Source organism: Manis javanica, chromosome 2, assembly GCF_040802235.1.
Source record: "Manis javanica isolate MJ-LG chromosome 2, MJ_LKY, whole genome shotgun sequence".
Lineage (NCBI taxonomy): Eukaryota > Metazoa > Chordata > Mammalia > Pholidota > Manidae > Manis > Manis javanica.
This window is the reverse complement of record NC_133157.1, coordinates 165,587,874-165,732,052: the sequence shown is the minus strand read 5'-3', so window position 1 is coordinate 165,732,052 and position 144,179 is coordinate 165,587,874. Positions and strand designations below refer to the sequence as shown.

Genomic DNA, 144,179 nt, shown 5'->3' with positions numbered 1-144,179 from the left:
GAATTTTTTAACCTCTAAAAAATGGAAGGGAAAAACAAAGTAGAAAGGAACTAATCAAAATAAATACAATAAGTAGTCAAAAATCAAATAGAAAACAAGTGAAATATTGAAAGAAAAATAAAAGTAAAATCCAGTTCTTTGGACACTAAATAAATAACCTGCAAAAAAGTAGTAAGTTTCAAGAAAGCAATATTAAGAAATATAACTGTAGACAACAATTAAAAGAATTACATAATAATACAACAGAACTTCACAGCAATATATTTAAATAACTAGAACAGAGCAGCCTAACACAACTTCTGAGATGATGGAAACATCTCTTTGCTCTGTCCCAGTTGGCAGCCACTAGCTACCTGCGGCTGTGGAATCCTTGTAATGGCTAGGAAAACTGGGAACTAACTTTTTTAATGCAGGTTTAATTAGTTTACATTTGAATACTCACACATGCTTAGTGATTACCATAAAGAAATATAGGGAAGCACAGAGGAAATTTTTATTATCCCTCTCAATGTCCCATATTTGACACCAGAAGGAGAAAATCTGAGTAGACCAATAATCATACTTTAAGCATAGGCAAAGAGCCAGACATGAGCAGAGAGAGGGAGGGGTACTTTGGCAGGTGTTTACATTCAGCTAGAGGCTCACTTACATTCTACACAATCCATGTGAACTGTTCTCATGAGATGAGGGGTGTGAGAATATAGACAACAAACTGGCCCAAACCAGCTTGTTTTCATCATGGAGGAGAAATTGGCCCAAACTTCACCCCAAATACATTATATACTCATTAACATAGTAAAAATCATGCCTTCACATGCCATAACATGAGGATTTCTGAGGAGAAACAAATACAGTCAAAAATTCCTGCCTATTGTAAAGGTGGGGCAAGCCCAAACTCCTGAATATTCCACCTGTTCCCTAACCTCACTTAGTGAATACTAATCTCCCTCATATAAAAAAGGCTCCCTACGTTGTCTGCATGACCCCCTCTGGATCTGCTAGTGCCCCAACTCTCTTAGCATATACTCTCTCCTTTCTTTTCAGCTCTAATTCTCCACATAAACTCTTGATGCTCAATGGCTTTTCTGTGTCTGTTCTTGAATTCTTTCTCACAATGAGACCAAGGACCCATCTCCTGCAATAGAGAGACAGAGAGAGAGAATATTATTTTTTAAATAAATGTAGTTATTTTTTCCTCTTTAAAATGAGCAATTCTCATTTTATAATTTGGATAATCTAGAAGGAAAAAAACTAAAGGGAAAATGAAGTTATTTATGTTGTATATATTATGTTCTGATTTTAATTCCTTTTATTTCTTTTATATTTTTTCTATGGTACTCTATATATATGAAAAGTAATTTAACATTTAGAATATGTGTAAGAAACCCATCTCTAGTAATATAACAGGTTAATCAGAAGTTGGGGAACAGAGGGTGCTCAATTAAACATCTTAATAACCCTGAAAATGTAAGTCATTTGCCAAGAATAATACATAGTTCCAGTTTATAGAGGTGTAGTCCATTCATTAAGAGACGGACTAAGTCACTGAACTAACATATATACCTGTAAAGTCAACTGTGAAAAAACTACCCACGGTGTAGCCCACTTCTGCCATAAATGAAAAGATGGTTAGAAACACAAAATACCAACCTTGAAGTATTACCTTTAGCTTTATACGTCTACAGCTTGAAAGCTTTGAACACCTAGAAACTAATAAAGTCTGTGAAAATTAATAAAGGAAGTCTCACTTACACAGTGTCGGAGGGTCTGCATGGGAGCTCTCACGCCCATCACTCATATATCTCAGAATTCACCAGAAGGGACCAGTGCCGTACTGTTTTAGCTATTTACTCCCCAGAAGAAAGAAGGTTTCCATCTTCCACCTCCCTGCAAGAGCCCAACCAATAAGGCCCCTTCCTCTATACGAGTGTTCCTCTTCTTGTTCTCTGGACATACGTGTAGTTTTGCTGTAGCTTGCATGTCTCTGATGGCAAAATTCACTACTATTCCAAAATAAACCTGTTTCTGCTAGTAAATTGAATTACTATTTTATTTTAAGGTTAACAAGTCCTCCTCCCTTTGGAAAGGCTCTTTACTGGCTGTCATCACTAAGAAGCTGTAGTGTGTAGTAGTGTAGTGGTTGAGAGCACTAGCTCTTCCCCAGACTTTTGTGGATTTACATTCCAGATCCACCACTCATATCTGTGTGATCTCTACCTGCCATTCCTTGTCTGTACAGCAGGTGAGGGTACAGCGTGTATGTAAGGCGCTTAAGAGTGTTTGGCACATACTTAGGGCTGTATAAATGCTTGTGTTATTTTTGTCATTGTTGCTGCTATGTAGCTGGCTCGCATGCAGTGGGCTGTTATAACTCCATGGGGGATATATTTTCCTAACCTGGGGCATATTACCTTTGAAGCCAAAATCAGTCAAAGGGAAAAATAAAGAGGGAAGAAACTGTTTGTTGCTTACAAGCAGTCATCCATTTCTTCTTGCCTGTGTCTCTCATGACCTGGCTGCAAAAAGAGACCCCACCCAACCTGTCCAGTCCAGATATGCCCTCACTCCCTCATGTACTCACCTATTGATATGGAGATAGACTATTTCTCTTCATTTCTTGGAAACACCTATTGATTTGGTGATGCACCAATGGCAGGTGAGAGACTCTGGAAATATTGCAATTTTACCCACAGTCCTCCCCTCCAGAAATCTCGCCTCACAATCTACTTGCTCCCCATCTTCCACCATTGCCCCAGTGCAAGAAAACTGTGGCACTGTAATGAGACTGATAATATACAATGAGAACAGCAATAAAATCATGATAATCCTCAAGCAGGAGGATTCAGCTAGGTTCAAAGTCCTTTGCAAATGAAGCCCATAGCTTGCCCATTCCACAGGCAGTCAGTAGCTGACCAGGTAGGGAATTCAGAGCAATAATCACATGGCAGCTGCAGCCAGGGAGTGCATCAAGGCCAATGTAGAAGAAGATAACCTTGAGGGTTATAAGATACATATCTTAATGACATGAGCATACGCAAATCTTGTCCATCAGGTAGGATGATTGTAAGAGAGTGGTCCTGTGATAGGAGAGTGGCAGCAATGCGATCTCATCCTGGACTAGTATACCATATTTTCACCCCTCTCTCTGTGGGAATTACATATGGGTCAATATATAGGGCTATAGGAGGTACCACTGGCCATAAATACAGACCAAAACATCTCTATAAGATGATCTTACCTACCAAACATTTTGGGTACACTACCGTGATCTCTGGGAGTCACTCTGCTGTTACTCCAGGAACACACAGGAGGCCAGCTTCCAGGCCTTTTTACCAAGGAACCAAAATGGCCAGCCATAGCTGGTCCATGTGTCGAAATGTCCAGGGTCACTTCCACTCAACAGTGTCTCCAGGGTTTAATGCATTAGGGGCTGGATGGATGTTGCTCTGCTGGTCATATCCTGGCTGCAGTAACTCCTCTTTGGTTTGCACATACACTTGTATAGGAGAGGCAGCAAGGTGTGTTAGCATGTCCACATGGCTCAAGGCTCCTTTATGGGGCTTCTCATTCAAACGTTGTAACACTGTCCATAAGCAAACTGACCAGCCCTGTAGACTGTCAGTGTCTGACTTTAGGTCAGATTTCAACAAACCATTGTACCTCTCTATCATGCCTGCCCCAGTAAGATTATATGTACATGAAACTTCCACTTTATTCCTAATTTCTGCACCCATTCTTGTAATGCATGTCCAGTAAAGTGGGTGCCTTGATCTCTCTCGATCACCTGCGGCCAGCCATAGGCTGCAAAGAGACTCTCTAGGCCCATTTTAGTAGTTTGCTGATCTGCATAATGTGCAAGAAAAGCAACCAACAGTGCATTAACTGTGTCCACACAAGTCATGGCATAGCGATACTCTTCTGATATAGGCAGAAGCCCAATATAGTCTATCTGCCACCTGACAATGGGTATCGGCCCCTTTACTATTGTCCCATGTTGCTGCAGGATTCAGTGTAAGTCCCTCTTAGAGCACACAAGGCAGTCCTTCCGGGCTCAGCTAACTTCTTCAAAGGTCAACGGCAAGCCCCACCAATGGGCTACAGACCATATTGTCTTTTCCCCTGTGTGCAACAAATGCTGATGTAACCACTGGGCTATATCAGAGTAAGGCTTTCCTTCACACAGTGCACCTGGGCGAGTGTGTCGGCTTCATCATTCCCTGGGGATGTCAAAGGCAAGCGGCGAGTCACATGATATTCAGTAACAGTCTTAGTCCGACTAGAGGCCCATAGGTCTTGCCACAACTCTTGTCCGTAAAGGGGTCAGGACCAACCATCCTTTGGTCATGTTAGCATGTCAGTAGCCACAGGGTGAAGCCCCGATAGATTGCCCAGCTGTCAGTACAGACAGCTATAGTGGAGGGCTCTGAGGTGATCACAAGCCATACTGCCAGCAACTCAGCCCACTGGCTGCTCTTCTCCTCTCCCTTCCTCCATCTATATTTTCACAGTCTTAGGATGGAAAGCTACAGCCCTTCACTTTGGGGACTGCCCATGACTAGAGCCATCTGTGTACCAAGCATCTTCAGGTGTAGGGGTTTTTACCTCTGATAAGCAGTCTTGACTACCAGTGGCTCAAAAGCAAGTTCTTCCTGCTCTTCACTGGTATATGCCACTGGTCCCAGTAGGCAGGTGTAGGAGTTCTTCACTTAAGGGGCTAGTAGGGCACTACACTGCTGTAAATATACATCCCATTTGGCCAGTGTAGGCATTTGTGCCACACAACTCCATGGCCTTTGGGTTCAGTCTCGCACCCATCCTGCAATGGGATAGGTGGTTATTACCATGACCGGAGCTGTTCGGGTGATGGGCTCCGCAGCCAGCAAGGTGTGATATACAGTAGCCAGTTGCTTCTCTATCAAGGTGTACCAAACCTCTGCTCATTTCCATAGTTGTGACCAGAATCCAATGGGTTGATGTGTCCGTACAAGCAGCTGCCAAAGACCCCATCCATAACCATCTTCAGTTATATGAACATCTAGCTCAAAGGGCCTTGATGAGCCCATTACAGTCAAAGCTTGTATGGCCTTGACTGCTCACTTAGCAGCAGTAGAACAGATGCACATGTCTCATCCCAGTCCCACCTAATGCCTTTCATGCTAACCGGTATAAAGGCGTCAGAATTTGTGCCAAGTGTAGGATAAACACTCTCCAGTAGCCCAAAAGACCCAAGACCTCTTGTAATATTGCCACAGTGGTAAGGGTAGAGAAAGCCTGGACCTTGTCTATCACTGTTTTTGGGTTAACTTTAGTTTTACACGATCAGACAACCCCCAAGAACTTTACTGACAAACTAGTCTCTGCACCTTGGTGCTGTTCACAGCTCATTTTTTCTCCTGTTGATGTTGCAGCAGTCTAGGAACTGCCCCTTCTACTTCTGCAAGAGAATCAGAGATATGAACCTAATATCATCAGTATAATGACACAGCCTCACCGTTTGCAGTTTCTTCCATGTGGCCAAGTCCTGGGCTACAAATGGTGGGACTGTGAAGGTATCACTGTGGAAAGACAGTGACTGTCCAGTGTCAGCCTTCCCATGTGAAAGCAAACTATTCCTGAACTTTCCTGTATTATTTCAATAAGGAAGATAGCATTAGCAAGGTCCACAGCACAATGATACCTCCTTAGCTCATGACTGAGGGTGTCCATAAGAGTTACTATGAGGAGACAGAAACCTGTAAAGGAGGTGTTACTTTATTCAATTCCCTGTAATCCACAGTCATACACCAGGAGCCGTCATCCTCCTGGGCCCAGTCATCCTCTTGTTGGGATGAGGGCCCAGACAGAGCCTGAATACTATTCCCCAAGAAGTCTTGCAGGCACACAGGCCAGACATGGGGCTTGGCCTCCAGCCTCTGTGTCTTGGACCTCAGCAGCTAAAATGTCGCTCTGGCTTTAACTGTTGCTACAGTTCTAACATGATCCTATTGGGCTGCCCATCAAGTTTTTCTTTCACTGTCCCGGCTTTTATCAAATCAACCCACATCTGGGTCCTTGTGACTTTCATGGAGCCCTTTGCACCTCTCCTTTCAGTTGTAGCCTATAGTTCCTTCCGTGCCGTCATTGTTTCAACCTCCCCCAGATGTGCTAAAGTATGAGTAGCCTCACTTATGGGTTGTTCTAGAGTAGCCTGACTTATGGGTTGTTCTATGTGGGGAGAAAGAATAGTCACTAGGGACCAAAAGAGAGATCAGGGAGCTGTACGGGGAACCAGATTTCTTACTCCTGTGGTGAACAACTCATCAGTGCCCTGGGGTCCATATTATAGATGATATTTTTCATGGCCAGCTCCCATAACACCTGCTGGAGCTCTGCATATGTTTTCCAGCTAGTGGGAAAATATGGTAAATCACCCTGATAGGCCAAACTGCCCTGATGGCAGCTGTCAACCAACCTAAAAGTGCCTGATTCCCTGAGGTGTGACGGGCACTTTCAACCACTGCTGGAGGGAAGGGTGAGTCGCCAGGGAAGCCAGTCTACTCATCTCAGAAGGCATAACAGCGTTTTCCACCCCCACATCCCAGAGACGTAAAAGCCATGTAGGCAAAGGTTCCAGTGGCTTCTGCTGATACTGGATGCTCATGTCCACCAGCTCATTCTGGGTATAGGGGCAGAGCATGGAGTGCTCCACAACCTGGGGAAGGGTGGCTCCTCCCCCTGAGGAGCCCATTGTTGTTACATTTTTACTTTCTTTATTACAAACAGGTGTACCTTCAATTTGGGAGGGGCTGGTGCCTTGGGCTGTGGCTTTGGCTCCACCCCATCATCCTCCCCCAACATCTCCTCTACCATCTCTGGGGCTGAAGACACTGCTCTTTCTTCCCCCTCCCCCACATCCTCCTGCAACACAGATTCTCCTGCTGTCTCCTACCTCGCTGTTAACATATCTTCCAGGAGCATGAACTATCTTCTCAATAACTGTCTCTCCTTCTTAAAGGCATCCCACAAGTCATTGCCCAGCTCTTCCAAACAATCCAATGTGTGTCACTCTCCTGCTCAAGTGTGTCTCTCTCCTCAATAACCCTTTCTACTGTCTTGAGAAACAAACATCCCACAATCCCAGCTGCTACAGAGCCTCTAAGCAGTCTTCTCTCTCATGGAGGACTAATTCCACAGCTTCCGGTGTCTCCACACTTTCTCAATTCTTGGGAAGGGCCCACCCCTCTAAGACATGCTTTAGCCTAGACCAAGTTCCCCCTAGGGTTTCGCCAAGAGGAAGTCCCATGGATAGGGGGCCCCTCCTTGAAGTCGTACCCTCCACTGCTGCAGCCACTGGGGCCTCCCCACCATACACAGGGGGGTTTCCTGGCCCCTCCCTATCATTCCTAGGGGCAGGCCACCCAACCATTGCACCCTTGAAGACAGATTTCAGGGTCAGAGGTCTTCCAGACTACCAGCAGGTGTAACTCTGGAGCGGGGAAGGGGATTAAGTTCCCAGCCCAGGGCAAATTACCTTTGAACCTGACATCACTCAAATGGAGAAATAAAATGAGAGAAAACTGTTTATTGCCCACAAGCAGTCATCCACTTCTGCTTGCCCATGTCTATCATGACCTGGCTTCAAAAACAGACCCTACCCAACCTCTTTGGTCCAGATATACCCTCACTCCCCCTAGTAATCACCTACTGATATGGAGATGGACTACCCTTGGAAACTCCTATTGTCATGGAGATGTACTAGGCCTGGTGAAATAATCTGGAAATATTGCAATTATACCCACGATTGGTATCCTGACTCAGAAGCAGAGTCAACCCAGCACTCCCAGAAACCATTGCAAACTCACATCAAGGCATTTCACAAACAACTCTCCTGGTTGAAGCATCAGTCTAAGGCAAAGGTGAATGGCAAAAGATTCTGAGAAAGTCTTGGGGATAATATTAAAAATGGAGTCTGGTGAAATTTCAAAAATTTGAAGTGTAAAATATTTAGAAAGTTTGACCGTCAGCCATGACTTTTACAGCTGCCTGTATGTCTGCCTCCAGATATTATTTCACTGACCTTGTTTCTTATTCTGATTTCTTGTTTCTCATCTACCATGCATTAAATTTTTAACTAAGTTAAAATTGTTCCTAACATAAAAAGTTAATACCATACTTAGCCTGAGACGAAAATGTTATATGGATAGAATATAAGAGCTTAATTCAAGATATCTTTGTCACATCTATTTTGGAGTTACTCAACTGCTTGTTATATGATTTCTATTTGTTTATTAATGTGGTTTATTTTGGGGATTACATGACAGATTGCAGTAGCTACCTGGTAAGTGAAATACAGCTAAATAACCATTTTTCCTGCCAATCAGCACCCCCTTCCAACCTCTCTCACATTGAACTTGAAATGATCTCTACTCTCTAACTCCAAGGGGAGGGGTGAGGGGAACCCAGAGCAAAAAACCTTTGAAACTGAAATCAGTCAAAGGGAGAGATAAAGTGGGAGAAACCCTTTTATTTCTTACAAGCAGTCATTCTGTGTCTTTCTCAACCCGGCTGCAGAAGAGAGAGTTCGCCAAACTCTCCAATCCAGATAAGCCCTCTCTTGCCCATGTAATTACCTATTGATATGGAGATGGACTATTTCTCTCCACTTCCTGGAAACACCTACTGATATGGAGATTCACTAAGGCTATGCCAGAGATTCTGGAAATATTGCCATTTTACCCACAATGGTCCGTTCCTCCCTTGGAGTGTATTAAAAAAAAAAAAAAACTCTTGTTCTGTTTTGCTATTGTGTCTCTGCCTTTAAATTCTTTGTTTCATCAGGGATAAGAACTGAAGAGAACAAATTCAACTTGTGACATCTCAATCTTTAAACTATTTCTTTCATTGTGTTTTCTCCATTCCTATCACTATTTTTCCTTTAACTAATGTTACCTCATGACAGGATGACTATTGTAGCCTCTTAATTTGATTTCTTGATTCTTCACCAATATACCCTGTATCAACAAGGGACTGCCTTCTCTTAAAGTATTTCATCTTCTCTTAAATTCTGAAATGCTCAAAGGCTGAGACCAGGTTGCCTTTGTAGGGGAGCAAATTTTGCTACCCCAAGATATGCTTCTTACGCGTATCAAGTATTTTAAGCTGATTGTTTTTAAGAAACTGCAGACACAAGAGAAGCTCAAAAAACCTAGTTGAAGTTCCATTTGTAAGAGACATTTACATGTATAAGGGAAATCTCCATTTGTAAGGGTATCTATCTTTCTTCATCTCAAAAAAAAGGATGACTAAATCTAGAAACTTATCATTAGAGAAGGCAAAGACTTAAGTCTGCATAAGAATCCTACCCTGTTTACTGGGTTATTCCTGGTAGCCTCCCATAACTGGATCCTCCACCCCCAACATCTTTTGTCTTTAGCTGAAGATGTTATTTAAGGTAATGGCTTCTGCTGTTTTGGGGAGTTACTGAGTTTTCCTGGGTCTCTTCCGGGTACTTAGGAAGTACATAGTTATTAAACATTTGTTTGATTTTCTCCTATTAATCTGCCTCCTGTCAATTTGATTCTTTGTCCTGCTAGAAAAACCTTAAAGGATAGAGAAACATTTTCCTTCCCAGTACATTCATGTCTATATTTCTAGTTTTTAACAGGGGCTTAACATTCATCATTTGTAGGTAGGGGCGAGGTATCTCATATTTAAATCCAGTGTAAGACTGCTGTCATTAAGTTCAGTGCTTTTACCTTACAAAGGTTAGCTTAAAAGCTCTTTTGGGCATTATGAGCTTGTTTAGGAATTAGAGGCTTTCTTTGTTTTTGTCTATTCAACCTTCTCAAATGTCTACTATATGTGCCAGGAGGAAAATTTAAATCTCTGTATGCTCATGTGTGAGTATTGTTTCCCCAACTGTTAGAGACAAAAACTCACCTGTAGAAAAGAGTATCAAGGAGATAAATTGGTCTTAATTTTGGGAATAATAATTTTAAAGACTAATTTATGTTAAAAAGGAAAAATATTATAAGTTGAATCATTGCTTTGGTGGAACAACAGGTGGCAGCAAAGGGGGCTAATCTTGGCGTTTCTGTTTCTCACAATAATTAAAACTGAAAATTGCCTTTTATAGAACATTTTGAGTCCTGTCTAAAAATTAACAGAATTTCTGAAAATCAGTATGCAATTTTTTTAGTAATTACATCATAAGACATTTGACTTTCGACTAGTATTGCTGGGATAAATAGAGCTGGGGAACTGTAAGAGCTGTCTTAGAACACTCATTTAAAAAGAAAAGTTCATTTTTGGTAGATATAAAAAAAAAGAAAAATAAACTAACTGAACAGATGCTTGGCTTTCAAAAGGATGCTCACGAGATTGCTCTCTTACATTAGCCAAACTTTCTTTTCTTATTAAGCAATCAATTGCAGCCACATTTTAAAGTTTTAGAAACACCAAATTTAATTTGTCATATTCTTTAGTGTATTTTTTTAATATAGAACTAAAATCTCTTGATCATAAACATTAAATTTGAATAGAGAGCATTAAGTTTTATAATAGGTACCAGAGTTTGTCTATTCTTAGAAAGTGGAAAGAACTATGGCCATTATTTTTATGATGTCAAATGTTAAGGTACACCTTGATGTGAGTTTTCAGGATAACTGACTAAATTTTTCATTTTACTCTTTGTGTGATTGTAGCAATGATGACAACTCTTTTAGAGAAATCCTCTTTTCACATGTAGTCTTATTTGCAGAAGGGACTAAGGTCAGATGTAGGGAAAGGGCCAGCATCATCTTTGCACTCATGACAAACAGAAGATAATGAATAATATCAAATCACTGAAGCTGCTCTAGATGTGCCAGTACTGATGACAAACAACAAAGCGCACATTTGAAGGTTAGACTCAAGTTCAGTTATGGGTACAGTTTTGGATACATTTAAGACGTTCAGTCTACTTACGAGTATAGCAGTCCTTTTCTTTCTTTTTCTTCTTCTTTTCTTCCTTTAAAGAAATAATCTGTGCTTTTAGAAACAGATCTTGCTGGGATGGCTAACACTTAAAAACTAGAAGTGTGAAGAGATAAAGTTTGTCAGATAATAAAGGCAATTTCAGAAGAATGTAGACTCACACAACATTTTAAAATAAGGAGTAAGGTATTTATGCTCCCAGCATTCCTTTTACCACCTCGCCCCTCATCCTAGTAATGCCACCTCTACCTACCTCTGTCCCTGTGCCATCCTGCCCCTTTCCTCTGTCCTTTAAAGCTTACTTTCAGATCACAATAAATACAAATCTTATAACGGGGCAAAGCCTTAGGTTAAAGTTCTACTGAGTAAAGTTTCAGGCTCCCAGCTATCAAGCGGAGGGAGGCTTAAAAAGCACGGAGGGGGAGGAGAGAGAATAGGGCATTGGCCTGAAATCAATCCATGCAGTTGTTTCTTCCTCTTCTTCCTTATACAAATGACGCAAACCATTGTAGCTACACACAGCTAAAACCATCGTGGACATGACCAAGGTATTGCTCTTCAAGGCAAATAACTTCCATATCACTGTGATACACACCTATGGCCAGCACAATCAGAAATCAAAGTGCTGTCAGGAAATCCAGTCTGGGGAGGTCTTCTTGCGCTCTGGGTGTGACCTCAAGCCAGGAGAGGGCTCTTGACTCCAGCCGAGAAAGAATTCATAAGCAGGTCAAGCAAGTGCAAGCAAAGAGTATTTTAATAAAGCAATAGTACACACTCAAGGAGGGAGTGCAGGAATGCTCAAAAGGTAAGCAGCTTGGTGAGGTTTGCGTTAGGTGTCTATAGCTAAAGTTTAAGCCAAAGGTGGAATATCATCTGGATAGGTGGGATTTTTTTAGAATGGGGGGGGGATTTGGAGGAAATAGTCTGACACCCTCTTTTGTCCTTACATGGTCTGCCTCAGAGCAATCATGGTGCTGAGGGCAGTGATTTTCAGTAGGCTAATGAGTCTATAATGAGCTTTGGGTGAGGGTGACTTGAGAGTTGAACTGTCCTCCATATTGGAACCAACTGGTTTACACCAGTGGGTGACCACATCCTGTTGATGCTCTCCCGGGTTAGCCATCCGTTCAGCCAGTACTAGTACTTTTCCTACCTCAAAAACAAAACAAAAAAACTAAGCTCAGAGATACAGAGAAGAAATTGGTGGTTGCTAGAGGACAGTGCAGGGGGGTGAAGTGGATCAAGGCAGTCAAAAGGTGCAAACTTCTAGTTAGACAATAAACAAGCCTTGTGGATGTACTGTGCAGTATGACTATGGTTAGTAATAATGTACTGCTTATTTGAAAGATGCTAAGACAGTAAATCTTAAAAGTTCTCATCACATAAAAAAATCTTTTTGTAACTATATTTTTATGGGTGGTAACTAGACTTATTGTAGTGATTATTTTGCAATACTGTATATATAAATATGGAGTCATTATATTGTAACTTGAAGCTAATATAATGTTATATGTCAACTATACCTCAACAAAAATATATATATATATAATTCACTTGAAATGGTCTGAAATTCACAGGTTCTCAAATGGAGAATTAGAGTTCTCTAATTAAGTGTTCTGAAGGAACAATGTCAGCACCAATACAAATGCATTTGTGGACTTTCTCTCTCTCCAAACAAAGTATCTGGGCTGGTTTCAGAGTTTTTGTGTCTATCACATGGGAATGGTTCATTCTCAAATAGAGGAAACCCTAAAGTCAAAAGGTGACTTAACAACAAGGTCAAGACAGCAAGATCATTCAAAATAGTAAAATAGGAATTGACACAAAGGAAAAAAGAAGAGAGTCATAGTAAAGGAATTTTGTTTTTAGAGCAGGAAAAATCTCACACATCATGACTGCCACATTCAGTCCAAAACATGTGGAAAATATGTCCCCTAGTCAGGCCACTCTTGGCAACTGAATGATAACTCTGGGTGTTGGGTTAATATCAGATCCTCCTGACCACTGAGGCTTACAAACAGGAAGAAAAGGAAGCATCTGAGTCAGGTTCAAAAGAAGGGCAACAATGTGCATGTCCTCACTGTGTTTGGTTATTTCTAAATGAAAATAAATCTGGTGCCACCTGGGTCACCACAAGAGCAAGGCAATGATCTAGAGATGGAGTTGTGCTTTCTATTCTCTTGGAACTCTTGTGGGAAAGAAAAGCTGTTAAGAGCACAATTCTATCACCAAAAACAAGAGCAGAGGGGCCATGATGACATGCATTTTACCTCACAGGTTTAGGAAAAGGATGTGTCAAAACATTAAAATCTCTGGACAAAAACACAATTTGTGAGACGGAAATTAAGCCACAGTGTTGGGACATCTTTCTTCTCAGCTCAGTGCAACCACTCAATCACATTCTTGCACAGATCCAATCAATAGTATGAAAGCTTAAGGCATGGATATGAGCCAATGAATATCTCTAATGGTCACATGTATGATGGTTGGCATAGGTCTTCATTGGAAAAGTATGTTTCTTGGTTTGGGGTGCCAGATATCCTCAACCTTTCCAAATAGCTGATACTTCCTAGGATTTGGGGATAAAGAGTGGAAAATTTGTTTGATTCATGGAATATCAGGAAATGTAACATGATAACAATTATAAATTATCATTGGATATATATTATGTGAGAGGTAATGGGTTAAGTCTGTCATGTGAATTATCTTTTATAATTTATAAAACCCAGTGGGATAGATCTTAAAGATGCCCAATTACTGGCCAAAACCCCTGGGGAAAAAGAAATTCTGGAAATCTAAATATTTCCAAGAAGGCAGTATGATACATATACCATGTATTTTGCAGCCCCACTAGAAAGGGTTTAGAAGAGGACACTACAATCAGAAGAAAATATTTCCAAATTAAAATATAAAAATATTTATATTAAGGTGGCATAAACAAAGATGGTCAACAGGTAATGTTTTGCCACCAAATGAAATTATCTAAATCTTAACTTTTTTTAGAAATTCTTAATTTTAGAATTGTGTATGAAGATTTTTGACCCAGTTTCCCCTACATTTATATCTAACATTAGTATGGTACATTTGTCACAATTAATGAGCTAACATTGGTATGTTATTATGACTAAGTTCACACCTTATTCAGATTTTCTTAGTTTTTATCTAGTATCCTTTTTTTTTCCAGGATTTCATATTCCATGTAGTCATCATGTCATGTTAGGTTTTTCTTGGATGTAAGAGATTCTCATACTTTCCTTGTCTTTGATGACCTTGAGTTTTGAGGGCTGCTGGTCAGGTCACTTGTAGAACGTCCCCCAGTTGGTATTCATCTGATTCATCTCAGGACTAGACTGGAGTAATGGGCTTAGGGGAAGAACACAGATGTAGAAGGTTATTGTCCTCACATTATATATGAGGTGCATACTTTCAACTTGATCCACCATACTGAAAGTCTGTGTTTTGGTGGAGGCATGCATATAGTCAAACAACATTTGAAGGTAATGCTTTGCTGCCTTTCCTTTTCCAGCATTTATCTTCCGGACTAGTCCTAAATGAGGTACACTGTCCTTCAGTGATTGCTTTACAGGTTATATACACTGACATCCTGTATTATATGTAAACACTAAAAACTTGCAGTGTGGATTTAAGCAAATTGCCTAATATCTGTAACCTTGGTTTACTCAACGATAAGATGAAGAAAATAATAGCATGTAATTTATAGTTTTCTAAAGAAAATAAAGAAATGATATAGGAGTAGGGTTTAGCACTGTGGTGGCATAGAATAAGTGCTCAGTAAATATTAACTACCATAATTTAGAGCAATATTCAAACACCATAAACTTACAAACTCTCCTGTTCAGAGTCCCCATGGCAGCATTTTAGAATTGTGCTAGGTCTTCACCTTCTTTAACTCTTAGGGTTTTTCGACTTCCTATCTTCCTCTCTTCCTTTTATCTCCCTTCTCATCCTTTTTCCCTCTTTCTTTCATATTTGTTAACTATTTAGAAATGTTTCAGGCACAGAGTTCAATGCTGTCCTCTTACCACAGTACTAATTAAATGGTGGGCAGTCAGTCCCTGAACTGCTTTTTCTGGTGGACAATGAGAAAAGCACAGAAACTGAGAGTAACCAGATAGAAAGTTTTACAGCCTTTATACATTACTGCAACATCTAATTTGAAGTGAATCTAGTAATAAAAAACAGGGTTTATATTTTCTATGCATTTTTTCTTAATTCCATATTCCTAGTAGTAGGTGTTTTTCTGCTTAATTTCACAGAAGAATCAGTCTGCGACAGATCTGGAATTTGAAAAAATCAAACTGGTCCTTTACCACAGATCAAGTAGCTCTCTCCTCCAACCTGTTGTAATATTCCTTTAGCAGAAAACAATGTATTATAAGCATACTGGCTGATAGCCAGAATCCATGAGAGGGGTGAAGTTTCAGGCTTGGGTAAGTCTTAAGAACCAAAGGAAATTTAATGGCCAAAAGCACCGCCAAAATCAGGCCTTAGACCATCGTCACTGCCACCTTTGCATGATGGAACCAGACACTGGTCCGGTGCCACTGAACAAAGATGCTACAGCCGCCTCTACTGACCCTGCCTCTTTGCCACACTCACTGTATATTCAGACTACTCAGTTAGCATACCCATTTGTCAAGCCAAAATCCATCTTCAGTGTGGCTTCTTCAAATGCTTATAAGGTCTATGAATACTCTAGGCTACCAATATTTGTCCCATTTTTGGCAGTCTGCCTTTTCTGAAGAGCCAGGCTTTGGTTATAGGCAATGGACTATAAGACAGTCCCTGGGTAGTCATCATACATATTGAAAGATTCAAACCAGGAATTGAGATACCACATCAAGGAAACATTCCTAAAACTCATTGCTCTGTGGTAAGTAAGATCACTCTTGCATAATTGCTAATAAGTCAGCAGCATCCGTTCCTTCCGGTGCCCATGTTTAATTAAGAGCATAAAGCCATAAATTTCTCAGAAATACAAACTCATAATCATCATTGTCCTTTATTTAATCTCCAGAAAAAAAAGGGGGATGTATTTAATCTTTAAGCCAGTGCTCTCCAGAATTCATAAGACTAGAAATGCAAAACCTACATAGAAGCTGATAACACATATGTAAAATTCTGTATATTAACTACATGTATGCTGGCATAGTCTCTGCTTGATATCTTGTTTTCTTTTGCAAAATAAATATTAATACAGTAAGTTCATGGTTTCTCAGGAGAGAGACAGAATTATGTGTCTAATAAGCCTCAATTAAGGAACAAAAAAGAAGAGGTCTCTAACAACAGGAATAAAATGACACAAAATAGTGTATTATAGAACACCTAAAATACTCCAAACTTTTTTGTGTGCTGTAAAATAGTGTGTTTTGTTGATGGCACATGGAAAGGAAAATGGAACAGGTTTGGGAACAATGTGCTGTTTTAACTGCAGAATCAAGTATAAAATGGTTCCAATGACTTAGCATGTGACAAGTTCTTAGTTATTATCCAAGTTAAAATGAGTTTCTGGAGCATGGCATGTCTGTTAGCCTGACATTTGTAGAAATGACAGTCTGTCTCAAAAAAAGTTTTTAGCATTTTCTCAGCAGTAGCTAAATGTGAAATGTGAGACCTCCTCCCTGTTCTGCTGAATGAATTTTTATGGAGATCTGATGTGTGATTATCTTATTTTTGAGGGTGAAGGAAAATATAGCATGTCCCTAGTGTATTTTGCTTCAATGTGCCCAAGCCCTTATTTTACAATAGAACGAAGTTTAAAATTCTCAGAAATGCACAACCAATTATAGCTCATAAAATCAGAATGTCATGGAGTACCCAAACAATGCAATTCTGGTGTGGCATAGAGTAGAAAATAACATTTAGGTAAAAGCAGATCTAACATAGAATATCTTAAGTATGGTGTGGGCAAGGTAGCTGATTTGATCTGTGAAAAATATGTCTCTGGCCAGCATTACAGTTCCAAGATCCTTGTTCATGCTCAAATAGAACATCTCAATATCTGATCTGTCCCAGAAAAACACACCACACCACCAAAACCCTGTAACTTGGACTTAAGGCAGCAAACTCCACATCTGCACTCAAGCAAGAGAAAGCTGCTCTTCACAGATTCCAAGAGCCACCACTACCGAAGAGCCCAATCGACTCAACACTATTGCGATATGCACAGAAATATTTTTACCAGCTTGGCCTCTTCTCACAAGTGTAAAACAGGAAATTACAGAATACTCAAATGGGAACGCATAATACACATCAATCTTTCCAGGTTTAAGCAGCAAGATTGGTGTCATTGTATAGGACATATGATATGCTTACCAACCTGCTTTGCTGGAGGTTTGTAGAAACAACTCCCTTTTGTTCTGAAATTATAGAGCTTTGGATTTTTGTGAGGACCACTTTAATGGTACTTGTAGAGTCATTCTGCAGATACTGGGCTAAGTGCCCCCTCATTCTGGAGATGGGAATGAAATCAGGAACAGTGCTGATGGCAGGGAGTGGGTGCATGTTTTTCCCACTGCACTGACTGCTGTGAATAGGACAGGAAAGAGATTAGAATTCTATCAAAATTAATGGGATGTTATTTTCGTGTCAGCAGACAGAATTTCATGGCGATTTTATAAACAGTTTCAAACCCATCCACTTTGAGGGCTGATGTTATTATAGGTTGTTGAGTCTGTAAGGCTTGTCATTTGAAGACGAGGACCATTTGTATTCATTGCTGCATGCAGTGCCTTTTATGATGCCTTGCATGTAGAATTATCTCATTTATTAACACTTAAGCAAATCTGAGAAGGTAAACAAAGACAGAGAATTGGATTGTCATGAGAACTACATTGTTTTTTCTCCATCTTAATTCCCCCGACAAGCAACAATAACTAAATTTATTAACAAGTTTCATACAACAGGCACTATTTTAAGTTATTTTTCATTCTAATATATTGAATCTTCACAACAACAACGCTAGAAGGTTCTACTATTTCCTTTACACAAATGAGTAAACTGAGGCAAGGGAAGGTTAAGCAAGTTGCCTAAGATCCCGCAGCTGTTGAGTGGCTGAGTGTGATTTGAACTAATGCAGCTCTGGGTCTAGAGCTGTGTTCTTAACCATTCCACTATGTTGTTGAAGGAGCAGGTGAGCTTAAAGAAGAGTCACAAAACTAGCCCCTCCCAAAAATTTTTGGCAGTTTCACTATTAAGCTGTTTACTTCTCTTCATTGCTATCAGTTTTCACTGAGATCCACATTATAGATATCAACTAGGATTTCCGTATGTTTTCATAAATTTAAAATAAATCTCTTTTAGCACTCAAGTCTGAAAACTATAAATGCCTCTAATGTATGATAGGCCCTACCTTTTAATATTTTAAGGCAATATTTCTACTAGTCTCAGTCCACTTGGAAATCCTAGGACTGGAGGGATATGAAGGAGTAAAATGTTTGAAAACATCATTAAGTATGTCTTTTTATGTACTTATTGTACATATGTCAAAATACAATTAAATATCTTTTAATGACAGTGCCTGTTTGCATCACCCAGCCCAGGCCCTGTCTTGACACCCAGGGGCTGATCAGCATGCTCTGGCTCATAACGCACATTCCCCTGGAGATGGGAAGTATCTGAAATCCCACTCACTCTTCTAATGTAGAATTTCTATAGGCACTAATTAAGTTCACTTGGAAATCCTTGCAGCACTTAAATCTCATTTCTAATTAAAGTGTTCTCAGGGTGGTGTGGTGGTGTCTTTTGTTGCTATTGTTTGTTTTGCCTTGAGTCGGGACTGGTTTTTGTACTGTCTCCTTTACAAAGACTGCTTCTGAAATGAGTGCCACTGCCCAGCCCCTGGCACTTATTTCAGAAGCAGCCTTTGGAATACCTTTGCACTAATGTTCTACAAGCACTGACCAGAGTGTCAGTAGGCAGGCTTTCCACTGCTGCACAGTGCATGTGGGACACGTTTGGCCCTCTACTTCCCTTGCTCAGGTCCCTCAGATAGTCTGTGGGAATTGTGACAGTCCATTCTTCACGCTGTTCATTCCCTGATTCACTCCCTCAGTCAGCAAAGAGTTCTTGAGCATCTGGAGGTGCCAGGAACTGAGGAACCTTTGCTGAATAAACCAAGTGTCTTCCTTTGGGAAATTACAGTGGAGCATTGTTGAGTTTAAATTGGTGCTTGGTGCACAGTAAATCCTAAAATACATTAGCTGTTTTAATTAATCCAGAACCTTTCCTTTACCTAAAAGGATTTAAAAGATTGAGTGAACTTATTTGCAGTCCTCAAGCCCTGATACTCTCTGGGAACCCACATAGACTACCAGTAAGAGAAGTGGGGAGTTGGAGGGGATATTGAAGCACAGATGTGGGTGACTAATTTTGCTTGAAGTTGTATGAAAAGCTTCATACAGGATGGTATTTGCTAATTTATAGTTGAACAGAAATGAGGAAGAGGAATATGTCAACTGGATAAGAAAATAAAGGATAATCTGGATCATGTGGAGGGACTCACATGAATAAAAGCTGAGAGATGTGAAGGTGCGTGACATGTCATGGGAAGAAGGAAGAGAACAGTCCGACCACAGCAGAGAGAAGGATAAGAGGTGACATTGGTGAGGCAAATTGTAGTCACATTATAAAATAGCCTCAAATATCATGCTAAGTAGGAAGCTGCAAATTATCCTAAATATCAATTAGAAAAATATGACAGTTTTACAGCAGGTAATGACAGGACTAGAAGTGCATTAGAGAAATCTCACAGCAGTACAGACTGGAGTGCAAAAGCCTGGGGATGACAATGTCCGTTATAGTATGTGGTAACAATTTAGGTAAGATATAGAGACCTAGCATAATGAAGTGACAAAGTAGATTAAATACACATTGGTTAAAAAATCACTATGGACAAAAGAAGTAGGTAAGAAAGAGATCGAGGGAAGTGAATCTTCCCAAATGACACTGTCATTATCCTTTTGGAGACAATGTTGAATACTGGAGGGGTCCAGAGTTAGGAGGGACAGAGAAAGAGACGGCGATAGAGAAGGAAGGAAAGGGCATAAGGGGAAGGAAGAGATGGATGACAGGAGTTTACTTATAATATATACATATGTTATATATAGTATAATATATACATATATTATCTGATATATATATATATTGTCCTTGCTAAATGGCTAAATTGCTATAGTTTTAAAAAATTAGGAACAGACTCAAAGAAATCAAAGATGACACATGCAGAATGCAGAAACAATGAAGAAATCTGATCTAATTTCACACAAAAAACAAATAAGAGTAGATTCATGGATGAAGTGTACATATTCAGGAACCAGAGGGAAAAAATAATGGATGAGACTTAATAACTACACTGAAGACTTCTACAATCTCATACGGCATCACAGAGAGGGATAATATGTTCTAACAGGTTTTAGTACATTAAAAATAAAGCATAGTCTAAGACCTAGGAATTAGAGAAGCTCATTGAAATAGGGAAGTTGATTTTGTTTTACACATGAGGAAAATAAGGCTTCATAGCTAATAGAGACATCATAGCTAATAGAGAGGTCTGACATGAAAATTCCAATCTCTTTTTTTATAATTTGAGGGAACACTTAAACTTGGTAATAAAATTATTTTTGTATGAAATATGCATGCCACATTTATAAATATTATGATTATGCATATTTTCAGAGAGATAAATATAAGATAGGATGTTAGTATTGCTAGTACTAGTCTTAACAGGTAGTAACGTAGATATACAGCTTTTAGTTTTTTAAAAATAAAATCTGATCCAAACAAGCCCCCTATCATCAAGTGTTGACTTTGCCATTCCTATTTTCTGCCAATAACTGTTCTACCAACCCCCATACATTCTAGCCCCACTGCTCTTGACATAGTAGAGTGAACAGCAATGTCCTTTTGCGCTGTTTGACTTTATAATGTTGATCACTATGCCTGGCAGGCTTCCCATGTCAGCCTTCCCTCCTAACATCCATTTCCTCCTCTATTCGCCTGAACACATACCAACAATTGCACATATATATAGTTTGCATGCATTGCACTTAGCAAGTGCTTAATAAATTTTGCTGCCTAAGTGAATGAATGAGTTAAAGAATAAAAGTGTATTATGGATGCATTGCTAAGTTGCTATCTGATGGAGCCTGTACCTTGATCTTGTACTTCTCAGCTTCCAGAACTCTGTGAAATGAGCTAACCAGTCTATGTTATTGTTATAGCAGCCCTAAGGGACTAGGACAAGTGTCTATCACATAGTAATAACTCTTAAGTATGGCCATTATTAGTCATTATTGTTTTTACCATAACATAATTAACTTTTTAGTTCTATATCCCCCCTACTAAACACTGAGATTCTTGATGATAGGAACTATTTCTCAGCAATCTTATGCAGGTTCCTAAGCAGCTCATGGTACATAGAAGACAGTCAGTGAAAGGTATGTTGAATGAATTAAAACCTTACCTGCATCCTGTGTTCTCAGATTACCACCATAGGAACCTCAATCTGCTGTCAACGTCCCACCCAGCCATGCAAACCTGTGTGATGCTTGCAGGACCTCTGAACCCTATATCTATTCCAGTGAGGATCCGCATCATATCTCACTCTGGCTATTGAAATAGCTGCTCAACTGTTTTCTTGATATATCATACCTGGGTTTCCTAGAGATCATATTACTTCTCAGATTGAAAGTCTCTGTTACTGCTGCCCACAGAGCAAAATCCAAACTCCCCAGAATGACTTAAAGATTTCTCAAACTCTGGTCCCACCTGTGGGTAAAACTGCACTATTTCCAGAATCTCTTGCCTAGGTTTAGTGCATCTCCATATCAATAGGTGATTACAAGGGTGGGTGGGAAGCAAGGACACACCTGGACTAGAGAGGTTTGGTGGGGTCCTTGGCAGCCTCGTCATGAGAGACACAGGTGAGCAGAAGTAGATGACTGCTTATAAGCAATAAATGGGTTTCTCCCACTGTATTTCTTCCTTTGAGTGATTTCGGCTTCAAAGGTTATTTTCCCCAGGGTGGGAACATATTCTCCTCCCTCGGAGTTACACCACCCTGCTCTGTCTCCTGCTACTTCCCTCAACACTCCTGCCATGTTGAACTTCTAAATGTCCAACAAGTATGCTAAGTTCCTATAACATCCAAGTCCTTACAGAAGCCTGAAAGCTATTTCCCACCTATTATCCTGAGAGTCTTTGTTATTCTATAAAATTCAGCTGAAGTGTGAATACCTCTGCAATCCTTTCTGACTCCCCTAGAAAATGTGTCATTCTCCCTTCAGTGATCCTACCATTATTTTTTCCTGTCTCTTAATGACATTTATCAGGTGGCACTATCTTTACTATTTACCTGTGTCTCTCACCCATTAGACTACAGTAAGTTCTTTAATCACAGAACTATCTCCTCCTTCCACAAAGCCTGACCAGTTGCAGATACTCAAAAAATGACTATTAAGCTTATCACCAAATCCAATCAATCCACTCAACAGATACTTTTGACATCCATTCTTTATTAGATGCTGTATTAAAAGTTTAGCTAGAAAAATTAAAATGTCCCCCTATGTAAAGTAAATATAAGCTGCTCAACTATTAACAAAAAGATTCCTTTTCTTTTTATTATATCGAAAGTAGGTTGGTTAAAGAAAAAATTCCTGGGATGGTGGATAGGAGTGTAGAGATGGGGAGAATTTTTTTTTCCAGTGAGAAAGTGAGATTACCAAAAAATAACAGACAGGTGCTTTGAGTCCAAGATAATGAATTTACTTCTAGCCCAAGATTCCAACAGGATTTCCATACACGTGTAGAGTCATTTTCTGGGGTCTCTTTTCTCTTCCTCCTGTCCACTTCCTGCATTTTCCCTCCTCCCTTTCCCCAGTTCTCAATGCTGGGCACATTCTGTAGCAAGACAGAAAAGAAAAGAGGAACATTAGAGGGTGGTGGTAGGGAAATGACGCAGGGTTATAATGAAGGAAGAATTTGCTTTTGCAGATGTTGCATCAGTCAATATGTGTTTAACCTCAGATGTGCATATGACCATGTAATTATGTCTTGCCTCAATGTAATGTAGAGGCTTCTTTTTGCTATTCCATGGATGTAACACACACAAGGACCCAGACAAGAACAGCAAGGGCTACTGACTGCTTTCTGGCTTCCCTATCCTTAGAGACAAGTCAGCAGAGAATTTCCTCCACCCGTTTTGCATTGTACTTTTAGGAGAAAGATTAGAGAAACTCAAGGTAAAATAAATTAAAAGGGTTGTCTATCCAATTTATAGTCAATGAGATGGGAGACTGTGGCAGTGGGAGGGCACCTAGATTAAATTCCAAGCACTGCTAAGTAATTGGTTAGTTAGGCACCTTGGTTGATGGACTTGTTTTTCCTAGGCCTCACTTTTCTTCTCTAAAAACAAGAGGGTGAGCATATAGACATTCCTTTCTGCTTAAGGTCCAGTCCAGGCCAGGGACAGAACAAAGCACAGAAAATTAATTAATTAAAAAAAGAATAGTGTATGTTGAAAGAATCCGAATACAATAAAGTCCAAGTTTAGGCAAATGATGATTAAGCATATAATAGCCACATTAAAAACTCAGGTTGAATTCTGGTTCTTCCATTAAAAAATTATGATTCCAGCTGGTGATTACTGAGTATATATGCAGTTTTGGGAGGAAAATGAATTATTTTCCCATATAGAGGCTTTTAAAAATGGCAAAACTAAAATAAGTTATGCCAGGATTCTTATTTGGAATTGAATATGTGCATAATTCCATGCTCCTTTACAATGTCTTCCTGTCTTTTACATAATCTTATTTTTCATAATAAGCACAATTAACTCTTTTTCATAAAAAAGGAGAAAAAATATCTACCCTCTTGGAAAAGCAAATTATCTGAATTGAGCCCATTGTTATTTACACAAACAAGAAGAGGAATTATTGCTGCATTCTTTCTTTAACAATTATAGACTGAGAAGACCCGAATGTTTCAGGCCTTTCACCTTAATTCACCCCTTTCTCACTCCTTGGAAGAACAAAGCATCAGGAAAAGCACCTACTGGGTTACAGTTCTCACACTTGCTCCAAGACCATCTATGACCTTGATTAGTGGATTTAGTCCTAGGGATCCTGATATGCAAAAAGTTGCAGTTGAACTAGTTAACTGGCTGAATGTAAAGCCCAATAAATATGCTTGTCCTTATTTTTAGATTTTATTTCTCTAAATGAAATAAATGAGACTAATATTAGTTACATGAACATTACTACCAACGCATGCATTGAGCTTCAATAATAAGTGTAACAATAACAATAAAATTTTATGGCCCTTTTGCTCAAAGGAAATTGGAACACTTCAGCAACATTATTGTCTCATTAATCTCACGTCTTTGAAAAATGGTGCAGCACTGTATGGATGGAAGGGTATGAGTCAGGGAGTCAGACAGACCTATTTTCCATTTACCTACCTGGAAATCATTTCAGTAATGAGTTAATGAAATAATGTACAGATATGTGCCTGCACATCATTTCCTCTCCCCTTCTCTCTCTCTCTCCAGACCCATCAGCATTTCTCCCCTCTTCTTCTTGCCCTCTCCCTGCTCCAGCAACCCTTCCTCCCTCCCTCCCTTCTTTCTTTTTATAGAAGTGCAAGCTGAGACAAGTTTGTTGAGGTTTTTGTTTGGTTTCATTTTATTGGCCCAGAAGTGTGCTGATGCCCTCCAAAAGATGACACCATAAAAGTTTATCATCACTATTTTGCTGTCATGCATGGGCAGAAGTCCACCTCCCATCTTCTGTCAAGTCCTCAGAGGGTAGAATAAGCAACTGTTCTCAAATTAAGATGAGTCTTAAGTTTGACTTATCATGATACCTACACTTCAAGCATCTGGGTTAAATAGAAAACGTACGGAGATAGGCCCAAAACTAACATGGAATGAAATCTACAATTTCAAGAATTCACATTATAATCTGTGGACAGATGCTCTGTATATACATCCCTGTGGTTGCCCCAAGCTCTGTACTACTGTCTAGTTTGAGTGTTTTAGCCTTTCCCTGGAGCATTTTGGGAAAGACTGCATGTCCATGCTTGGGTCAGAATGTCAAACAGTGAGCAGTGTGCCACTTGAGGCCAGCATGGAGGTGTTTGTGGTGCTGGTAGTGGAAGAAGCAGAAATAAATACAAGAGCCTCTCTACTTTCTAATGCGGAGTATCTTGGAATGAAAGTCATATCTTTAAGATCCAACTGATTTACTCCCCGCCACAGACATTTTAAGTGGAGATTATCTCTCCATTTCCAAACTAGGATAAGTAGGGGGTTTATAATTACAAAATGTGGACTTTATCTTATAGAAAGTAGTGTAATGCCTGATATTTTTAACTACACGCAGTGGAATAACTTAGCCAATAAAGAGTCAGTCATGTCAAGACCCTCAGGTTTTGCCCCAAACAAGAGGTATTAAATGGCAATGCTTATTCATATATATACATGGACAGCCTAATACCCCAGGAAGTATTTAGATTTGTGGGATACTAAACTTGATGATGTCTTTGAGAAATATAAATCATGGCTTTAGGTGCTGGCAGAAAATTTCCTTGAAAATTAGTGGAATTGTGAGGTCCAGTTACTGGTTGTCCACCATCTTCATTTTCTCTAAGATCTGAGCAAAACCCCTGGATTCTATAAACACACAGGCACACATACAAACACATATATACACAAACACAATGAAATTATAACATAGTTCCTAAATATTGTGAATGGGAGTGCATTGAATAACATTTTAGAAAAGCAATGGATATAGCAGTGGGGACTGATTTAGAATGTACCATTTTAAGAGGCAAATTTGTATAACTTGGATCAAATAATTACAAAGAAAGACAATAATAATGTAGCATTATAAGGTTGCAGGTTTAAAAAATGGAGGAACAAAATAAAATGTGGTTGTGGTATTAAAGGATATAGTAAAGCAGGACAATGTGAAATTAGGCAAAAGAAAAGCTGAACTGTTCCCAGGATATTTTCTCAACAGGCAGGAAGATGGATTACTGAAGAGTAGAGTTTCCCCAGGGCAGCTAAAAATGCTTCACTGCTCATGTCATTTCACACAAAATACATCAAGGAGGTGTACAAGGTGACCTGATGGGTCTCCTGTCTCTAATTTCCGTGATTTAACAGTTCTATGCTATTACCCAGCAAGAAGCATTGCTTTTTAGAGATTCCATTTGTAAAATGACCCTACAGGTGCTTTCTCTTAGTTTCCGCCTTTGCAGAACTCTAATTTCTTTCCACCTATGCAGTGAGGCTCAAGATTATAGTGTTCAGCATCATCAGTTGGAAGGCTTGGGGGGAGGGTTAAACAGGAATAAATGGTTGCTTACTTGGGAAAAAATATTAAGAGCTGGGAAACTGGAGGAAAGGTGAAAAGATCATCACACTAGAGAGTTTCTCTGCATCTAAATGGAATTTTGATTTAGACATCACATTCCTGTAAGAAAAGCTGTATTGAATGCAGAAAAAACTGCACATTAATTTTCCATTTGACAAACTAAGGAAGAACAAACAAAGGTACTAATTTAATGCTGGCTTGTTGCAGTTCTCAGATTGTGAGAATAAAAGCATTTTAAACTGGGTTTATTACTTTAGGCTAGAGTAGAATAGTGAGGAGACTTCTTCACCAGTTATCTAGCAAGACACACTCTACCACTGAAGTGTTAGGTCTCAGGGTTAATAAGAGCAATTAGTGACAAACTCCCAAGTTCTGGAATCCAACAGGAAGAAAGAGGAGAACAAAAAATGCAGCGTCTCTTCATCTCACCTACCTCCCTGCACCCACCTGTCCTGTTTCCTTTTCTTTCTGCTGCTCTCCCAGACATTGTCTCAGAGGCATCGATTAGCATGGAAACTTGAATGTAGCACAGCCACCACAGTAGCCAAATGATAAAGGTCACGACTGCTGTTGCACTTAAGACAAAACAGAAGCCTTTGTTTTCTCAGAACCTGGATGGCATAAGCAAGCCTGAGCTTTCACTGAAGGATGTGTGTCTTTTCCACATCTGCCCCATTTTGCAACCTTTAACTCTGCTGCTGTTATTCATTGCTCACTGTCAGTCATGGATCTGTCTGCAAATTCCCATCTTCCTTTTCCTTAAATTTCATGTGTAGGTAAATTTTTCAAGATTCTGTTCCTGACACTTTGCATATAGCGTCTTGTAAGCTTTTTCAATGTAAAATTGTGTTGCTAATGAATATAAGTACATGTTTATTTCCAACATAGAATAGAGATACTGCAAGGGCAGGATCAAGTTCTAAATAGCTTTGTATTACTTGTTCCCAAAGTTTAGCCCAGAGTTAGTGACTTAAAAAAAAGTTTGTTTTTGTTGCATGAAGGAAATAAATGAATAAACTTATCAAGAAATATATCCCTGCTTACTCTTACTGGGGGATCAAGAGAATATCTAATGCTTTGAGGACACCAGGGTCCTATTGCTGAGAACATATTGAGTTATTGTTATAGTATACTTACCAAGAAGTAGGTGAGCTATACTCAGATTCTGCCAATGATAATCTCAAGCATTCACAAAATAGCCCATTTCTTCTATGCCCAACTGTTATCAATTTGATATATAAGGGGCTGATACATGTGCCTTAGAAAAGTCCTTGCACATTGAGTTTAATAACAGTACATGGTGTATTTAGAAAAAAATCAATTACTGTTAAAATTAGAAATAAGATAAAGTTGCTACTGCTGTTATCATTCAACATCATATCAGAAGTGTTCACCAATATGATAAAAGGCAGGTAAAGAAATAAGAGGGAGTAAGTAATGAAAAGGAAGATACAAAATTGTCCTTTAAATATAATAGTATTCATAAAAACTCCAAGCAAATCTACTATTAGTCAATTTACTAATTACTAAACTATTTCTACTTAGTTTAATTAGTAAACTAAATCTACTTTTACTAAAATATAAGTCAATTTTAGTAAGGGAATTCAGCCAGGTTGCTTGTAAAATAATACATCAGTTATTACTATCAGTGTAAATCAGTAATAAATGCTTAGAAATGTAGTTGACCAGAGATTCATTTACAACAGCTACAAATTATTAACCTAACTGTAGCATCCAAACTTTGTGGTGCCTACAAAGTAGAAGTCTATTCCCATCTTCCTTGCAAACAGAACTCTGATGGTGTTCAGATTATTATCTGTCAAAGAAGACTTGGACAGTGTCCCTCGCTCAGGAGTAAACTCTAAAAAGGCTGTCAGTTATGGATTTTTACCCTTCTCTTTGCTTATGTTTGGTGTAGGAGTAGCCCCTAAACCAATGGTGTGTGGCAAATACTCCTCAGAAAGATTCGCTCGCTCTTAAAACAGTACACCAGCAATGTTTCTAATAGTTTCTCCATGTCTGCAGTGATGCCTGCATGGCAACCAAAGAGTAGAGCAAACCAAAGGGAAAAAGAGGAACATTAAGCATGACAGAACTGAAAGATGAAAAGGACCTGTGTCTTTGATGATTACTAAAGCCATGAAGTTGATCAATCCTTAACATAACTGCTCTGAAATTTGCATTGCATAAGAAAATTATTTTTCTTTACTGTCAAAGCTATTTAACAAATAAGAGAAACAACAGACTCAGAGATATTATTTGCAATACACCTATCAAGAATTAACATCCAGAAGGAAAAAAGAAGGGTGAGAGAGGGCAGGAGCTCTAATAAATTAATAATAAAATTATAAATAACCAAATAGAAAAATAAGCAAAGCATGTGAACAGGGAATTTACAGAAAAGGACAATAGAATATTCATGAATGTATGAATGAGTGCCCAACTCAATAGAAGTCAGAGAAATACAGAACAAAACACAATGAGTATAATTTCCAACTCATCAGACTGGCAAAAGAAAAAAATGTCTGACAAAATTAAAATCACATTGGTGGTGGTATGGATAATTATGAACTCTCATCAAGGCTAATGGGAGAATAAATTGATATAACACACCCAAGAGTGATTCAACCATGTCTGGCTGAAGATTGCTGTATCCTTCAGTTCAGGAGTTTACTTTCTAGATATAATTCCTAAGGAAACCCTAACATATGTGCACTAGAATGCATGTACAGTAATATCTAAAAGCATTTTTTGTGATAGATAAAGAAAACTGCTTAGACGTTTATCCTAAGGAGAATGTATTAATATTATTCATTCAATGGCATAAAATGCCATAGTTTAAATGAATGAAATAGATACATATATAACCTAGATAAATCTTATGAAATATAATGTTGAGAGAGAAAAATTATAATATTATTTATTTAGTATGATATCCATAATGTAAAGTTTAAAAATATGCAAGATATACATTGTTTTTGGTGCATAGTCACATATTAATAATAAAAGCAGACAGTAGGGGATAATAAACACTAAATAAAGGATCATACAGGGAAGTTTCAACTTTATGAAATCTACTTTCAAATTCTTGAAATTCAAATTTCTGAAAGTTTATATTTTAAAAACTTACTACTTGATTTTAAGAACCCCACGTGAATCAAAAATTTTTAAATGAAAAAATAATCCTCTTTTCCCAGCATTTCCCATAATTCTTCATTGATGATAAATCCATTCATTCAGGTGCTTGGACAAAAAACCCTGGAGACATCTCTGATTCCTCTTTATTTATCCCTGATTCCTCTTTATTTTTCTCTTACACATTATGTTCAACCCATTGGCCCAATTTGATAGGTCTAATATCAAAACACACTACATACAGAATTGAATCAGTACTTACCAATTTCACCATTAATCACTCTGGTTAAGTCTACCACTCTCTCTAGCTGGACCACTGCAATAGTTTTCTTACTTATCTCCCTGCCTCCATCCTTGCTGCTTGGAGTCTGTTCTCTAAACAGCAACCAGAATTGTTTCTTTTAAAAAGGATTAGTTCAGTCATGTCACCACTCTTCTAAAAGGGCTCCATAAACTTCCTATAACATGCAGAATAAAATCCAGTTACTCCGGCTTCGTTATCGCTCCTTTATCTCTGTGAACACATTTTCACTTCTGAAGGCCTGGTGCTTATCCTTCTGTTTTCCAGGGACACCCTTCCCTGTGGGTGATTCTCTCATCTCAGTGAGGACTCTGCTTTAATGCCACCAGGTCAGAGTGGATTTCCCTTGTCACACCCAAAATATCTTCCTCTCTTACTCTCTTCCACTTCCCTGTATAAGTTTCTCCACAGCATTTCACCCTGACAGACTATGAATTTTGCATATAATATGTATATTTTATATTGGCGTTTTGGTTTACTACATGCTATCCTCATCAGAATGTAAATTCCTGAAAGAAAGAATATTTCTTCATTGTTCTGTTGTCCCTCCTACAAATAGAGCAGCTCCTATCACATAGTAGATGCTCAAGAAAATAAACATTCAATGGCTGAATTTCTGAATCTGTATTTTTTAAAATCTACAAAAGAAGACCAAATTTTAATTTATCAATCTGTGTTGTCATAAAATTTTGTTATATAATTTTTTTAAATTTTGGTATCATTAATCTACAATTACATGAAGGACATTATGTTTAGTAGGCTCCCCCCTTCACCAAGTCCCCCCCCACATCCCCATTCACAGTCACTGTCCATCAACATAGTAAGATGCTGTAAAATCACTACTTGTCATCAAGTTCACAGTCACCATCCTTCAACATAGTAAGATGCTGTACAATCACTACTTGTCCTCTCTGTGTTGCACAGCCCTTCCGGTGCCCCCCCAACACTATACATGCTAATCGTAATGCCCCCTTTCTTTTCTTCCCACCCTTATCCCTCCCTTCCCACCCGTCCTCCCCATCTCTTTCCTTTTGGTAACTATTAGTCCATTCTTGGGTTCTGTGCTTCTGCTGCTGTTTTGTTCCTTCAGTTTTTTTTTTTTGTTCTTATACTCCACATATGAGTGAGATCATTTGGTACTTGTCTTTCTCCGCCTGGCTTATTTCACTGAGCATAATACCCTCTAGCTCCATCCATGTTGTTGCAAATGGTAGGATTTGTTTTTTTCTTAGGGCTGTGTAATACTCCATTGTATATATGTACCACATCTTCTTTATCCAATCATCTACTGATGGACATTTAGGTTGCTTCCATACCTTGGCTATTGTAAATAGTGCGGCAATAAACATAGGGGTGCATCTGTCTTTTTCAAACTGGAGTATTGCACTCTGGGGGTAAATTCCTAGAAGTGAAATTCCTGGGTCAAATGGTATTTCTATTTTGAGCATTTTGAGGAACCTCCATACTGCTTTCCATAATGGTTGAACTAATTTACATTCCCACCAGCAGTGTAGGAGGGTTCCCCTTTCTCCACAACCTCGCCAACATTTGTTTTTGTTTGTCTTTTGGATGTTAGCCATCCTTACTGGTGTGAGATGATATCTCATTGTGGTTTTAATTTGCATTTCTCTGATGACAGGCAATGCGGAGTATCTTTTCATGTGTCTGTTGGCCATCTGAATTTCTTCTTTAGAGAACTGTCTATTCAGCTCCTCTGCCCATTTTTTAATTGTATTATTTGCTTTTTGTTTGTTGAGGTGTGTGAGCTCTTTATATATTTTGTATGTCAACCCTTTATTGGATCTGTCATTTTTGAATATATTCTTCGATACTGTAGGATACCTTTTTGTTCTATTGATGGTGTCCTTTGCTGTACAGATGCTTTTCAGGTTGATATAGTCCCATTCGTTCATTTTTGTGTTTGTTTCCCTTGCCCGGGGAGATATGTTCAAGAAGAGGTCACTCATGTTTATGTCTAAGAGATTTTTGCCTATGTTTTTTTCTAAGAGTTTTATGGTTTCATGACTTACATTCAAGTCTTTGATCCATTTCAAATTTACTTTTGTGTACGGGGTTAGACAGTGATCCAGTTTCATTCTTTTACATGTAGCTGTCCAGTTTTGCCAGCACTATCTGTTAAAGAGACTGTCATTTCCCCATTGTATGTCCATGGACCCTTTATCGATTATTAGTTGACCATATATGTTTGGGTTAATGTTTGGAGTCTCTATTCTGTTCCATTGGTCTGTGGCTCTGTTCTTGTGCCAGTACCAAATTGTCTTGATTACTGTGGCTTTGTAGTAGAGCTTGAAGTTGGGGAGTGAGATCCCCCCCACTTCATTCTTTCTTCTTAGGATTGCTTTAGCCATTTGGGGTCTTTGGTGTTTCCATATGAATTTTTGAACTACTTGTTCCAGTTCGTTGAAGAATGTTGTTGGTAATTTGATAGGGATTGCATCAAATCTTTATATTGCTTTGGGCAGGATGGCCATTTTGACGATATTAATTCTTCCTAGCCAAGAGCATGGGATGAGTTTCCATTTGTTAGTGACTTCTTTAATTTCTCTTAAGAGTGTCTTATAGTTTTCAGGGTATAGGTCTTTCACTTCCTTGGTTAGGTTTATTCCTAGGTATTTTATTCTTTTTGATGCTATTGTGGATGGAATTGTCTTCCTGACTTCTCTTTCTATTAGTTCATTGTTGGTGTAAAGGAAAGCCACAGATTTCTGTGTGTGAATTTTGTATCCTGCAACTTTGCTGAATTCCGATATTAGCTCTAGTAGTTTCGGAGTGGAGTCTTAAGGGTTTTTTATGTACAATATCATGTCATCTGCAAATAGTGACAGTTTAACTTCTTCTGTACCAATCTGGATTCCTTGTATTTCTTTGTTTTGTCTGATTGCGGTGGCTAGGACCTCCAGTACTATGTTAAATAACAGTAGGGAGAGTGGGCATCGCTATCTAGTTCCCGATCTCAGAGGAAAAGCTTTCAGCTTCTCGCTGTTCAATATAATGTTGGCTGTGGGTTTATGATATATGGCCTTTATTATGTTGAGGTACTTGCCCTCTATACCCATTTTGCTGAGAGTTTTTATCATGAATGGATGTAGAATTTTGTCAAATGCTTTTTCAGCATCTATGGAGATAGATGATCATGTGGTTTTTGTCTTTCTTTTTGTTGATGTGGTGGATGATGTTGATGGATTTTCGAATGTTGTACCATCCTTGCATCCCTGGGATGAATCCCACTTGGTCATGGTGTACGATCCTTTTGATGTATTTTTGAATTTGGTTTGCTAATATTTTGTTGAGTATTTTTGCATCTACGTTCATCAGGGATATTGGTATGTAGTTTTCTTTTTTGGTGGGGTCTTTGCCTGGTTTTGGTATTAGGGTGATGTTGGCTTCATAGAATGAGTTTGGGAGTGTTCCCTCCTCTTCTAATTTTTGGAAAACTTTAAGGAGAATGAGTATTATGTCTTCCCTGTATGTCTGATAAATTTCCGAGGTAAATCCATCTGGCCCGGGGGTTTTGTTCTTGGGTAGTTTTTTGATTACCGCTTCAATTTCGTTGCTGGTAATTGGTCTGTTTAGATTTTCTGTTTCTTTCTGGGTCAGTCTTGGAAGTTTGTATTTTTCTAGGAAGTTGTCCATTTCTCCTAGGTTTCCAAGCTTGTTAGCATATAGGTTTTCATCGTACTCTCTAATAATTCTTTGTATTTCTGTGGGGTCCGTCATGATTTTTCCTTTCTTGCGTCTAATTCTGTTGATGTGTGTTGATTCTCTTTTTCCCTTAATAAGTCTGGCTAGAGGCTTATCTATTTTGTTTATTTTCTCGAAGAACCAGCTCTTGATTTCATTGATTTTTGCTATTGTTTTATTTTTCTCAATTTTATTTATTTCTTCTCTGATCTTTATTATGTCCCTCCTTCTGCTCACCTTAGGCCTCATTTGTTCTTCTTTTCCAATTTCCATAATTGTGACATTAGACAGTTCATTTGGGATTGTTCTTCCTTCTTTAAATATGCCTGTATTGCTATATACTTTCCTCTTAAGACTGCTTTTGCTGTATGTTGGGGCTTTGCGTTGTTGTTGTCATTTGTTTCCATATATTGCTGGATCTCCATTTTGATTTGGTCATTGAACCATTGATTATTTAGGAGCGTGTTGTTAAGCCTCCATATGTTTGTGAGGCTTTTTGCTTCCTTTGTACAGTTTATTTCTAGTTTTATGCCTCTGTGGTCTGAAAAGTTGGTTGGTAGGATTTCAATCTTTTTGAATTTACTGAGGCTCTTTTTGTGGCCTAGAATGTGGTCTATTCTGGAGAATGTTCCATGTGCACTTGAGAAGAATGTGTATCCTGTTGCTTTTGAATGTAGAGTTCTGTAGATGTCTATTAGGTCCATCTGTTCTAGTGTGTTGTTCAGTGCCTCTGTGTCCTTACTTATTTTCTGTCTGGTGGATGTGTCCTTTGGAGTGAGTGGTGTGTTGAAATCTCCCAGAACGAATGCATTGCATTCTATTTCCTCCTTTAGTTCTGTTAGTATTTGTTTCACATATGTTGGTGCTCCTGTATTGGGTGCATATGTATTTATAATGGTTATATCCTCTTGTTGGACTGAGCCCTTTATCATTACGTAATGTCCTTCTTTATCTTTTGTTACTTTCTTTATTTTGAAGTATGTTTTGTCTGATACTAGTATTGCAACACCTGCTTTTTTCTCTCTGTTGTTTGCATGAAATATCATTTTTCCATCCCTTGACTTTAAGTCTGTGCATGTCTTTGGGTTTGAGGTGAGTCTCTTGTAAGCAGCATATGGATGGATCTTGCTTTTTTATCCATTCTATTACTCTGTGTCTTTTGATTGGTGCATTCAGTCCATTTACATTTAGGGTGATTATTGAAAGGTATGTGCTTATTGCCATTGCAGGCTTTAAGTTTGTGGTTACCAAAGGTTCAGGGTTAGCTTCTTTACTATCTTACTGTCTAACTTAACTCACTTATTGAGGTATTATAAACACGGTCTGATGATTCTTTATTTCTCTCCCTTCTTATTCCTTCTCCTCCCCTCTTCATATGTTGGGTGTTTTGTTCTGTGCTCTGTTTAGGAGTGCTCCCATCTAGAGCAGTCCCTGTAAGATGCCCTGTAGAGGTGGTTTGTGGGAGGCAAATTCCCTCAGCTTTTGCTTGTCTGGGAATTGTTTAATCCCTCCTTCATATTTAAATGATAATCGTGCTGCATACAGTAGTCTTGATTCGAGGCCCTTCTCTTTCATTGCACTAAGTGTATCATGCCTTTCTCTTCTGGCCTGTAGGGTTTCTGTTGAGAAGTCTGATGATAGCCTGATGGGTTTTCCTTTGTAGGTGACAATTTTTTTTTCTCTCTGGCTGCCTTTAATACTTTGCCCTTGTCTTTGATCTTTGCCATTTTAATTATTATGTGTCTTGGTGTTGCCCTCCTTGGATCCCTTGTCATGGGAATTCTGTGTACCTCTGTGGTCTGGGAGGCCATTTCCTCCCCTAGTTTGGGGAAGGTTTCAGCAATTATTTCTTCAAAGACACTTTCTATCCCTTTTTCTCTCTCTTCTTCTTCTGGTACCCCTATAATGCGGATATTGTTCCGTTTCGATTGGTCACTCAGCTCTCTTAGAATTCTTTCATTCCTGGAGATCCTTGTATCTCTCTCTGCATCAGCTTCTCTGCATTCCTGTTCTCTGTTTTCTAGTCCATTAATCGTCTCTTGCATTTTGTCCATTCTGTTTTGAAGTCCTTCCAGAGCTTGTTTTATTTCTGTATTCTCCTTCCTTAGTTCTTGTATGTTTCTCTGCAAGTCGATCAGCATGGTTATGACTTTTGTTTTGAATTCTTTTTCAGGAAGACTGGTTAAATCTATCTCCCCAGGTTCCTTCTCAGGGGAGGATGTAGCAGATGCTGAAGCTGTCTGGGTTAGTCTTGTTTGATCAAATTTTTTTGCCTTTTCATGTTGATATGCGCAGTGGAGTGCTATTGACACATCTGTCAGTTTTCCACTTGGCTCCTGGCCTTTCTTTACTGGGACAACTGCGACCCTCAGTGGCTTGTGTTGGGCAATTGCGTGTAGACTGGGTCTTTGTATTTTGCACGGCTGGTATGAAGTAAGCTCCCTTGCTGTGGGCATGGCCAGCCTCAAGCTGCTGCTCTGCTATGGTGGGGCCCCAGAGGGGTAATGGACGGGGGGGGGGGGCTCTTTGGCTGTTTAGCTCCATGAGGGGTCTCAGAGCTGTTGTCCAGGGGGTTAGTGCGCCCGGAGTGCCCTGGAATTTCCAGCTGTTGGACTGTGACCTGGGATGTTTCCATCCAGCTGAGGCATCCCTGTCCCTTTAAGACTTTCAAAAAGCACTTGCTTTTCTTTGTCACAGGGGCATCGGCTTCGGGACCTGCTCAGAGGTCTTGTTGCCCTGTTTCCCTAGTTTCCAGCACCCCATGCATGCACTGTGTGTCTGCACTCTGGTGCGTCTGGCTAGGGCTGGGTGTTTAGCAGTCCTGAGCTCCCTCTCCCTCCCTTCTCTGACTCCTCTCCTCCCGCTGGGAGCTGGGGTGAGGGGAGTTTGGGTCTCACCGGGCCAGGGCTTGTATCTTAGCCCTTTCACTAGGCGCTGGGCTCTCGCAGGTGTGGATGTAGTCTGGTTGTTGTCCTGTGTCTTCTGGTCTCTCTTTTAGGATTAGTTGTATTTGTTGTATTTTCAAAAATATATATGTTTTTGGGAGGAGATTTCCACTGTCCTACTAATGCCGCCATCTTGGCTCCACCCTCAAATTTTGTTATATAATTAAAAAAAATGAAGCCCTTTATTCAAGAAAACATCTACTACAAAAATATAAGTTTGGGACATGGAAAGGACCAGATAATAAAAGAACTGGTGGTTCTGGAAAGAGACCAGATAAAGACAGATATTTCCCTTAATATCATCAGACAGTAGAGATTATATTTATTTATTGAGAAGTAATTAGAAATTAATACCAGAATCTTATAACATATAATCTGTCATGGTAAACAATGTGCCTATGTATTTGTTTGCATACTAAAATTAAGTGAAAAAAGTAAATAAAGTTTTATTCCAAAATTATATTTAATCATCCTCACTTAATTCCTGCTTTGCTTTTATGATGTCCTGAGGTAAAGAAGTACCTAGATTCTTAGATGCCTGACAATTAAATCAAGATAAATAACTCTTTTTTTAGAAAACATTCTTTGCAAGCTTCATTTGTGCCTCTACATGCCATGTCTTACACCTGTAGATGGCTTTAATTTGACCACATGGATTTTCCTTCTTTCCTTCTTATTCAACACAATTTATTAAGCCTTTGCCAGACAGTAGGTGATCTAAGGATACAACAGAAAAGAGTAATGATAATATTGTTAATATAACGTTGATAATATGTATTAATTATAAAATGAGCTAACACTTATGTAATACTTATTATGTATTACACTATTCTAAGAGTTTGCACACACTGGTTCATTTAATTGTCACAACAACCTTTTGAGGAAACAGAATAGAGAAGAGTAAAAAGGGACAAAATGGTTAAGCATCTTGCCCAAGGTTACTCAGGGTCAGTTTCATGGGCCTGCAAATTGTGTCATTGCTTGGAAGGGGCCCATATTTCGAAGGGTGGACATTTGATTTAAGGCCCTACTGTCATTGTCTCAATATTTTTAATACATTTTTAATAAGGTGCCCTGCACTTTAATTTTGTATTAGGCCCTACAAATTATGTAGCTGATGTTACTTGGATTTGAAACTAGGTTGTTGGTTTCCTGTGCACTTGTCATTAATCACTCTACTATGCTCTACTGTTTCTCTCCTGAGACACCCAGGGGCATCCTCATCCTTGTACTCAACCAATATCAGCTGCATATCTGCTCTGTTCCAGGCACTATTCTAAACATTGAAGATACAATGATAAGCAAGATAAACAATGTCCCTGTAATCATGAAGCTTATTTTAGTAGAGATGCAGATAATAAATAAATGAATGACAACAAAAAAACCAGAATTGTGATAAATTCTCTGAGGAGAATCAAACTACAGCCGTAAGACTAAAAGTAACTGGTAGTTGCTGTAGATCTGTCAAGAAAGGATGCCAATTAAAACAAGATCTAACTAACAAGAAGACCTTACTCATGAGAAGGTCTGAAGGAAGAATGTTTCACTTAGTTCCACATTTGCTGTTTATTGTTCACCTTCAGAAAAGAACTTGGACAAAAATAAGAGTAAATATTTCCTAGTCTAGAAAACAGATTATTGAGATAACATTCTATTCCTCATTTCACATGCTTTTCTTTATTTTAATTTTGACTTGATTCATTAATGAATTTTGATTCATTTAATAATGAATTCATTTTTTCAAAATAGACATGATATCAAGAGATCCATTGAGAAAGTTTAGTATCTTTTGTATTGAAATGCCAGAGGAATTTGTCAGTGATATATGCATCTGTAAATTAAAGTCGGTATGCTTAGTAAAATCTGGCCATGATACTAATTAATTGCAATGAGAACAAGACAGAATTAATTAAAATAGTGACTCATCAAATCAGGGCTGCCATGTACTCTGTGTGGGGAGTGCCACCTGGAGTTGGGCATCATAGCATCACTGAAGAAAAGTTGGCTTACAGCATGTGCTTTCCAAAATCAGTACAAATACAAAATATAATAGTTTAGACCCTTCATTTTACAGACAAGGATTCTAAGGCCTATTAAATTCACTTAGATGGTCAAAGGCAGTTCAGGCCTCCTAATTGCTGCCTGGTGATTTCTTTTAATTTGAAAAAGAATAACCAATTGAAGATGAAATATCATGACACATTCTTACTGAAAATAAGGACCCTGGAGCCAGTCAGGATCATCTGAAGGATGATTAGCTCTTCTGAAATGCTGATTACATCTCACCTAATAAACCCTTCCCTATACCACAGCCAGACCCTAATCCCACCTCCACACACAACCCCACATGTACATTTCCTTCAGGAAGAAGAGGATCCTTACCTAATACAAATATTTGAAATTTTAGAATTAACACCAGATGCTATAAATGAGATCATTCTATTTTCCTTTACATACCCTGCAGGTCTTAAGTATTTCAGTATAGCCTACATTAAATAGCTCTTCACAAAAATAAGATAAAGATATTAAAAATGATTAACATATCTTGCTCAATTAATAACAGATCCTTTCACATATTAAAAAAGACCAACCTATTTCTTTCCCCTCCTATAATAGTGAGCAATTATTTGTAATTAAAATCAAGTTTCCTTCATTTATCAAACTCCACATTACTGAAAATAACAAATAGCCCCTGGAAATTTGATAAAACAAGGAGTGCAGTTAAAAATATGAAAACCCTTGTCTCTTAAGGATATTGAGAGAAATTATGCTCTTGAGTTTCCAGGGACAGCTCATCTTAAGGTATTTTCTCATCTATTTGGGAAGTCACTGGGTCTCCCTGAAATTTTTTCAGAGCCATATGGTTATTCATAGATAGAAAAATCATTTTTTCAAACTCAATTACTTTCTAATGATATCAATAAATGTTTGGCTGCAGAGAGAGAGATTTTAAAAAAAGGGCCTGGGAATGATCTAATGATCTATGGTCACGATTTTAAGCCATGATTTATAGGGACTCAGGGTTCCAGAGAGCTCCTTCCATTGCAGGATGACTGTGGCAGGGGCAGCGGGAAGGAGTAAGGCAGAAATTGGAGGGGCATATCTCTGGGGACTCCCAGCTCCTTCTTCCATCAGAACGGACTCTGTTTATTTGTTCTGTGTAAAAAGATTCAAATAAATGGTTTTATTAAAAAGAATTTCTGATGACCACAAACCGAGTAAGCTGCCCCTTTCTTTATCATTTTATTACTGTTACAAGGGAGAGAAATAAACTTTAAACTTGTTGAACAGACACATATACAAATAAAACAAGAAAGAAGAAAGAAAGAGAGGAAGGAGGGGAGGAAGGAAGGAAGGAAGGAAGGAAGGAAGGAAGGAAGGAAGGTAGGAGGGAGGAAGGAGGGAGGGAGGGAGGGAGGGAGGAAGGAGGGATAAGGGAGGGAGGAAGGAGGGAGGGAGGGAGGAAGAAGGGAGGAGGGAAGGAGGGAAGGAGGGAAGGAGGGAAGGAGGGAGGGAGGGAAGGAAACAAACAAGTGAGCCAGTCTCTGTTGTTTAAACCACCCAGTTTGCAGTACGTTTTTGGCAAACTAACATGGTCATCTTAACAGCAGTCTCTCTTTGTGCAGGGAACATAAATTCATCCAAAAGAAAGAAACCTTTTGAAGAGTCAGGCCACTTAGATTACTGTGTGATTTCAGGAAGGCCACTAATACTTTCTGGGTGCCAATTTCTTCCATTTTCAGAGGAGACACAATGCCTCAACTACCTATAATCTGTTTGTGAGGATGAATTAAGACACTGTATTAGAGAGTTCTCTAAAGAATGTGAAGCAATCTAACTAGAATACCTTTTTCTGCTACGAAAAATAGACAATGTTGTATTTATTTTATTTTTAGCGGTTTAACACAGCTGTATTAATCAGATAATGGGAAAATTTGTAATACAGTCATTTTAAGCATTACTTTCACAAGTATGTATTTAATGGGTGGAAGGAAATAAGATTTCTTCAATTCTTAATGGCAAGATGATCTAAGTTCATAACATCATTTGCTTCAAGGTTTATTTTCTTCAGTTTTGTTTTGACTGCTTTCCCCCTTATTTCTTAAAATCTTTCAATTTTTCTGAGAGTTGAATAATCCAGCAATTAATAAGAATCTTTTTAATATTTAAAGAACTTGGATGTATCCTGTTGTATTACTTTGTACCCAAATATACCAGAACACTTTCAAGAGAGAAATATTACTCCACATTAGCTCTAGCTTGGAGCTACTTATAATAACTGTGATCACTATGAATTGGATATCAGTTTCGTAAAGCTGGTGTGTGTACACCTGCTTGCACTCTTGTGGGTTATGTACTTGATCTAATTTAACTATTCTTCCTAACCGGTGATATACTTTTACTGGTGTAGTACTAGACCAGAAGCCATCTCATCTCCATGCTGGATAAAGATTGAATTATTGAGTCTGTTACACTTGACATTATGGAGTTTGTCTGAAAGATTTTTATGGGAGATTGCTTTGTGGCAACTCCTTTGAAGTCCATAGTGAAACCTAATCTTGAAAAGTGGCTTTCTACTACGTCTTTGTAAAGCTTCAGATAGATAAAATGCAGTTCCACTGGTTGATAAGTTGAACTTAATCAATTCCAAGTAATGTACAAATATGGCCTTTTCTGAGGAAGTTTCATTATATTTATGTTCACTGTTTTTTCAGTTGAAGAGATAAGTTGAATTTCATTTTTTATATTAATTTAAAAACAAACTACACATCTAAAGTACATCCTTAGAGTGATTGAACCATTACCAGTTCTTTGTAAATAAGTCCATTTAGTACTAAGTCAACTAGTGCCATTTAAAAATGGATTTATATCTAGCCTTATTAAAATAGCTCTTCTTATATTTTTTCTTTATTCTTCTTCTCTATTAGATTATTGAACCAAATACCTAACAGAAGTACTGAAGGCTTCACAAAGCAGTTGTCTGTCAGAGCTTTCCTCATACAGGTTCTCTACAGAGTTGCTATGAGACAGTGCGCCTTTCCTGTTTTCTTATATAAACAGGTCATTTGACTTCCCTCATACATATTCCTAAGTTTTCCAATGCAAACTTAGACTAATTAATAGTTCCTACATTACACAGAGTGCAGAGATTAATTTTTTCTTTGTGTATGGTAAGCATTTAAGCAATCTTTGGACATCAGAGTTCCATATTCAATTCCAAACCACTCCCAAAGTTATGACAAATTTTGCCCTTGATATGTCTTATTAGGAAGCTCAGAGACACTTTATTTTCCTCCCCTTCTTCACCTCCTCCCTATTCAAATCAATTCATAATTCCTTTTTACATTACTTTTGAAAATTGTTGGTTCTTTCTGTTCTCAGGGCCTCTCCATAATAAGGTCACTGTCTTTCCTTCTCCCCTGGCTTAATTCAGTACTTCCTACCAGGCATGTGCGCCTCTAGTCCTGTCTTGTCATCCATTTCTCCAGTTTCAGTCTTACCTCTACACATCTACCAGCATTGTTTTCCTGAAAAGAAAATATGATCTCTTATCCCATTTCACTGTGGTAGACATTTAACTGTTCTAATGTTTTAATATTACAAACTATGCTGCAAATAACAGTAGCATATGCACCTATTATGCATGCATAAGTAACCTTGAAGGTTCACAACATAGAAGTGAAATTACTGGATAGGAGGATATGTACACTATTAATTTTGGACCCATATTGCCAAAAAAACACCACTTCCAAGATGATATTCATTTATGTCATAACCAATAGCATCTATTTCTCTTCACATTTATCTTCAGAGGATATTTTCAATCTTTATAGTTTTTTCAGATTATGGGGGGAAATTCCTAATTCCTTGTTTTTTCCTGATTATTGGAGTTTAAGCATCTTTTCATATGTCTTTATTAGTCTATTGTGTTTCTTTTTCTATAATTTGCCTATTTATATATTTGCTGCCTATGTGTAGCTTAAATGTCAAAAACATCTTTCAAGGTCAAAGAAAACATCTAGATGTAATTAATCCTTTTTAACAACTATGTAATATTTCACAAAAGTGTATTTCATAATTTATTCAATGTTTGCCATGTTAATGGATATTCAGAATGGTTCTGGTATTTTGCTATTACTACTAGTGTTACATAAAACATTCTTATAAAGAGATCCTTACTAAGAGATGTGATGATGCTTTACTAAAAATTTCTAAGTGTGAGATTTCTAGGTCAAGACACTATGATGTTTGCATAGTTTTTTTCATTTTAATAAATACTGATCATTAGCTTTTCTTTAAAAAATAGCAGTATATATATCTACCAACAGTATGAGAACACGCCAGACCAATATCTTGCCACGCTTGCTGATATCAGCTTTGGAATAAGAATGCACGTGCTGGAGTCAGAATGTCTTGTCCAAAGCTCATTGCCACCATTGACCAGCTCTGGGGTTCAGTTTTCTGCCATGAAATGCTGACAGTAGTACTAAGGTGTATGTCACAGGATTTTCATGAGCATTATTGAAATATTTGAAAATGCTTAGAACTGTCCCTGATGCATAGAAACCCTTCATAATTATTAGTAATTTTTTTTGCCAATTTAATGCTAAAAAATGTCATAATTTTGTTTCAATATGCATTTACTTCAATCTGGAAGAAACGGAGTTAAAAATCATTCATAGAAACATAATTCCTTCCTTGTAGAATACTCTCTTAATTTGCAATGATTTATTTCTGTAATTTTTAATCAGTGTTAAATTTACAAATGAGACTCATAAGCTCTCTGAGAGGTAGAAACATGTCTATTTTTGTCCATTGTGTTCTTTGTGCCTACCAAATATTGCCTGGAATATAATGGCTTAGTATGACAGTGTTATTATCTTCAGCTTTAGGAACTTTCTGCATATCAAAGAAAATAAACCTTTGGCTTTTTGTTTATGTCATAAATACTATTATTTTTTCTATGATGCCTTTGTCATAAATATACTTTATGCAATCAAACATCAGTCTTTTCATCACTGTTTCTGCATTTCTTGCTCTCCTCTGCCATGAGGTTCTAAAAATTGTCCTAAATAGTCTAACATTTTTAATAAAATCTTAACAGATATGTATGTCAAGAACATTAGTAAGAAAACTAATATTTCCTTACCAAATTATAAGTCTACCCTTTTCATCGATGGAGTTTCCCATATAGATGTGAATTTAGATTTGGAGTATTTAATCTGAACCATTCATCTATTTGCATGTTCTTGTTTCAATAAAAAAACTGCTGACTTAAAATATATTCCTGTTACTAAATTGGCAGTTTCTTTATGCATGTACTTCTGTATTTTTTTATATTTACATTTTATATTAAAATTTATTTACAATCTAATAAATGACATATATCAGTTGGATGTTTGTATGGCTATTTGATTGTCTTCCCCACTAGATTTTTAAGAATATTGAGAACAGGGAATGTTCTTTTTTTGCTTGCTCTGAATTCTCACTGTATAGTGCACTGCCTGTCACATTACAGACACTTAAAAAACATTTATGAGAAACAATAATTGAAGGCACATAGAAATACCTAAATTCTAAATGTGATACCAAACATTAAGATAATCATGCAATTAGCATTTCTTTCCTTTACATGAAAAGATAATTGGCAAAATAATTTTATAGGATCACTTTGTTGTGTCATATATTTTGGTGCTTGTTTGCCGATCTGATATAGTATGACTATGCATCCCCACTGAGCCCTGTCCCAGAAATCTTCCAATTTTTGACACCCAGATCTACAAACACAATTCAATGGTAGTTGTTTTTTAAGAAACCAAAGATATATGATTTTTCATTTTAACTTCAGTACACTATCCTTTTGTGTAAGAATGCCATATTTTATTTGCTCATATACCTGCTTCTCTTGTCTTTTTAAAGTCGCTGCAAAAGTGAATTTTCATCACTCTGCCCACAATGACAGCATGGTCCTCAATGTATTAGTTATAAGTTGGTGTAATATGTTAACAGAAACCAACAAAATAAAAATCGAAACAAAGCCTGTAAAGTCCAGGTGAATGCTTAATTTATGCATTCTATCCAAAAGTGTATTTTTAACCTTAATATTTCATACTTGTTATGTCATTATGAAATAACAGTATATTAAATGAATCAATGAAATAATGAACCAATGAATTTCTTGATGATTAACCAAGGAGTCAGTGAATTCAAGGCCCTTTATTATCTGGAGACAAACTTTCCTACTTGACTTATCACACTTCCTCTACTGACATTAGTGCCTCCCTTCAGATTGCTTTCCATCCCAGTTGCTGTCAGTTAAAAACCTTCCCATCCTTTAAGCTGCATCTGAAAGTCAGTCTCGCAAAGTGAGAAAGTGTCAGGCTCTGGATTCAGACAAATCTAGCTTTAAATACCTGCTCAGCCCCTTTCAAACTCTGTGACCTTGAGCAAGTTTTCTAAACTTCAGCTTCAATCTATAAAATACAATAAATAATCATATTCACTTAATAGGTTTATTCTAAAAATCAAAAGACATATTGATAGAGCATATAATATGATCGGTTTTCAATGGATATTATTTTAAGAAGTTCTTGGATGACCTTTCCTCCCTGGCACCTTCCTTGATCCACATCTCAATAGCAGAATGAAGTAGCTCCCAGAATTGTTTGTTCATTAGCATCATCTGAGGGATCTTTAAAAATCCAAATCCCCGGCTATGCCCCAGAGCAATTAATCAAGTTATAGTTTCTGGAGATGGGAGAGACTATAATTTTTGAAGTTCATGAGGTGATTCCAATGTGCTGACAAACTTGAGAACTATGGAAAAAGTGTTTCTCCAATCTGCCTGATCATCAAAATCATCTGAAATACTTATGAAATTATTTGAAGGGTCTCCACCCTGGACTTAAGAATCTGAATCTCTAAGGCAGGGACACAAGAATCTATATTTTAATGGGAGTCATAGGTAAATCTCACTACCAAGCAGGTATGGAAACAAACTATTGGCATGTTGGAAGTACTTCTGCATTAGATTCTCTCACTAACCTGCAAGTTCTTTTTCAATGCAGGGATGATGTCCTTTAAATTTTGTGTTTCCTAACATACTGCTGACATATATTGGCTATGCAATAAGTATTTTGAGTTGAACTGAATTAGGAAACATAAAATTAGAGCAATTATTATGAATCCACTTCCTGATTGAAACATTTCCAATTTGCATTAAAAAGTGAAGGTGGAACATCAGTAGCCAAAGTACAAACACTTGTATACAGTCTGACATATGAAAAGTGTAGGCATTAGTGTCTGCTTTGCCACCATCAAGCTTCAGGACCTTGAAATGTCATCAAGCTTCTCTGGGCCTCAGTTTCCTTATCTGTGTAATGCTGTGTATACACATATGGATTAGATAAACTGTCTACAGTTTATTCATACTGAATGCCAAAGTCCAAATTTTATTAAGTATGCATGAAGAGAAAATGGAAGCTGTATTTCCCTATTTTAAATTGCATTTCTTAATTATTCTTCGTGGAAACAATTGCATCATTCTTCTGTAACCAAACATTCCTTCATGTTTTATGCTGGTTTTTAGTATCTGCAGATGAAATGTGCTCAGGGCCTCAATGCCACTGCCCTTTCTACAGGCCTGACAGCCTCCATCGCCATACTTGGCCATCAGCACATATGCTTATTTTTATGCTGAGGCTTCTCTCTCACTGTCTGGTTTATGAATTATGTGTCTGCTTTCTGTTTCCTGCCAGAATGTTCACTCCTCACCAGTCGGTCATTTTTCATCAATAGAGATCCGCAATCATCACCCTCATTGGTAATCTTTCCATTGCAGCAAATGAAAAACAGGTTTATTTTTGTTACTGTATTTAACCCCCTCTCTTCTCATCTGTCTGTGCATCTGGCTTGAAGATTAAGAGAACAGACATAGAGGATAGTTATTCTCTGATCTTCCTACTCACAGATTATAACAGAATCACCCTCAGAAAGGATAGAATAATTAGTTATTAACCACCAATTTATTTTTCATGAATCTATGGAAAAAAAACATATTGATATTGAAAAACACTTGATCTCAATAAATTTAAGTGACTGTACTACCACACATACAAGGAACAATGTATGTGCTAGTATATATAATTGTTGTCAATTGATATATAACTAAAATTGTTAGTGTTTCCATTATTTTCAAAGAGAATTCATATACTTAAAGATGATTAAATTTTTAACATTTAGTACAAAATGAATATTAAAAGAAATAATAATGGCCAAAACACAAGTAATATCTGATATCAAAATACTTTTAAAAGAAAAATAAAACTAGAATCATGGTACATGTCTTTTATGTAAGAATATGCTTCTTTCAGTGTACCTTTTGGGAAATGTGATTGTAAAGATTATCAAAAAAGGAGCTAAAATCTTTTAACTTAATCTAACCTAGCCTTGGGATGAACAACTGTTTCATTTTGTCAGTTGATGGTCTAAATGTTAGGTACAGGTCAAGGGTCTATGATCATTTCTGTAGGTCATTCAACTACCCACAGTCACACTGAGTCATACAGCATAACAAGAGATGGAAATACGTTATGGTGATTTTGCTTCTATATCTGGATGAAACTAACAGAGATTTTTCAGCAAGATATCTGTGATAATTGTTTTGATCTGTGATAATTAAGTTTGAATGAATCAATAACTGTGTTCAATGCTAGTAAACTCTGTGGAAGATAAAGCAGAAGATGAAGAAAAACAAAAATAACTGTCATTTCAGTTTTTAAAGCACATAGTGAAGACCAATCACACGGAAATGGTGTTGAAGAGACATAGAGAACTGACACATGAGCCCAAGACAGATGGTTTTAATGAGCCTAAGAACTGTAATCCAGTTGAGTCTTGTTCCTACATCCATTGTGTGTTGTTCCTCAAGATAATCACTTTGAGCAGATACACAATATTCTCCATAATCGCCATTACTCCAAACAATTTTGAAACACCTATTTTGGTAAAGCTATGCATCTTCCACGTGACAAGAAGACTGGTTCATGATGGGTCCTAGTAATTTTTTTAATTGTCTTTGGTAATATATTGTTAGCATGTATTTGTGCTGGCAAAAATGAAATCTGGATAAAAATAGTAGATTCAAAAATGGAATCTGGATTGAAAACATCTGGGTTTAAATGCCAGCTCTACCTTAAACAAGTTACTTAACCCATCTGTGAATAGATTTCCTTCTTTCTAATTCTATGTAATTCACAGGGAGGTTATGTATATATTCAGATATGTGTGTATACTGTAGACATGCATATATGACTAAGTAAGATTTTGCTGTTATTATTCTTATTAAATAACTAGAGACCATCCTTCTCCTAATATTTTTTGATAGTTTTCTCTGAAGTTGTTTTACTTTTCCTTTTGTAATTAATATCTTTAACCATGTTAAGTAGATTTTCAATATATTGCAAAGTTTACTAGAAGTAAATTAATATAATAGTTTCAATAAAAATTTTGACATGATAATCTCAGTATAGTGAGTAGTAATTATTATGTGTTAATTCTTTCATATGATTTTAGAATAACTTTGAAATGGCTATAAATTTTTATGTAAATTTAGGAGGAAATAATATTTCTATGACATTTATTCTTCCTAAGTACATAGCCTGTCTCTCTACTTTCAATCCTTTTCCTAATATTGCCCACTTATATTTTATAGTTTTATTCATATTGTTTTTTATAGGTATTTTATATTTTTCCTGTAATTTGTTATGAATGGAATTCTTTTTTGAGTCATATTTTCCAACAGATCTTTGCTGATGTCTTAGGTTGTTTCCTCCAAAAGCAGATGTTGAGACAAGGATTCATTGGCAAAGAATTTAATAAGCAAGTGTTCCTGGGGAAGACTAGCAAGGGAATGGGGGTAGAGGACAAGGTAGGGGTAAAAGTCCAGCAAGGATACAGTTTCAGACTAAGTCCTTCATAAAGACCTCAAGTTAAGCCCACAGGTAACTGTGATGTATAAGCTGAGACTTGGCAAGGAAACCAGGGCTTTCATATGACCATACAAGGTCAATGGTAAATGGACACACACAGGAAATATAAATACCCAGACACTTCTAGATGTTTATTGAGGCAGTGGAGGAACCAGTAGCCTTAAGGCGGTTCTATAAAAACAAGTGCCACAAATGCTGGCTATTGGAAACAAAAACACCAAAATGCTGGCTATTTACACAAAAAAACATTAAAAAAAGGGGGGTAGATCTGCGAGGATCCTGGGAGACTACCAAAACTCTCCACTTTAGTCCCAGCCTTGCCCTTCTCAGATCCACTCCTATCACACATTATCATGTTGTGAGAGATTCTTCCAAATAATGGCTGGTCAAAATTTCTGAGGAAAAAACCTTGGATAAAAAAAATCTGTATCTAGAACAATATCTGCAATGGGAGTTATCATGGGATGAACTTCAAAATAATGCAGTCATGCTCAAGGACCCATCATACAGGTCAATAGGGAGAGAAAAATGGGCATGTAAACAGCATCACACCTTGCATCTTTCAAGCCTTTCAAGCACTCACTTCCTCAATTCCCCACATGGATTCAGTGTTGCTTTCCATTCAATACCATGGCAGGGATGGGGAATTAGAAGCTCCCAGTTACCCTTCCTACTGAAATAATGCTCACTTCCTGGATTAGAGGGCTACTGCAGGCAGGGATCCTGCCAGATGGCAAGTATGTCCATTCCAATGCACATTCAGGACCTGGGGAAATAAGCACATGATGGTCTGTGGACTTGGGACATCACCCGATTTATTACTCAATTACAATAAACCCTACATGGGTATTTGGAGTCCCTAAGAACTAGCATCCATCAGCAAGAGTAGACATATCATTTTTGCCAGTGCACAGTTACTCTAGTAATTGGCCTCGGGTATCTTTTTAAGGAAGAAAAATGGTAGATGCTTATGACAGCGTTGCAGGGGACACAAACTCCTCCCTCAGTTAGGAGGCTCTTGGTCTGTGAACTGACTTAGGCCTGGAGTTCAGGGAGAGGACATGATTCTCCATTGTGGTGACTCACATCATGAATTTGGCTTACTACCTGCTGTTTTACTTCTTCTAAATCAGGTAATGTTCTGCTAGGCTGCACATTTACTGTATTTTTAGGGACGCGAGAATGATTAGCCCCTGTTAAATATCTCTGTGGATCAAAACTTCAATTCTAACTAACTTACATTACACTAATATGCCCATTTGTTGCATTATTCTCATAAGGAGCCCAACTCAGTGATGGTGATGCCGGGGTTCTTGTTCACGGAGCCGAAGAATGAACTTTGCAATCAGTCAAAGTAGGTGAGCAAGGCAGAGGCTTTTATTTAGAGATCAAGCAAGAGGACCGAGCTCCTGGCTCAGGCCAGGAGGGGACAAGAGAGCCCCTGGGTGGTTCACTGTCTACGGGTTTTATAGGCAGTTGAGAGACAAAGGGATAGGGATGTACACCTGCTAAGTGGTCCCAAATACCTTTGAAGGAACACTAAGTTTCTTATTAGTCTTCCTGGTTATTTATAAGAATTTTACTGCTCTGATTTCCTCCCAGGATAGTAGCTTCCTGGTCTGGGAACATTATCACTCAAGACTGCTTGCTTTGCTCCCAAGGTGGGCTGAGTTATTGTCTGTTTGTTAAGAAACTTACTTTGTAACTAATTGGGTTTTAAGATGCAATCTTATTTTCAAGATGGAATCCTTCCTGTTTTACTATGCTGTTTTGGTCTTGCTTGGTACATTGCCTAAGTTGCAACAAATCATTTGTGTAGGGCTGGAGGAAGAAAAGCAGCACTTGGGTAAAGTTAGAAAAATAAGCTGGGTCCCCCAGCAGGCCAGAGCAAATCTCACAATGGATTATCTTGCTTTTGTTTTTTCCAGAAGCCCTCACCCTACTCTGTCTTAACCCACGGTCCCTGTCTCATTGGCATCTCCCAACATTAATCCTGGCCTATTGAAAACATTCTCATATTTTAAGGATATGGATGTTCCTCTTACCTATGCAATATCTCAATGACTTAGTGAAGAGAATGCCCTTTGGACTCTCAAAAAAGTGATGTGGGCAGGACTGGTTGCACATCATAAATCCATTCCAACTTGCTTATTTCCCTAAACTCTTGGATTCTTTCCTGTAGGTTATATTGTGAAAGGTCTGTTATCTCAGTGATTTGCTACTAAGTCGAATTTTTACTCAAAAAAACAGGTACAAAGTTACAGCCCCTTTTACCTGCCACATCAACATATCACATTCAGACTGATAGATGCATTCATATCAATAGATTTGACCTTCTCTATTCATAAATACTTCACAACTCATTTTGGAGCACAAGCTGTTTCCTTGCAGATTACTTTGAGAATATCATCTCGGAGCATGTTGAAAATTAATACTAGTTATAAAATGATTAGGGTGAATTTTGAGAAGATGTATCTCCTCATAATACAACTGCATCAAGAAAAGTTATACAAAGCCTTTAATAAGAAAAGGCTATCTCTGCAAACCCAGGAGGAAGCTGCTTCTACCAGCAAAGAAAGTCTAGGTGCTCAGATGTTCCACATGCTTGACATCATCCAAGTCTTCCCCAAATATCCTATTCCAAGTCTCAGAGTCCACTGCTTCCCAAGCAATGCCCTGACTTCCATATGAGAGACTGATGAGGCTGTGAATTCACCTTCTGTAACCCATACAATTAAATTTTGTTTCTGATTTTTCAGTTACCACAGAACTTCAGAAAATAACAGATATGTGTAGATTCACCACGGAAGTTCTGTGACTTTCCAAATGCTACTTAACTGAGAGTCACACACTTGAGAGCTGAAGATCTGAGATACCATTTTCTTTCAGAAAGTGCATTGCACTGAGGAGCAGCCTTTACATGCAGCCGTCTTTCTGGTCATCTGAAGCCATAACAGGTACACACAGCAGCCACTTGAGTTCAGCAAACATTTGTTTCACTGGACAATTTATCACAATCAGCTGTAGATAGAGTTTGTTAATCATGATGTTACTGAACACCATGACTTATCTGGATCCCACTTCCTTTTGGCAAAGATCTCTGCACTACATTTAAGAGTACTTCAAAGAGAAAACTGAACGAATCCCTAAAATTAACCCAACTGTTTGAGAAGGCAAACACATATTGGGAGAAAGTATTTGCAATGCATTTAACTACAGATGATTAGTATCTAGAACATAAAAATGAATTTCTACAATTAATAAAAGAAAAACTGATAACACAAGAAGAAAATAGGCAAATGTATGTGAACTGCAGTTGAACACAGGGAAGTGGCCAATAAATGCATGGTGACTTGATTGATTCAACCCTGAACCTTTATGACTGGGTGGTCCTTCTCTCTAAAGTATATATTCCCTCTAACATATATCCTTCCCAGGTTCCTTTAACGAGTATCTACTGGGGATAAAGTCAGTATTTATTTGTCCTAATGTTTTTCAATCTTACTCTTGAAAAAGAGTAAAAGTTCAGATTATTTTCTCCCAGCATTTTGAAAATACCCTTCCACTCTGTCTGTCTTCCATTGTTATGAAATCTGTAGTTGATGTTATTCATTCATTTTTCTATGGCTGTTTAAAGATCTCTTTACCTTTAGCAATTTGTTAGGAAACTATGATGCATTTAGGTATTGATTTCACCTTCCTTTTTTCTGCTTAAGATTCATTTATGCTTCTTGAATACAAGGCTTCATGTCTCTAATCAATTATGAAAATCTCAGGTCTTATCTCTTAAAAAAGATCTTGTCTCAATTTTCTTATAAAAGTCCTATTGGCTTGATGATATTTTTCTTGACAAATATGTGTGATTGTATTTTTTATTACAAGTTATATTTTTTTCTTTGTAGTGTATGTTTGTTCTTTGTATCTTATGTGTTTGTTTCTCATATTTTTTTAGGTTGCAGTTGTTTTCATTTACTGTGGCTAATTCTGTCATGTGTTCTGATTTTAATCCTAAATTTATATTCACTGGACTTTCTCTGTGGAATTTTTAACCTGGCCTGGGATGAGGGTGCATTCCTCTTCAAAAGGATGTATTTTCTCAGTACGTATGTGCAACATTTTATTTCATGTTGTTTACTCTCTCTTCTCTATTTCCTTTAATTTGTCTTCTGCTATGCATGTTGCATTTTGTTTGCTTTTAGATCAACTTAAATTCATTTCTCAGCTTGTGGTTCCCTAAGCCACAGCCTAGTGCAAATTTGAACTCCAAACCACTGTGATTACATAGTCTCCTTGGAAACCATTTTGCTCATTGTTTGCCCACTGAAAGTACACCCAAAACTAGCTTCTTTGTCTCCTACCTTTGTTCACAAGAAACTTTTCCTGGTTGTTTAGTTTGTTTGTTTTGTTTTATTTTTTCCATCTAGTCTTTCACTAAAATTCTTGCCTTTTTCAATTCTCAATTTTGTTGAGAAGCTTCACTGCCCATCTCCTTCCCCTTGCCTACATCCAAGGCCTGTCTGAGAAATCTTCCTGGTTTTGGGAACTCTCCTGCAGGGGAGTTATTGATTTCAGTTCTATTTCCCAACCTGTTTTCTCTTTGTTTTTTTACCTCCTGGATTCCCTTATATTACAGTGAACACATTAAAAGTCAGTTGTTTTATATATATATGTATATATATATATATATATTTTTTTAATTTTATTTTGATATCATTAATGTACAATTACTTGAACAACATTATGGTTACTAGACTCCACCTATTATCAAGCACCCCCCACATACCCCATTACAGTCACTGTCCATCAGCATAGTAAGATGCTATAGAATCTTCTTAGCATCTGTATATAATGCCTTGCCCATGTCCCCAACCCCCTACATTATGTGTGCTAATCATAAAGCCCCATTTTCCCCCTTATCCCTCCCTTCCCACAAATCCTCCCCAGTCCCTTTCCCTTTGGTAACTGTTAGTCCATTCTTGGGTTCTGTTAGTTTGCTGCTGTTTTGTTCCTTCAGTTTTTTCTTTGTTGTTATACTCCATAGATGAGTGAAATCATTTGATACTTGTTTTTCCCTGCCTGTCTTATTTCACTGAGCATAATACCCTCTACCTCCATCCATGTTGTTGCAAATGGCAGGATTTGTTTTCTTCTTATGGATGAATAATATTCTATTGTGTATATGTACCACATCTTCTTTATCCATTCATCTACTGATGGAAACTTAGGCTGCTTCCATTTCTTGGCTATTGTAAATATGCTGAGAAACATAGGGGTGCATATGTCTTTTTCAAACTGGGCTTCTGCATTCTTAGGGCAAAATCCTAAGAGTGGAATTCCTGGGTCAAATGGTATTTCTATTTTGAGTTTTTTGAGAAACCTCCATACTGCTTTCCACAATGGTTGAACTATTTTACATTCCCACCAGCAGTGTAGGAGGGTTCCCCTTTCTCCACATCCTCACCAACATTTGTTGTTGTTTGTCTTTTAGATGCTGGCCATCCTAACTGGTGTGAGGTGATATCTCATTGTGGTTCTAATCTGCATTTCTGTGATGATTAGCAATGTGGAGCATCTTTTCATGTGTCTGTTGGCCATCTGAATTTCTTCTTTGGAAAAGTGTCTGTTCAGATCCTGTGCCCAATTTTTTATTGGATTATTTGATTTTTGTTTGTTGAAGTGTGTGAGTTCTTTATGTATTTTGGATATCAACCCTTTATCAGATCTGTCATTTATGAATATATTCTCCCATACTGTGGGATACCTTTTTGTTCTACTGAAGGTATTCTTTGCTGTACAGAAGCTTTTTAGTTTGATATAGTCCCACTAGTTCATTTTTGGTTTTGCTTCCCTTGCCCAGGGAGATATGTCCATGAAGAAGTTGCTCATGTTTTTGTCCAAGAGATTTTTGCCTATGTTTTTTTCTAAGAGTTTTATGGTTTCATGACTTATATTCAGGTCTTTGATCCATTTTGAGTTTACTTTTGTGCATGGGGTTAGACAATGATCCAGTTTCATTCTCTTACATGTAGCTATCCAGTTTTGCCAACACCAGCTGGTGATGAGGCTGTCATTTCCCCACTGTATACCCATGGCTCCTTTATCATGTATTAATTGACCATATATTCTTGGGTTTATATCTGGACTCTCTAGTCTGTTCCACTGGTCTGTGGCTCTGTTCTTGTGCCAGTACCAAGTTGTCTTGATTACTGTGGCTTTGTAGTAGAGCTTGAAGTCAGGAAGTGTAATTCCTCATGCTTTATTCTTCCTTCTCAGAATTTCTTTGGCTATTTGGGGGCTTTTGTGGTTCCATATGAATTTTAGAATGATTTGCTCTAGTTCATTGAAGAATGCTGTAGGTATTTTGACAGCGATTGCTTTAAATCTGTACATTGCTTTAGGCAGGATGGCCATATTGACAATATAAATTCTTCCTAGCCAAGAGCATGGGATGAAGTTCCATTTATTAGTGTCCTCTTTAATTTCTTTTAAGAGTGTCCTGTAGTTTTCAGGGTATAGGTCTTTCACTGCTTTGGTGGTTTATTCCTAGGTATTTTATTCTTTCTGATGCAATTGTGAATGGAATTCTTTTCCTGATTTCTCTTTCTGCTGGGTTCATTGTTAGTGTATAGGAATGCAACTGATTTCTGTGTATTAATTTTATATCCCACAACTTTGCTGAATTCAGATATTAGATCTAATAGTTTTGGAGTAGATTATTTATTTGGAGTAGAATATTATGTACAATATTATGTCATCTGCAAATGGGGACAGTTTGACTTCTTCCTTCCTAATCTGGATGCCTTTTATTTCTTTGTGTTGTCCAAGTGCCATGGCTAGGACCTCCAGAACTATGTTGAAAAAAAGTGGGGAGACTGGGCATCCTTCTCTTGTTTCTGGTCTTAATGGAAAAGCTTTCAGCTTCTCACTTTTGCGTATAATATTGGCTGTGGGTTTGTCATATATGGCCTTTATTATGTTGAGGTCCTTGTCCTCTATCTCATTTTGTTGAGAGTTTTTATCATGAATGGATGTTGAATTTTGTCAAATGCTTTCTCAGTATCTATGGAGATGATCATGTGGTTTTTGTCCTTTTTGTTGATGTGGTGGATGATGGTGATGGATTTTTGAATGTGGTACCGCCCTTGCATCCCTGGAATGAATCCCACTTGATTATGATGGAATGATCTTTTTGATCTATTTTTGAATTCGGTTTGCTAATATTTTGTTGAGTATTTTTGCATCTATGTTCATCAGGGATATTCATCTGTAATTTTCTTTTTTTGTGGTATCTTTGCCTGGTTTTGGTATTAGGGTGATGTTGGCCTCATAGAATGTGTTTGGGAGTATTCCCTCCTCTTCTATTTTTTGGAAAACTTTAAGGAGAATGGGTATTAGGTCTTCAGTAAATGTTTGATAAAATTCAGCAGTGAAACCATCTGTTCCAGGAGTTTTGTTCTTAGGTAGTTTTTTGATTACCAATTCAATTTCTTTGCTGGTAATTTGTCTGTTCAGATTTTCTGTTTCTTCCTTTGTCAGCCTTGGAAGGTTGTATTTTTCTACAAAGTTGTCCATTTCTTCTACATTATCCAGTTAGTTACCATGTAATTTTTCATAGTATTCTTTCCTAATTCTTTGTATTTCTGTGTTGTCCATAGTGATTTTTCCTTTCTAATTTCTAATTCTGTTGATGTGTATAGACTCTCCTTTTTTCTTGATAAGTCTAGATGTATTTTGTTTATTTTCTCAAAATGCCAGCTCCTGCTTTCATTGATTCTTCCTACTGTTTTATTCTTCTCAATTTTATTTATTTCTGCTTTCGTCTTTATTATGTCCCTCCTTCTACTGACTTTGGGCCTCATTTGTTTTTCCTTTTCTAGTTTTACTAATTGTGAGTTTAGACTGTTCATTTGGGATTGTTCTTCTTTTCTGAGGTAGGCCTATATTGCAATATATTTCCCTCTTAGCATGGCCTTCACTGCATCCCACAGATTTTGTGTTGTTGAATTATCATTGTCATTTATCCCCATATATTGCTTGATCTCTGTTTTTATTTGGTCATTGATCCATTGATTCTTTGGGAGCATGTTATCAACCCTCCATGTGTTTGTGGGCTTTTTTGTTCTCTTTGTTTAATTTATTTCTAGTTTCATACCTTTGTGATCTGAGAAGCTGGTTGGTACCATTTCAATCTTGTTGAATTTACTGAGGTTCTTTTTGTGGCCTAGTATATAATCTATTATTGAAAATGTTCAATGTGCCCTTGAGAAGAATGTGTATCCTGTTGCTCTTGGATGCAGGGTTCTGTAGATATCCGTTAGGTCCATCTGTTCTAATATGTTGTTCAGTGCCTCTGTCTCTTTACTTATTTTATGTCTGGTTGAGCTGTCCTTTGGAGTGAGTGGTGTGTTGAAGTCTCCTTCAATGAATGCATTGCATTCTATTTCCCCCTTTAATTCTGTTAGTATTTGTTTCACATATGTATGTGATCCTGTGTTGGGTACATAGATATTTATAAGAGTTATATCCTCTTGTTGGACTGACCCTTCTATCATTATGTAATGTCCTTCTTTGTCTCTTGTGACTTTCTTTGTTTTGAAGTCTATTTTGTCTGATACAAGTACTCCAACTCCTGTTTTTTCTCCCTATTAGTTGCATGAAATATCTTTTTCCATCCCTTTACTTTCAGTTTGTGTATGTCTTTGGGTTTGAAGTGAGTCTCTTATAGGCAGCATATAGATGGGTCTTGTTTTTTAATCCATTAGTGACTCTATGTCTTTTGATTGGTGCATTCAAACCATTTACATTTAGGGTGATTATCGATAGGTATATACTTATTGCCATTGAAGGCTTTAGATTCGTGGTTACCAAAGGTTCAAGGGTAATTCCCTTACTATCTAACAGTCTAATTTAACTCACTTCATGTGCTATTACAAACACAACCTAAAGTTTCTTTTTATTTTTCCTCCTTGTTCTTCCTCCTCCATTCTTTGTATGTTATGAATCATATTCTCTACTCTTTGTCTATCCCTTGGGTGACATCTATTTAGCCTTAGGAATACTTCCATCTATAGGAGTTCCTCCAAAATGCACTGTAGAGGTGATTTGTGGGTAGTAAATTCTCTCAACTTTTTCTTATCTGAAAATTGTTTAATCCCTCCTTCAAATTTAAATGATAAGCTTCCTGGTAGAGTATTGTTGGTTCAAGGCCCTTCTGCTTCATTGCATTAAATATATCATGCCACTCCTTTCTGGCCTTTAAGGTTTCTGTTGAGAAGTCTGATGATAGCCTGATGGGTTTTCCTTTGTATGTGATCTTTTTTCTCTCTCTAGCTGCTTTTAAAAGTCTGTCTTTATCCTTGATCTTTGCCATTTTAATTTTTATATGTCTTGGTGTTGTCTTCATAGGGTCCCTTGTGTTGGGAGATCTGTGCACCTCCATGGCCTGAGAGACTGTCTCCTTCCTCAGGTTGGGGAAATTTTCAGCAATTACCTCCTCAATGACACTTTCTATCCATTTTTCTCTCTCTTCTTCTTCTGCTACCCCTATAATATGAATATTGTTTCATTTGGATTGGTCACACAGTTCTCTCAATATTCTTTCATTCTTAGAGATTCTTTTTTCTCTCTTTGCCTCAGCTTCTTTGTATTCTTCTCTAATTTCTATTCCATTTACTGTCTCTTCTACTACATCTAATCTGTTTTTAAATCCCTCCATTATATGTTTCATTTCAGATATGGGATTTCTTAATGATTTTATCTCCAACTTAAATTCATTCCTGAGTTATTAAATATTTTTCTTTACCTCCATAAGCAGGTTTATGATTTTTATTCTGAACTCTCTTTCAGGCATATTGGTGATTTCAGTTTCATTTGACCCCTTTTCTGGGGTTTGTGAGATTTTGGTCTGAACGATGTTCTTTTGATGTTTCATATTTCTGTGTGGTGCCCACTAGTGCCCAGAAGCTCCAGTCTCTGGAGCTTCTCAGCCCCTAGAGTAAGGCTGGGGGTTGTAGGGGAGCGGAGCTAGTGCCTTGGGGGAAGGAAAGATCTGTTTTCTGATTCCCATTCACTTGTTATGTTTTTATCCACATAGAAATGTGCATTGTAGTGAAGCTTTTCAGGGTATGTATTGTGCATCATTCCCAGAGATACAAGTTCCAAAATTTTCATTTTAACTTCATCTTTGATCTATGCGTTCCTTAAAGGAGAATTTTTGTTTTCAAATGGTTGTGTTGTTGTTTACTTTTGGAATTTTTTGAAGAGGTTATTCTAAAATAAGGCCTGTATGTTGTCCAGCTGGTGAATTTTCTGGGATTCTCTTTGTAATCTAGTGTGTATCATCAATTTGATAAATGTTTTAAGGAAAATGAAAAGAATGAAATATTTTTAAAGGTAGAAATGTCAATTATCAGTCTAATAGTTAAATCTTTTAATTAGAGTGCTCAATGTCCTTATTTTTTTCATATATGATCACTTGTCAAAAATTGAATGGTAATAAAATGCCCCAAATTGCACTGTTTTACTTCCTTCGCTTTTTCTCCAACAGTTTCTGCTCTGTATATATCAATACCATGTTATTTGCTGTTTAGTTTCTGGTTCTATCATATCTTCCTTGTGGAGAGTAACTTTTATTTTTCCTTCATTTACTGGTTTTGTTTTGGAGTTAGGTTTTGGTGGATATTCATGGTCTTACCCCTAATAAGTAATAGTTGTAATTTGCTGAATATACCTTTGCCCATCCTTTAATTGCTTACTTTTCCTGCTATATTATTTAAGATTATCTTTTGCATATGTTGCACACTTAGATATTTTGAAGTGGCCCAATTTCCACCTTTGCATTTTAATACTGAGATTAACCCTTCTTTTTGCTTCTGATTTAATATGCAATATTGAGTCATATGAGCATCACTGTGTTTCATGCCCTGTTTATTTCATGCTTTCCTTCAGTTTCCTTTTACTTATATTTCTCTTTATAGATATTTGCTTAATTTTTGTTGTGATTTGGAAGTCATGCTGTTTTTATATTTCTACTGATAGCTTAAAAATTAACATTTAAAAAATATACTGTAATATGCATACTTAATTTTTCTACATCAATGCAGAAGTGCTATCCATTACCTTCCTCCTCTGCAAAATGAGAAGTGTAGCATGCTCTACTTCCTCTCCTACTACTGCTAACCCCACCCCATTGCCTACTTTTAATAGAAGCTAATCTGGATTATTAGGTCCAGAGTTGTATTAATACATGGCATGAATCTTCCCTTTAAAGAATAGGGTTTTTTAATTTAAACATGAGTTTTTACAGCTGTTGATTAAATAAAACAATGTTGAAAAAGTTTCAGTGCTTACTAACTGTCATTTTTTAACATAACTTCCTCATTTCTGTGTTTTAATTAATCTCTTGTCTAACCAGTGAATTTTTTTTTCTCAGAAGTGAATGTGGGCAGTACATTTTCTGAGAGTTTGCATACAAGAAAAGAACTTTCTGTTGCCAAAGCACATGATCAATAATCTGCTGAGTATAGGTTTTTGCTGGCAGCGTTTTACTCTCAAAAACACTATTCCTCTATTTTTTCCTCCAGGTGTTTGGCAATGGAGGGATAATTCTTATGTCCTGATAGTTTCTTATTTTGATCATTTAGAAAAGTATATCAGGTCAGAGATCCAGTTGTCTTTGGGGAAATAATGAGGCTATCACAACCTTGTGTATTTCAAATAGGACCTTTGCCTTGACCAATTCTTCCCTGTTGTCCTGGCTTGCAAAAGAATCAAGCTCTTATAGGATATATCTTACCTTTTGCCTACCTGCCCATACACAAGAGAAATCATGGCAACACTGGAGTTCACCTATGATAGGAACCATACTGTCAGCTCTCTGCTCGGTTTGAACTGTCCATGCCAGGAGCTAGTCCTGCAGCCCTCTAATTCTTCTGGTGGAGCCTGAAACCATATGTTAGAAAAACAGACCAGTAATTCAAGTGTAGTGCCTTTCATAGATTACAAGTCTATCTTTGCCTCCATCATTCACCTATTAATGTATGTAATAAAAATTATTTTATTTCCCATTCTCATGTTTCCATATTCATGTATACTTCTGAATATGACTTTTGCCCTTCAAAAGAAGAGATGTATGGCCCAGCCTCTCAAGTCTTCATACCACCAGCACAAAACAGTAACTCCTCGGCATAAAACCAGATCACATATATCCATGGAATACATACTGGATGATCCTGCTTTGACTTTCACTGAACTCTACTTGGCTTTCTATGCCATCTGCTTTTAAAGGAAACTTTTCTATGAAACTGATAAATGCATTCATTGTTAGATACTGGTGACACAGCCTGTTAATAACATTGCACAGTTAGGCTCTCACCTGTGTGTTCAGTCTAGGTTTTAACATATATCTTTTCCCTAAAAAGTGAAATTATAAATCTTGTTCTCATGGGCTAGTCTAATCTCTAAAAGTAGGCTTTAACTTGTAGCTTAGTTTCAGTCACTGAGTTCTGCCCTGGTAAGATTGTATCTTTTTTAGTAGGTATTTGTTCTGCTTTGTCTGTATCATTCCTGGTTATCATAGCCTCTCAGCTAGCATAGCGTCTATCTGGTGCTAGATGGCTCGCTCTGACATAAGCTCTTCCTTAGTAGTGGTTTTCATCCTCCAATTCCCCATGTGTCTCTTGGCCTTTGACTGTACCTTTCATCAGAGCCTTCTCATTTCTTTCCAACTGCCCACTTCAGAGGCTCTCCAAAATACCCCACCATACCTCAGGTCCTACATTCCTAAGCCAATTTGCCCTACCATCCACCCAGCCCCCAGCTTTATGTAATACTTACTTTTCGCCAGAATGAAGACAGTTCCCAAGGCTTTATCTGGAATTGCCTATGGTAACTAAGTCCTCTGTGAAGGTAATAATATTTGCAGTGTGACTTACTGAATTTGCCATAATGTATGGGGGAGGCTGTTAGGGCACATTGCAGCCATCTGATAATGAAATCCAGTTTACCCAAATTAAGATGGTGCCTACTCCACGGCACATTAATTTACCTCCTTTTCTCATGTAAATAATACAAGTATTCCTAGATGTGCTTTTCATTTTTTCTCTAATAATCCTCACAGAGGAAACCATGAATGGTTATTTCTCTACCAATGAGTAGAACAAAGAAGGGAGAAACACATGAGCTTGTCCATTTGTTTGTATACATCTAAATAAACCTAAATAGTATTTCTACAAGGCTTTTCCAATAAGCAGAAATTTATTATTAAGATGTTGGAGATTTTTATTCCATTTAAATCAAGAAATGGCTATAAAATTCAGAAGATGACTTTTTTTTCAGGAATTCTGTCTGAATAATCCTTTTGAAACTGGATTGAAAATTTCTGATTTTAATCTGATAAATAAAAGAACAAAGCAGTCTGAACCTTGTAACAGATAATTATTTTGTTTCTGTGATAGTCATTTAATCTTCTTGAACCCCTGTGGTTTGTTTAAGCTGCTAGGACGACTCTACACACAGTTGCTTCTACTTGGGAGGGAGTGTTTATTCAGTGCCTATTGTCAATCAAATCTGTTCCTAAGCATTTCATGGTGTTAGCTTGCTCCATTTCCCATCAGACCTCCAAGGCAAGATCATCATGACCATTTTGTAGATAAGAAAACTGGGACCCAAACAGCTCCCTGATGCATCTCGCAGCCAAATGAACTTCTAATACAAGCATTCTGGATGGAGAGGAAAAAGAGACCCAATTATTAATATGAAAATGTTGACCTAGAGTGTAGTGATGCTATAGAAAAAATATATGTTTGTTTTATTTTATTTAAACAAATACCATTGTCAGGCACTGTGGTATTTTTTTAATAAACACCCTTAATTTATGAATAGCAACTCATTTAATCTTCATAACAACATGATGAAATAAATACAATTATCTCCATTTTACAGAAGAGAAAACTGAGGCACAGAGAAATTATAACATGTCCAAGATAACTCAGTAAGTGGTAAAGCAAAATTTAAGACCCTAGCAGGTAGGTTTCAGTGTCCATGCTCATCACTAGCATACTAAAAAGTTAAGTTCAGGTAGCTGGGCAGGTCTGTACAGAGCAATCACCAGTAGTGATACATCTTCATAGTGCTTTCCACAGATTGAAGATTTTTGAATTTTGTGTATAGCTTATCTCATTGAGAGTAACAAGGCTTTATGTGCCTTTGCTCTGGGTTTTATAAAGTATAGTAAAAGATGAAAATTAGTTACTGAAAAGAGAAGTTACAGTGAATGCTCAAGGAAGGGGCTTTCCTTTGGAGAGGGTATTTTCTAACAATGTATTATTCATTTGGGGGATTGTAACATTTAAGTGAAACATATTCATAGAATTATTAAATTTGAAATACAAAGTGTAAAAAAGGGAACATTATCCAGAAATATTTTCCTGCAGAAGAATTTAAAATCTCTCTAGCTTTAAACCGTAAGTTCATACATATTTAGCATTAATGAAGAGTTGTTTATTTTTAAATGAGTGACTAAACTATCTCATGTAATAAACTATTAAAGGTGGCACCAAAAACATGTTTTACAATTTATTCTTTTCATTTTTTTTCACATTTTTGTAGCTCCTTGCTTGTCCTTGGGAATTTGCTTTTTCTAACACTTCATCAGTCCGCGTCTGCCCCCTGTGGCGAACTGAGAAGGCAACAGTCATATTGTACATAATAGTGTGGGTACAGAACGTGCGTGATGGCGACCCCTGCATTTCAGCACAAAATCAACCCTGTGGCTTTTTAGGTGTCACAGGGACCGTGAGGACTAGGAGAGGGGAAAGCAGTCCCAGGGTGCTTCTAAGGGAGGCTGAATATTGCAGGGCCACCTTGGGACGCATTCACTAGCCAGAGAAACCACTGCCAGGGAATAATCAGAGTGGGGTACAGGGTTTGTTGTTTAGCGGAGGCTCTGGGAGACCATAAGACAGTCTCTTATGGCTCAGGCCTGCCAGGCTGAACAGAAGTGATCTCAGTTAGCTTGGAAAAGAACACAGTTGATCAATCTATGAAATCTATGTTTGTTAGAGAGTGGCTATGCTTTGTGGAAAAGAATAAGTCAAAATGGAGCCTTGATGTATTTAACATTTTACTTTGTTTTATCAAGGAGCTTCTAAATTATTCACACAGAGATATATACCTTGTTAAAATGCAGTTATGCTGACATCAAATAGAATTTTTTTGTATTCCAAATGCAAATATTCAGGCAGTATCTTTATTAAAATTTATTGATACATTGCATATATTTGTAAGTAGTCTGAAGAGAATAAGAGGTTAAAGGAGGTGAAGAAGGAAGACTGTATCAACGCTGACTCTGAATTAATGTATTTTCCCACCATTCAATGTTTATAATTTATTTTTCTACTGAGACAACATTGAAGTTATGGTGGAGAAATACCACTGACTTCAACTCAGAAACAGGAATTAAAATACCTGTTTCTTATCAAGTGTTGTGGAAAGAAGTGGGCCAGCTCACAGTCAGGGGAAGTGATGGAAGATGACATACCAGCCAGTGCCGTTAAGAGTCCTGGATCCACTCCCAGGTTTCTCACTCATCTGCTCCATGGCCTTGGGTAATTTACTTAACCTCTGTGAACAACAATTTCCATAGTCACAAACTAAGGTTGATAGAGTTACTGTGTGAGAAAACTCTGAGAAGCTTTAAAGTCTGGTACAGAGGCAAAAAATAAATCCAGGGTGCTCCCAGGAACTGCATTCCCAAGAATTGTCTTCTAAAAGATACCTGGCATGCATCAGGGCAATGACTTGGAGGTTTCCTTATAAGATGCTTGACTTTTGAAAAGGGTATTTTTCTGGAAAACTCAGGACCCTTCATTACTGGAGAAATAAGGCTGGTAGGGGCCAGATCTGCCTGTAGGAAACAGTTGGAAAATTTCCTTTCCCATTGCACACCCACGTATTATTGGTGGCAAAAAAATATTGGGAACTCTTGATTCTCCTGGGGCAGGGGGAACATAGACTATTATAAATAATTTAATTGATATGATATGGCATCTGTTGTAGGGCAAGATTTTAGGCACTTTATGTACAACAGAGCCAATATGTGAGCCCACATACTAAGACACACAGTTGATTGACTTTTTGATTTTCAACCATAAAACATAAAATGTCCTATTTGTTTATTTTACTTGTATTGCTTTTTAGGACCTAAAGATTTGTGAACTCCCTCTGGTGGCTGAATAAAATATCATTTTTATATTAAAATGCTAAACAGAAAGAATGAGAAGCTAACATCTACATAGAACACCTTCTGTAGAACAGAGAAGCCTTTGAATGTTAGGATATGGCACCCATCAGGGCATGGTGGTGATAATGATGAAAAAGAACAATAAGGATTCTATTCATTTCTGACTTGGTCTGATTGCCACAATCACAGATGCAAATGACCTGGCAAAAAAACAAGCAGAGAACGCAAAGCTAATTATACCTTTCTTAAAAAGTACAGAATTAAAAATGAAAAAAATTCTAGAAAGCAATAATAAAATTAAAAAAAAACATTCTGGAATTCACAAATAGTATCAAAAATTCCCAAGTGCTTAAATGTCAACAAATGCAGCATCAACAATAAAGATACATATAATGCTTTCATTTATCTAACCAATATGTTGTCTCAACAACTTTGTTATCTCATCCAATTTTTTTCTGTCTGGTCACTCAGAGCGAAACTACAATTGCTTTACTAGAGAAGTCATCATTTGAAACTCTGTTTGATAGAAGGATCTATTTCTCCTTCCTTCTTTGCTAGTTCTCATAAAAGAACAGGATCTGTTTTTCATCCCTTCCTCGGCCCTTCCTCAGCTCCTCTCATTTCCACAGAGCAGTGGAGCAGGGTCGCTGTGACCCTTCCCTTTGGAGAGTGGACTAAAGGCCTAACTGCCTGCTGGATATGAGATGGTGGAACTGAACATTTTCTTCTGAAGTTATAGGGAGTGTTCAAAACTGCTTCCCATTGTCAGGGTTCTTTATCAATGACATTTTCTTGGCTGGTGACATGAACAGCACTAAATGTGGTGGTATGTAGCTGCTCTGAAGGTAGAGAGGGAAGTGAAACAGTGGTTTTTACTTTTGGAAAATTTTCCAGGAGTGTGAAGACTATCTCCTGCTCCCAGTCATTCCAACCTTCACCAAATCCTCTGTGCTCTCTTTGCAAGTGGTCTCCTAAGGGCCACCATACAGAAAATAAGTCACATCAACCTCCTCTTACCTGAGGGCAATGGGTTTTTATTACACCACGAGAAGTGAAAAAAAATACAGAAGGAAAAGTTCTCAAATATGGGCAAAAAATCATTTTTTTCCCCAGGTTTACAAGATTGGCATTCTTAGAAACCTCAAACACTTTCATGTGAGGAGAATGTATTTGCCCCCACTTCTGTGACTGCATTTTTATATCTGCTTACACATTCATCTTTATGTCACCCAGGCCATTTCTGGGGCAAATATGAGCAAAGGGAAAGAGGGCATCTGTCTGGCCGGGTCACATTGCCTCTGCTTCTCCCCACCCTGGAGGGCGCTAGTGAGGTAGTGACTGAACAATATGAGAAAAATCTTAAGAACTGGTAAACTTAAGAAAAAAATGTGATTGAGAACGATTCTTAATGTGGGAAGTTGTCAGACTTTAAGGAGAAAGCAACAGGCAGCAAGGACCTGTGTCCACGTGGCTGTTCCCTCCCTTCTCTCAGCCACTTGATGAAGAAGATGAAGGTGAAGCAGTTTTATGTGTGTGTGTGTGTGTGTATTTACTGGATCTAAAAAAGAGAGAGAGAGAATGAAAGGGAGAAAAAGAAAAAAGGCCTGGGGCTGGGAGAATTTCTGAACATTCCATTTCCTCTGTAGGGACATGCATGAACTGGGTAGGTACAGGGAGCACCTGACCTCACTGCCATGACCACAGTGGGAAAGCAAGGTGTCCCCACTGTCAGCACCAGCCTATAAATGTTCCCTGGTACTAGGAGTCTGCAGAGCATACTTTGGGAGAACTTCACAATAGAACTCATAAAAATGTAGTAGCTAAGGGAAAAACTAGTAAGAGAGTTCCATGTGTGTGTTACATATATATATATATATATATATATATATATATATGATACACACACATATATATGTATGAAGACTTCCCCCAATTTGTGTGTGTGTGTGTGTGTGCGTGCATGCATGTATACATACATATATCAACTGTCCAGGTTCTTGTATTTCCAATTTACAATTCTTGCATGCCTTTGTAATTGTCTATTGATAGAAATCACAAGATCTTAACACTGTCTGCATAAAAACCTGAGGAGTTTTAAAAGAACAACAGCATCTGGGTCTCATACCCAGTAATTCTGATAATAGTGTCCTGGGATGAGGCCCAGACATTCGTATATTTAGGAGCACCAAGACAGTCAGGCTACAAATCCAAGATGAATACTCAAAGGACACCCTCTTCCTTCTTGGCTTCAGCTTCTTGGTTCTCTTCTCACTCTCCTTCCTTTTCTTGCCCGACATTGTTGTTGAGGAAACCTCACTATTTTTCTCTTTCACTAAGAGCTGGTTCAAAGGGGCAAGAGTAGGGGTGAAAAAGAAGCAAAAAGAAGGAGAGATGGGAGGGACCTAGGAGTTGCTCAGGACTAACTCCACCCCACACTGCCATGGTCCCAGCCCTCAGTGACTCTTCCGTGATCCCACATTCTATTCCCCAACTCAACCTCTGTGTCTTGGTCACCTCTTCATCTTGAAATCTCCCTGGGAAAGCCCCCTGTACGCTGGCACAGCCCCTGTCCTTCAGCTCGACCGTGTCGTGTCCTCTGCAGGGATGGATCACTGCAGAGTCTGTGACTGTGACTGCTGGATCAGGAATGGCCTGCCTGGCGATGCTAGGAAGCACTTGCCAGTCAGTGCCTGGCCCTGGGGGTGGACTTCCCTGTGCATAGGACATGATTGTCTTCTGAAATGCTAATTGTGACTCGTCTGGCCTGTTCCGCTGCCTAGTTTTCTTGGTTTCCCTCTAGGACTTGAAGCCCTTCCCAGACTCCCAAGGTCATGTGTCTGGGACTATATATAATTATTGTCTGGCCCGTGCCTGCATCCAAGGCTTAGCTCTCCAGGGAACACACCTGGGTTCTAACTTTCCAACTGCAACGTGAATCACACCTATCATGCCCTACCCATTGACTCGTTTGCTTGGTATGCACGCCTCCAGAGTTGGTAATGAGATAGACTCCTCACCATCTGTCTGCTCTCCACTGAGGCAGCCTCAGTAGCAAGGTCAGTGTCCTGGAACCCAATTCTGGCTCATTCTGCAGCTTGTAAGACCTCAGCAGGTCTAATGCCTGTTAGGACAGCTGCATCCAAGCATAAAACTCCAAACTCTTTACCATAAAAACATAGAAAGCAAGCATGAGAAAAACTTCCTATACACTGAGACACCTCATCACCTCATGCCATTGTATATTAACAGTGATAAGCTTTCCATTTCCATGAACACAGTAGTAATATCAGATACACTATGTATTAAATAAGATCCGTGGGTCTTCCTAAGATGCTGAATGCCACGACTAAGTTTGTTTCTATGAACAAAATGCATTGAATTCTAAAACATACAAATAACAACTTAAACTAAAACATCAATAGCACTTGGCAGATGTAGGTAAAAGGCGCTTTGTTGAAAACGTTTTCCAAAAGGAAGTTTGAATAACAAGATCCTGTCATCTTTTTGATATTTTTACTGTATGTAAAAGAATACATGCTAATCAAGATAAATAAGAAGTAATTCCATGTAGAGAATCAGCACACAGGAGTCTACATGATTTGTATTACTGGTGATATCTGCAAGAGAGTGTGTCCTCATGACATCTGCCCAAAGTGGGTTGTGCCATGTCATAATTTTATATACTGGAGAACCAATAAGTAGGAACGGTGCACTTGTTCTTGTTGCGAGACACCCTTAGCTTAGTAGAAGGACAGAACAAGTTTGCCCTTCATCATAAAATATGCTGTATTGCAACTCATAAAAAAGTCAGCATGCCCTTTTCCTTTTAAAAGCTGAGGCTGGCCTCTCCTCACTGGGTAGGTGTGTTCACATCTTTTTCCCAGTAAGGTCTGATTTCATCTGCACCACTGACCATTGGTTTCAATCAGCTTATAACTCTTCCTCTATGTGAAATTTTTTAGCCCTAAAAGAGAAATCTAGGATGACAAAAGGATTTGATGGTTTCTGTTAACATCATCTTATCCAAACAAAAATTCTCCTTAAAATGTTCATATGTTACTCACAGCAAATTCGTGGTAACCAGACTAGCACCTTCATCCCAACTTGTGCACAAGAATATATTGCATACATTTTGGACTTTCTCCCAAATTGTGTTTTTGCCAAGAACCACTAAATTCAGTCACTACCAGGTGACTTGCTCCCTACTAGGCAGCCTCATGGCATGTGGTTAAACCCCTGTGTCAGCAGCATTTCAAATCACTGCACTTTGTGGGTTGCTTTTAATTACCAAAATGAAGAATGTTCAGGATTCCGAGGCACAGGGTCTGCTGCTTCAGTTTGCAACCTCTGTGTGCTACCCTCGCATGGTGCACAGCAGCAACAGAGACAGTCCATGCCCAGGGCAGTTTCCTGAAGATCAACTAGAACTTTCTCCCTTCTGTCCCACTTAAAAATCATATCAGAAATCAAATGAGTGACAATGATGTAAACAAGTTGAACCTTGAACACAGTATGGTTTGTCTTTAAAAAGAAAACTCTATAATACCACACACTTGGAAATATCAGGAACTTGCAAAGTATTTCACAATGCATCTCAGCACATCAAGGTGTTACAACCACATATTTGAAAAGTACTGGTTCATAGGTTTCATTGGTGGACAATGGGATACCACTTTACGTGCATTGCTTCATTCAGTTCTCACAATATTCCTGTAAAGTGGGAGGTGTAAATGTTATTTCCCACATATTTATAGTTCCTTTCATATATAGGTGAGACCATTATTCAAGTATTGCAGTTCTGTGTTGCACATAGGGGGCATTTGAAGCATGAACGGAGGAAAGGAGGGACCAGAAAAAGAGGAAAGACAGAGGGACGTTTTTATGATTAAGTGTGCAAGGCTCACATTCAAAAGGTGTTTCCTTCATTCTTCACCTACGATTGAGAAATGATGCTTTTACACTGGTATTTTACAGTGTCTGTTCTACAAATTTATTTTTCCTTTGTGATGAGTTATGGGAAAAAAAAGGAACTGAATTCAAGTAAGTTCTGGGAAGCGGCATATTATGTTTGTCTTGTAGACTCACATTGCCCTTTGCCATATTAAAGTTGCTGAAACATCCTTCAGTAAAGAATAGTGTTTAATTTTGTTTCACTTGTGTGTTACTAACTTTTATCTGATGGTGGAAACCTTTTCTCCTATATAGTTAACATGGGAACTGGATCCTGAGGAACACATTTTGAGAACGGGTACATGAAGTGCTAATTGTGTCATGGTTCAAGTAATCAAGTGCCCTATGGATATTTTACTCATTTTTTATTTCAAAGAAAAAAGTGGGCAACATCTTATAATAATGCCTTATAAAGGCCTCCTCTGTTAAACTGATAGATATAACCAAAGAGAAATAAAAATGAAAAAAAGAAAGAAAATATTTATTAGTTCTGAAACTAATAAGTACACCAACAATAGATAACAGGACTTCACCAGGAATTACTACTAAATACAGTAAGTTTGGATCAGTGGGAAGAAACACATCAAGGGTGATGTGAAACTGTCCTTTCTGAAACTGTGCAGAGAAATAACTAAAGCAAATTCTGCCAATTATCAGTAATAGTGAGTGAATGTAGGACAGGACTGGAAGCAGGAAGCTTTGGGAGAAACAGACTTCTGCCCTAGGCTGTCCATAGTGCTCACGCCACCTTCCCTAGTGCCTGTGTTTCTCTTCCTCCTCTGAAAGGGCACTAATTCCATCATGAGGCTCCCACTCCCATGACCACATCTAAGCCTGAACAACACCCAAAGGCCCCACCTCCAAACACCGTCACACTGGGAATTCAACACATGAATCTGGGGAGTGGGGGGGAACATAACATTTAGCCATAACACCTGCCTAGCTACATTAGGTGAAAAATTCAGAATCAAAGTGTACTCCTTCATACCTAATCCAGGAGAGACACGCAACCCCCCGACCCCATATGCCTACACCTCCCACCTCCTCCCACTCTGTGCCTCCCCAACCCTTGCCTATATACACACACTGGAACTCACACTATGTGCTAGAAGTGAAATCTAGTACATTTTCCCCAATACATATAGACAGCAAAACAGAAATACCCATGGCCACTGTTCTTTTCCTACTAGCCTTAAATACAACTGAATTTATATTTAAATTTGAAAGATGAACTTAAAGAAGTCAGAGGAGCAGAAGAAGGAACCACAAATAATCTATCTATATCACTTTAGGAATAAAAGCAGTCCTGCAGTCTTTATTCAAAGATGAGTAAAAGCAAAAAAATTTGTTTTTAAAAAAAACATGGCAAAATCATACAGTATTTGTCCTTCTGTGATTGGCTTATTCTGGAGATCAGCTGTACTACATTGTGCCTCTAGATAACAATACTGTATTGTGCACTTAAAAATCTATTAAGAGGATAAATTTTGTGTTGTGTTCTTACTACAATAAAGTTTTAAAATTGGTTAAATAAAAGAAACAAATCAAGCATTTATGCTTATTTTCCTATTAACTATATCACTGAGTAACCCAATAGATTAAGAAAAACATCACCTTGTAAAATTATTCCTGTTGCTGAATGAAAATAAAATCAGAGAATTTGAATATTAATATTTTAGGACCCCCTGATGTTTAGTGGACTTAAATTTTGAGCATCAGTGGATGTTAATGTTAAAAAAAATATGAAAAACAGACATTATGTGCTTCCTAATGAAAGAACACAGCATGACTACAGTTTTGGCAAACAAGTCTGGATCCAGTGGCCAATTTACAGGAAATACAGAACACAAAGAAATATGGTGAACTGTGAAAAATTCTATAGGTCCAATTGCCCAGGTTCCTCAAAATATTTCTTTAAATGGGAAGAAAGGGAAGGAGAATGGATAATTTAAAAGACATTTAAAAGTAAGAAAAAGCTTTTAAAAGCGGGCATGCATTCTTGGGTGATAAAATCATAAAGAAAGTGAGGAAGTGATTATTATCAAAATCAGAAGAGTGAGTCCTTTGGGATGGAGAAGAGCTGTGATTAAGATAGGAAATTAAGTTAAATCCTAGGGATGTTGTGTGCAGCATAGTGACTGCAGTTGACAACACTGTAGTGAGAATTTGAACGTTGCCAATAGAGTACTCTTGAAAGTTATCATTGCAAGAAAAAAATTTGTAGCTATTTGTGGTGATAAGTAAACTTATTGTCGTTAATCATTTTGCAATATATTCATATATCAAATCATTATGTTATGCACTTAAAATGAATACAATGTTATATGTCAATCATGTCTCAATTTCAAAAATAACAAATAAAAAATACAATTCAACAAAGAAAGATCAGAAAATGGAGGGGCTTTTAGGATGAAAATTGCTAATGTTCTATTTCCTGACTAAGTGATAGTTATTAGGATTATTTACTTTATTTCTGTTATGTAAAATAAAGTCTTGAGAGCTACATAGTATTGTGTCTATAATTAATGATACTTTATTGTATACTTAAACCTTGCTAAGGGAGTACACGTTATGTTAAGTGCTCTTATCACAAAATAAATAAACTACTACTATTACTACTAATAATAACAAAGGGGCTAGGAGGAAACTAAGAGGCGATGGATTTGTTTATGGCTTGTGATGGTTTCATGACTGTATACTTATCCCCAAAATCATCAAGTTGTATACATTAACTATGTACAGCTTTTTATATGTCAGTAATACCTCAATAAAGTGGTTTTTTAAAAGGTTATTCATTTTATAATAACTCATTAATCTCTACATCCTTTTTTTGTTTTCTTTGTGTTTTATTTGACAGTAAAGGAGTTAAAAAAATATGGCAGAAAGCACGAAAGCATGAAAAACATAAGCGTATTCTTTGCAAAAGGATTCACTCCAGAAAAGAGAAGAAAAATTTAAAGAGAAACTAGAGTGTCAAGAGAATTATAACTTATGAAATAATAGAAACTGTTATCTATAGGTAATTCCCCTACTTTTCAAATTCCCACGGAAGTTATTTTATATAAATTTATATAAAGCATTTAACCTTATGATTATAAGTTTGAAAGATGTTTTTCCTGGGCAAACGTAAGTGAAACAAATTGTCTCAAAACAAATTAATAATAAAATAAAGTACTGATAAAGCTACTGTATAACAATGAAGACTCTTATAGGGTAATTCTTTCAGATTTCAAGGAAGAGTCTAGTTTTCTGAGCACAGAGAAAGAAAGTTCCACTTTATGTAAAGTTAATGTTACCCTAAAATAAGTCCTAACCAAAACAGCATTCAAATAATAAAACCACAGACTCATCTCGATATAAACCTAACAGCAAAAATTGCTAAGAGAATGTTAACATTTGTAATCCATTGCTGTATTGAAATTACACAGTTATATGACTAACTGATGGTCATTCCTAGAATGTAAGAACAGGTTAATGCTAGAAGGCTTACTAATAATATTTTCTCAAAAATAGATGAAGGGAAAACACTTTGTAAACATCATAGGAGCCCAAAAAAGTATAAACACCTATTTGACATTTTTCTTAACTTCTTAATAAAGATATTTAACATGATTAAAAAAAAAAAAACAAATGACCTCAACAAACAGCCAGAAGTCTTTACTCTCAACATTATCATTACTAGAAGAGCAATGTTCTGGAACTAGAGAATGTTCTAGAAATGACATGTTGTTCTGGACACATTGTTCTAAATGTCCTAGAAATAACAAAGGAATTGTTAAAAATATTTTCAAATATGAAGTATTAATAATTGAAGGAGTCCTTACATAACAGAGATTCAAAATCAGTTAAATAATTTTTATTTGCAGATAGAATAGTTTTCTACATGAAGAAAACAAGAACATGAAGTAAAAATAACAAAGAAAATGCCACAAAGGCATCTGATTATAAAATTAATAATTTAGCTTTCAATAAACAGCTACCTAGAATAAAATAAATATTTTCTATTCACAATAGCAATTTTTAGACAGTAGCCTTACAGACATCAAACTGTGAACAATGGGAGATAGGTTTACATGTGCTTTTCTCCACTTCTTTTTCAGTTTTCCATACTACTTTGAAAAAACACAAAGTATCAATTTTGTTATCAAAATTTAAAAACCTATTTCTTGAAAAATTGAAAAATAAAATACATAAATTTTACTATATTTTAATATATAATACAACTTAATAAACACACACTTAATGGAAGTATATTTTTAGTTTTCATTTTATGTGTTCTTTATAAATTATTTATTGTATTTTATGTATTATTTATAGTACTGGAATAGTCTTTAGAAAATGTCTTAACTTAAGCCTTTATTTTCAAGTAGGAAATTGAGGGCCTCAAATTTACAGGATTTGTATAAAGTTTCCAATCAATGACAAAGAATTAAAACTGAAGACCTGTGATTCTGAGTGCATATTACTTTCCTTACCTAATTTCTCCTACTCACTTCACTCTCTATTATATCAAGAATAATGATCTAACTTGATTATTAGTGGTCTTTGTTTAAGTTGATTTAGATTTTGGAGTGTTAATAAAACTCTTCTTTCAATTCTCACTGATGCTTTGGGCTTGGAGTCAAAATTTATCAATGGAGATTCAGTCCCACCTGGCACTGACGACTCTTGCGTGTATATTTTCTCATCTGATACGGACTGTTCTGCCACAGCTGTAAAATGACTGTGTTTTGCTAAGATGATATAACTAAAAATGGGAATGTGTTCTTCTTTCCAGTGTTTCCTTTTCCCCCTGTTCTCCTCCTTATCCATCTAAGAACAGAACAGAAAAGGATATCCATTCACACAAATACAGGTCTTCCTTGACTGTTTGTAAAACTCCTTCAACAGAAGTAAAGGTTTTGTGTCTGGATGCCTGATATTGCTTTATTAATAAAATGTGTTATACTAATTTATAATCACATTTGCATGATCCCAATCCACAAACTTGATTCAGAAAAAAGAGATCTTCTTTTAAACCTAGTCATAAATCCAACCTTAGCCAAATACAACCACCATGGTCAACATTAATATTATTAATATAATAGAGGAATACATCACACAGCACAAGCAATTACTGCCTGGGTGGGAGAGTAGGTAAATAATAAAAGTGCAAACAGTACAGTTTTGACAAAGAAAGGGAGAATAATTATAGGTCTACTCATCAGAGAGCAGAGGCAGAAGAGGAGAGAGGCTCTGGGTGGAATTCAAGCAATTTTTGACTAACTCTTACAACCGGATTGCTCCATTCTGTAAGGGTGAGGTTCTCACCCCCAACCCAGCTATGCACTGTGGTGATTTAATCTACACTTTAAGATGACAGCAGTAGCCACATTCAACCTAGCCCGTTCAAAGATCCTCAAATTTCTCTTTGCCCTGGTATCATCAGTTTCCCACTCAAGACTGGATAATTTTCATTAATATTCAAGCCCATTGTTATTCTTTCCATACTTTTTATTTTCACTTAGCGAACACACACATTCAGTGCTCCTGATCCCATCTCCCTTTAGCTTCCAGCCCATTACTCTGCTCCTTGGACATAATAGCTCCTGTTCCTTTTCCTTCTCCTGCCTCTGCCACTCAAGATCTCCAGTGACCTTCGTGTTGCTAAATCCACTGACCAGTTTTCAGTTTTCATCTTATCAGACCAACTGGAAGCATTTAGAATGGTTCTTTACTTGGCTTTCAGGCATGTGCCAGATTTTCTTCCCCAACACTGGTGGTTATTTCTATTGTGTTCCCTTTACAGCCTCCTTCGTCTTCTCCCAGATCTCTCAATGCCAAGTGCCTCACACTCTGTCTTCACCACTTGGGTGATTGTGCCCTGATTCATGGCTGTCAATATCACTCTGTCATGAAAAACACTCAAATTTACATCTGTAGCTCACAATTCCCCCTGAACTACATATTCATTTATCTAAGGTGCTGGTGTGACACTTACAATTAAAGTTAACATCTCCAAAACAGAGCTTTCCTCTCTCCAAAATCCATTCCTTTATGCATCTCAGTGAATGGAATCACCATCTGCTCAGTTGCTCACATCAAAAGCCTTGGGCTTATCTTGATTCCTCTCTTTCCTTCACATCTTACATCTAATATGTTAATAAATTCTAAGGATTACCTTCAGATTTCGTATATAGGATCTAACTTCTCCCTAACCCCTCACTATTACTATCCTGGGAGAAATCACTAACTTCTCTCATCTGGATTATTACAACATCATCTAAACTGGTTTCCCTGCTTTCACCCTCAACCCACTTGTCTATTCTCTATAAGGCAGCCAGAGTGACTCATATAATATCATTCTTCTGCTTAAAACCCTTCATATAAAATAAACATGCATATAAAATAAATAATTCCCACTTTGGGATAAAAGCCAAATTATTAAATTTGGCTGCAAAGTCCTGCACATCTGTTCCCACCATATCCCCTGTGACCTCGTGTCGCATCGCTCTCTCCTGGTCCTTCTGCTCCAACTACTGTGGATTCCCTGGTGTTCTTAGAAGCAAAGAGGAGCCCTTTTATCTCAGGGCCTTTGCACTTGATATTCTCACAGTGTACATCCAATATGTTAACAAATCCTGATGGATCTATCTTCAAATTAATTCTAGAATCTGATCTCTTCTAAACCCAAAATGTTCTCCCATTTCCCACCCCCCACGAATACCTATAGGGCTCACTCTGCTCAGACATCACTTTACCAGTAAAGCTTATCTTCATAGCAGCCCCTAACACGCTGGGTATTCCCAAACCCCCTTACATTGCTTTATTTTCTTCATTCACCTCATGATCTTCATACATACCATTCAACTTATTATTTATTTTGTTTTATTGTCTCTCTCCCCTTACGAGAATCAAAGTTCTCTAAGAGCGAGGACATTTGCTGTTTTGCTCAGTGTTTTATCCCCACAATCTAGAACTACACCCAAGACATAGTAAATCAATGAATAATTGACTGAGTAAGTGAATAAGTGATTCTGAATGACTAACTCATCACCATGACAGCATTTACAAGAATGTTGTACTTTCAGGGTAATCCTGTTGCTAATATCAAAAATAAGAGCATCTTACATTTGCTCAGCAACTTACTTATTGTTTATTGTTTACATAAAGTGTTTATTCTATAGGTCTTTTTGCTCATCCAGTTACCAAAATGGTTTTCTATAAAAATAAATACTTAATTTAAATCTAAGAGAATCAACAAGGTGTTTCTAAATAGCTGAATATCTTTTGAAACCCGTGAGATCCCAGGATTCAGGTATTGTGATTTTTTCCACCCTGCTTGCCTCATAACCTCAGACATCCCTCTTTCCTCTTGCTTGTCACAGTATATTTTAAATGTGTTTAATAAAACATGTAGCTCACCGTATCATAGTTTAGCCTGTAACCTGTGCGCCCTGTGACCTCTGGCACAGAGAGCTGGCCTGGTGGTGCACTCGGAGGCTTTGGGTACAAATGCCCCCAAGGTAATCTCCCACACATAACTGGAAACGTTTAGACCATCTACTGACTGTAGGTGGCCATGCTGCAATGAAATCTTTTTGTTAAATATCTATTTGTGATAAAAGATGATAATGTTTTCTGATTTGTGGAGTATGCAAAGCTGCCTAGAAAGATATCACATTGGAAAAATGAAACCAGATTATTTAAAGAATTGGTCTGTGTCATGAGAAGTTTACAAATATGACTCTGTCAATATTTGGAATGCCTGTCTTTAAAAGACAAAAACATCATTGATACATGTGGGGTTTTTCTTTTTACCTCTTCCAGATATTAAAAAAATACAGTATTAAAAAAATTAAAAACAATAATTGATTAAACAACTGCCAACAGTTTTTAGTTTTCTTCACTATTAAACCAACAGACCAGTTCTACATACAGTTTCAGTTGTAACTTCCCAGGAATTCATAATGGACAGTAACATTTAAGCTGACACTATAGGACCTGATGTTTCTACAAATGCAGAAAACTGATCATGTGGCTACTGTGACCAGCTGTTTGTGTTGGTGGTACTAAAAAGTTTCATCTTCCTTTTTCCCTAGAGCCATTGTAACCCAGAGTCAACAAAAACTCAAAAGGTGAGTCATGCTAAGGTAGTTCAGAAGATCTGTCTCATGAAAAACAAAGACCCACTACCTACACAGAAGACTAGGGACCTGGTCAATAAACCTGCCTCTGGCCAGGCTGCATCTGGTTAGGTTCCTCTCTCTCTCTCTCTCTCTCTCTCTCTCTCTCTCTCTCTCTCTGACACACACACACACACACACACACTCCACCCTATCCCACAGCCATCACTCAGACACATTACTGATCGCAGCTTGTAGCTTTTCAGTTTTGTAGGCTTTTATAGATCTTGTTGACCTTGTCACATTCTTATGTGAAGGGAGGAACAGCTACATGTACTTGGTTAGAGAACCAAGTATTATTGCATCCTAGTATAAATCTTAGAACACATGACATCTAACTGGAAAAATAGTAAGATAGTTTCTCACTATCTGTTCTGTTTATCTCCAGGCGTTGTAAACATCTCCATGATTGTCAATAACTAGAGTGTTTCACTTAACTGCAAAAAAAGGCAAAGGTGTTTCCATTAGCCTGGCAAAATGACTTTTAGTTCTCAATCTACATTTTATTTTCACATAAAATACTGAATGACTAAGTGAAGAAATAAAGTGCCAACCAAAGAGCTCTGAGGAAAAGAGCTGCTTCCCTTCCAGGTCCAGGCTGCCTGGATCTCTGAATTAGGCGTTTCCCCTCATGACCGGAAACATCTCTGCTCTGGCTTGTCCTCCTTTGCTGTGCTGTGCACCCCGGGTGTGGACAGACATTCAGCGAACTGCTAAATGGCAAGTTGTCTTGAATGCACCGAATGGATATTCACGTCATGAGGATGCTCCTTAAGGAATAATTCAAAAGCACACCGCTGAAATTGTCTTTTTAATGTAGGAGAAAGAGCCAATTAAGTTTTAAGATGAGTGTATTCATTACGAAGCCTTATCTCTACCTAACCAGCATATGCGCCATAGTATAAATCACAGCAGATTGCAGAATTTCATGTTTTAAAAAATAGGAAATAATGAAACTGAAGAAATGGGTGAAGGTGGTCAAAGATACAAATGTCCAGTTAGTTAAAAAATAAATAAGTCCTGGGGAAGTAATGTACAGCATGGTGATTATAGTTAATAATATTGTATTGTGTATTTGCGAGTTGCTAGGAGAGTAGGTCTTAAAAAGTTCTCACTGCAAGAAAAAAAATGTAACTATATGTGGGGTGATGAATGTTAACTAAACTTATTGTGGTAATTATTCTGTGACATATATACATCAGATCATTAGAATATCTTAAACTAATATGATGTTACATGTCAATTATATCTCAATTTTAAAATAAATAAAATCAAACTGTCAAATTCCAAATGTCTTTTCATCCTCAAATGGGGGAAATACAATTTTTAAAGATTTATAGATTATTCTATGTATTTTTTGAAACTTTTGAACATGAAAATACATTGTAAAATCAAAGGCACTAATAAACTGAAAAATTGTTTAGCATTAATGACATAATAGGGTTAATATAGCCTAATAAATAATGATGTTTTATAAATCAATATGAATAGCCTAGTAGAAAAATAGGCAGTTTTACCAAAGAAGTACTAAAGACCATAAATAACACATTATTGTTCAATAAATATATGAAAGTATAAATCTTTAGTAATGATAAAAATGAAAATTAATAACAATAGTGCAATAATTTTTTATTATAGCCTAGGTTTTGATGTGGCCCTATATTAATCCCCATATCTCAGTAACTTCTCACAAGAAAATTGATCTCTCATTCATGTGACAAGTCGTTATCAGAGCTTGGAAGAGGGCTCTGTTTCAAATTGTTACTTGGGCATCTAAACTGAGGACGGGCCCTCCAAGTTAACAGCCATTCCATCTGAAACCGTGCCCTTCTCAGCCAAAGCTGCATGAGAAGAGGTTAGAGAATCACACAATCTTTTCTCTGAGTTGGCCCCAAAGTAGCATGTCAGTTCTGCTCACAATTTCCTTGACTGGAGCTCGCCTTCCCAATTTCAACATTGCTCTCTTTGCCAACTTCTCAAACTGGCAACGAATAAGTTAAAAAAGAAAGAAAATCTGTTTTGATCAAGATATATTTTGTCAAAAGACCAGCGTGAACAAAGGGAAAAAGAAATGAGGCTGTATGACACATTTAGAATTCTGCAAGGGATTTAGCTGGGAAAGAAAAGATGGTAAGAATAGGTTGGGAGGTAAAGAAAGACCATCTGACAAATGGCCTTAAAGAGTTTAGACTTTACTCTGGAGATAATGAAGGCTACTGATGAATTTTAAGAAGAAGAGTATTATGATCAAACATGCATTTTGAAAAATTGTTCTGGCTGCTGTAAAAACAATGGTGGTAGGAAAACTTGGGATTAAGGAGTCAAAGAAGACCCTACTGTAGGGAGAAAAAAAGTATAAATTGAAAAGTAAGAATGTGTGCTACATAACACATTTGGTGATGTGTAGTATATTAGTTCAAGAGAGGGAGATCATATTTCCATGTCAATTTCATATGAAAACTAAGCATTGTCAACCAACTTCAATAAACCAAACTACAAGATATAAAGGTAATACTGCAGCTGATTTGCAACAAGAGTTTGCAAGACCTTTCCCCCCACTGGTGCATGCCCGCAAGATCTTATCTTTGTGAATCCTTTTTTTTGGATGCTGTGCTCTCCTTACAGTTACTGTAAGGATAGGCTTTAAAAGATAGGTTTTAACAAGCTGAGCCTGCAGTAAGTCAGCTACCTTCAACAGTGTGCCTTCTCTCTTTCCAAAACCCACAGGCTACTTGTAAACCTTTTCTGATTTTACAAAGAAGGAGGATTCTTGGTGTCATCTTCTTGTAGTAACTTTTTTCTTTCTTCTATGTGGCTTATTCATTCTTCCTGTCTATGCAGTTAATTCAAAATCCCTTTGATACCTTTTGCCTTTCATCCATTATCACGCCTCCAGCTGACTTAATAACCCACCCGAGAGAGAGTAGCTTGTAGGAGTTAAGAGCACAGACTGCACCCAGACGCCTGAGTTCAAATACTAGTGCCATCATCTAATTACACTCCGACCTTGAGCTGGTTACTTAGCTTCTCCATATCTCAGTTTCTTCTAAAATGAGGACAAAAATATTACCTGTCTGTGGAAAAAGCTACAAAAATGTCTCCAGTTCTTTACTGGATCCATAATGTTAGCACTTTGACTTTGCAGCTCTTCTCATCAAAAGCGGAGTCTGTTCCCCACTTCTTAAACTCGGACTAGTGTTTTGACTTGCTTTGTACAGTAGAGTATGTAGAAACTGATAGGGTGCAGTCTGAGCTTATATTTCAAAAAGCATTGTATGCATCCACTCTTTTTTTCTTGGAATCTTGCTGTGACCATGGGGATAATCCCATGCTAGCATTTTGAAAAATCAGAGACCACATAGAAAAGGGCCAGGCTGTCCTATCTGAGGCCATCCTAGACCTCCAACTCCCATCCAACAGGGCAGCAGACTAAACAAGTGAGTGAGCCAAGCTAAAGTCTCTTGAGCTTAGCCCAGGTCAACAGAAACAGAGACTTGTGGGGTAAAAAGGCAATTGTAAATTGTTTTACATTTGTAAGTTTTAGAGTGATTCATTATACAGTATTTTTGTGGCAATAGATAACAAATACACTATCTCACAGAGTTGAAGCTTAAATTAGTTAATCTATGCCAAGTACTTGAAAAAACAAAGGCTGGCATTTAGTAAGCATTATTTAAATGTTTGCTTTTATTATTATTTGCTGTAGTAGTAGTAGTAGCAGAGAAATGGGATCTGGATTGGAAATACAGCTCTAAGAACAAGCATAAAGGTGACCAGTAACTACAATAGGTGGGAGCACTTAGAAAACATTTAAAAACCTAATTTCACCTGCTTTTTAAAGTTTGGCAGATTGAAACAGGCATTTATTTCTGCTATGTCTAGAAACATCTCAAAACTTAAAGGAATACAAAACTTTAAAATTCCACAAAGACAATGAGTGCAAGAGGTTAGCAGAGTGAAGATTTATGTATTTACATATATTTGCAGAAGTGATATCAGTTAGAAGAGAATGGGTTCTACTTAGCAGAACACCTCCATCAGATCCCATGGGGTGAGGAGTCTGGCTCACAGTGAGGCATTGAGACAGGTGCTCTGCACCTTAGTTTGATTCCAGTCCCATAGTCCTACCACACAAAGACAGTCTATGTGTTTCTGTCTACTTCCCCAACCTCTAATAGGAGTCTGAAGAGTACTTTCTAAGGAAACGGAAGCTGAGGGAATGAGCTTTGGAACAATGAGCAAAGTAGAAGGGAGAAAATGGTGAAGAGATGAGATAAAGAGGGTTAAGGAGATGTCTGCCTCCAAAGAGTAGGTCTCCAGACCCCTCCCTTCCTCCCTGGCATTGGCAGCCAGGTTTATACCAATTACCCCCTTCGAAGAGACAGGAAGAATCTTCTCTGCTTTTTCTAAGATACACAGAGAACAGAACAAAGAAAGAGAAATAAAGAACTCCAATAAGTGGAAGTAATGCAGGTTAATTTAAGTTCACTGCTCTCCTTCCCTCTCAACATAAAAGGAAACATTCCAGCCAAAAATAAGGGATTGGCTTCTATACAAAAGGAGGAAAGAATCAGAGAACAAGGACTAAACTATGGTGGCTCTTATTACCCACTCATTGCTTTAAACTGAGCCACCAAAATCTCATGTCATCATTATAACTTTCATAGACTTAGAGCCTGGCTTTTCATCATCTGAATGGCCCAAGAAACCTCAAACCTTGAATTACAGGTTAAGATGGTCCCAAACTGCAGGTGCCTCCAGATACGTGACCAACAGTAGTCCTCTCTGGAGGAGGATACCCATCATTCTAGACTTCCAATTATCGTTACAAACGAGATTTCTCAAAACAATGTCTGGCGTACAATATGTTGTGATCTTAACCAGGCACACAAAGAAATAAGGCCCCATGAGTGAAAATAAAATGAAACAACAGGAAATAAAAATATGCCTACAAATACTTGATATGCTACCCTTATCATAAATAAGTAGCAGTGTAAGAAGACTTTGAAACATGCCTCCTTCATTCAATACAAAATAAAAGAGCACGCTTAACTATTTTAACAGGGCACTATAACTATAAAAAGTGATACAGCACCTTAAAAAGGAAACAAATAAAAAATAAGAACAAAAAGACATAATTACTTTGGGAAAAAAAGTCTATGGGATTTATCATTTGGTTGGACAGAATTAAAGAAAGAATTCATAAACTCAAAGAAAGAAGAAACTAGTGTAAAACACTGAAAGACAAAGGAATGAACACCATGGAGGAAAGGGTGAAAGATTTCGAGGGTATAATGAGAGAGCATAATGTCTCAGAAGTAGAAGACAGAGAAATATTTGAAAAAATAATAGAGATTTTTCTAGAATTGATAAAGGATAGCAAGCCATAGATTTGAGAAGCTCTCTGAATCTAAAACAAGACAAATAAAAGGAAACCCACAGTTAGAAATATGATAGTAAAACTTTAGAAAAATTAATGACAGTAAGGAAAAGTCTTAAGAGCCATAGAAAAAAGGAACAGTTCCTTTTCAAAGAGCAACATAGGTTATGCCCCAGATATTCTACGTGCCTGAATAAAGTTTACAATGTAACCTTCAATAAGAAATCTCTAAAATAAACCTAAACACTGCCTGTGATTTAGGACATTCCACTGTTGGGTGGCTCTAAATGTTAAGAAGTGCTTTCCTTTGCTAACCCATTATCTCACAACTCTTGTATCCAATGGTGTTCTGGAAAATGATACAACATTTCAGTCATTAGCTGGTTTCTGTGGCCGGAATGCCCTCACTGTGGCTGGCTTCCAGCAACTAATGGGATGTCACTGAATGGAGAGCTATGAAGGGATGTATGCAGTCAGCTCTTGCCGTCCAGAACCAACCAGGGCTAGTGCACTATTGCTGTATTCCTAATTATGTCTTTTCTTTTCAAATTCTTTAGTTATTTCCCCCATGTGGTTAATTATCTGTGGAATATTCATTCATTCAGTGGATATTTATCAAGGGCTTACTATTTACCAATAAATTTTCTAGGAATTAAGTTTACATCAGTGAACATAAAATGTTGACATAGAGCTTATGTACAGAGAAAGAGACAATAAACAAACAAGTAAACATGCAATGTATCAAATGCTGACAAATAATATGGAGAAAAAAATATGGTGATGAGATAGAGAGTGATTTTATGTGGGGGAAGGCCTCACTGATAAAAGACTATATAAGTTTCTTCTCTGCTTTCACTCTTTGTCATAATGCTGTCAACAAACTAAAGAGGAAAACAGGTGGTGTGAAGAAAGTTTAATTTATGAAAACTCTAAGAAAAGCTTAGTTATTATTATTTTTTAAAGAATTCCATAGTTCTTTGTTTTTTAATTTTTTTCAGTTTCTGAAAATCAAATCCACAGCCAAAACACAAAAATTTTAACAATAATATACTAGAGGCTCTGCAAGCTCGTCTTTAGAAGGTTTCTAAAACACATTTTGAAGAACGGTAGCATGAATATAAAACAGGTCTATAAATACACAAGATAGTCACTTCGGGGGGGAAAAATCAGGAAAGAAAAATTCCAGAGTGTTAGAATATTCACAAAACCTTGTATTAGTAATCAAGATCCCCAATATTATAGATACTTATATTGTCCAGTGTGTGACTATTTCAACATAAATTGCTAATTTTAGAGCAGTTTCTTCTTGTGATCACCCTTACTCTATCAGCATTACTAAGATATAATAAAATATAACTGGCATTTCACATTTATTTGAGGGCACAAAGTATTTAATATATATTGGACAAATATGGAGGAGGTTTGCCCAAAGTAATAGTGAATCAATGAAAATATCATTTCATCAAAAAATGTTGTGATAAGGTTATCAATGTAGTGTTGCCCATCCAATTCAGAGAGAATTTTTTAAAATTCACAGTTCCAAAATACAAATAAACTTTAAAAGCAACAGCAGAAACACTACCTGCCTACTGTATAAAATACATTTTATGGACTCAATTAATGCAACATCACCTTCCATCTGCCAAGACTCATACTTATAAAATCTATTTATAGGTGTCTTGAAGCCATTATTAGTCATCATAAATATTGCTGTAACCAAACAACTCTCATAAACCAAATGTTGCAAATAAAAACAAGTGATTCTGGAATTATTTCTAGAGTCAGTCTCCTCAATTTCAAGTTTTTTTTTTGTGGGAGGATAAAATGACTACAGTAGATCTTTCAACTAAAATTATATTATTTATAATTTAATACTATGTGGAAGTCAAAATGTTTAATTAAAAAATGTTTGACACAAGAAGCTATTTCATGTTTAATTCTCTTCTTCACTTTTGCTATTTCCATATGACCCTTGCTCGGACATAGAGGACACACGAATAGTTATAGAAGACACACAATACACACAAATGTATATATACACTTGGTTGACATTAAACCTATGTGGAGACCACTTTTAAAAAGGAAGGCTTGTTTTATCTTTAAAGTGTTTTTCCATCTAGATTATATGAAGTTTGAGAACCTCAGGATAGAAATTGTCCCTTATGCCACATTTTTAACATAGCCAAATATGCTAGGTATTACTGTTGATATCATATACAAATGATTAAATCATTACTGGATTTGATCAAATATGTAACTAAATGGAATGTGTCTAAAAGGTGGAGTCTGTCTGTATCTAGAATTCCTGAAGTGTGAGATATCTCAGTTATTCTAAACCCTGGTTATCAGCGGGTAAGTAAATATTGCAGCATGAATACATGCATCTGCCTCTCAGAGGACATTAGCCATATGTTTACTGAGTGTCTGTGATGTTCAGGCACTGTGCTGAACACTGAGAATAGAACCACAAGCAAGATCAGTGTCCGTCCTCAGGGAACCATGAAAGTCTAATAGTGTAGCATATGCAACAGTTGGAGTAGCTGTCCATTTATTCAACAGATTTACATCAAACACCTAAGACAAGACAGCCCTTGTGCTAGGCTCAAAATATACCATAAATTAAAGAGAAGTCTGTGCTTTCAAGAATTTCACATTGTAGGGAGCAAATCATCAAAAAGAATTATAATATAGCTGATAAGCATTTGATAAAATAAGGACCTAGTCCATACAATGACATTAGATAGAACATCCCTCTGGAAATAAAACCTGAGCTTATCCTGAAGGATGCCAGGACACATTAAGCTGAAAGGGCAGCATGTGCAGAGGTAGGAAAGTGTGAAAGTTGGAATGATTTGAGGGTTCAGGATGATGGGTGGGGCATCCAGGTGACTGGATGGCAGGAGTGTGGCACCAAATCATGAAGCACCTTGTGTTCCATGCAGAGTGTCTGTGGACACTGCCCTTAGGAGACAGGAAGCCATTGAAAAACTAAGCAGGAAGGGATATAGTCTGTTTTTTGTTTTGTTTTGTTTTGTTCAAAAACATCTCTTAAGAAGGTTTAGGTTGAGGAGAGATAAGAGGACCTAACCAAAGGCAATAGGAATGGAGAGAGGACAGTCACTAGCAAGCAGACAGTATCAAATAAGTTGTAATAATAAATTTTGTCTTTCCTAGGTTTCTAACCTGGAGAATAAAATGTACAACTAAAGTATTATTCTGGAAGGATATATATAGGGTGGAAGAATGAGGCAGAAAATATGTGTTTTTATCTGTTGAGCTTGAAGTATTTTTGAGAAACTTAGAGATGCACCACAGTCTGTTGGATGATAGAGCTGGAATTTAAGCTCAGGTAGGACTGGGCTGGAAGTACAAAATGTGGGACATGAGCAAAAAAACGGTGGTTAAAACCTGCAAGGGGATGATATGACTCAGGAAGTGAGTGCAGCATGAGAGGAGATGGCCAAAGGCAGAACTTTGGAGAATAGAAATGTTACAACAGAGAGCAGAAGAAAGAATCCAAATAATAAGAAGGAAAGAGTTAGTCCATTAGATGAGAACTATGAGAATGATGTCAGTGGAAATGTAGGAGGGAAAAAAATCCAAACAAGAGTGACTAAGTGTCCAATGCTTCTGAGATGTCAAGTAAACTAAAATGAAATATACCCAGATTGCTTTTACAAGACTGTAGCCAAACCAAGTGGCTGACCATAGAGTACTGGAGAAAATTAGGGGTCATTTACATATAATGCAGCTATTGCAACAAAACAAGCAAGTCTCTGTGTTTTGGTATGGAAAAAATGTTCACCTACTGGGGGAAGAAGAAAAGCAGTACAAGAAGGAAAGACAGGTACAACTTGGAACACAGAATTTCCATAGCCGAATTCTCTATAGCTAAATTCTCAAACTCCATGGGAAACAGCTGCACCTATCATATGCCACTTTGGTAAAATAACCACAAATAAAACAGACTTATTTTAAGTGACTTTGGAATACAGCATTTTGATGTTATATGTCCTTAGAAGGATGCATTCAAGGAACAGAAAGAACTATGAAATAGTTTAAAATTCCCTTAGAAGTTATATTACTTAATGTAATATTAGTCATAATATTTTGCAACCATTCAATGTCTATTGTTAAAAAATCAGTAATGAAGTTAATGATATTAGGAACCAGTCTTCTCAATGATCAAGACTGTGGTAACAGTCTAAATAAAGGTGACATTACATAGTCTAATTACATAAAAATGTACTTAGAAATGTCAGCACTAATTCATAATTTTTCCAGCCATGACCACTGGCTAGGAAGCAATGAGCACTTTTGTGGTCTCTAATACAATAATTTACTAAAAGAAACCAGAACTCCAATGTAATGGGCATTTGGGGATCGATTTTAGAAATTTGAATATCAGATATTAGATAAGAATTTGCTGACATGTAAAGACAGAGATAAATGAAAATAGAGCCAGTTGCAGAACAATGTGAATAGTATGATCTCATTTTAGTTAAAATTACATATGAACAGCATGACTGTCACAAGTGCAATGGTTAGATGGAGTTTTAACTTTTAAATTTTTGCATGTCTCCATTTATTAAATATGTATACTTCACATTCCATTTTTATAATCTAAAAAAGGTAGTTTTAGACAGCAGTAGCAGCAACTAGACAACTAGTTCACTAATGACCTAGGACATGGTAGATAGAAGGTGGGTGCAATGGAATAAAGAATGAATAGGAGTGGAAACAGTGTCAACTACTCAATTACTCAGAATGAGTCAATTACAAGAGAAAGGAAGGAGAAAGGAGAAATTAGACGCAGACAGCCCAGGAACCCAGACAACTCAGTTCTCCAGGCAGGTCGGCCAGAGCTTTGCTGCGGGCCTTGCGCACTCCGTGGGATGCTTCTGACTGATGTCCATGTGACTCACTCAATCACCTTTCGGTCTTTGTTCAAATTTCACCTTCCCACTGAAGCCTATTTAAAATCACAACCCTCTTCCCCAACACCCGCATTTCCCTCCACAGATAGAAATCTCCCACCCTGATCGTACTGTTTTTTCAAAGACCTTAGTTAGGCTAAAAAGTCTAACATTCTTTATACTTCATTACTTCTGATTGTTTATTATCTATCTCCTCCCCTAGAATGTAAGCTCAGTTGAAAAGAAATTATTTTTGTCTGTTCTGTACACTGATATATTCCAAGCACCTAGAACAGTGTATGGCACAGAGTGTTATTTGATTACTATATGTTGAATTAAAAGAAAGATTATTTAGGGTTGGAAGACACTGGAGCACATTTAGATGCTGACCTTGACTTTTCCCAGGAAGAATGATAAGCCTGATTAATTAAGTTCAGGATGAAGCAATCGTTATGAGATTTCCTCAGTATCTTCCTGGGAAATATATAGTACATATGCAGTAACAAGCAGATGAAAGCTGTTCAGGACATTTTATATGCCAATGAAAGAGTGTCACTGATAACTATTATGTGTACTTGCTATTTGGCTTTTATTTCTGGTAACATAAAATGCACTACTAGAAGAAACAGCTACACAAAATTTTGTTGGTGTATTTTCATTGGAAGAAACTCTTTGTCTTGGCAACAATACATTTCAGAAATGTATTGAGCTGGAACTTACTCTCATGGAAAAGCAAAGGTCCAGTTAATTCCATTTGCTGATATGGTACACTGAATTAATTGTACCTGCACAACAGGAAAGGTACCAAAAAATAACTGCCAGAAAGTCTACTTGCAAGAACAAGTTTGTGATGAAGTTTATTTCCTTTTACAGCTTAATATTCAATAAAGATTTACCAGGAGGAAGCAAAGAAGGAATTGTGCTAAGTCAAATTCAAGCCAACAAAACAAATATTTATTAAGGGCATTAAAAGACCTGGGGAAAATTAAAGCCATAAAGAAGATAGTCGTCTCAATCAAGATTAACACAAAGTAACTATCACAGTAACAACAGCAGAAGTATGCATTTCATCTTCTCCTTATCTCCTCACACTCTTTTCTACATTCAGCCTTCTGAGATTTCCTTGGGCCTCTAGCCCTTCTTTGACTCTTGAGAGTGATTCTTATGGCTCCTGAGAGCCCTCAGTTTTGTTGTTTTGTTTCGGTTCTTTCTGGATTTTTAAAGTCACCAATTTAAATCTGGCTGTTGGAGAATGCCTACAAAACCCTCCAGCCTCAGAGGATCTCATTGTCAGATGGTCAATGGACCAGTACACATAGTATTAATTTTGTCTTGTGTTTTGGTTAGGGCTCATTGTAGGCTACTTGGACTATGTATATAAAGTGAAAACATATATGCCTAAAAGCTTAAAATATAAAATCAAATAGCTTAATGCATAGAGAAACACTTATATTTGTTAAATTGCCCTAATTTCACAAAGTGTACACGAGAATAAAAAGTTATGATATGGGTTAGTTTGGAATTAGAACTAAAGAGTCCTCATTTTCCTAATCTGTTTGTTTTAATTTGTTTTAATCTGTTTGTTCTAATTCAGTATGTTTTATTGTTGAAATATAGCCCCTGTTATCAATCTACAGGTCTCAGAAAATAAAAATTATCCAGAATATTATTTGGAAAGGAGGGAAATAACAAGAAATAGACAATTTTACATTTCAATGGTAAAAACAAGGTCTTACCTAGGACAGATGAGGAAAAAAAGTGTTGGTCAAAAAAAAAGGCATAAGGAAGACATGATTAGAAAACTTGATAGTTAAACATTAGGGAGAACTGCTAACAGACTGAAAGAAACAAGGAAATCAAAGCACGTATCTGCCATTGCACAGGGTATGTTACTCAGGACACTCCTTTCTATTGTTTGAAGAAATCATTGTCTGATACACCAAACTCAATAGCTCAGTGTTTTGATCTCTTGAAAACTTTCATTCTTGTGTTTTTTTCTCATCAAGGTGTATATGTCACTACCAGCTGATATATTAAAGTTTTAGACAAGTACATTAATTTAGACAAGCAAGTTCCAGGCATTTGGTATGCCAGGTAAGTGACACACTATTAGCATAGAGCAATGGCTGATACCCTAAGAACTTGGGGGAAATACAAGATCTTTTCAGATTACTACTTACTGACCTCATTACTACTGTGATACACTTAATTATTCCATGTCTTATACAAGTTAACGGATGTTCTGAGAGTCCAAACACAGTTTAAGGCAATGATGAATGGGCTGGAATAAACCTGGCTTGCCTGAGAAGAAGTAGATTGGACTGATTTTCAAATTTAACAGTAAAAAGACTTAAATAGAAAAACCCTCCATATTAGGAAAAGAAGTCTAATTTATATTAAGTATAAGAATAATAAAGAAGTCTAATCTATATAATATGAGAATTAAATATGATATCGATATGTCTATGGGAACCTTAGACATATTACTATCAGTCAGTAATTGGTACTATAACATTCCTGGATGTTACCACAGGTTCCCAGAGCACCAGTTCTCTGTGAGAACATGTCAAGGCCTGTGCAGTCTGGTATCTCCCTTTTCCATGAGTAATAATTGGGGAAAATCTGCAGCTTGTAAGGAATTCTGTTAAAAAAATTCTAGGCTGGATAAGACACTGTCACTGTTGTCCAAGAAATCGTAACAAAAATTTTACATCTTCACATAGTAACTGGATAATATTAAGGGAGTCTTTCCAGGCACTTTAAGGCAATAAAGTAAAATATTATTCCATTTTCTTCTAAAAATTTGCATGAAAAACATTGTCACAGGTATAATTTTCTCTAATTGTCTATAAAGGCAACAGTTAAAAGTGTAGTCCCTCCAAAATTTAGTATGTAAAAGAAACCTGTGATTGTCAACAATTTTGTATTAGTATACAAAAGGGTTGGATAATACTAACTACATAAGCTACAGATGCTCTCTCTGAAGGGCAACTGGGAAATATTTTTCTCTTAGACAAGCCAAAACTCGATCCAGAAGTAGATAAGTGAGCATCACAGGGAACATTTCAATAAGGAAAAGAAAATTAGACACTAGATTTGTAGTGGATTCTGATTGCTTAGGATTATAGAATTGAAATACTAAAATGAAAAAGAAATGAAGGGAGCAAAAGAAAAAAAAAATCAGATAATTCCATCCTTTCTTACTTCAGGAGAACCTGATTTATATGAAAACTTCTATTATGCTTCACATGCCTTTCAACCCACCACCCTGATTCCTTTTATCTTTACCATACACCTTTAAAAAGTTGTCTCCTCTCACTATATTTATATCTTCCCTTATATCCACACACTGGAATCTATACTGTGGTCAACTATTGTCATGAGGACCGTGGACAATCTCTACTCTACCAAATTCAGTGGATGCACTTTTCAATCTTCATCTTGTTCAATCTCTTTGTGATATTTGAAAATACTGACTACCTAATCCATTTTGAAATTCTGCCCTCTTTTGCTTTCTGGAACACTGATTTTTGCCTCTCCTACTTTCCTGCCCATTACTTGTCACTGTGTTAGTGGGCACTCATTTCCCATCCTCCCCTAATGTCCATGTCTCAAGTTCTCTCCTGGCATTGGTTCTCTTGGTCTTCTCTCTTCTAAGGTATAGATGTGTAATTTCATTCATTTCCAAGATGCAAGCAATCATTGATATACTGACATAAACATTTCCACCAGTGTCCCTGATATTTTGATGTGGTCATTATGGTCATTTTGATTTAGCGTTCAGAAGAAACCTTTTTATTTTCACTTTGTAATACTTGTAATAGCAGTCTCATCCTATACTTGGGCTGCTTCCCATGAAATTCAGTATGTTTTATTGTTGAAATATAGCCCCTGTTATCAAGAAAAAAATGGTTCATATACTGTTTAAAAGTTAGTTTCTAGAAAGCAGTAGAATTCACCAATCCCTTTATGAAGCTAAGGAAATCTGACAAAAATACCCAAGCTCAGTTGAATATAATAAGAAGAACAAACATATACCAATTGTGAATGTAATTGCCAAATTTGAAGTCGAATATTAGCAACTTGAATTTAGCACCATGGTAAATTTTTGGTTTATTCAGGAATGCAAAAACAGAAAAACATGACTATGTAAACATATGCTCAGTAGTCATTTGATAAAATTTAATATGCATCCTCAATGCCAGGCTTGAAAATCAAACAGATTTGATTTAGAATTATAGGTTATTCACTTTTAGCTATTTTGCCATTGGACCTTTTTGGACCTTAACCTTTTTGGACCCTACTTTCACTGATTTTTAAAGTGGGTCTAGATTGCCTTAAACCCATGGTTTGAAATACATTTCCTCCTTTCTTTTTCATAATATTCTTGATTCTTGAAATTACACAAGACTGATACTACCTCGAAGACATGGTATGTGTGAGTGTGCATGACTGGTTACAGAATTTGCACGGCCTACTGCAAAGTGAAAATGAGAGTCTCCATGTCCAAAAATAACTATGAATTTCAAGACAGTGACAGTAGAGCATTAAAGCAAGCACAGAGCCCTTCTAAACACAAGCCCCTGCACTACTATACAGAATGCATGCCCATAAAGAAGTGGATTTTGTGTGTGTCTGTGTGTGTCTGTGTGTGTGTGAGTTTGAAATATGTTGAAGAGTACACCTAGAAAATTAAGGCGTGGGACCTTCAGAAAATATCCATAGACAGAAAGACAGCTAACATTTGGATCTCAGACTATAAAAATAGTCACACTAAATTGGGTAAAAATAGTTCAGATAATTAAGCAAGATAATATTTCTATGTAACCAGTAACAGACTCTTTTGATTAAAGATTGTAGAACATCAGAAAGACATTGGTTAACCTTTAACAATTCTCTCAGTTGTCATTCATATTTCAATGTTTTTCTACTACATAGTACTAATCATTCTGAGAATGCTGTCCCTCTTAATATTTATTGGGTATAATTCATAAACTATATGCTATTTTGTTTCCATGTTGACTTTTTTGCGCAGTTCATTGAGTCTGAGTGAACATAATAGTAATCACTCCATTTCTCTAATCATAAGACATTCACATATAAAAATTCACAAAACAGGGTGGAGCCAAGATGGCGGCATGACTAGGACAGTCGGAATCTCCTCCCAAAAACATATGTATTTTTGAAAATACAACAAATACAACTAATCCTAAAAGAGAGACCAGAAGACACAGGACAATAGCCAGACTACATCCACAAGTGCAAGAGCCCAGTGCCTGGTGAAAGGGGTAAGATACAAGCCCCAGCCCAGCGGGAAACAAGCACCTCTCACCCTAGCTCCTGGCAGGAGGAGAGGAGTCAGAGCGGGGAGGGAGAGGGAGCCCAGGACTGTTAAACACCCAGCCCACCCATCTGCACCAGAGCACAGACACAATGCATGCGTGGAGACCTGGAAACTAAGGAAACAGGGCAGCAAGACCTCTGAGCGGGTCCCGAAGCTGATGCCCCTGTGACAAAGAAGAGCAAGTGCTTTTTGAAAGTCTTAAAGGGACAGGCACACAACAGCTGGACGGAAACAACCGAAGCCACAGTCCAGTAGCTGGAAATTGCAGGGCACTCCAGGTGCACTAAACCCCTGGACAACAGCTCTGACACCCCTCACGGAGGTAATCTGCCAAACAGCCCCCTGTCCTTTACCCCTCTGGGGCCCAGCCATAGCAGAGAAGCAGCCTGAGGCTGGCCACGCCCTCAGCAAGGGAGCTTCCTCCATACTGGCCCGGCAAGACACAAAGACCCAGTCTACACGCAATTGCCCAACACAAGCCACTAGGGGTCGCAGTTCTCCCAATAAAGGAAGGCCACTAGCAAGTGGAAAGTTTGGCTCTCCCAGCTGACAGTCAATAGCACATATCAACATGAAAAGGCAAAAAAATATGATCCAGAGAAGACTAACCCAGACAGCTTCAGCATCTGCTACATTTTCCCCTGAGAAGGAACATGGGGAGATAGTTTTAACCAGTCTTTCTGAAAAAGAATTCAAAACAAAAGTCATAACCATGCTGACGGACTTGCAGAGAAATATTCAAGAACTAAGGAAGGAGAATACAGAAATAAAAAAAGCTCTGGAAGGACTTCAAAACAGAATGGATGAGATGCAAGAGACCATTAATGGACTAGAAAACAGACAACAGAAATGCAGAGAAGCTGATGCAGAGAGAGATAAAAGGATCTCCAGGAATGAAAGAATTATACGAGAGCTGAGTGACCAATCGAACTGGAACAATATCCGCATTATAGGGATACCAGAAGAAGAAGAAGAGAGAAAAAGGGATAGAAAGTGTCTTTGAAGAAATAATTGCTGAAAACTTCCCCAAACTTGGGGAGGAAATGGCCTCTCAGACCACAGAGGTACACAGAACTCCCATGACAAGGGATCCAAGGAGGGCAAAACCAAGACACATAATAATTAAAATGGCAAAGATCAAAGACAAGGACAAAGTACTAAAGGCAGCCAGAGAGAAAAAAATGGTCATCTACAAAGGAAAACCCATCAGGCTATCATCAGACTACTCAAAAGAAACCCTACAGGCCAGAAGAGAATGGCATGATATACTTAATGCAATGAAACAGAAGGGCCTCGAACCAAGACTTCTGTATCCAGCACGATTATCATTTAAATATGAAGGAGGGATTAAACAATTCCCAGACAAGCAAAAGTTGAGGGAATTTGCCTCCCACAAACCACCTCTACAAGGCATCTTACAGGGACTGCTCTAGATGGGAGCACTCCTAAAAAGAGCACAGAACAAAACTCCCAACATATGAAGAAGGGAGGAGGAGGAATAAGAAGGGAGAGAAATAAAGAATCATCAGACTGTGTTTATAATAGCTCAACAAGTAAGTTAAGTTAGACAGTAAGATAGTAAAGAAGCTTTGGTAACCACAAACTTAAAGCCTGCAATGCAATAAGTACATATCTCTCAATAGTCACCCTAAATGTAAATGGACTGAATACACCAATCAAAAGATACAGAGTAATAGAATGGATAAAAAAGCAAGATCCATCTATATGCTGCTTACAAGAGACTCACCTCAAACCCAAAGACATGCACAGACTTAAAGTCAAGGGATGGAAAAAGATATTTCATGCAAACAACAGGGAGAAAAAAGCAGGTGTTGCAATACTAGTATCAGACAAAACAGACTTCAAAATAAAGAAAGTAACAAAAGATAAAGAAGGACATTACATAATGATAAAGGGCTCAGTCCAACAAGAGGATATAACCATTATAAATATATATGCACCCAATACAGGAGCACAAACATATGTGAAACAAATACTAACAGAACTAAAGGAGGAAATAGAATGCAATGCATTCATTCTGGGAGACTTCAACACACCACTCACTCCAAAGGACAGATCCACCAGACAGAAAATAAGTAAGGACACAGAGGCACTGAACAACACACTAGAACAGATGGATCTAACAGACATCTACAGAACTCTACATCCAAAAGCAACAGGATACACATTCTTCTCAAGTGCACATGGAACATTCTCCAGAATAGACCACATACTAGGCCACAAAAAGAGCCTCAGTAAATTCAAAAAGATTGAAATCCTACCAACCAACTTTTCAGACCACAAAGGCATAAAACTAGAAACAAATTGTACAAAGAAAGCAAAAAGGCTCACAAACACATGGAGGCTTAACAACACGCTCCTAAATAATCAATGGATCAATGACCAAATGAAAATGGAGATCCAGCAATTTATGGAAACAAATGACAACAACAACACAAAACCCCAACTACCATGGGATACAGCAAAAGCATTCTTAAGAGGAAAGTATATAGCAATCCAGGCATATTTAAAGAAGGCAGAACAATCCCAAATGAATGGTCTAATGTCACAATTATTGAAATTGGAAAAAGAAGAACAAATGAGGCCTAAGGTGAGCAGAAGGAGGGACATAATAAAGATCAGAGAAGAAATAAATAAAATTGAGAAGAATAAAACAATAGCAAAAATCAATGAAACCAAGAGCTGGTTCTTCGAGAAAATAAACAAAACAGATAAGACTCCAAATAGCTAAAGCAATCCTGAGAAGGAAGAATAAAGTTGGGGGGATCTCACTCCCCAACTTCAAGCTCTACTACAAAGCCACAGTAATCAACACAATTTGGTACTGGCACAAGAACAGAGCCACAGACCAGTGGAACAGACTAGAGACTCCAGACATTAACCCAAACATATATGGTCAATTAATATTTGATAAAGGAGCCATGGACATACAATGGCAAAATGACAGTCTCATCAACAGATAGTGCTGGCAAAACTGGATAGCTACATGTAGTAGAATGAAATTAGACCATTGTCTAACCCCATATACAAAAGTAAATTCAAAATGGATCAAAGACCTGAATGTAAGTCATGAAACCATTAAACTCTTGGAAAAAAACATAGGCAAAAACCTCTTAGACATAAACATGAGTGACCTATTCTTGAACATATCTCCCCAGGCAAGGAAAACAACAGCAAAAATGAACAAGTGGGACTATATTAAGCTGAAAAGCTTCTGTACAGCAAAAGACACCATCAATAAACAAAAAGGAACCCTACAGTATGGGAGAATATATTTGTAAATGACAGATCTGATAAAGGCTTGACATCCAAAATATATAAAGAGCTCACATGCCTCAACAAACAAAAACCAAATAATCCAATTAAGTAATGGGCAGAGGAACTGGACACAGTTCTCCAAAAAAGAAATACAGATGGCCAACAGACACATGAAAAGATGCTCCACATCGCTAATTATCAGAGAAATGCAGATTAACACTACAATGAGGTATCACCTCACAGCAGTAAGGATGGCTAACATCCAAAAGACAAACAACAACAAATGTTGGCGAGGCTGTGGAGAAAGGGGAACCCTCCTACACTGCTGGTGGGAATGTAAATTAGTTCAACCATTGTGGAAAGCAGTATGGAGGTTCCTCAAAATGCTCAAAACAGACTTACCATTTGACCCAGGAATTCCACTCCTAGGTATTTACCCTAAGAACGCAACAGTCAAGTTTGAAAAAGACAGATGCACCCCTATGTTTATCATGGCACTATTTACAATAGCCAAGAATTGGAAGCAACCTAAATGTCCATCAGTAGATGAATGCATAAAGATGTGGTACATATACACAATGGAATATTACTCAGCCATAAGAAGAGGGCAAATCCTACCATTTGCAGCGACATGGATGGAGCTGGAGGGTATTATGCTCAGTGAAATAAGCCAAGCAGAGAAAGAGAAATACCACATGATTTCACTCATCTGTGGAGCATAAGAACAAAGGAAAAACTGAAAGAACAAAACAGCAGCAGAATCACAGAACCCAAGAATGGACTAACAGGTACCAAAGGGAAAGGGACTGGGGAGGATGGGTGGGTAGGGAGGGATAAGGGGGGCGAGAAGAAGGGGGATATTAAGATTAGCATGCATAATGGGGGGCTGGGAGAAAGGGGAGGGCTGTACAGCACAGAGAGGACAAGTGGTGATTCTGTGGCATTTTGCTATGCTGATGGACGGTGACTGTAGGGGTGTTTGTGGGGGGGACCTGGTATAGGGGAGAGCCTAGAAGACATAATATTCTTCATGTAAGTGTAGATTAATGATAACAAAAAAAAAAGAAAGAAAAGGGGGATTACTCCCTGATAGGATAAAACTAACTGTTAATCAACGATTAATGCATGCTTTAAATATCCTTAATTTTGATCTCTTAAAGGGTGTCAGATGATTGGCTATGGAGGTACATTTTTCTGATAATATTCCTTTCTCTTAAAAAAAAAAAAGCAGTTCCTGTGTGGTGATCTCCAATGAGTTCTACACAATGGTATAAAGGGCATATCAAAGTGTGGGCAAAGGGTCTGTTTGTGTTTATACAGAGGATCAAAGCCTAATTTGGCTACCCAGAAAATGAACTAAGATACCATATGAAGAACTTTCAACATGAGCACTCTCTGGAAGAGTCATACCAGAAGATGATCATCAAAAAACCTTAACAAAGATCCAGGCGCTGCTACAGTTGTAGCTGCATTCATCCCACCGGTTCCTGGACTTGCCATGGGAATGAAGAAGGAGATATCTAAGCTGGCTTGTGCATACAGTAAAACAACAAATTTGACTGGATCTATACTGTTGGAACTCAACCAAGAATTAGGAGAAGTGCAAGTTGTAGCGCTCCAAAATCTTACAACTACAGACTATCTACTGTTAAAAGAACATATGGGATGTGAACAGTTCCCAGGAATGGGTTGTTTTAATTTGTCTGATTTCTCTCAGACTGTTCAAGTTCAGTTGGACATTATTCATCATATCATAGATAAATTTTCACAAATGCCTAGGGTGCCTAACTGGTTTTCTTGGTTTCATTGGAGATGGCTGGTAATTATAGGTCTGCTTTGGTTATGTAACTGTATTCCTATTATGTTAATGTGTGTGCACAATTTAATTAGTAGTTTAAAACCTATACATGCTTAAGTTACTCTAGAAGAAGATTTGTCAAAGAAATAGTCAATCTTCCCATGTTTTCTTCTGTCTGCTACTTCTATAGCTTTTCTTCTTCTTTCCTAATTACAATCCTTAAATAGAATTCGTGCCTCATATCGAATTTACCGAGTATCGTAATTCTTTCAAGTGGTAAAGATACCTCAAGACAAATGCTGGGCATAGAAGCCACAGGGCATATATCTGCAAAGAAGTAAAAAGCTAACCTTTTCAAAAAATATGGCTTCTCTCTCACTTACCAACTTTACATTTCCCTGTATGGCCCCGGAAGATGACTGGTTAGCCAGAGACAGGTAAGATTCCTCAAGGGAGGAACAACCTAAGACAGGCACAGTCGCAGGGGGGCCATCAGGTGAGAATTTGGGGATCAACAGAGGTGAGGCTCAGAACCTCCCCCCACCTGTTTTGGGAGAAATCTTCTGCATCCGTGGATGTTTTACTGCCCTTGTCTATCTTGGATTAACACTTAGTCTACAGGCACACACCTGATCATCTACATTTGCTCTCTTACAACACTGAACTATGTTTTCTACCTTTATCTTGCATCTACCTACCACTTCAGCATTTTATTAAAAAAATAATAATAATAATAATAAGGGAGAAATGTGGAATTCACATATAAATCAAGTATAAAAATCAAACGAATATTCATATTTGACCTGATTGTTTATAGTTCATAATGTGTGATCAAAACTGAAAGTTTCTGTGATGACTGCCCTTGTAGTGTTCACCATGTAAGAACTTATTCACTATGTAAGAATTTGTTCACCATTTTAGAACTTGTTCGTTATGCTTCAGAAGATTGGAGACTGATGAGAATTAGGCTGGGAGTGGATTAATGATTGTGCATTGAGCATTGAGTCCCCTATACAGAATTTTATTGTTGTTAACAACCATTTGATCAATAAATATGAGAGATGCCCTCTCAAAAAAAAATTCACAAAACATTTCATCTCTGTCCATCTGTCCTATGAAAAATTATATTCATTTATCAAAATAACAACCACAAATTAAGACTTCATGTTTGAACTTTTTCCAAAAGGCATTATTTCTATCATAGAAAAATAATAGCTAGATGTGGTTAGAATGTGCCCATTTTCTTATAACAGTAAAAGTTCCTAAGGCTTTATGAATATTCAGATTGATTCTTCACATTTGGGGGTCAGAGTCCAGTGAGGAATTTACATCTCTCCTGGAGCTCTGAACAATTTCCCCTCATGCTTCCCAAAATCTCACTTAGGCACAAGCCCTTATTCTGCAGATTTAATGGTGATTGAATGAAAAAGGAAGACAAACTTCCTCTAGAGCAACTTACTGATGGATGTTCTTTTATCTGTCCCTGAAAAGCAAAAAAAAAGAGCAGGCTATGTGCAGTTCCAGACCTGAGTGCTGCTATCAGGGATTTTAAGTAAATAAAGAACCACCGTAAGTGTGTTTAGTTACACAATTCATTTTTAAAAAGTCACTTTAGCCTACTGTTTCTCCACACCCAACCTCCCAGTCTAGAGCCCAGTCAAATGGAAACACTTGGCTTTTCCCACCTTGTCTGTCCCCTGTCCTCACTGGCTTCCCTCACTCTCTTCCTCTCACCTGTTTCCTCCTGCCTTCACATACTTTCTCCTTCACCCAAGTTCCCACTTATGCAGTCTCACTCAATCGTTTTCTCACTTTCCGTCACTCAGCACTACTTTCTGAATGCCTGTGTGCTAATACATTCTAAGTGGAAGCAGGCTTGACTGGACACAGGGAAGGAAAAGGCCAGTGTGGCTGGAGCATAGTGAAATGGGTACAGGAGAGGGTCAGAGAGGGCAGCAGGGCCCAGATCACCCAGGGCCTTGAAGGCCTGGTATGAGGGGGAGGTGGCCAGGGGGTAGTCACAGAGGGTGGTAGGTATAAATCAGGTATCCTCCTGCTCTGAGGGGAATGAAGATTTGTGGGCAAGAGTGACAGCTGGAAGAACCCCTAGCTCACTGGGTTTTAATGGCCTGTCAGTAGGCAACCCAGATTGGACAGATTTACTTTAGAGGTAGAGCTGACGAAATTGGATGGATTTGGATGTGGGAAGTGAGAGTAAAAGAGGAATCAGAGATGCAAGTTTCAGGCTTGAGCAACTCACTCTTTATTGTTACTCTCTTTCTCCCTTCTTTCTTTTCCTCTTTGTTCAAGCTACAACGGAATCTACAATGTTCACTCTCATCCTTACCTTGGTTTCTGCTTGGATCTCAATTTAGAACTCACAACTTACAGAAACCTTTCCTGAGGTCCCCACACTGGGGCAAAGACACACCCACATGATACAGGATGCTGTTTTCCTCCTGACATCAATTTCTACATTATTCACCAGGACTTCTAACAAAGGAGCTGCAAGCATGGGCTCTAGAGACAGAACTGGGCAGGTTTGTGTCCACTTTGCTACTAGGTAGCTAAGTGAACTCTGGCCAGTTACTTAAGGAAATCTGTCCCCACATCTGTGAAGTGCAAATAAGAAAACTGTCTACACTACAGGAAATTTTACACGAGATGATGTATCCAAACCTTAGCACTATACTAGCAGAGAACTAATGATAGATAAAGGCAGCTGCTTTTACTTTACATCACCCACCTTCATTTAAGCAGGGTTTCTGCAAAGTATCATAGAACAAACTATGACAGGAAATACCTAAATAATTTAGGCCTAGAAAAAAATGAACCCCTGAAGAAACACACAGTCAAAATGGATAGACTGATTTATTAGCCAGTTCAGAAAAATGAACACGTGGAAATGATAATTTCTAAGTATTAGAGTCAGTCTCCCTTTCCTCCACCTAATTTGGGATTTGATTTTCACGTCCAAAGATACCACTTACCAGATTAGGTGAACCCACACGATTATTTTTTCTTTGAGGTCTCACCTGGGCAAGTGCACGCACAAAAGACAGAACAGAAAGAGACTGATTACAGAGGTTGGAGGGGCTGAGGGTGTGACCATCCTTAATCATTCTTTACTTCCTTTTTTTTTCACAAGATGGTTTGGCATCATCCACCACATCCGCGGCAAAAGCTGCAACGCCTCTTGCGCGGCGTCGGGTTGCAATAGCCCAGTTTGCGCCCTACACATCTGTAGCTTCCGTGGACACATTAGGAACCTATGCTTTTAGCTCCCAGTCGCCTAGCTTTGCCAAGGCGGTTAGAGGTCATCCGGAGTCTTTCGCCTCGAGTTGCTCGGATTCAGCAGGCCAGCTTGTTCCTTCCTTGGCGGTGCGTTATAAATTCGCGCCCTCCTCTGGTCCTGGTCCAGGTGCACAGGAAGTGCTAGGGGAGGACGCAGGTGCCCAGGAGAGGGGGGGCGGTGAAGGCGCCCGGTGATGAACCCGAAGATTGAACCTGCAGACCAGGCACAAAGCAGAAACTGAAAGTACACTGCCGGCTGATCCTACGGAAGTTATGGGAAAGGCAAAGCGCAGAGCCGGGCGGTGGTGTGTGCCGCCCCCGTTGGGATGGATGAAGCAGCAGGCGCGGTGTGGGTAAGAGGAACCAGCGGCAGAGAGGGCCCTACACGGCACCGGCTCGCGGCGGCTCGGCGGCAGACCAGGGCCCTGGCGGTGACCATGGGCGGTGAGAGCTTGCTCCTGAGGCCGCTGCGGTCATCATGACCACGCCCGCCTCCCGCAGACCATGTTCCATGGTAAGCGCTCCTCTCCCGGGCGCCTAAGTTGGCGCGCCCGGCACGCCGGGGGACTCCGGGGCGCGTTGCCCGGGCCCGCGCCCAGGCACGTCCGGGAACAGCGGGCCTTGCACTTTGGACCAGCCCAGAGCACTGACTCTCCCGCAGGCAGCCGGCAGCCGCGCCCGAGTACCCTGGCCCATTGCCACTTGCACTCGGGGCTGCGCGCCTGGCAGGCTGCGAGGACAGTCCCCGACGCCTGCTTTCTGTCCGGAGACCGAGCGCCGCAGTTCCCGCGCCGCTCCGCGCAGGCAGCCCGCAGCCGGGTCGCAGAGGCAGCCAATGGCTTTCCGTCAGTCTTCCCTAGCCAGCTCTGCCCTGTCAACCCGGCGCCCAAGTCGCCCTCCCGTGCCTCTGGCCCCGCCGAATTCCTCACAGGCGCCCGGGATCCGCGAAGTCTTGTAGCCCCGAACTCCCCAGAGAAGTGAAAGAGAAGCTCCCACGGGACGCGCTCTTAAACCCGAAGGGGCCAGGGCTCTGGAAAACCCCGTTTCCACCCCTCAGCCGCGCTGGGGAGTTTCCGACTGGGGCTGTACCTTGTGTCTTTTGCTGGGAACCCAAGTCCGTGGGCTGGCCTCTGAAGAAGGCCTCGGATTTTTCATTTTTCCTGTTTGGGTGCTCCTGGGAGGCAGGATAGCACGGGCATAACTGAATTGTAGACCTTTGCTAAGATCGAATATATTTTATTTGTGCGGAATATGGATTTAAAATGGACAAGGGCAGAGTTGAGGTGAGCTGGATTCCTTTGGCACCATATGGCCAATATAAAGGGCCAAAAAGTTTACTGGAAGAAAAAAAATGGGGAAGAGACGCGATGAGAGTGAATCATTTGAGGGAAACTGGAATGCTTTGTAGCAAATACTCCCACTACAAAACCAGCCGGGAGGAGAAGGGTGCGAGGAAAGGGAGCAGATTTTTCTGGGGTTTGATGCCTGCTCTTTGCGCTTTCCTGGCTGCACCGTTAGATCAACAGAGCCCTTTCCCCTCTCATAGGTATTAAAGAATCAAGAAATGACATAGCCAAGAAGTACCAGGTCAGTAACAAAGTAAAGGGGGCTGGGGTTTTAGTATTGAAGACAATTACGGAGGAAGATTGTAATGGGTGCCTTCCAGAAGTTTAATACGTATAGAATTAGGAATTAGGTATACCCCGTTCTCCTTATAAAGGGGCCCACGGATCTCCTGCAGTTGCTGCTTTCCTCTGCATCTCTCCTGGTTCTAATTATCACCTATGATCAAGAAAGGAAGCTAGGGTGTGCACTATGAACAAGGAGCCCTTTTGTCCCGAAGTATATCTATATTTTTAAACTTATTAGTAAACAAAGTATTAGAATTCTAAACTTCTAATAATAATGATTATAATGAGTTGCTTTCTGCAATCAAATCTTTGTTCCAATAGATTTCACTAGAAGCTGAAGGATAGGGTTACTCTTTATCCTCTTTCTTTGCTACTTCTTATGAGAGTTGAAGTAGTTAAGGACCTACTGTGTGGTCCTCAACTGTGCTGTCTGGTTTAGGTAATTTAAACATTTGGGGATTGAAAAATATGATAGTAATAAAAACAGAGAACTGAGAAAGATTAGAAAGTGTGAATAGTATAAAGGAGAAATACACATGATACCACATCAATGTTTAAATATTTTAAGCAAAAATAGAGAAGGTTATTTCATAGGACCAATTTAAATGTCATTCATACTCATGCACTTGAGATTTTTTTCTGGTCTCACCTCTGACACATAACCTAGTGTAATAAGAGTAAATACTTAGTGTCTTTTTTTCCTGACATTTAGAGTGTATGATGCGGTATTTCAAAACTTGGCCAGGAAGTAAGTGAAGTTAATGCAGAAAGAGACGTCTCTTTGTGCATTCCCCTTGACTACACACGCATACTTTTGCAGGAAGCAGTGTAGCTCAGTGACTAAAAGCCCAGTTTCTAGTCTTCAACCTGACACACTTTGATATGAATCCTGACTCTTACTAGTCACATTATATATGAAGTTTTTTGTGCCCCAGATTATCCCCCTCAAAAATGTGAATAAATGTAGTATTTGCTTATTGAAGTGGTTATAGGATTGGAGGAAATATTGTATGCAATATCATAGGATGGATGAGGAAGTGTCTTTAAGTATTTTTCATGGAATTTATGGGTAGAATTTACAGTCCAGTCTTAATATTGGTTCTTGCAGATATTACATTTCTTTATATGAGGATAATATTCATATTTGTAACTTTAAAAAGGTGAAAGGTGATTTTCATACAACACATAGTTGTTCTCTACTGTTTATTAATTTAGCTTTTTCTTTATGCACCCATTTGCTTGTGCCAATTATTCATATTAAGACCACATCTTATATATTCAGATTTCTTCTATCCCATCCTGAATGTCTTTGGATTATATTTTTTAAAATTCACAGTGAAAATCAGCCTACAAAATGTTTATAATGGACAGTCAGTAAACACTTATTGGTCTTAAGGATTTCTGAAAGATTGCACTTGGTGGACTGTAAAACTAATTTGTTTATGTTCTCTTTCACTCCATAACTTATGCAGCTGAGGACTGAATGTATTGTTTGGATTAAATCAAAAACCATCAAGAGTTTTTTATTCAGTCATAATTCTGGTTTAACCAAATTCCCTACTGAAAACAAATTCTCCAGTTTCAGTCCCTTCAGTAGATCGAAAGACAATTCACAGGCCCAAGCTTTTCTTGCATTATTTCTTTATGGTTTATCTTTCCTGTAACTTAATGAAAAGTTCAGGGTAAGAGAGGAAGGAGTGGGTATCCATGTATAATCTGAAACAATGTAAAATAAAAGAGTTCTTTCCTATAGTGACAATGTGAACAGCATGCTCAGACTAGGTGATATTAATATGTTACTCTCTCTGTGCTGTGGAGAAAAGACTGCAACTGCAGGTGTAACTGCAAGTCATTAATGACAGGGCTAGAAACTTATGAAACCCAAAGCCCTGTGTGTGTTTGCTGTATTGTCCATCAGGCAATTTCAAATCTAAATAGTTACTGTATTTAGATGGTCAGGTAGATGCTTAGAGTTAAGATGCTTGAGAGTTGAAAGAGACATTAAGTGATCATTTAGCCTAAAGTTTTCATTTTACAAATCAGGTAAATGAGGCTGAAAAGATGCTCTGTCATTCACCAAGTCACACAACCCATTGTCATATAAGACAGAAACCCCAAGTCTCCATCCCCAGACCCTGGTGTCTGTGGGACTAACTTATTTAGCAACAATGGCAACAAAAGACAAGGTTTACAAACAAGGAAAATAATGTTTTAGGATTGAGAATGGTTGTAATACCCAAAAAAGACTGAATTTTTCACCAAGTCACCTTTTAAAAGCATTGCTAAAAAGCCATCTAATAAATAACATAGGTTGATGTGCAATTTGGAAAAACTACTGAACATTGAAGAGAACACAACAGCTTGTGCTCACCGGAAATAAAATGACCTCCTTTATTAAAACATAAAAGGTAGACTTTTGAAGTAATATTTATATGCAATGATAAAAATGTATTTTACATTCTAGTATTTAATTGTTTTATTATGCTCCCCTTAAGCTCATTTCAAGTTGTATGCTGTGTAGGTTCTTTTAGTATCTACTGTTCCCAAAGCATACTTTTTGGACCCCTGTAAGATGACAGTGAAAATAAAGTTTGGCTCTGTACAATATATACAAATCTAATTACAAAGTCAGGACCCTAGTAAATAACTAGCAATTGATCATTATTTGAATCTTCAGAGGGAAGGAACAGTAGTGGAAGAGAGAGAGGCTTGATGTATAATATTACATAGAAGTGGTTTTCATTCAGAAGCCCAATATGTTTCTTGTCAAAAGATTATGACCATTTCTGATAAAATCCTGTTGAGGCTGTATGCTCAGGTTAGAATTCAGCCCTGGCACCTACTATCTGTTTTGCAAGAAGATTAGCTTGCAGGACTGTTTCTTTAGAGATAATATGTATAAGACACCAAAGAATGGCTGGCGGAAAGCAGGCTTAGGTAAAGGTAACTAGCATCATAGTTATTTATTTCCTTAGTGAATTCTTGCTTGTCAAGCTCATAGTCACTTAGTAGCACCAGAGCTATGAGTAGGTTCCACGTTTCATTTTGTTTCCCTTACCTTGTCAAGTGTCAGTGACATAAGAAGATGAGATGAAGTATGCATGTTTGTTCCCCTAAGACCTGGTCTACTTTCTCATTTGTGAAAATGTGGGTCAGTAATAGCACATAATTCACTGGTGAGTGTTACTGATTTTTATATGACAAATAATGACACAGTAGGTGCCAGCGTTGTTGGAAACTTTGTGATGCATTTCAGTCTTCAGGTTCTTGTCACAACAATTGTTCTTTGGATTCCAAGGAGAATTGCTTGTGATCTTAATCAGAAAAGGCACACATGTGAAATGTCTTGCCCTGAACAAGTAGAGTTAAACTTCATTTGGGAATTCACAGGAAATATATTGTCAACATAACTCAAGAGTTTACAGAAAGACTCAAATAAAACATTCTGGTAAGGTTTATGAAGAAATAAGTGGCTGCACAGCTAGATTTTATTATCTTTGGGAATCACTGGCTTTCCATCCAGTGCGTGCCTGAAATTATACCATTTATAATTTCATTCCTTTTGATTAGACACTTGCCCTTAATAGGGGAAGCTTATCAAAATAGATGTAAATCATTAGTCAACAGGGTGTGAATTTCTTTATTGGGTTTTTCTAATATGTCAAGAAGCTAGAGAGAGCAGTGTTTGAAGAAATACAGGTTTCTGGGCACTTAGAAACAGAAAACATTGAAAAGATAAGAAGTTCCAAAAAAGTGAACTTTGCCACATTTCTAGGAAAGGTAAGTCCTTTAAGGTCTATTATTAAAAAGAAAGGCTATAGTCACAGTACAGGACCATAGAGAGCCCTCCTACTGTGCTGCTTCTAGAAATCAGATGGACACTTGGACAATCAACAGGTTTTATTTAAATAAACAATCACATGCCATAGATCGTAAAACTTCAAAAATCTGCAACTTTTTCCTCCAATACTTTGCCTGTTTATTTGTAGCTGCCTTGTCTTGTAGGAATCCTGAACAAACTGAAATGGAATAAACTGTATTTACATCCTAGAGTGTGTTTCAGAAACAAACAGACTCTGCTCTCATCATACCTGTTCTGAACTTTCCCAAAAGAGTAATTGCTAAATGCAAAAATGCTAAATGCTAAATGCTAAATGCAAAAAAGTAAACTCTAAAATGCTGTCTTACTTTGGTTGCCACATCATGTTGAATTTCCCCCACTATCAAAAAACTGAGATGCATTTTTATTAGACTCATTGAAACACCATAAATTATATAATATTACTTACAATATTTCACTTATTCTAACTTACTGTTGAATTTAGTTTCTTCTAGATATGTCTTTGGAATTCCTCCCCTGATCCTTGTTTTGTTGCCAGTAGCCTCATTTGATTGTGATATTAAAGGTAAAGACGGCAGAGAATATCGGAATGTTCTAAAGATCAGCATTGAGGACTTGGTATGTGTTTGTTTTGTTATCCTCACGTTTTTAACTCCTTGGGAAAATGTGATATATACTGTTGGCATGAAGTTTTATATGAAATATCCATCTACATTCCTTGAAAGAAAGTGAGATCACTAAAGAATAAATTAGTGAGCTAGTAACTATATATTTTTATGGTTGATATCTTTCTACCCTTTAAAAATAATTCTTTACTGAAACTTCAGACTCCCACAACTATCCATTTCATCCCTACTTTCCTTCTTATGAACATAATTTAGAATAACTTAGCTGCATTTTTTCATCATCCAATGACAGTCCCTGGAGAAGCATTACATGGGAGAGGGAGAATAACAATATATCATTAAAAATTTATTGTGAAAAGAGATGTATAGTTATTTTATCTGAATGTGTATATATACATATATATTACACATGTGTTTTTAAACATATATGTGTATACTTTGCTGTGAGTTAATTTTTTAATTTACTGTGAACAATTTTTTTATAATAGATTTTATTTTCTAGAGAAATTTTAGGTTTGCAGAAAAGTTGAGCATAGAGACTTCTCATGTACCCACTTTCCCTCTGCACTATTTCCCCTCTCATTCACATCTTTCAGGTGTGTGGTACATTTGTTACAATTGATGAACCAATACTGATACTTTATTATTAATTAAAGTTCATAGTTGACATTAGGCTTCACTCTGTGTTGTACATTCTATGGATTTTGACAACTGTGTAATGTCATGTATCCACCATTACAGAATCATACAGAATAGTTTCACTATCCTGTGCTCCACTTATTTATCACTCCCTCCCTCCCCTTGAACTCAGACGGCCACTGATATGCTTATGGGCTTTGTGGTTTGCCTTTCTAGAATGTCATATAGTTGGGATCGTGGAGCATGTAGATTTTTCAGACTGGATTCGCTCACTTAGCAATGTGTGTTTAAGGTTCTTCCATGACTTTTTGGTGTGATAGCTCTTTTCTTTTTATTGCTAAATAAGATTCCATTGACTGGATATACCTCAGTTTATTTCTCCATCCACTAATTAAGGACACATCTTCGTTGCTTCCAATTTTTTGGCAGTTATAAATAAAGCTTCTATAAATATCTATATGAAGGATTTTGTATGTTTTCAACTCATTTGGATAAGTACCTAGCAGAGTGATTGTTGGCTCATATGGTAAGACTATGTTTAGCAATAAATTGCCAAACTGTTTTCCCAAAGTGACTACCACTTTGCATTCTCACCAGTGAATGAGAGTTCCTGATGCTTCACATCCTCACCAGTGTTTGGTGTTGTCAGCATTTTGCAATTCAGCCATCCTAAAAATTGTGTCATGGTGTCTCATTATTGTTTTAATGGGCAGTTCCCTAATGTCATATGATGTTGAGCACCTTTTCATACACTTGTTAGATCTATGTATCTTCTTTGGTGAGGTATCTGCTCAGATCTTAACTGATACGTTAAAAGTGTTGTCTTCCTATTTATGATCATGGAATATCTTTTCAGTTACCTAGATCTTTTTTTTGACTTTCTCATCAGTTTTGTACTCTTCCTCATATAGATCCTTTTCATATTTTGTCAGATCTTTACCTAAGTATTTCATATTATAAGTAATTGTTTTGAATTGTTCATTGCAGGTATATAGGAAAGCAATTGACTTTGGAGTATTAACCATATCCTGAAACCTTATGCTAAATGCTTATTGCTTCCAGGAGGTTTTGTTGTTGATTCTTTGGGATTTTTCTACATAGACAATTACATCATTTACAAAAATTGATTTTTTTATTAGTTAAGATCTGTATAAATATAGTGAGAAATATTGATTTAACAAATAATCAGTTCCTAAAGCCCCATATGGCAAAGGAAAACACTCTCAAATATTCATACAATGGAAGGAATTGTCTAATATGCCCCCAGTCCATTCCACTGCCTTCTCCACATACTCATGCTGCAGTGGCATGACACCCTGGGAAATTCAGTGTTATAACTCTTGGAAGGATTTGAGAAATCGTATTTCCAGGATGATATTGAACATTGTACCACAGAGGTTCCTGATGTTGCCCATTGATAAGCAAAAAAGGGTGAACACTAAATGGCTATTGCCATATTCTACATTTCATGAATTTTTGACATTTTCTGCATTCAATGATGTGAAATTAATCTTTCTGAGTCAAGCTAATTTTTAATTTAATTTTATTATCTGGGCAGAGAATTAACTAGTATTAGTTCCAAAAACATTTATAAATAACTGCATGTGAGTAAAACTATGCAAAAAGAGATACTATTGACATCTCTTTTTGCATTCAAAGGAAAGAGAACCTTATCCACCAGGTCCACAGCACATTTTTTTTGGAAACATGGAGAAGCTATCTCATTGAAACGCACAGCAGGAAGAATAGCAGCAGCAATTATACTATTAAAACAAAGTGAAACATGGCTGTTCTTCTTAAGGAGATTAATTCAGAAGTCATGAAAGAATACATGAACTAATCAGTCCAGGTGAATAGTGCCACGAGCATCTCAAGAAAGTTGTCTGTAAACATGAGGTGATCATGGAGAAAGAAGGAGAAAGAAAGTCACAAAGAGTTATTCCAAAAACCATGACTGGTAGGGAAGATTCAGTCACTTTTTCACTCAACATGCATTAGATGCTTTACAGACTATGTTTATATCTCTGGGAGACCATGATAATACTAATATTCATCAAGTCCTTGTTAGGTTCCAGGTGTCTAATTTAAACTCAAGGCAGCCCTATGAGAGAGGTACTCTGATTACCTTCACAGAGGAAGAATTTGAGGTTTGGGGCCCTTTTTGTAAGCAGAGGAGCCAGGATCTGAGCCTTTGCTGTTGACTGGCAGTCTCTCCTGCTTCCGAATAGCAATCTCTGTGTTAGATTATTCATTCAACAAGCACTGATTCGGAGCTTTTTCTGTGCCGGTTATTATGGAAAACCCTGTAGTGTGGTGCGGTTGTGGGAACTTAGGGGTGATACCATGAGGACCACATAGAGACCCTTCTTTTAAGAAACTTCCATTTGCTTATGGTTAAGTTGTGGTGTGAAGAATGCAAGTTGTAGCTTGAAAAGGAGTGGCTGCCATACTGTCATTTCAGCCTAACAGACTGGTTGCGAGCCAGATTTGGAAGCACAGAGATATAAACTGTGTTTTAGGAGGAGCTGAATAGGATTTGGAAGCACAGAGATATAAACTGTGTTTTAGGAGGAGCTGAATAGAGAGCTTTTGGCACCAGGAGAAGGGGCTGTGTTGTGAGAGAATGCACTGACCTTTAGACTTTCTAGACAGCACACTCCTTTAGTACAAATTGTTTGAGCCTGCACTTCCAATACACATCTAACATTTGTTTATGTATTATAGCATTTTCACAGTATTTCTGCATACATTAATGATGATACATACAAAAAATGGAAATTTACAATTGTTGAGATGAAAACGAAATAGAGATAGAATTTGTCAAATTTTCCTGCCACACTGCAGTGGATTGTGGACTTCACTTTGAAGACTGGAGTGGACGACATGAATGGATCTATATGTTATAGGAAGATTGTGAGCCGTCTTGGGTGATGGTATTTAGACTTTATTCTAAACATAATTGGAAGTCAATAGTGATTTGATCATGAAAATAACATTTACTTAAAATACAAAGTTTTGAGCATTTATGTGCAATGTGTGCCATTAAAAATTGTTTTCTAAAATCTGTGAGGATAAGGAATATATGTCACCATAACACAAAATCATAGTAACAGTACATTTTTAAAATTTCATGTACATTATCTTATTTGAGCTTCACAATATCTCTATGAGGTGATAATAATAATAATAATAATAATAATAATAATAATAATAATAATAGCTAATGCAAAGCGAGGGTTCATTATGTGCCGGGACTGCTCTGAACACTTTCCATATATTCATTATTTAATTCTTAAAATAACTCTGTGTGATTATGAAACGAGACCCAGCCCAGATAGCTGGCAAGCAGCTAAGCTGGAATTCAAATCCAAGCAGTGTGGTTCTAGAAAATGTCCTTATTTTTAGAGGCACATGAGTCTTTTTGCGGGACTATATGTGATAGAGAGTTGTGATGACTGCACAATGAAAGCGTGGTACCAGGAATATTAAAAAGGTGACTGCACTGGTTGCGTTTTAGGGAAAAGTTTCTGGGAGCTAAACAGACAACTTCATCATCCAGATCAGATCAGTAAGGTAGAAGCATTTTGTCGAAGTAAGAAAATAGAAATGATGTAAACTATCACATAGACTCCAAATAGGCCCAGGGTAAGGGTGACACACATTTTTACTAACTAGCTTTGAGGGAAAAGGAGATTCATAATAAATGATAAAGGCCCTCTTTCTACATGGTCTGCCAAAGATGGAATGCACATTCCTAGAATTGGGGTGACTAAGTTAAACAGAATCAGCATTTTAAGCTTCTTAGTACATATACCAACTTCTGGAAAGGATGGATCATTTTACAGTTCTAAGAGCAGTGTATGCGCTTATCACTTTTGTCAGCATGGAGTTTGCCAAGTCAATGAAAAAATAACCTTTTGTTTGGATTTACATTTCTTTAATCGCTAGTGACAGTGCCTTTTTATGTTTATTCATCATTTATGTTTTCTTTAAAATTTTGCATTGAGATGAAATTCAATGTGCTTTTTAAAGTGTACAATTTAGTAGTTTTTAGTATATTTACAAGGTGTGCAATCATCACCACTATCTACTTTCAGAACATTTCCATCACATCAAAAAGAATGATGAAAACCATTTCCATTCCCCATCACCAGACCCTGCTGTCAACTCATGATCTACTTTCTATCTCAATGGATCTGACTGTTCTGAGCATTTCATATAAATGGAATCTTACAATATGTAGTCTTTTGTATTAGGCTTCTTTCACTTAGCATAATGTTTTCAAGGTTTATCCATATCATAGCATGAATCAGTACTTCATTTCTTCTTACAGATCAATAATACTCTATTGTATGGATATATCACATTTTGTTTTCCATTCATCAGTTGATGGACATTTGAGTTGTTTCCACTCTTTGGCTATTACAAGTAATGTTGCTTAGAATGTTGGTGAACAAGTTTTTGTGCAGTTTTCTTGGATATATAACTATAGGTGGAATTGCTGGGTCATATGGTAGCTCTGTATTCAGCTTTCAAGGAAATGCCAAACTATTTCCAAAGTGGCAGCACTGTTGCACATTCCCTCTGGCAGTGTAGAAGGGGCCCAATTTCTCCACATCCTCATCATAACTTGTCTGATTCTTTTACTTTAGTCATCCTAGTGGGTATGAAGTGGTATCTCATTATTCTTTTGATTTGCATTTCCCTTATGATTAATGATGTCAAGCAACTTTTCATTATTGGCTATTATTATTGGCTATTTGTATATCTTCTTTGAAGAAATGTCTCCTCAAATTTGCCCACTTTTAAATTGGATTGTCTTTTTATTTTTCGGTTGTGAGAATTTTTTATATATTCTGGATACTAGACCCTTATCAGATATGCAGTTTGGAAATATTTTCTCCCATGTTATGGGTTATTTTTTTCACTCTCTTTATAGTGTCCTTTGAAGTAGAGAAGTTTTTTTATTTTGAAGCAGTCCAATTCATTTATTTTTTCTTTTCTTGGTCATGCTTTTCATATCATCTAAGAAAATATTGCCTAATCCAAGGTCGCAAAGATTTTTACACTTACATTTTTAAGCTAAAAGTTTTATAGTTTTAGCTTATATTTAGGTCTTTATACATTTTCAGTTGAGTTTTGTGTATGGTATAAGGTAGGGATCCAACTTTATCCTTTGCTGGTTGTTCCTGTACCTTTTGTTGAAAAGACTGGTTTCCCCGTTGAATTGACTTGGCACCTTAATTGACAATCAGTTGAACCTAAATGTATGAGTTTGTTTCTAGTCTTTCAATCCCATGCCTTTGTCTATGTGTCTACCCTTATGTGAGTACCACACAGTATTGATCACTGTAGCTCAGTACTTAGTTTTGAAATTGGAAGTGTGAGTTCTCCAACTATGTTTTTCTTTTTCATGGTTGTTTAAGCTCTTATGGGCCCTTATAATTTATATTGTCAATTACTGATATTTATTCTATGGATTGCCTACACGTTTTTAGGGATTCTGTGGTTAAAAAGCTTTATAACTTAAAAGCAGTGCAGTAATTTTTGGTGATGCCATGCCTTTGTGCAAAAATTAAACTACTTAACTCCACACACTAGTGAGCATGGCCAAGTCAGTGGCGTGGACAGAAACAATGACAGTGGGCAGGGTACTGAGGAGCTTAAGGATATGTGTTTTCTCTTGTAGCCCTCAAGATCCTTTGCCACTCTCCTATTGCCTTGTATTGATATTCCTTTCATTTGATAAGAGATCATTATATATATTAAGTGTAATAACTTTATGACTCTCATGTTTGTTGAAAACACTTTCCATTTATTTACTTTTATCTTGTTTTTTGATATACAGATCTATTTTTATATAGTCACATCTATACAATTGAATTACACAGGGTACATTGGGGGTACCAAGGTGGGAGGTGTCATTCTGTAAGGCTTCCTTTTTTTTTTTACCTTTTTTTCAAGACTTAATTTTTTAGACTAGTTTTAAGTTTACAACAAAGTTGAGAGGAAATACAGAGATTTCTTATATACTCCATTCCCTCCCCTATTAGCAACATCACTCATTAGAATGCTACATTTTCACAACCTACACTGACACATCATAATCACCCAAAATCCATAATTACCCTGGGGTTCAGTCTTACGTTGTACATTTTGTGGGTTTGGAGAAAGTGTAATGACATATATGCATATGATATCATACAGAGTATGGTCACTGCCTTAAAAATCCTCTGTGCTCTGCTTCTTCATCTTGCCACTCCCTCCAACGTCTGGAAACCACTGATCTTTATACTGTCTTCATTGTTTTGCTGTTTCCAGTTTTATGTCTTCTTTCCTAATTGTTTATTTCCTGTTCTTACCTTATTATTAGTAAGAACTTCCAGTACAAAAAGAGTGGTGTGAATGGGTATCCTTGCCTTCTATATGAGCTTAGTGGGAATACTTCAAGTTTCACACCAGTAAGTATGACACTAGCTGTACACTTTTTATAAGTAGTCTTTATCAAGTTGTGGAAGTTCTCTTTTTTCCAAGTTTACACAGAGTTTTTTCATGACTGGGTGTTATATTTTGTCAAATGCTTTTTCTGCATCTAGTGATAAGATGATGTGATTTTCTAAAATGTCTGTTGGTGTGTTGAATTACATTAATTGATGTTCCAGTGTTGAACCAGCCTTGCATGTGTGGGACAATTCCCACTTGGTTGTGATGTATAATTCTTTTCACTTTTTTGGATTTGATTTGCTAATATGTTGTGGATGATTTTTGCATCTGTGTTCATGAGAGATATTGGCTAATACTGTTCTTTTCTTATGATGTCTTCATCTGGTTTTTGTGTTAAGGTAATGCGATGAAATACTATGCCTCCTAATGATAATAATAAATTGTCTCCAGAGGGTGTATAATCAAGGACTAGAGTGAAATTTACTCAGAAATAATTACCTTACAAAGCAACAAATATGTCATATTTGGAAAAAAGAGACTCTTTTTTCCCCCATTGAATAGTAGTCCTGGAGCCCTTGTCAAAAATCAGTTGGCCATAAATGTAAAGGTTTATTTCCAGGTTCTTCAGTACTATTTCATTCACATTTTTATCCTACACATGTACCACAGTGTCTTTATTATTCTTGCTTTGGAGTAAGTTTTGAAATCAGAAAGTGTGAGTACCTCTAGTTTTTTCTTTTTCAAGTTTTGTTTGGCTGTTTCAGGTTCCTTGCAATTCCATATGCATTTTATAATCAACTGGCCAATTTCTAGAAAGAACTTAAATTAGTTCTTCATTATATCAAGTTATGCTAGAAGGTAAAACACATTTCCTGTCCATGTAATTTAGCAGTATGACCAAATCAGTTCCAATTTAACAACAGAAGTTACCTTTCAAGGAGAAACTCTTTTTGTTCTATTAATGACTTTTTTAAATTGTAAAAATGAAATAAAAATATACCAGTTGAAAGACAGAGATTGTGGGAGTGGATTAAAAAAATAAAAGACCGAAACTAGTATGTTGTCCACTTTAAATATAAAGACACACATAGATGAAAAGTAACAAGAGAATGATATGCTATGTTAACACTAATCAAAAGGAAGTAGGACTACCGACATTCATTTCTGAAAAAGCAAACTTCAGAGAAAGAAAGACAATCAGGAATAAAGATGGGCATTACATAATAAAGGGCCAATTTTCGAGGAAGATATTATAGTTCTTCATGTGTAATGTGCCTAACATCATTTTTGTTCTTAAGCAAAAACAGACAAATTGTAGGAAGAAACAAATACATTCACTATTACAACTGGAGACTTCAACATTCCACCATCAGTAATTGACAGATTCAGCAGGCAGAAAATCAGGATATAGTTGAACTACAAAGCACTATAAATTAACTAGACCTTATTGACATTTATAAATACTTCATCCCCAAAATGCACAATACACATATTTTGCAAACTCATGTGAAATGTTTACCATGGTTGAACAGAAAACATACTTAACAAATTCTTGAAAAAACAAAAGAAATGCTCTCAATCTAAAATGTAATTAAACTGGAAGACAATAACAGAAAGATAAATGGAAAATCCCAAAATATTTGGAGATTAAACAACTTAATTTTAGGTAACATATGGGTTAAAGAAGTCTTAAAAGAAATTCAAGAATATTTTGCACTAAAAGAAAAGAAAATACACATTAACAAAATTTGTGGGACACAGAGAAAACAGTGCATAGTGCACTGAATGCATGTATTTAACAAGAAGAAAAATAAAAGTCAATCATTAAGGCTTCCATATTACAGAAAGAGGAAAAGGAGAACAAATTAAAACTGAGTTAACCAGAGAAAGAAAAAAATGAAAATTCGAAAAGAAATTGAAGACAAGAAATAGAGAAAATTAATGAAACCAAAATCTGGTTCCTTGAAGAGATCAATAAAATTGCTAAACCTCTCTCTAGTCAGACTAGTCAAGACAATAAGAAAGAGGACACAATTACTAATATCAGAAATAAAAAAGAGACTGTCACTACTAATCCCACAGATACTAAAAGGCAAATAAAGGACTGTTACTGTGTCAACTTGGCTAGGCTATGGTATCCAGTCGTTTGGTCAAATACCAGTCTAGATGTTGCTCTGAAAGTATTTTTTTGAATGTTGACATTTAAACTAATAGAGTATGAGGAAAATAGGTTACCTTTCATGATGTATGTGATCCTCATTTGTTATGGACTGAATGCCTGTGACCTCCCCAAATGCATATAATGAAGTCCTAACCTCCAATGTGATGGTGTGAGGAGGTGGGCACTTCAGGAGGTAGTTTTAGATGAGGTCATGAGGGTGATGCCCTATGATTAGATTAGTGCCCTTCTAAGAAGAGGGAGAGACTCTAGTTCTCTCCATCTTGTGAGGACATGGCAAGAAGATGGTCTTCTATGCGCCAAAAGGAATATTCTCACTAGGAATCAAATTGACTGACTCCTTGATTTCCTATTCTCCAGTCTCTGGAACTGTGAGAAATAAATATCTGTTGATCAAGCCAACCCACCCATATATTCTGTTTTAGCAACCTAGCAGACTAAGACATCATTCAATCACTTGAAGGCTATAAAAGAAAAGACTGAGTTTCCACCAAGGAAGAAGGAATTCTGCCTCCAGACTGCCTTCAGATGCAACAACTTGCCTGGGCCTACAGCTACTGGCCTACCCTGAAGACTAAACTCAACAGCCCTATGTTTACATGAACCAGGTCCTCAAGATAAACCTCTCTCTGTCTCTGTTTCTCTTTTTCTATTACAGATACAGATAGAGATACAGATACAGATATATCGATATATTTACCCAAAGGCGTTAAAAACTAATATCCACACTAATATTGTCATGCTAATATTCATAGCCCAAGATGGAAGCAACCAATACATCCTTCAACAAGTGAAAGAGTGTAAGAATTGGCATCGTTTCTGATCCAGGTACCCTGCCATTGTGGAACTCTTTGGAGACAATACTGGGCATATAAGTATGAATGAAACAATTATAACTTTGGGAACTCAGACATCTGAACCTTTGGAGCTTGTACATATATCTTGTACCTTGAAGTGCATCGGACTGTGTTACACTTGTTTTTGCATAAAGAAGCTGCAACAGACATCAAAAACAGAAAAACAAGAACAAGAACAAATCAAACCAAAAGCTATAGATGGATTAGAAACCCCTGTTTTCTCTGCATGGCATATGGAAGGGACCATTGTTTGTTTGCCCTGAATAAATGCTCTACATTCTCTGGTGATTCAGAACACCAAAAAAGAGAGATTTCTATGAGTGTAGCAAGTGTGTATAGAACTAGTCTAATTGGAAAAAATTGAAATGAGGGCATGTCATGCCTGTTTTGAAGACCACTGTGATCTCATTACAACAGAGACACTGTGCAACAGGTTCTAACCTTCAGAATGGACTTCAATGTACTGTTTTAGATGCTTACACAATAGGGTCTAAAGGTGTATGTGTTATACATGGTGCAAGATGCACTGCTGGGATAAGATGACATCAGGAAGCACATTAAAATGAACTAAAATCATGTACCTAAAACCTTACAAAAGTATAAAATAGAAAAGTCGAACTAAGGAAACAATACTTCTTTATACAAAAAAAGTCATTGAAAAATGACAGTCCAAGAGTGAGAAAACCTTTCAAGAACTCACATGATTAACAGCATTTCCTCCAACAGCATCCTCCAAAAATAATAGGTGGTGAGTCGGTTGAATATTGGCTCACCAAGTATGTGTACCTTAACCTATGAATGTGGCCTTATTTGGAAAAAGGATCTTTGCAAATATAAGTAAGAATCTTGGATTAGGTGGATCCTAAATCCAATGTCAAGTGTCAGAAGTGAAGAGCAGAGGAGATGAGACACAGAAGAAAAGGCCATGTGAAGAGGCAGAGATTGGAGTCATGCTATTACAAGCTAAGGAAGGCCAAGGGTTGCTGGCAGCCTACAAGAACTAGGAGAGAGGCATGGAAACTGCCATCGTCTTGATTTCAGACTTTGGCCTCCAGAACTGTGAGAGAATGCAGTGTTGTTATCTTAAGCTACCCTGTTTGTGGAAATTTGTTCTGGTGGCCATAGAAAACTCATACAGATGGTGACAAAATTCTGAAAAAGGTTTCTCTAATACTCCACTGTGGAGAGAGGCAGTGAAATGTTTGCTGGGGAAAGGCAAGTGATGTGAGCAAATGACCTCTTGAATATCATAGTCTCTGTCAAAAGTAAAACATTTCACTTTTAAGTGGAAGGAAACCTTGAAGGCCAAGTGACCACTCTCTCCTCAAGGAAAGCAGTTTACCAAACCCCAGAATGGACTAAAAAAAAAATTGTTAAGAAAAGAGTGCAATCCTTGTACACCAATACAGCTGACCACAACTCAGCCCACTTCCCTCCCCTACTGCAGCACCACTTTTGCACACCCCTGTCTGTCCACAGTGTGTTCCTAGGTTTCATAAGGACAGATAGAGTAGACAATATCACCTCTCTTAGAAGTGCTGAGGAGAAACAATGTTCTCTGGTAGCTGGGAAGGTCATCATGAGATGCATAGTCAAATAAATACCAGCACAGAGTGGTCCACTGTAAGCTGAAAATGAAAACAACATGGCAACCATATGGAAATATCCAACTTATGGATAACTGTTTCTACAAAAGGAAACTCATGAAATGGAAGAGTAAAATAACTTATGACAGAGGAAAAATATCCCCAAATGACTGAAAAATGGAATGAAAAAATAAAGGAGAATATTGTATACTATAAAATAATTGATATAAAATGATTGTCAGGAAGTTATATCTTAGTAAAATGACTGAACTTCAAGATAAAGAAAGAATAATTCAAGCATTCAGGCAGAAAAGGCAAGTAATTTTGGGGGTATCAGAATGGCTGCAGTTTTTTAACACCTAAATGCAAAAGATAATGGAATAATAGCTATAAAATGTTGAAGGAAGTACCTAGTGAACTTATTGTGTAAATGTAAAGTGCATTGGAAGAAAATGAAGCATCCATATCAAATGGAGGGAGCACTCATGAGTCTGTTGTTAAAGTAGAAGAAGAAAATAACTGCTAGCCACAAAATCCAACCAACCAGAAGGAAAATGCAGACTCTGCAGGTTAATTGAAAGGTTGATTGATGAGCATAAAATTCACTCTAGAATTAGAGGAGCCCTTCCTCTCCCCAGAGTATATTATATTCTCTTACTTTTCTCATGACTCTTACTACTATCTGAAGTTTTCTTATTTGTGAGGGCAGAGACTTGTTAATCGCTGTGTCTAGACTATTACCCAGCCCAGAATAGACTCTCAAAAATATTCAGAGACTGACAGAATGAATGAACATACTTTACATAAGAAAACTTAAATGTTATTTTTAAATTATAATATCAAGTTGCTGGTGTACATGGATGACACTGTAACATTTATTATATGCCTTATAGCTTTTACCATACTGGCTGGCTTGTGACTTCTCACCACTCTTGGTTTATGTGCCACCTATACAGGTACCTATAACCTAACTAATGTCTTGCTGATTGCTACTGTACCAGGCAGTATTTACAGTTATGCTGTTAAAGCAAAGTGCCCCCTTCTGACTTTGTATTATAGTCTGGTCTACCATTGGTTATATTGTTGTAGCTGACATTATTTTTCAGTAAGTCTTTGTTTTACCTGCGACCACCTCACTTCAGCTCACCAGAACCTTTAAATATATTCAGTATAGTACTTGGCCCCTCATATTCTCTCATTAATAGAATCCTATGGGTCCTAAAATTGAAAGTGATTTATAAAGAGCAGAGAAGTAGTAAGGCAATTAGAAAGTAGACTATGTAAGCCCTGGTGATTACAAATCATATTTGAAACATTTTTTAATTGCTGATTGCCGTGCTTATAAGGCAGTATATAGCCATTACTAATTACTAACCTTAAACTGATGAATGGTTAAAATCTCCTAAAATAATCAATGTGTAGACATTGGCAGGTGTGCAGTTTTTTTAGATCTCTGTAAAAATCTCAATTTGTTTCTTAATGATTCAGTTAAATATTTATTAAGCATCTGCTAATTGTAATCTGCCAACTTAAAGATGGGTGATATGCTTTCTGTCTAAGAACTCCAGTGACTAAAGGAGGAATTACAATTTTAATAGGTCTTTGAAGAATGGGTAGGTCTTAAAGAGGCAAAAATGAAAAGGAATAGAAGACTGTTTGAGTCAAGCTTGGAATCTTGGATTTTCAGTGTAATTTTATATATATTTATGAAATGCCTATAAGGGCTTATATGAAAGCTGTTAGATATTGAACATGATTATAAAAAAGACCAGTCTACCAGACTGGATCCCAGCCCTGTGAAGTTCACAGTTCTGAAAGAAAGATGGGCTCTTAAATGAAGAATTAAAACACCATGGGATAATGCTGATAATTATGGTTAAGAATGCTTAGGGAAAGCAAATAATTCAATATGGGGGCTTGGGAATTGTATTTAAAAATCAAAGGCTTGAGCCAAGATGTAGATCTGAGTGTAGAAAATTTGAAAGTTAGGCTGTGATCAGATATCGGAATGCCTTATATGCCAAGCTGAGGGATGTGAACTTGATTTTCTAGGACTAAGTAATTATAATTAGACTGGCCGTGGGAACCATTGAAAGTTTTTTAAGCTTCAAATGGTAAAATTAATCTAAGCTTCAGAAAGATAACTCATATGGTTCATATAAAATAATTGGAGATGCAGCATTCAGAAAAATGGGTTATTTCAGCATTCAAAATTTAGCATTTGGAGTTTACATGTGGCAACTTTTATCCTCTGAAAGTTTGGTGCTGTGTGACTGGTGATATTGTCATTTACTCAGTAATCTTTTGCTCTTCAAGTGGAAAACTTGAAGATTGATATAATGTAGTTATGCTATGTGTAGGAACAAGCACATAGAAAGCAGTAAATACTAAGTCAGTGGTGTTCATAGAGAGAGTTTCCAAAATGAGTAGTGGGACTGAAGTGGCTCCCAGCAGCTGGAGAGACATAGTGGCTTTTTCCTAGTAGAAGCAATGAGATAAATGCTAGAACCACAACACAATTTCAAAGTCTCAGTGAAGGAAGTAGGCTCCTTCAAAATTTCCTTTTTATGGGTGCCTATTGTAAACATTGGCTTACTCATACCTGGCTATGCTTTTATTAAGTGAGTGAACTTTATCTTTGAGGACAGTGGTGTTTCTTGGTACTTTTTAAGTTTGTTTTGAACCCAGATCTATGTCAGTATTAAATGGCAATATTTTAAGCTTTATTGAATCTAGCCTCTTTACCATGCATATATAAAGGCAACTGTCAGATAACCAATCAAGATGTTGTAGATCACATAATGATAATATGTGTGCTGTTTTGTATTAATGGTGATTATTTATGCAGGTTACTAATGCAGTGACCATCACTGGTGTCGAGGACAATGAAATTAGAAATGTAGTTTATAGAGATAAAAGGTTTCTGTGTACCTTGGAGACCATAGATATATTTTAATCTAACAGTGAGTAATTTATAATGAACCTGTTTCTGTCATGACCCAGTGCGCCCTGTGTGAATATTCACCCTGAATCTGCCACTTGATAACTCTGTGACACTGGATAAATTACTTAATCTTTATATGCTTTAGTTTTCTTATTTATAAAATGAGGATGAAATTAGTACCCACACTCATAGGGTTATTATCAAAATTAAATAAATTAATATATGCAAAGCTGATAAAACAATGCTCAACAAAACATAGCTTTATAATATTCATATTAGAAATAATATCTGCAACAGTGCCTTCTAAATTTCCTATTTCATGTCCTTAAAAACAGAAGCAAATAAAACCCATACTATTTTTAAATGGCTATAAACTGCTTGACTTATGAGAGCAAAATTCTATTAAAATTCAAATGGATACCAGATGATTTTACATTTATAGAACTTAGAAGTGGATCATCAATAATTATGGTTTTCAAATTTTTATTTATCCATGACATTTTTTTTCAAATAAATCCTATGTATAGAACTCCAGTGAGGCTCCCAGCCTTCATTATTCTGCATCACCTGATGCCCATTTCTAAATGGCCCCTGAGTTATCCTGTGGGAGCCTAGGATTACATGGCATGTGGAAATCACTTCTTTCAAGCTCAGCATACCAATTTTTTACAGATCAGGAAATTCACAGAGAGGCTATGTCATGTCAGCACCACATTATAGGAAGATTCCTGGTCTGGAAATGCAAAATGTTTGGATCAGAATCCTGTCTTTGCTACCTTGACTTTCAGATTTTGAACAAGTCAGTTAACTGCTGTAGGACCTCACATTTCTAATTCATAAAACTAAATTTTTGGTTTGTATAATCTTTGTGGACCATTACTGCTGGAAAATTATTTAATGCCAATAGTGGAAATAGTAGGTCACAGTAATCCAAACTTCTGTTCCAGTTTTCTTTCCATTGCACTGATGTAGGATTGCGGTCTATTTAGAAAAAACAAAGAGTGGATGCCCTGTGTGAAATACTTACTTATATCGCCCAATAACATTCCTACACACCCAGAGTAGAATATGCATTACTTTTTTGATCTTTAGCACTATACCAGTTACAGGTGGATATGCTGCCAGGTTTCAATAATTATTCAGTGTCCATATTTGACATTAATATTTAGGGAAATCTGCCAATTGCTGAATCATACAATTCCTCGAGCATCATTTACGTAACCACACTTTGATTAACACAAATGAGTAAAACACTTAGTTATGTATCCAGGGTGGGTTGGTAATGTTGGAATGTACCCCATGAATAGAAAGTATATATTCATCTCCAGAAAAAGGCATCCAATGTATGTACAATTTTATGCAAGACAGATAATGAGTTTAACAACTAAGACTGATTCAGTACTTTTATGGTATTCCCTTTGTTCTGTATTCATACCACTGTAAGTATTTCTAATGAATTTTGCTGATTGATTTTTCTTAAATTGAGCCTCATCAAAGAAATTCTATAAAGGTATTTCCATAAGGGGAAACTCACAATCACAGGTTTTCTTTCCCTAACATTTTTGTATAAAACATACTTTTGGCGCACTTTCATGATATTATTTTGAAATGCCATATTTTATAATACAGTCATTTATATGATATTTTTAGATGGGTGTTCTTTGCTTTTATTCCTGGTGTGTTCTCTTCAATGAATGACCATCCATATTAATTTTTAAAGCATTTAACATTCTACTGCTCCTATTGTTTATGTACTATGGCATCATCAATGTAAACCATGCTGTTTTATTAGTGTAAGTTAAATGAGAAGCAAAGTGACAATAAATTCCATTAGAACTGCTTTACTTGGGCTACTTTTGGTCATAGGAAGGACAGGAATTAACATAATAACACTTTGGTAGCCTTAGAACTTTGATTAAATAACCTGCATTTGTTAATTAATAGTACTATATAATTCACCTTAGAATTTCAGCATAAAATTTAGTAGGAAACACATTTTGGCTACTAAATCACTCTATTAAAGATCTCCTATTTCTTGAATGTCAGAGCTTAATTAATACATATTCATCATCATAACACAGATTAAATACTAAAGACAAAAAATTTCAGCTACTCTTTTTCCTCACTTTGTTAACTTAGCAAAAACAAAGTTGGCCAGTAGATGAAGGGAAGACAAGGAACACAGGGTTTGATAAAGTTGTGCCATCTTACTCTTAGTATACACTTGCTATCTGTCATCTTCTCAGAACCTGTCCACTGAAGATGAATTCTCAGGAATAGAGAAATCCAAAATATTAGACAGGGCAAACATAGTGAGTGAACAAATATTTGTATGTATTCTGCATGTGTTTTTCTTTCTCCTACATGTTTGGTAAAAAAAATGTAGAAAAATTATAAGTTTGGGGTGGAATTTATCATGTGTTGTACAGTAACTATTCCGAACTAAAAAATATGTGTTTGCCTAATAAGATACCTCCAAATTGGGGTCAGTTCCCTTTTTCAGCTGGATTTATTATGGGTATACATTTCCAGTGAGAGAATTTTTAAAAACAGCCTTCTGATTCTTCTGTATCTCTCACAGTATTTATATTTACCTCTCCACACTGTATTTCTCCCATAATGTACATCTACCCATGACCTAATTTGCTTCTCCAGGCAACACAGATTAGCACTCAGCAACGTAGTATGAGTAACTTCCCCAACACATACTAATCATCATAATGTAGAGCTGGAATCAAGCCATAAACCTGCCCAGCAACTTTCCATGGATTAACCATCATTGTCTACCAAATGCAGGATGACACCCTATTTGGGCATTTGGGAAGTATGATCTATTCTCAGGCTCATTTCTAGCCTGATCACCACTCTACATAACCCACTACACACCCTGCACCACAGCCAAACTATACTACTTACTATGGCCCAGGAAAGCCCTACATTTTTGTACCACAGTTCCTTGGCTGTGTGTTTTCTCTCATTCTGGAATCTCCTACTACCCCTTCTCCCCAAATATTCGCATACTCAAATTCAAGTACCCTTTAATATCAAACTCAGGTTATACTTCATTCACAAGACCAGTCAAAAGTAATCTTTCTTTTATAGCATTTCATTTTGACTACTATTAAGGCAATTGGCACTCTATATTTTATGCATAAACTATATAAATGGACATCAAATAAATGTTTTTTAAGTAGACATATAAATCAATTAAAAAGCAAACAAAAAAGACTATAAGCTGTCTCATGTAGACAAAGTTCAGGATTGAGAAAATAATGTATTTTCTTGATTTTTGGCTAGAACTAATATTCTCAATTCTTCTATTAAGCTTTGTTTATTGATAATTTATCAAGTTAATATTACTTAGATGGCAAACTTGGTGAAGTAGAAAGAGCACGAGCTTTGTAACTGGGTAGCCTATTTGTTTGCTCAATTTACCTATCGTTAGTTTTTCCATTTAGTCTATATGTGAATCTACTTTGTCTGGGATTGTAGGGAATAACAGTGGTGGTGATTATTGTATTGGATATTGTTTGTACTATCAGTCATTCTAGGAAGAGGACATTCCTGGGATAGGAAATGTGACAGATTTTTTTTATTTTATTTTTTTACAGGAGGTGGAGGAACTCCCTCCTATCTTTGGGGCTGGAAGTGAATTGCTAAAAATCTCAGTTAAGAGAGGACTAGAGCTGTTGTAATGCTAAAGGTGAACTTTCCCTGATCATGTGAAGGTAGGGCAGGCATAAGCCGCATATTTTCACTGTAGATGTAGCTGCATCAAAGGGGGGTGCTGTTTTTTGAGCAATCTGAATCCGGAGTATCAGTTATGAAATTCTCTGGGTTGAGGAAGGTATATTAGTTAAGTATGCTTTCACTTACAAATGGCAGAAAACTGAGCATTGATTCATACAAGTAAGAAGCCTAGCAGTTGAGTGCTTTCAATTGTTACTTGGAGCTGTTAGTTTCAGGTATATCTTATAGTGATTCAATATTTTCATACATTATGAAATGATTCCCACAATAAATTTAGTTGCTGCCCATCATCATACAAAGTTATTATAATGTTATTAACTATATTTCCTATGTTGTGCACTACATCTCCATGATTATTTTATATCTGGAAGTTTGTACCTCTGAATTCCCTTCCCCTACTTTGCCCACACCCCAAGATCTCCCCACTCTGACAATTAACAGTTTGTTTCCTGAATCTGTGACTCTGTTTCTGTTTCATTCTTTGTATTCTTGATTCCATATATAAGTGAAATCAGGAATTATTTGTCTTTTTTGGTCTGACTTATTTCACTTAGCATAAAATCCTTGAAGTCTATTTATGTTGCAGCAAATGGCAAGATTTCATTCACTTTTTATGGCTGAGTAATATTCCATGGTATTTATGTACCACATCTTCTTTATCAATTCATCGATCAGCTCTATTTCTTTATAATTCTTTTCACTCTCTACTTCTCCATGAAGCATTCAGCTTCACACTGTGGTTTGCCCATAGCAACCAGAGTTTCTTGCTTCTTTTATATCTAGGAGAATGATCATTCTTTTGTCTATAACTGATTAACCGAGGTCTCACCTATACTCTGATTGGATTACAGTCCTTATTCTAGAAGAATACCAAGGCCCTTATTGAGGTCATTTGAGCCAATTATTCTGTTAAGGGAGCTGGAATAACCCTTATTGACTTAGTGTCTTAAGTCTTAGACTAATTAAAATCCAACCAGAGGTAGGAGTGAGATTGAACATAAAAAAACACTACATGAATACTAACTCATAAAGAAGGGAAGGGACACATAAAATGTGGAAAGAAAATCACAATGTCCATTATAATAGGGGTGTTTGGCATTCTAACAGCTAGGAAAATGCTTTTGGCATAATAATGGCTATGATCCCTCTGTAAAACTGGAGTGAAAACATTAGTGGTTGTCACTGCAGAAACAGGTTTACCCCAAAAAATGTTGATTCCATGAACATCATCATCTCCAGATACAGCTCTTGACAGCAAGTTGAGGAGACCAAAGGGAAGAACTTGAGGTGTTTATTACAGAGCAAACATTAAATAATACCATGGGGAATTTCAGAAATAACATGGAACTTTGAGAGGAGCTCATCAGGTAGGAAGTTAAAGGCATATGTTATAATAATGTATGTGTAAACAAGAATGACTTTATGCTGTAATCATTACATGGACATCCATGTAAAGGTCTCCCCAAAAGAAAAGGCAAAGACATTATATAACTATACATATTACCTTCCATCTTTCTTTCTGTCTCTTTTACATACACATATGCATACATACATATGCTATACATACCTATTAGCCTGTGTATGTGGGCATACCCACAGTTAAGAGAAGGTAACTGATACCATAGACAGAGACCAGAGAGTTAATCTATGAGTAATAAATGATTCTGAAGGAAAAATAACAAATGAAATAGAAGCAAAAATTCCAGAATTGAAGAAAGATCTATTTTTGCATTAAAAAAATCAAGTCTATTGATTATGTCAACAATATTAGCAAGAGACAAACACTAGGATATATCGAGGAGAAATTTTTCAAGCATCCTTCCTGGAAGAATAGGGAGGAAGGTTTCTGATAAAGGAAAATAGAAAGAAAAAGAATAGGCTATACTACAACTTTTCACTCATTTTTTACCTCCAGTTGACCCGTCTCTACTGAGATTTGTGATAAAAAGTACATGAATCCACAATCTCACATCTAGGCAAATTTTAATCAATGTGCCATGGAAAATAAAGATACACAGAGCTCAGTAAGGAAAACTTCCTTATCTAAAACAAAAGTTGACTCTAAGATTAGTCCAGCTGAACAAGATATTAATACATATCAATAATAGAGAAATGGTGATATAAAATGACTACTATTAAATATTGAACTGTTTTGTGATATCAGGATATCACAATATTTTAGAGTTTAAATAATTCATATTTATTGTCAGATAATCCCTACTGTTTGTTTATGTTCCTTTTCATTTGTTTTGTAATTTTGGTACATAAAAGACCATTCTTTTGAAAGTGCTTTACAAAATTAAAATTATATTCTCTCAGTATAAATAGTAAACTTACCTATTATTGTGACAAGAAAAGGGATTTATCTTTTTTACTCTCTCTCAATCCTTCTGTAACCACATGCTTTGTACATTATAGTTTTTAGATGAAACATGTTATTGCTGTGTTTCTATAATTATCCTGATATCACAAAACAGTTCCTGCTTTGTTTTGCTTTCTCAGCTACGCACCTGCTTCCCCTTGCTCTCATCTTTCTGGCAGCACACTATTCAGTGTTCCCTTCCACTTAAATGCAGCCATAGCTGCTGTTGTCTACATCTTGAACCTCCTTTATTTCCTCTTTCTCTAGTGTACTCATGTGTCAGAACTCAGTTAAAGTGTTCATATCTCAGGGAAGTCTTCACTGAGAAGGTAATATCCTACTTGTATGGGCTTTCATGGTAGCATATACTTTTTATTCATAACAAATATCAGGTTGGAATTTGTTTGTGGCTACTGGGCTGATCTTTGTACAACCAGACAGTACATTTCTTGAAGGAAGGAACTTTATGTGATTTTGATCAGAGTTCTATCTCCATTACCGTGTGGCACATGGTAGATGCTTAACAATTATTTGATTGAAGAATAAATGAATGACTTTTCATTTAAACTAGGAATCAACTACCAGTTCATGCTATAATCTGCTAAACTACCTGACAACTGGTAAAATTTGTTCCAATTGAAATAGGATTTCAAGTACAATATAAACCTTTTCAAATTTCATACAAGGTACAGGTTTCACTAAAAACACATATCAATTTTAAAAGGTCCTCCAAATGAATCTTTATATAGTACAAAGCTTTGGGCCATGGATGGGTTATGATAGTGATAAACAGAAATTAAGAATATTTCTGTCAGGAGCAGGCTAACTTTCAAAGAAAGTCTTTTCTATGTCAAAACTCCAATCTTTAAAACCATCCCTACAAAATGAATAGATGGATAGAAAATAACAATCAGTTATGTAGCTGCCGACCAGAATAATTTATCACCAGTAAATAGATATTAGTTCACTTAGAGCACTTTTGACAATTAAGATTCCCTGTGAGATATTCTGGTCATCTTTCCTGAAGGGAAAAAAATAAAAAAAATTAAGAGGAAAATATCTCTTCCTGACAGAATATGGCCATAGGATAAGAATGTGTTCTGAGGCAGCATGCTTGAAATGAACGTGCTGGCTGCACCAGTCCATTTCTTTTGCCCCTTCCCACCTTATTTTTGGACAAAGAAGTTGATGAAGATGCAGGAAGAGACTGGACCCATCTGGCCACAAGCCAAGGAACACCAAGGAATGCTGGTAGCTTACAGAATAGAAAGGCACACAGTGGATTCTCCCCTAGAGTGTCTGGGTAACACTTTCGTTTTGGACTTTCGGACTCCAGAACTGTGAGAGAATAAAATTTTGTTGTTTCGAGCTGCCAAGTTTTTGGTAATTTGTTACAGCAATCCTAGGAAACTAATATATCCGCTCATGGGATAGAGGGAGGAGTTGGATATTGGCTAAACAACAATCTAATGCACTTTAGCATCTCTTCAAAAATAACCAGAAAATCAAAATGGAAACACCATGCATTGATACCACCAAAATCAATAAATGAATGAACACATAAGTAAGCAAATGAATACATAAAGAACAAAAATGAAGTATTCAGATGAAAGAATAATTATCCAAGAAAGCAAATAAAAAATGTCAAAATTTTTCTTAACACTTCCCAAGGAACCGAAGTAAAAAGAGCTAAAAGTCATACAATATCAGAGAATAGATAACAGGAAAAATGAAAGCAATCTCTTTGGTTTTAGGGAAAAATGTAGACTAAAATAAAAAGCAGAAATGAGTGACCCATTAGAACAGGCATATGGAAGATAGTGGAGAAAAACACAGAAAATGAACATTTTAAATATCAAAGATAAATATATATAAAAGGAAGAGTGAGATAGGAAATTTATTGTATATAGAACTAGTATTTCTGAAGAAGACACTTACAAATGCAATAGAAAAAAATTCTAAGAAAACTACACTGAAATGAAAGACATAATTCTATAAATCAAAAGTACATTATGTATTTTAGGAACTACTTATATAATAATGTCATTTTTATACTGGAAAATACTTCAGACCAATGTGATGTTTGATTTTTTTGTGATTTTCATGATAAATGTGAAGAAATCTTCAAATATGTCAAGATGCCTGTTAGCAGCTCTCATTGGTAAATGATTTTGCTATTTTTGTTAAATCAAGAAATAGATGTATAAGATTCTTTTCAACTTCATGATTCTATAAATCTTAGTCTCAGCCATCATTCTTGTAGGGCTTGCATGAAAATTTCAGAAGGCAACTGTAATTGGCACTCATGTACACGTACATTAAATGTACTCATAAAATGCACTGAACTTCTCTGTAATAACTGTAACCTCTATTATAACATTACCTTTCTGCATGTTATACATACATAAAACAACATGTAACTACATATAAATTAGTCTTGTTAAATACCTTGAGCAATGATTTAACCAATACAACTTCTCAAATACATGCTATGCAATTTGTAAAAATGCTCCAACTGGGTACTAATCCTGTCATTTATTTACATATAATATTTTTGGCAAATTGGAAAATATCATACTGAATAACTGCACATTTATCTGTCTTCTTTTTTTGAATGATGGCAGGCAAAAAATGAAATGCTCTATGTTTTATCAAAGAGAAATGAAGTGTATGTATAATTTATTATTATTTTGGGAGTTAAATGGAAGTTAATAGGAAAAAGGTTTAATAGGCAAATATTAATCCTCTACTACCTTTTCAGGAATGTGTAAAAGGGCAACATGAGGATAGCTACAGAAAATTTATCTATTTGACCGGGATGGTTGGCACTAACAGTTTTCCAAAGATAAGAGGTGATATAAAAGTGTCCCAGGGATGCACCATCTGTCCTTTCTAGCAAATGGCACAGGAAACTGGGACTGTTTCTTAATTTTTTTCCCCCGTAAAGTTTTGCGGAGGACCTTGCACATCGGACTGTAGTAAGTTTTGAATGGTTAAAGAAATTAATATGTGGTCAGATACTAATTCCTGCAGGTAAAGCAGGTAGTAGATATATGTAAAGTCAGGATAAATCCAAAGACCATTTATGGTTTTGACAGGTAACAAACCTAATACATTTTTCTGAGAGGAAGATGAAGACTAGAGGCTCATGACTTAATCTTGCCTCTTAATCCACTTCTTGTTTCTTTGGTGATAATATATAGGTTAAGATTGCTTGTCCTTCTAGAACCTCTGATAGCATGAAATTGCTAGTTTGTGGGAAAGAACTAGTTCAATCTTGTGCCTAAGAGAAATCTGAATCCTTAGGAAGTTCTAATGTGTCAATGAAATTCTTGATTCAGGTGATCCCTACCTTCTAATACTACATTCCTTAGAAATGAAAAGTGAATATGTACCAGTCTGCCTTCCCACTCCTGCATGATACACACATATTTAACCTCAGTGAAATTCTACCTCAAAGTCCCAAAGCGGATTGTTTAAAAATGCTGTAGAATGAATTCCAACTTTATTTTCACCGTCAAGATTGTCTCTTCATTCTAATGTAAATTTCTTTTGTTGCTCTTTGATAGTGGTAGGGAATTGGACCAAAAACTTCTTAACTGTATGTCAACTTCATGGTTCACTTTGTCTATATAGTATAACTTCTAAAGCAGGTATTTTTATTTCTCAAAATAAACCAGATTCTCTCAGTGATTTCTGGGATTAAATTGTGGAGTCTGCGGGGAGCTCTAAATATGTGAGGGTTTGTATATATACCTGCTTATTCTTCAACTATGGAAAATTATTTTCATGCCTTGTCAACTCAGTCAACCTACAATTAGTTTAAAATGCACATATACATACCAAATATTATAACATTGTTATTTTTATAAGTACTACATGTTAGAAAAGTCCCCAGTTTAACCAAATTATTTTATATTATTTATTACAGGACAGCATGATAAAAACTCATAGCAATTGCCTGAATAACGAATCTAGCTTTTTTAAAAGACATGCATGTGATGATAATAAGGTAATGATAATTATTATTTGGAATTTATATATAAAGCTTGATTTCATAGAAGCTTGTTTTTTGTATCTCTCTTAGATAATTATGTTGATGATGTTAGTAACATTCTTTGGTTCTAACCAATTTCCACTGATCCTGACTTTTATTATGGTCTACTCTTATTTTATAAATAGCCCTATGCTTATTTAATATTCTTTTCTTTTTTAGCATTAAATTTTTCACTTTGAAAATACTAGAAGAATTGAATTCAAAGACGCATATCTCTTACTTCTGAAATTTTTATGCAGGAAAATGTCGGAGTGATTGGTTGTATGCACACAATTATAAGTCATGGTCATAATTTATTTGTAGGCATTCTGACATTTTTTCTTAATCGGATTTTCTTCAAACAACAACTACCTCTGGTTGGTGTAATATTACAATTTACAAAACTTGTAACAAAAGTTTGTGTCATTTCTTTCTACAGAAACTAGTGAACTATTCAGTCGTCCTTTAAAACTCACAATAGCTGAGTTAAATTTACCATATCTCATAATATATCCATAAATTATTTTTATGCTAATTTCTTACTTTAAATATCTGAAAAACTTGTCTTCGGTGAATTTGGCCCTTTATTTATTGCCAGCTATTTATCCGTAGCTCAAAAGGTGCAAAAATAGTAACAGTAAGAAAACCACACATACCTTATTGCTGCTTCCAGCACCCCTCTCCTTTGGTTACCTAATTTTTAAATTGAATAATCTTATGACATGGTTACCCATAAGCATTAAGACCACACACACACACATATATATATGTACACAGAGAAAAGAGACTTTAAACATTCAGATAATCATTAAACCAAGTTCTAGGCACTTCAGGCTGTTACGTAACAGCTAAACAGTTTCAGTCTAGTTACTGGTCAGTCATGTGATTAACTGGAATACAATCTGGGTTGGAGGTGTGGCATTATTGGGTAATACAGTCTGGCTTTAGGCTCCTTAAGAAAGCTTATCATTTCTTAATATTTTATTTGAACCACAGCCCTTCTGATTTTTTTCTGTAATAGGAAGCTACATTTTTATATCATGCTGCTCGCAAGTTGAAGCAATTTAAAATGAATGCCAGTGAGGATTTCGATATCCACTTATCACGAGTTTCACAGGGCACATTAAAACTGTTGAACTGCTCGAACAAGGTAAGTTGTTTACTTTGAACAGAAATATAAACACTCCCACGTTAGGATGCTATCATTTGCTGATGATCATATCCAGTATCACAGAATTCCAAGTGCTTATTATAACTTAAAGTAAAATACATTTACTCAACTTAGAAAGTATCTATTTCTCTCTTGGCTAGGGAAGTAAATAGTGTATGGAAGGGGAGGAAAAATAAATGAATGCATATGTAATGCTACAGTAATTTGAAGGAGGCTAATGTAATAAGTTGGGTGGCAAGTGGCAAATTTTTATCTATATACTTACTAATAATTTTAATCCATATATGTACACATTTATAAGAACTCAGCCAATAAAACAGGCAATCAAATATTTAACAAATATTGTTATATTTTAGAACTGGGCATATATATGTTCCACAATTTTCTATTTGTTTGCTTCAGTCATTTTGGTAAGTGTAGAGCTTTGTTTTTCCTACTTCTCTGCTAGCAGTTATGAAATATAAACAACAAAACAAGATTTGGAAGACATTACCTTGAGACTAGACAACAGTTTCTTTATCTGAAAAATGGAAAAAAATATAATCTCTACATTACAGAATGTTGAGAGGGTTAAATGCCATAATTCATGTAAAGTACTAAAAAGTTTTTGATAAATGTTATATTATTATTATTATTACTATTTATCCCTCCTTCAGGAATTTTACCAGCTGGTATACAAAGGCAGTAGTTTTCTTATGATGTTTTTAAAAGATAATATTAATACTTTTATGATAGAAAAAGTGTTGGGTTTTTATTTCTTAATACAGTAGTTGTCCATAGGAGGTAAAATGATAAGATTATCTTTGAGCCCTATTCACAGTGATGAAAATAAAGATGATGTAAGTCAGATCACTTCATTTATCATTACACTATCTGTTGATACAATCCAGTCTCTTTTGGTGTGCGGAGTTTACGGACCTTACTTCCAATTTTGTCCCTTTACTTATATTAGTCCTTTATATGGAATTCCTACTGTTCTCTTTTCTATAATCTGATCTATCCTGTTGTGTGCATCCTTAAAGGCCAAGCTCAAGAATAATGAAGACTTTATGTTCTAGCCTTCCAGCTCTTAATCTGTTTTTGTAGTGATTTCAAAGTACTGTCAAGTACAGGAATGGCAGATAGGTTTCATGTTGTTTATACATCTAGTTGCTTAGTAGTGACTACTGGAAACACGATGTTGAACTTCAAGTCAGGGCTCAACGGAAAAGTCTGCAGATCAAGCTAGTGATATATCCTCATGGCCTGGGAAGGGGATAAGGGCTATAAATATGTTACACATTCACAATTCCTTTTTTTGTGTGTTTAGCTTTGAATGGATCACCATGTTCCAAAATCAACTAATTGTAGAGAAAGAAAACACACAAATAATTTAAATCTTGACATTAAATAAAATTATGTTACAAAATGAACTAATCTAATAGTATACTTTTTACCTGAAATGATAGGCAACATGTTAAAGATGGTTAATTAAATTGAACTTTCTTCATGTGGAAGGCATGTTACAAGCTTTTACTGTTGTTTATTTCATTTTGCTTCTGATGGGTAAGCATAATAAAAATGTATGGTCACCCCCCATCATGGTAAAATAGGTGACAGGGATAAAGAGGCACAAAATTCAAATTATGAAATAATTTAGTCACAGAAATGGAAATACAGCATAAGGAATATAGCTTATAATATCATAATATCTTTGTGTGGTGACAGATGGTAACTAACTTATCATGGTAAGCATTTAATAATATATATGATTGAATGACTAAGTTATTTAATCTGAAATCAATATAATACAGTATATAAGCTATATTTCAATAAAAATGATTGTAAAAAATTATGGTCAGGATTTAACAGTTTAATGCTAACTTTATTTCATGTTGATTAAAATTCTAATTTTGCCTTTATTGGTATACCCTTCAATATCATTTTTCATACCTCACAGCCATTAACACATAGTACTGGGTATACGTGAAAAGTTATGGATCCTGGGTATTCACAAGGCTGACCTCTCTTGCTTCTTTCTTCTCCCTGATAATCTATTTGTAAATGAAATTAGTATTGTGCCATGCTAACAATAAATAATTTGAAGTAGATTCTCAAATAGATTAGATGACTGAGAGTAATATGAAAATAACAATTACATTAATGGGAAAAGCAATAACTAATTCATATTAAATACTATAAATGTGACTTTGTTTTTAAGGAAGGAAGAAAACCACCTTCTCTGGGTGAAGTCCAACCCAGTAAGAAATTAGTAAGTTCTTGTATAATTTCTTTATCAGCATTTTACTCAACTTAATTTCTTCATGTTTCTCTCTGAATTGTTTTCTTTTTTAATGGTTGATTAAAAAAATCATTAAAATGTTAATAAAAGCAAGGGAGGTACCCTTAGAAATTAGATTTTTAGTGTATTTTTTAAAAGCTACTGTTTTAATATAAAAGCAGATAGAGAAATACCAGAGTATTCATTTTTTTTAAAAAAAGCACCAAAATTAAAGCATTAATAGGTAATAGGTGGAAGACATGAGTACACTATTTATACAGGAGAAAATAAACTGGAAAACAAGTATATGAAGAAAAAATGCCATTTCTGTTTGTAAAGAAATACAAATTAAAAATGAAGACCTATTTTGCCAGTATAGAGTGTACAATATACATTATAAATGTAATAGTATATGAACATTCTTTATCGATTTACACATATTTTATTAAGTATTGCATAGAATTATATAACAATATAGAAATATTTATGAGTGAAGAAGTCAGACACTTTAATTAAATCTGATCAAACATTGAAATGATATATTATCTAATATGGGACATGAAAAAATGAACACAGCTGGCTCACAAGTATGATGGGTTCTTTTTCGCTTTCCACTGTTATTATTATGTTATGTTATTTGATCAATAGCTATATGGGAGCACAGAAAGTCCTTATTCCTCTTAGTGAAGCAGTGTGGGTTTGCACTGCCTGGGACTCAGGAAACCTTAGGAATCCCACTTGAAGTGGAAGAGTTGAAATGAATACGTGAGGAATATAAATCCACTGGGGGCTTCTTGCTAAGAAAATTTGGAAAGAAAGTTTAGAAAAGGGAGATACCATCTGTGTTCCCAGGATTACAGAGGTAAAATCACGATTCTTTGTTTTTGTCTTTTTAATGAAGTTATCCATCATGTTCTCTGAGAAAATGTCATGAAACTTTCACATCTATGTATTTCAAAACTTAGTCACATAAACTCCAATTTGTGTTTATTAAATATGTCTTGGACCCTCATTAAAAAGAATGTGAGAAATTCTCCTCCATATCTCTCTTTGTGATCTGTTGTCTGGTCTTTTAGGTGTATCATTTGAAGGCTGTGTGTCAGTGTGGTCACGTATGTGACTAAAAGAGATCCGAATTTGTGACCAAACTAAAAATAAGACAGACAAGCTCAAGACCCAGTCATTATATTTACTTGACAGCTTGTTTTCTTTGCAGCTCACTTTCCTCAGCTGTGAAAGGAAGTGAAATCATCAATTTCATAGAGTTATTAAGTAGCTAAAATGAAATAATGCATGTAAAGCACTGAGCGTAATACCTGATCTAGAAAATACCCAATAAGTGGTTGTTTTCTAAATGAGGAATTAGCCTACCCGGAGCTAATCCCATTTTACAGGGGTTCATAGAAATAAAACTGAATATATGCAGAGCTACTCCCTTACGTATCTATTCCATGTGAGGTATCTCTCTCTCCACTTTCTGTAGGTTGGACAGGTAGCCCTTTTTCAGATTCTCATCAGGGACTGAAAACTGGCTTATGAGGCAGGCGTCTTCCATACGCTAGTGAAGACCAGATTGTCGGGGTGGACCTTAGGGCACAAGCTCAATCAGGTAGATTATCATTAATCATCTTTGCCTAAATACTCTGAATATTTTCAGTGTTAACTCTACCTTCTACAGACAAACTATTCCTTCCTTTTTTCCCGATTAAAAAACTCAACTGAATAAACTACAATATCTTTCCCATAAAAGTTTAAACAGCATTCTAATGTCCTGTTGCAGTGGTGCAAATTGAAGCTGTCTGACATAGCACTTCAACTAATCCTAAATCTTAAACCACAACACCCTCGGATTGCCCACACATCAATTATCACAATTATAGTTAGAAATCTTGGTTTGGAAAATATCATTCAAGATTCTCCTTTCTTATTATACCAAATTTTTAGTACAACCTACATGATGGAAATTAAAAATTGAATATTTTAAAACATGCATTTTTATAAAAATGTGAACTTAAAACTTTTTTAAATCTATTTCTCTAGGAAGGGAATAAATCTTCAAAGGAACAGAAAAGACAGAATTACATGTGTTTCCTAAAGATACTACTACAAAAGATAAAATCTTGTTGGAATAAAATTTTGAGGGACGCTAAAGAACATTAAAAAATATGGAGTGGCAATATAAAAACATGAGAACTTTAGTTGTATCCTCCAAGAATCTATGTACTCATGAACTTTTTGGAGTAGAATGTCTCCTAGAAGTTACTGAATGCATCCTGGTAAAAAAAGATCATAGCAATTGAGAAATCCATATGTAGTACTAGAAGATGGATGTAAATAATGGAAACTGAATACTGTAATCAACAGACTCTTTCTTATGTATGCAGACATGTATCAATCGGTGTTAATTCTGTGATTTTTGTAAGACAATCTACACCGGGTATTAGTTGCAATAATATGTTTAAATCTGTTTAAAAATTTCAGAAGAAGACATATAAAATCTGTGAAGTATATAAAGGTTACAAGGATTAAAAATTAACATTGCTTTTCTACAACATAATTTTATGGCCCACTATGCATCAGCATACGGCAATGAAAGTGGAAATTGTCATCTTCAGTGCTGGAAATGTTTCAAAGTTAACAGTGAGATATGGATATTGCCCATGAGAACAAGAGTCATACGCCTTAAAGCAGCAGCAGCATGAAGGAGTCTAAGATATCAAGTGGTATAATGAAACATGAATGTATAACACAGTGCCTTCAATAAATGGTAGAGCGAATGTTTTTAAATGAAAATAAAGAATAATTTCACGAAATAGAAAGTTATTTACCTGTTCTGAGGATGCTAAGCCATAGTACTGAGTTACTTTTGTCATTTATGTGCAATAAAATGTGTCTAAATGAGTTTGCAATTTGGGAAGTATATTTTTAAAAGAATAATATATGTTGGCCTTTTAATTAATGGAATATGTATATTTAATTTTGACACCATATCTGTATATAAAAATATTTTCATACAGTACTATAAAAAATTAACTTACTTTGGATAACATTTCTCCTTTGATAATAAGTGATCTATGTATTAGTGTTGTTAGATTCATTTAATGAATCCAAAAGGATTTTTAAGGCAAGATTTTTAATACTGTACCACTATCTGGTTCCCCAGTTTTATTGAATATATGACATTCAATGCCTTATTACTGGTAATGTTCCAGAACCAGGAACCCAAAATTGTATAGACAGGAACATTACTTTCTATGTTAATTAGTTTTTAGAAGAAACTTCTATGTATTAGAACCAGTTTAGAAAGATCTGCCAACAGTCTTCACTAACTTACAAAGGGAAATGAAAACACTATTCCATGCAGGCCAGAGTAATAAAATAGCCACCAATTTGCTGTTTGCTAAACTTGCATCCTTCATGCTCTTTCATAGCTTCATCAACACCTGGTTAAGGTGCTGACTGGTTTTATTTGATCTACAGATGATGCTCAGGTGCCATCTTCAATGTGTGGTGGTAACACCTTCTTCTCAGTTCATGTCTGTCTGTCTGCCTTTTCTCTCCCAAACCCATATCTAGTTTCATCCTCACTGGTGTCAATAGCTGTATAGAAATGTACAGACAGTTCTATAAATTCACTGACTGCTACCATGTGGAAGACAGACATGATGTGTTTGCCAATTTCCACCTTTGAGGCTTATCACAAATTTTCTTATGTCTGAAGTAATCTGATTAAAAATGGGAGCATTTTACTTACAAATTCAATGGGAGAGAAAATCTTATAAATTTTTCTGGAAATGGGGTAAACACTATCACAAATAAAAGGAACTTGGTTTGCAGAGCATCCAATCAGGTAAAGTAAAGCAGCCTAGTAGAACCAGAAAGATCAACCAGAAAAGTAAAAAAATGACAGTTATCTGCCCTGTCATCTCATTGCTTAGAATTCCAAGCAAAAAGGACATGGCTTTGTCTTTTTCTGTGAAAAAATCTTAAACATGTAGACCAATACATCATTCTGCTTAAGGAAGAGGTGTTATTTTAATTCAGGGTAAATTAGATATCAGGGTTGGAACTAATGTCTTCACAGCCAAGTGGATTTAAAGAAGAAGCTCCAACTTCTGAACACATACCACTTAATGTGTAAGATGCAGCACAAATACAGGTAATTAATCCACTCAACATATAGTTATTAAACATATGTTTCTAATGTGGCAGTTCTAGCCTTAGAGGTACAACAAAGTCTTTGTTTCATAGAGCATACATTCTAGAAGAGGAAAGAATCAACAAGTAAAATTATTGCAGGAAAGTTCTATGGAAAAGAAAAAAAACAGATTGGTGAAGAGAGCTGGTATTTTAGGTTTGATAATCAGGGAAGACATCTTTGGAGAGAAGAGATTTGAAAATATCTTATTGGTCTCAAATAATTCAATATATTATACATAACTGGCAACATTTATACATTTAATACATTTCATTGAAGGATTCTAGTGATTTTTCAAGAGCTCAAAACAATACTTCAACTGTAGTACATGACACTGTCATAGAAATTAAGTATGAAATGATCAAATGTTTGATTTTGAAGAAGTGTATTGCCCTTAAGCAGTGATATGCAAGCTTTACTAATCTTTCTATTTTGAAATAATTTCAAACGTGTAGTTGCAAAGATAGTACAAAGTTTCCATATATGTTCTACCAAGTTTCCTCTAATACTAACATCTTACATACCCATTGTACATTTATTCAAAATATGAGCATTCTTTGTTGTGGGGCTGAGGATGTTTAGCAGCCTCCCTGTTCTCTACACACTAGATATTAATGGCACTCTCTCACAGGAAGTGACAAAAAAAATGTCTCCAGGCATGGCCAAAATGTCCCAGCGAACAACCGAAACCATTGTTTTAGAAGTTTTGTTTGTTTTACAGCAATGTTCATGACTCAATTTGGGTTATTTTTGACTAGAAGCCATGTATCAAATTTCCTTCTTTTGCATATGGATATCCAACCATTTCAGTGCCATTTATTGGAAAGACTACACTTGTCAACTGAATTGCCTTTGTGCTTTTATAAAATTCAGTTTTAGTCCACATCATCTCATGGTAAATCCCCTTTCTCAATGTAATTTAGAAGGAATCTCTATTCCTTACATTTGAAGGCACTATTCAGATTGTTTTACATTGGCGAATAAAGAAGTAAGAATGAAAGGCAAATTTATGAGTATTAGGTACTAAATTAAGAAAGTAGAATTAACCATGAAACTTTGCCTCCCCAAGAAAGACAACATAGTTGAGTCGATAACAGATAGTTGTTTATTTCTAATGAGTGGGATATTATGGAACTGGATGGGTTTTGTGAAATGAGGATACTGCTCCTTTTGGTATGCTTGGGAGGATTGAAAAGTCTGTTCCGATTTACATTGTATACAATCAATTATCAGTCTTGTAATTATAAAAATGTATACTTATGAAAATGTAATATTTTTGTATGAACTGAGTGTTGAGTGCTTAATTTTATCTATACATACAGATGATTTAAGGTGGAATGGGTAACAAATATTTTTTTCTTGCCTTTTATTTCTCCCTAATTTAGGAGCAAAGAACCTCTACACAGATTATGTTTAAGCCAGATCCTGTGCCTCTTCTATTCCGAGCTCGTTCTGAGTAAGCCAAAATATATTTTGGTGGCCTCTAAAGCATACACAGTCTGGCTGCTCGTGTACCTGACTTAATATTCGAATCTTCTCTTCCTCTCTTGCACCATTCAGGAGGTACTGGGCTCCCACCTCAGAGCCTTTGCACTTTTTACCTTCTGCATCAAAATATTCTTTCCTTCCTTTTCCACCTATGTGTTTCCACCATATTGAATCTGAAAGCATTAGAAATTAGGGGGAACAATCCAATAAACAATGCAATGCAGTAAACAACAAGGATAAGTAATACTGGCTCCCCCCACTTTCAGGTCTGTTCAAGTACCACATCCTCAATGAAGTCATCCCTGAACACACTATTTAAAATTGTAACCCACTTCCACTCTGCCTCTTGTCTCCCTTTAACCACTTCTTCTCCACTTAATTTTTCCCTACAGCACTCATTGCATTCTAATATAAAATTTTTACCAATTTATCTTCTTTTTTTTCAATCTTCCTCCACTAGGATGTGAACTTTTAAGGAGTGGTTTTTTTTGACTTCGTTCACTGTATGTAGAACAACAGTGCTTGGCACATAACAGGAATTAATATTTGATGAATATATAACATGGACATAGATACAAAATTGTATAGTAATGCTAAGTAATTGACATCGTTTACTGAGAGCCCATTAAATATCCAAGACATTACTGGATTATTGGCAGAGATATAATACACATTACTGATGATCCTTAAACTAACCTTGTTAGATAGGGATAATCATACTAAAAGCATATTTCTTAAAATTCAGTTTGTGATCTAACACTATGACTGGGATGAGGAAATATGTCTTAATTCAATATATTGTAGATTTCCCTCTTATAGAATATGGTTTTAATCATTTCTTCCAGAAGCATGTGGTCATATCCAATTTTTTAACACTGAAGAGTTCCTGAGTGCAAATAACTGGTCCCAGTCTAATAAGGTTAAGGAACAACACACTTATTAAAAGCTAGCAGGTAATTCACAAAATCTCTGAGAAAGCCAGAAAATCAAGTTTGGTGGCTGCTCAGCCAGAAACAATGCGTCAATTATAATGACAGGCTGCTCTGGTGGAGGACAGTCAGCTCAAGTGCCACCATGAGAAACAAGTCAAATCTTGCAACAAAGGTGTCATTTCTTGGCTCTGCCACTGTTGCCTTCAAAGCTCAGTGTCTCCACCAAACTCCACCACTCTCACTAGAAACAGGTACGACACAGTGTCTGATTCTTCACATACTGGCTCACCGCTCTTTCAGCAGCTAAGTCTGCTCTGCTACTATCTGGAGGCAGTGGGATTCAATATGGAAAACTTAACAAATGGAGGAGGACTTCCAAAAGATTCTAGCCACAGACATAACAAACACCCATTACAGACAGCAACAAAGTTGGGTTTTAAAATAGATCAAGATCATTTTTACTACTTGGTATAATTTGGGCAGTGTTTAATTTCTAATGTTGTTCAATGTTTTCTACCTAAAATATGGTAGAATACTTAAGGCAATGAAGAAGTCTCCCTGCTCCCCATATAACAACTTTCTGGTAATAGCATCAATGAGAACATATTCTACTAATACAAGAGGGAGAACCTAACAGCTTACCAAAGGGGCAACCACGTGCATAGATAGTGCCTCACCAAGGATAAGAGCTGGTCTAGTTCACATGTTGCTCACTTGTGTTGTCTTTAGTGAGACATATTGAAGAACAAACCTATTGTTTTACATTTTTCAAATTAATAGTAAATTGAGTAGTATCTTTATAAAGCGAATCACCCTTGAGGAATTAGTGATTAAAATAAAGAATTCCTAACATTTTTGTGCAGTTCATATGGTTTTCCCTATAAAGACTAAGTTTGGGAAGATGAGTAAAAACTTTAAAATTTTCTGGTTCTTAAAGTATTCTTCTTGACTAAATATCTACCAGAAAATAAGGTAACTTCTTAAACTTTTTGAAGTTTTAAAGATAAGTATAATAGATCAGCAATATATATGTCGCCTTCCAGCTCAACAAGAGCAAAACACCTCTTAAATATTTAGACTAGATTTATTTTTTACTTTATGCTCCATGAAGTAAAAATTCACTTGTATTCCCTGGGCTCTTCAAATCATTCGTGATAAACAATAAAAAAAGGGATGGGGGCTATATTAGAACGTTCTCTGAGTGCATTTCAGTAAAAATAATCTCATTAATATTACAAGTTGACAGACACCACTTTCAGCAACCATGGTATTATAAAAACAAACTAGTTATATCACAAGGGCCATCCTCTATGTCAATTAGATTAGAAAACAATTGAAGATGAGGTAGTGATTTTAAATAAACTATTATTACAGGCAAGTGATTTTGAAAAATATAACCTATTTTTTAAAAGATTAAAAAAGTAATATAGTATTCATTTAAAAAT

At 36.9% G+C, this 144,179-nt stretch overlaps 1 protein-coding gene and 1 long non-coding RNA gene across 10 annotated transcripts; one reads left to right on the top strand and one right to left on the bottom strand.

The window, feature by feature from the left end:
• Nucleotides 1-61,679: 61,679 nt before the first annotated feature.
• LOC118968293 (uncharacterized) lies at nt 61,680-133,692 on the bottom strand. Its single transcript, XR_005055892.2, has 3 exons — nt 133,342-133,692; nt 63,963-64,045; nt 61,680-62,142 (listed from the first exon to the last, which is right to left on the bottom strand). It is a non-coding gene; the product is annotated as an uncharacterized lncRNA (long non-coding RNA).
• IL7 (interleukin 7) lies at nt 101,824-141,585 on the top strand. Of its 9 annotated transcripts, none has more exons than XR_012128284.1 (7): nt 101,824-102,304; nt 107,747-107,880; nt 132,581-132,661; nt 133,707-133,835; nt 136,057-136,107; nt 137,600-137,725; nt 138,697-141,585. XR_012128284.1 is itself a non-coding variant. In XM_073229743.1 (6 exons), the coding sequence occupies exons 1-6, from the start codon at nt 102,295-102,297 to the stop codon at nt 138,778-138,780; spliced, it is 489 nt and encodes a 162-aa protein (XP_073085844.1). In that variant the 5' UTR covers nt 101,824-102,294; the 3' UTR covers nt 138,781-141,585. The 9 variants fall into 9 exon arrangements, 4 of the variants coding, with proteins under 4 accessions (XP_073085844.1, XP_017518812.1, XP_017518810.1 ...); XR_001853544.3 differs by having other exon boundaries at nt 138,598-141,585; XR_001853542.3 differs by having other exon boundaries at nt 138,157-141,585.
• Nucleotides 141,586-144,179: the final 2,594 nt, after the last annotated feature.

Coding starts and splice junctions, on each gene's coding strand:
- IL7 (XM_017663321.3), top strand. Junction 133,836..136,056: donor TGTTGAACTGCTCGAACAAG/GTAAGTTGTTTA, acceptor TTTGTTTTTAAG/GAAGGAAGAAAACCACCTTC. Junction 136,108..138,156: donor TCCAACCCAGTAAGAAATTA/GTAAGTTCTTGT, acceptor CTATTTCTCTAG/GAAGGGAATAAATCTTCAAA.